This window comes from Equus przewalskii, chromosome 2 (assembly GCF_037783145.1).
Source record: "Equus przewalskii isolate Varuska chromosome 2, EquPr2, whole genome shotgun sequence".
In the NCBI taxonomy this organism is placed as follows: Eukaryota; Metazoa; Chordata; class Mammalia; order Perissodactyla; family Equidae; genus Equus; species Equus przewalskii.
In genome coordinates this window covers 1-112401 of record NC_091832.1, presented here as the reverse complement: position 1 = coordinate 112401, position 112401 = coordinate 1, and the positions used below count along the sequence as shown (strand labels likewise).

Below are 112401 nucleotides of genomic sequence, written 5' to 3'. Positions count from 1 at the left end.
GCACAGATTTCCTTTTACCAAGAAACGAAATCCGTAAATCGCAATGTCTCAGACTTCATTCAACTGAAATGTAGATTATAAAACAGCATTTGATGAATGAAGAAACAGGAAATGGCAAGATGAATTCAAATGAAATATTATTGGAGAACTGAAGTTTTTAAATATATTTGAATCTTTTTTTCCAGGAAGCGGACACTAATTTCTGCAAGGAAAGAATGACAATAGCACAACTCTTTGAAAGCAGTGTTTGCACAGCTGTCCGCGTGAAGTCAGTCACCTCCCGACGTTGCAGAGCACACCTCAGCTAACTTTCCGCGGGCCTGCGCTCGCTCCCTCGGGAGGCTCGGGCGCGCACAGCCGCTTCTCGCCGCGGCTCGGAAAGGGCGGCTGAGCCGAACACGGAAGACGGCTGCGGCGGTCACCGCCCTGCGGGGACAGTCTTCCGGGCGATAAGACGCCAGCCGGGCGTGTTGCCGCCCGCCCACTGCGCGCACTGTGGCCCGTCTGGCTCGGCCCCCCGGGCGGGCGCCACCAGGGCGGGGCCGCGCGAGCCAGGCGGACAGCTGGGCTCCTGGCGGGTCACTAAGGACTCGCGGCCGCCCCGTCCCCGCCATGGCCGCGCGCCTCCTCCGCGGCTGCCTGCGCTTGCGGCCCGGCGGGTGGGCCCTGCGTCCTCTGCCCGCGCGGTGAGTGCCCCCGGCCGCAGGGCCCGCGGCTCCCCCGGCTCCCGGGCGCGGCGCGCGGCGGGCTCCCTCCCGGCCTCCCGGGGCGCGGCGGGCCGGCGGCTGCCCCTGTCTCCTGGCGCGGGAGCCGCGAGCCCCCTGCACAGAGCCGGGCAGGCGAGCGGGGCCTCGGTCTAGGGGGAGCGGTCTCCGCGCCGCGCGGACCTGAGACCGTGCCCGCCCGCCGCAGGCTGACCTGCCGAGCTGGGCGGACGGCCCCATCCGGCAAGGACGCCGCTAACTGGAGATTTAGTGACAAAAGCTTTAATCATTAAATGCAGAGGAATTAGTGGAGAGCTGCTAAGTGGCTCAGTGACTTAAGCAGTGTCTCTAAGATCGAAAGCTGCCCAATGGCACATGATAAACTGGCAGCCCTGAGGACTCGCTGTTTGAGAGGGTAACAAGTCGGATAAATTGCTCACTGCAGCTTTGGGCTGTGCTCTAAGATGCCTAGCGAGCGGAGACAGCGCCTTCTGCTCCAAGGAGGGCTGGGGAGGCCTCCCCGAGGTGACTTGGCTTTAGGGTACACGCGCTTTTCTAAGCTCTGCTCAGAGCTTCGTAAAACAGTGATCCTCAAGCTTTTTGGTATCAGGACTCCATCGTGCTCTTGAAATTAGAGGATCCCAAAGATTTTTTGTTTATGTGAGTTGTGTCTATCGATATTCATATCAATAGATATCTACAAAACTGAGAAATTTTACAAATATTTAGTTTACTTAAAAGTAAACATAATATGGAACCGGCTCCGTGGCCGAGTGGTTAAGTTGGCGCACTCCGCTGCGGCGGCCTAGGGTTCGGATCCTGGGCGCGGACATGGCACCGCTCGTCAGGCCATCTGGAGGCAGCGTCCCACATCCCACAACTAGAGGGGCATGCAACTAAGATATGCAACTGTGTAGGGCGGGGGGTGGGGGGTTGGGGAGATAAAGCAGAAAAAAAAAAAAGTAAACATAATAGGGTCCAGCCCCAAGGCCGAGTGGTAAAGTTCCTGCGCTCTGCTTCAGTAGCCCAGGGTCTAGCCCTTTCGAATCCCAGTTGTGTACATGGACCCTTCATCCAGCCATGCTGAGGCAGCATCCCACAGGCCACAACTAGAAGGACCCACAACTATGTATTGGGGGGCTTTGGGAGAAAAAGGAAAAATTTAAAAATCTTAAAAAAAAAGTAACCATAATAAGTCTAAGAAGTCCATTACATATTAACATAAATAACATCTTCATGAAAAATAATTTTTTCCAAGGAAAAAATGAGAAGAGTATCATTGTTTTACATTTTTGCAGATCCCTTAATGTCTGGCTTAGTAGAAGACAGCCTAATTCTCCTGTCTGCTTCTACATCGTCTGTTGGGATAAGTTATTTTGGTTGAAGGATAGGAAGAAAATCTACTCTCATGTAGAGAATATTGGAAAAAGAAGGCACTGAGGGCCCCTCTGAATAGTTTTATTATAACAGCCTTCTTAAACTTTAATGTGGGTGTGAATCACTCAAGGATGTTAAAGTACAGTCTGATTCAGTAGTCTGGGGTAAGGTCCAAGATGGTGTATTTATAACCAGCTTCCAAGTGTTGCTGAAGGTGTTGGAGGAGACTGTGTCCCTTTTATAATGTTAATGAGGCTTTTAAAAATAATAATGAAAGCCTGCTGTTAGATTAGCAGCAGTTTTGCCTCAGAAAATCAATAGCCAGTTTATTCAGGACAGATTTCCTGGGCTCTAGAGAGGAAAAGGGCCAGTTCATTGGGTGCAGATTCCTTGTCTTTAAAGTAAGAAATGGCTGTTCCCACAAACTTGCTGCCAAATCTGACTTTCTTCCCTCTGCATGTTCTCTCTTGAACACCTTTGACTGACCTGAAAGTCGTTATTCTTTCTGGCACTTCTTTCACTTTTCTGTGTCTTAGTGTATTTTACTTACAAATATTAGGAAGGTTTCCTTAACATAACATGGGATATAAAATTTTAAGATGCAGGCACACTTGAATGTAAATTTTGCTCTATTATTTACTAATTATTTTGACAAGTGCTTTAGTGTCTTAAAGCCTCAGCTTTCTAGTCTCAAGTCTCAGCACAGTTTTTTCCTTAAGTAAGAGTCCCAAGTATGGAAAAGCTGTATGCATTATAGTTTTAGTTCTATGAGCAAGAAGTTGGAACCAATCACTTCAGTTATGGGATAAAGTAAATTTTGGTCTGTTTGATGTGACATTGTAGTGGTCTGCAAGGCCCCTCCACGTCCCGGTTCCCTGTTATCTCTGACCTCATCTGCTACTCTTCTCATTGCTCAGTTCCCTCCATCCACACTTGGCCTCCTTGCTCTCTCTAGAACAGGTCAGGTACCATCCTGCATACAGCCTCTGCTCTAATGGTATCCCTGTCCTAAAATTCCTTTACTCGGGAAATCCGCGTGCTTAACTCTGTCATCTTGAAGCATTTGCTCAAGTCTCATTTTTCTAGCTAACCCTTCCTGACTGCACCGCTTCATACTGCGGCCTCTGTCCCCGCCTTGGCCCAGACACGCACTCTGATCCCTGCTCTCCTGTTCTTTTCCAGGGCGCTTATCCCCTTCTAACTTATTATATAATGTGCTTCTTTGTTTATCGTTTAGCGTTATTCAGTCTGCCCTTCTAGAACGTAAGCCTGAAGATGGGGATCTTTGTTTTGCTCACTGGTGTATCCAGTGACCTGAACAGTGCCTGGTATGTAATAGACGCTCAGAAAGTACTTGTTGAATCAGTGAATGGAGATACCATTAAAGATGATGATTTGGGGCTGGTCTGGTTGCGTGGTGGTGAAGTTCATGCACTCCACTTTGGCAGCCAGGGGTTCACCAGTTCAGATCCTGGGTATGGACCTATGCACCGCTTATTAAGCCATGCTGTGGCAGGCGTCCCACATATAAAGTAGAGGAAGATGGGCATGGATGTTAGCCCAGGGCCAGTCTTCGTCAGCAAAAAGAGGAGGATTGGCAGTAGATGTTAGCTCAGAGCTAATCTGCCTCAAAAAAAAAAAAAGGTGATTTGGATGACAGAGTGGCAACCAGAAAAATGTTTCTGAAGACAAAAAATAAACCAGATATAAAAATTGTATAATACTATTCACAAACTAAATGTTACCACTTCAGGGACATCTGAGATTGTGTTAACAAATAAAACTCAACTAAAATTTGCATATAAAAAATAAACTTAAAGCAAAATGACACAAAATGTATATTAAGTATCTTAGTCAGCTTGGCCACCATAGCAAAATACCATGCGCTGCATGGCTTAAACAGCAGAAATTTATTTCTCATCATTCTAGAGGCTGAATAGTCCAAGATCAAAGTGTGGGCCAATTCAGTTCCTGCTGAGGGCTTGCATCCTGGCTTGTAGATGGCTGCCTTCTCCCTATGTCCTGATAGAGCCTTTCTTTGGTGATTGTGCACAGAGAGATCTCTTTCCTTATAAACCCACCAATCCTCTCAGATTGGGACCCCACCTTTATGATCTCACTTAATTGTGATTACCTCCTCAAAACCCCATCTCCAAATATGATCGCATTGGGAGCTAGAGCTTCAACATGCAAATTTTGGGGACACAATTCAGTCCACAGCCTTGAGCAAAGGTACATAAACCAGAACAAGATAATCCATTTCAGGGGAAAACAAGATTGAAACAATCTAATTGCCAATTAACAAGACTAATCTTTTTCTGGACAAAGACTGAAAGAAAAAGTAAAGAAAAAAGTAGGGTCCAACTAAGAAAGAGAGAAACCCAAGTAGAATTTCACGCAAAACAAAAAAACGTTAGTTGGCAGTATATGAAAAAGTGTTTTGTATGTGAGCATGAAAATGTACAAAGTGGTACACAGGTTTGCAAAATCTTTTCAAGACTATCCCAGGGGAAAAATCTGAAGAGCATTGAACTAAAGGACTACATAGCAGTCTCAGTTTAAGCTCAGGGTGGGGCAGGGGGCTGACGGGTCAGCTTCCAAAGATCTTGAGTAATTCCGTACTAATGCTTGCAGAGATTGGTGGGCATTCTAATTTTGATTGACAGCCAGATTGGCTCTGTAATGTAGCAATAACATCAACATAGTTTGTATCTTCTACATCTACCATTTGAAATTGTATGATTCTGGATAAAATATTAATTTGGGGAGTTTACATTATCTTAAACATTGTACCTGACATGCAAACTTAGTATTATTTGATTGTAATATTTGTATTTTACATAATTTAATCCACATTGTGTGAGAACACTATTTTCCCTCAACTCAAACATGTGGTTGGTTCTGGCATGATGCCCTCTTTATGGATTTGGAAGTAGAGTGTGAATTGAATAGATGGTGTAGGGAAGGAAGACATTTCCTCTACCCTCTCTGGGTTCTTCTGGGCAGGGAACGAATTACATTCACATGAGACAGAATAGCAGGAGAAAATTAAACAAAGCTTTATAACATGTATACATGGGAGAGGCTCAGGCAAGCTGAGCAACTCGCCAAAATCGCTGAAGCCCCCACCTTAAATATCATATCCAGCTAAAGACAAAGGAGGATGTTGTGGGTGGAGGGGGAGCCAATCATGGGAGATTACCACACAAGTGCAGTAAACAAATGCAGATTTACGTCCTTGCCTTTGGCATTAAGAGTTTCTAGAGATAAGGTCATCCCCGCCTGTTCTTCCTGGTACAGAGAGGGAGACACCTTTACAGATGGAGAAGATATCCTTACAAATGTAAATGTCTCCTAACAAAGGGCAAGCAAGTTCCACCTCTCAGAGCCTCCTTCCCTGTCCCAGTTTATTAAAAGTAACCAGCCCCAAATAATCCTCATGCCAAAGAGACATATCTTGACGTGGCCAATGCCAGGCCCCCCCAATGGTGAACTACTTCTTATTCTCATCCAGGTAAGCTAGGGCCTATCAACAGTGGTAGTCAAATCTGAACAGGGTGGTCAAATTTCAGGCTCTTTCTACCTGCCTCTAAAGTGTCTCGGGGGGAAAAAAAGCAGGGTTTTTCCATGTTGTTCAGTCACATTAGTTTGGATATGAAGAGTAACAATTCACTGAGTTCTCTTAATGTATATATTTCGAAGATGTTCTCATTCCGGAGGGGAGGAACGTCTAGAAACTCCTTCTGCTAAAAAATTAACAGATATAGGAATTAGAAGAATCTTCTCTTCAGAGCATGACATTTTCCGGGAAAGTGTAAGGAAGTTTTTTCAAGAAGAAGTGATTCCTCATCACGCAGAGTAAGTGGACATTTTCCTTTAATGTACAGTAGGGGTACAATAAGCATCATTTCCTAGAATGCTGTGTGTTCTGCAGAAAAGATATTGTGTTTCATGCTTTATAAACATTCTTACCGCTCTTCAGAATTATACTGTAAGATTAAGTTTTACAAGTGAATTTTAAAATATACAATTAAAAAATAAGAAGGAGGTCAGAAGGTACAAACTTCCAGTTATGAAATAAATAAGTCCTGGGGATGGAATGTACAGCATGGTGACTATAGTTAATCCTGTATTGCATATTTGAATGTTGCTAAGAGAGTAGATCTTAAAAGTCCTGATCACAGGAAAAAAAAAATTTATAACTATGTATGGGATGGATGTTAATTAGACTTATTGTGGTCATATCGCAATATATACAAATATTGAATCATTATGTTGTACACCTGAAGCTAATATAATTTTGTATGTCATTTATACCTCAGTTTAAAAAAATGAGGGGCTGGCCCCATGGCTGAGTGGTTAAGTTTGCACACTCTGCTTTAGCAGCCCAGGGTTTCACTGGTTTGGATCCTGGGTGTCAGGCCATGTTGAGGTGGCATCCCACATGCCACAGTTAGAAGGACCCACAACTAAAAAATATATACAACTATATACTGGGGGGATTTCAGGAGAAAAAGCAGAAAAAAGAAAAAGAAGATTGGAAACAGTTGTTAGCTCAGTTGCCAATCTTTTAAAAAAAAAATGAAAATTTGAAAATTTGCAACTCAATCTAAGAGTAGTATTTTTGACAATTCTGGATAAGTGGCCACAAAATATTAATCAGTTTCATATTCTTTCTTCTTCTGCTTTATGAATGAATTAAAATACATAAAAGCTCAAAAGGCCAGCATAATGCAAATCTTGGTAGGCAATTGGCTACCTCAAAGTATTGTTATTACTGGATATTTGTTGATTAATTAATGACTAATTATGTACTTTTTTGACCAAAAAACAGTCATTTCTATTAAAATAGGGTTTTGCTATGTTTCCAAAATTTACTCAGTGCCGATACTTTACTGCAATTAGAATTGTTTTTAAAAATTATTTAAAAATAGCTTTCATTAAGATTTTATTAATACTTTCTTGATAAGAATGACCAAAACTAGCTAAATTCTGATGCCATACGTAACTAATCTTTGGTAAAAAGCAACTAGCTTCTTAAAGACAAAAGAAATGTAATATACTTCACTCTAGGAGAATCTTTTTTGTTTATTTCTTTACTGATTTTAAATTTTATTCCAGAAAAATTGTTGGTGAGGACTTGAAATAAAAATGAGAGAAGTTGACAAATTTGAGGTTGATAATAAAATATTTCCAAAGCTGCTTTAGGCGATAGACCAAATATGCCAAGGCAGCACATGATAAACTCTCTCTTTCAAGGTTGCTTGAGGTACCCGTATTTACCTTTCATCAGTGTCTTCAAATGTCCCATATCTTACTAACTACACCCACCTACTACTTAAAAAAATAACAGAAAGCAAAAACAGGAATTCTCAGGTTCTTTACCTGTCTCCAGCTAGCCATCTTTTTCCTCATTTTTATTTTTAAAGAAGGAAAGCAGAGGTTGCACAATCCTACTCAAACATCTAACTTTTCAGAAGTCCGTTTGACGGAGCCATACTGTAAGGTGGTTCTGCCCTTCTGTGGTTTCTGCTTAAACTGTGATGAGGTTGCCCCTTCTTGTCAGCTTTCATATATGCTCGTCCCCTTAGTTGAGCACTTTAAGGAAATATGTGGAGGGCCGTTGCCTTTATGGGACAGTTTGGGCAAATCCCCACGGCTGTGTGGCACAACTAAGCTTGCAGCCTAAGAGTACCAGCTGAGAGAACCTACACCCATGAATATCAGTGGATGAATCTGCAGGTCCAGCAAGTAGCCAAGAGCAGGGGCAGGGGAAGAAAGTGGCAACTATGAAGAGGTAAGGAAGAGAGCAAGGAGAAGAAAGGGTAAAAGAATCATGCAGATACAAGGGTATGGCCAATGTCAACAACAGTTATCTTAAATTAAGGGAGCATTCCTGTACAAAATCATTCATAAATTCAAATTATCACCATTTAAATAATATGAAAAAAGGTTTTCTAATTTTAAAATGTTTGTTATTTGCAGATGGGAGAAAGCTGGAGAAGTGAGTAGGGAGCTTTGGGAAAAAGCTGGTAAGCAAGGCCTGCTTGGCGTCAACGTCGCAGAGCGTCATGGTGGCGTTGGGGGGGACGTGTACGCAGCAGCTGTGGTCTGGGAGGAGCAGTGAGTATGGGGACTTTTGAAATTGAGTCTTGTTTGTAAGCACACTGCTCATTGTTCTGAACTGAGGAAAAAAATGTTTTCCAATTTTCATATAAGATTGAGAATTCAGTGTAAAACATGAAAGATTATACCACCTGTGTACTCTTGCATATTGTTTTGAATGTAGAAAGACAGGAAAATCCCCTTTGAAGTTGTTAGAATAGGTGCTATTGAAAATTAAAGAGATAGCTTCATTTCTAATTGACCCATTTGGTTAATTTTCCTCTTTTAAAAAGATATTTGAAAGAGAACCAAGAAGTGGAAAAATATTACCATCAAATATACTAAAAGTTGTATATTTGAGGACAAATAACAATTTCAGATGATAAATGGGCAAAAGATTTGAACCAGTTCATCAAAAAGGAAACGCAAATAGGTTTTTTTAGATGAAAAAAGTTCATCCTTACTACCAATCAAATGCAAATTAAATTAACCTGGCCGTATCATTTTGAGTATCTACAAAAGTTAAGGAAAACGAAAAATCATAAGACTCAGTGCTGACAAGGTTGCTGTGAAAGTGACATACTCATATACTATTAGTGGCATTTACATTAGAACAATAAATGCTTTGAGGTTTGAAAATATGGATACATATAAAAAATGAAAATATTTCTTCTCTTTGATCTAGGATGCCACTTTGGGGAATTTATCTTAAGAAAATAATTTGATAGAAAAAAAAGCAGCTATGTACTGCAATCATTGTCATGTTAGATCATAATCCCCAAGATTTGAAGCAATCTAAATGTCCAGCAGTGGGAGAATCAATAAGTACAGTACATTAGTACAATACAGTACATTAGTAATTTGTAATATTTTGCAGCTACTTGAGTATTATTGTGACAACTGTGATTTAAAAAAAGGGATTTTTTCATGTCATATCAATTAAAAAGAAAACAGCTAAATACAAAATTTACACCATGGCTGCAGCTATGTTAGAATATATCCTATGGCAAAAGTAATTTGCTAAAGTGAAAATTGTTGCTGTGTTAGAGTAATACTGTGGTAGATGATTAATATTTTTTAAAGTTTTATCTTGTAATTCACTAAATAAGTGTTCATTGAGCTCTGTTAGAGTATTATTATTATGTTAGAGCCATAAATTAAAAAAATAGTAAAAACAGAGAAAACCTTCAGGAAACTTCGTATGTTTGCTGGGAAGACAGGCTTTTACCACATAACATGATAAGATCTTTAATGTTTTGTTGTTTTTTAATTGAAAGTCAAAGAAACTAAAAACAGAACAAAATTATTTTGTACTTTGAAATTATTTTGTACTTTTCTTCTTTTTCCTTTCTAAGAGCATATTCAAATTGTACAGGCCCAGGTTTTAGTCTTCACTCAAATATTGTCATGCCCTATATTGCAAACTACGGCTCAGAAGAGCAGATTAAGCACTTCATCCCCCAGATGACGGCAGGGAGGTGTATTGGTGCCATAGCAATGACCGAGCCTGGAGCTGGAAGGTAACTCAACTTTTGATTGGTTTTGAAGTCTTGGAAGCAATGCTCTAATAGCAAATATTTTCTCAGTATTTGCTTTTAAAAAACTCTGAGCAAAATGCTGGGAAGAATACACAGATGAATACGGCATAGTTCACAGTCTCAAGTAACTTCAAACTCCAATAAGAAAATAAGGCCTCAAGGGGCTGGCCCCGTGGCTGAGTGGTTAAGTTCGCGTGCTCCGCTGCAGGCGGCCCGGGGTTTCGTTGGTTCGAATCCTGGGCGCGGACATGGCACTGCTCATCAAACCACGCTGAGGCAGCGTTCCACATGCCACGACTAGGTGGACCCACAATGAAGAATATACAACTATGTACCTGGGGGCTTTGGGGAGAAAAAGGAAAAAAAAAAAAAAGAAAATAAGGCCTCATGGTATGCAAATAACAGTAAAGCAGACTGTAATATCTGTTGTGTTTGAGATATTAACACAGTGTAATGAAAATAAAATGGTAGGATATGGGTTGAATTTGGGGCATGATGAATTTTAGATGTGGTGTGACATTCAAACGGAAACGTCCAGCAGTCTGTTAAAAATATGAATTTGGAACTCTGGAGACAGACTGTGGGAGCAATAGGTTTTAAAAGCCATTCATATGTAAGCAAGAATTGAAGCAATGGGAAGGAATAAGATCATTTATTCAGTCATTTGACAGCTACTTAGTAAGTGCCTTCGGTGTGTACCAGTGGTGAACAAAGCAGTTGTGGGCTCTGTGCCTATTGAGGAGAATGACAAGAAACAAAAGAATATATTCATAATTATAAATTGTGATAGGTACTGTGAAGGGAACAAAGTGCTATGCTAGAGACTAATGGTGCATGTGTGTTTGGTAGGGAAAGAGAAAGCGAATTTAGATAGAAGCACTAAGGAAGGCCTCTGAAAAGTGGTGATATTTAAACTGAGATCTGACAGATGAGAAGGAACCAGTTATGGAAGGATGGGGTGAAGAGCTTCCACATGGTGGGACCTGCTCCTCGTGCGGTGAAGTGAAAGGATGGAAAGGAGACCAAGGAGGAGACCTTGCGTGTCCTGTTTCATTTGGAACTGTACAGGATGCAGCAACAGAGACAGAAGGATTGAGTTTGAAGGAAATCTCGACAAGTGCTGTCACGAGCGTGAGGGGAAGTGAGTTTGAAAAGGCGATAGGACAGGAGTGAGAAGTTAATGTAGTGTGAAGGCCACAGAGAGGTTGAGACTTGAGAAAAGGTCACGGCAGGCCACTGGTGATCCTTTGATCGGGACTTCAGTGGAGATGAGGGGCGGAAGCTGCTTCGGAAGGCAGTGAGATGGTATTGAGAACACAGGCTGATCTTCTCCAGAGGTGGGAGGTGAAAGGCAGTGTAGAGGGGCAGTAGTTTAACAGGCGAGCACGGTGAGGAAAATGGTTTAGGGAAAGAGAGCAGTGACCTGCAGGCCAGTGGGGCAGAGGCTGCAGAGGAAGGACCTGAGGACGTGGCAGAGGCGGTAATTGAAAGTCCAAGACTTGTTTCTGCAAAGATCAGGCTGTAATGTTTTAAATTTTCTTTTTTGACACTGAAGTTTATTTTTAAATGTCTTAACATTCTATAGTGTCACTTGGCAATATGCTTAAATTGTATTTATCTTTTCCAGATACAATCTGTAATTCCAGGCCAGTACTGATACTTAATTTTACCAAAGTAAAAGGCCTTTGTTTACTTCTCTTGCCTAAAAATGTGACCTAAAAGAAGTAGGAATTTAATCTTCTTCTTTTACTTTTAAGATAATTCTCTAAGATAACTGGCTGACTGCGCAATATTCTGATCGCATCACCTTAGCTCTCTGATCAGCATGTTCCAGTTCCAACCCACTGCATGTTGGCTCTCATCTAGAGGCAACAGAATAAGTGAGAGATCTTGATTTATCTCCAACTTCCACTACAAACAGAGGCTTGCTTGATTTTTGCTTATTTAAATTCTCTGTCCTCGTCTGTGGTTAGGAATATGTAATTAAGAAGGAAGCTGAGGATGAGGATGGAGAGAAGAGGCAGATTGTTTGGAAGGCTGGTGGGAGTAGTGGAAGGAGAGCAGATCAGTCTGATGTTTAGAGAGATGAGCCAGGGGGCCGTGTGAGTAAGAGACGGCGAGAGTGGAGAAAGCTGCCACGAAGGAGAGGATTAGAGTGTTGAGGGGTGAGGTGAGAAGTCTAGAGAAAGCACTTGGGAGGGAGAGAATACAGAAGAGGGGACTGTCAGAGGTGGCGTGGCCGCTTCCTGTGTCCTCGCTTTGATCTGGCCTTCACAGAAAGAGGTTGAGTTCACCGCAAAAGACCCAGGGCTTCCCTGGCCCTTCCCTTCCACATACCTGGGAGACTCCATTATGCACACTTAGGTACATCTGCATGATCCCAGAATATTTTGTGTGCTTTCATGCTGATTTCCATATTTGGCCTGCCCAGTAACCTGTAGGAAATATAAAGATATTGTGATCCTTATGTAAGAGGAAAACAATGAGAAATGAAGGATTTTAACCAAGCTCATCGATCAGATTGATGCTCTGATACCAGCTGTGTGATTGTGAGCACAATCTCTGAGCCTCAATGTCTGTATCAGTGAAATCAAGAAAATGACACTTAATGGGATTATTGTGAAGATCTGAATTCTTGGCAACACTAAGTTGTATATTTTAAAACCATTTTTAATACTTCATGTTTACCATTCAAAAGTTTATTAAAAATTCCACAAACTGAGCTATATCATTTTTACCTTCGATATGTTCCTGGATAGAAGAAGAATTTTAGTAAACCATGTACAGATTTGAGTAACTGATACTTCACACTGATTTATGATGAAAATTGTGAGGTTAGAATACAACCGCGTGCAGCTTTAAAACGTTCCCTGTGAGCATCCGTCCTTTTGCTGAAAACCAGGCTACAGAATGATTCACAGATTTTTGTCATTTAACTTATCCTCTCAAATAGGTGGCCTTGTTTCTAATGTCAGGTGTCCCCAAGAACCCCCTCCCAAGGTCAATGATTTGTTAGGAGGAGTCCCAGGATTCAGCATATAATCGTACTCACAGCTATAATTTATTACAGTGAAAGGGTACAAAACAAAATCAGCAAAAGGAAGAGCCTCATGGACTGAAGTTCACAGAAACCCAGGAGCAGCCTCCAAGAGTCCGTGCCCAACAGAGTCACACAGCACCGCTCACCTCCTTCAGCGAGTTGTGACAACATGTGGAATGCTGCTTCCCAGGTGGCTCCTTAGGGACTCAGGGCCCGGGGCTTTATTGGAGCCTGGCACATGGGCGCCTTCTGCCTAGTGTATACCGTGAGTTGAGGCTGCCGGAAGGAAAGCAGGCGTTCAGCATAAGCCATAGTGTCGGCACAAACAGTTTAGGCACTGCGAGCCACTCTCACCAGTTCTGGGAATGGTGAGAACTCTCCTGAAATCTGAATTCATGGACGCCAACCAGAAGCCAAACTTGGAATCAGGCCTTTCCATGGATAGCAGCCTGAAGCCTGCTGTAATAACTCTTTTCTGCACACTTGGCATTTTTAAGAATGTAATTCAACTAATGTTTACGGAGTGGCTGTTATGTGCAAAGCACTGTGCTAGGTGAGGGGCACGTAAACGTGACCTTGATATACACCATCTCCTCAAAAGACCTGAGTCTGATAAGTAGGGTAGGTGGGAAAGAGGAGATATTTTTATTAATACCTGAAATTCAAGGTAAATGCTCTAGGAGACTGTATTAGTTTCTTACAGCTTCTGTAAAAAATTATCATAAACTTGGTGGCTTTAAACAACGGAAATTTATTCTTTCACAGTTCTGAAGGCCAGAAGTCCAAAGTCAGTATCAATGGGCCCAAACCAAGGGCCAGACCCCCTCCAGAGGTTCAAGGGGAGAATCCATTCCTTGCCTCTCCCACCTCCTGGTGGCTGCCAGCATCCCTTGCTGTGTGGTCTCATCACTCCAGTCTCTGCCTCCGTGATCACCTTGCTCCAGCTCTTCTTCAGTCTGTGTCATCTCCCTCTGCCGCTCTCTCATAAGGACATTTGTGGTTGCACTTAGGGCCCATCCAGATAATCCAAGATAATCTCCTCATCTCAAGATCTTCGAATTAATTTCATCTGCAAGACCCTTCTTCCATATAAGGTCACGCTGACGAGTTCCAGGCATTAGCACCTGCTGTCTCTGAGGGTCCTTGTTCAACCTGACACAGAGAACCGTAAACAGAGTGCCATGGGGTACAGAAGACAAAGACCTACACAGGAAGAGGAATCAGGAAACTTTCACAGCAGTACATATGGGGACTATTTATACATGATCTAGTCAATGTAGGATATTTATGGAAATGGAAAGCTACCTAAGTGTTCAACAATAGGAGATTGTTTAAAAAAATCATGATAAATCCATACAAGGAAATTCTATGCTGCTAATAAGAATTATCTTATAGAAAAACATTAGATATTTTTAAGAGATCAAAATCATATGTATGCTTCCGAGTTGATAAAAATACATATATAAGTGTATCTGTTTCCATAGAAAAATATTAAAAGGATTGTTTTTAAAATGTTCATTCCAGGTGGTAAAATTATTTTTTAAATAATTTTTCTCCTTTGTCTGGAATATTGTGTGTATTTTTTGTATTTTAGTTGTGAATGTTCTATTATATTTATAAAAATAATCTATTCTACTTTTAGAGCAGGCTTGTTAGAAGAAGTGCCATTTGAGACACAGTCTTTTAAATCTAAACTTTTGATCAGGAGGGGACCAAGGTGGCTAGAGGCAGGCTAGTAGATGCTGGCAAATAACCTCAGGGATATAGTGGGCCATGAAATGTCATCTGAGTCCAATTTGGGGGTCTTGAATGCTAGTTGAGCCTCGTTGTGCCCTATAAAATCTGGCTAGTTTATGTAATCTTAATCAATATGCATTTGTATAAGTGGTATAAAATATAATACATCAGACATGATTTTTCAGTGCCTTTGTGTGAACATTCCTAATGTTAGTTAGAGATCAATTTTTAGAATGGGGTAACTGGTTTGAATTATCACATTATAGACGCACTTACATAACAGTATTTGTGTAATTCAATTCTTACGAATTAATGAATTTTTCCTTCACTTTTCCAATTACAGTGATTTGCAAGGAGTAAGAACAAATGCCAGAAAGGATGGAAGCGACTGGATCCTCAATGGAAGCAAGGTGTGTAAAGAGGGGCTTCCGTAGCCTTCCCTCCAGTCACGCTGTGGGTGACAGCGTCCCAAAGACTCCTCCTCGCTGATTGCATCAGATGCATGGATTCACACAGGAACTGAGTTTACTTGAGTTCACTCAGATCGATTTGTTTGTTTTGGAGACATGGGAATTTTGCAACATTGCTGTTACGTGAGATCTGCTTCTCTTCCTGTTCCATTTTGTATGCTCCCTCACTGATACAGAAAGTGTTGTTTTGGCTTCCGCACAGCCCTTATCAAACCAGAAGAAGGGAAGGTAGGGCTCACATTGTCCAAATATGGGACAAACAATAGTTAATGGTTAATAAACTTGGCAATGAGAAATTGGGGAAAAGACTTTCTCATAAGTATCAAGAAGTTTCAGAAGATCCTAGCTGAGAAATCTATATTTGATAGAATTTGAGAGCCTTTCAGTCCTTCTGAGAGTCACATAAATTGGAAAGCCCCTCCAATTAAGGTTACAGACAGGCTTAGGAAGAAAGGTATCCCTTAGAGTCTAATAGCACTGATGGCAGAGAGTTTTTGTTTTTGTTTTTTTTCACCTAAAACTGTGTCTGGTGTATATACTCAGTAAATATTTGTTGTTGACTGAGTGTTAAGTGAGGAAAAGATGATCATTTGCTACACTAAGACAGTCCTTCTGAAAATATATTTCAAGGCCTGATAAAGGATCAATTTTTGTTTTCTTTTATATTTAAAAAATTTTTCTAATTAGTTTTAGACTAATATGTTTGCATTTACAAAATCTCAAGCTCCAATGCTGTGGTAAAAAGTGCTATACAATTTTCTAAGCACTTTCAATTTCCATACTTATGCTGTCAAGGACTAAAAGCAGTTTGTGGACTGACGTCAGTCTGAGGAACACATTTTGAGCAGCCCAGCTCTAAAGACCGTTCCATAATCTGGTTGCATAGTTAATCAGGAAAACAGTATCTGTGGTATCAAATAAGTTTGGGAAATGTGCACAACTTGTCACTCTTTGATGGAGGGGTATTTATTGTGAACCTCTAAAAGTTGGATACAGTATGTTTTGTGCCCCAAGAAATTCTCTTTTTAGAGACTATGTTGAGTTACTGTTTTTCAAATATACTTTAAGAAGTGTTTGTCTAAATTATCCATCCTAAGGATTACAATAAACAAGTGCTAACTCTGATGTTTAACCAGTTAACTCTGCACACCAAGGGCTTGTTTTGACAGAAGACCAGGAAATTTGGTCAAAAGTGAAATGAGAACCATATTCTCCTGTGACTCCAGTTTTCTAAACAGGCCCAATCTGCTCAGTTACACTTGTCAACTTAAAAAGCAAATTTACCTGTTATTTTATCCTCAAAAGGAGTTTATTTGGGAATAGCCAAAAGAATTGCAATTCAGAATGTGCATGCTGTGGTGAACCAAAGGCAAACCCAGCAAACAAAAAAGGGAGCTGCTTTTATAGAGCAAAAGGCGGAGTAGGCAGGGGCTGTTGAAACTGAAGTCCACTGCGGGAGAGCAGCAGTTCAGGGGGCAGCAGCGTCTCACTGCCCGAGCTGTTGCTGGGAGGGGAGAGAAACCTGCCTTCAGTGGTAAAGTAGTTTTACTTCCTCTTGAAGATGCAGGACTCTGTCTCTTGCTGTTTGGTGGAATTGATCATGTGTGATAGGATGAGGGCTCCCCCTACAAGCCCTCCCAACTTCAATTTAGTTAAGGTTTCTGTTACTAATTTCTACACAGTCTTCTCTGGGAACCACCCAGGAAAGTACCACTGGCTCTATTTCAAAAACTTTATTAAGAATAAGAAAGAACTTAAAGGAATAAGTAAGTAAATGTAGTACATCAATAAGATGACCTAATATGCACCCATTAAAGCATTGAGATAGGGGCCGCCCCGTGGCTGAGTGGTTAAGTTCTTGTGCTCTGCGTCGGCAGCCCAGGGTTTCACTGGTTTGGATCCTGGGCGTGGACCTAGCACTGCTCATCAGGCCACGCTGAGGCGATGTCCCACATGCCACAACCAGGAAGGACCTACAACTAGAATATACAACTATGTACTGGGGGGCTTTGGGGAAAAGAAGAAGAAGGGAAAAAAACGTTGGCAACAGATGTTAGCTCAGGTGCAAATCTTAAAAAAAAAAAAGGCATTGAGACAAAGATTTTAATGGTATAGGAAAATAATTATATTAAGTGAAAAGATCATATTAACATTTAAGTGAAAATGCATATAGAATGTAAAATATAGAATAATTTCAATTTAAAAGATAAAAGACCAGAAAGGAAGTTCACAATGATATTTGTATGATGGTCTCATGGAAGGTTTTCTTCCTTTTTCTTTATAACGATATGCTGTCTATATAACAGCTACCATGAGCTTATGTTATAGGCCTTCAATACCAAAAAAAAGATGATGGCCCTCAGGAGGGATAATCTCAGCCCTATTAAAAGTTTTGACTGTTATAATTAGTAAAGAAATCAAGAGTGTCCTCTTACAAAGAGAATTCCCTTATAGCTTTGTTGGAAAAGGGGATCGATTATGGTGGAAATACTCACATTAGGTCAGGCTATTGCAGAAATCGTTCAGAATCTGTTAACTTTCTGTAATCATGTTGAAGAACTGTAGGAGAACTCCATTCAGCTTTACCAAATGGAGATCAGAGTGTTCAAGTGAACACTTTTTGCCCTGTAGTCTGCTCTTCCCTTTCTTTCCATTCCATTGTTTATTACCTACAGTTAATACACGTCTGAGACCATGGATTTAGAGCACACAGGTACTAATTCCTGGATGCTGTGTGATTGAAAACAAACAGGAAAGTACGATTTCAGGAATGCAACTATGACAGCTATGCAGATGGTCATTATGATCTTAGAAAGGTAGGAAGTTGGGAGGCCTGGAGGGTTTCCAGCAGGGAGTGGGATAAAGGAGCAACACTGTAGGAAAATATTTTTACCATGATGTACAGAATTATTTTGAGGAATATAGTTTTCTCATTTATTCAACAAACATCCTTGAGGCCTCCTATTGCTGGACACTGTTCTAAGCACTGAGGATAGATGTGTAACTAGGAAGTGGCTGCTGCCCTCAAGGAGCTCCCAGGACAGAGAGATGCTGAGGGTCTTTTGCTGTTGCATCACTTAGAACTGTGCCACCGCCACTGCCTTCATTTGCTCTCATGTAGACAACACAAACATCATTGGCCCATTTCCCATTATTTGTAAGTATCAGCACTCTGTATTTTGAAGCATAAATCTTCTCATAAAGGGCAGGGATGTTAGGTGATGAGAGTAACCAACACCACTTTGTACCTCTACTATTTCAAAGGGATAGAGACAAAAAGAGATCATTTGAATACAGTTTGATAAGTGCTAAGATTTTGGTAAATTCAAGGGCTATGGGAGCACTTAACCCAGCCTGGGGAATTTTGGAAGACTTTTTGGAAGCAATGATGTCTGAACTTAGTCCAGGATGAGTAGGACTCATCCTAGCAGAGTTGGGAAAGGGCCTCCCAAGTAGAGGAAACAAGATTTCCAAAGACCCGTAGGTAAGGAAGACCTTGGAATATGGGGGACAGCAAGTAATTCAGTAGTGCTGATGTGAGAAAGGGGAATGAGGGAAAAGTGGGGCAAGAGGTAGCAGGACTGGTAAGCTAGTGCCAGTTCGTGATGAGTTTTAGATGCCCTGCTGAGGTTTAGGATTTATCCAAAAGCCTATGAGGAGCTATTCACAGATTTTAAGATGTGAAAGTGGTGTAGGGAAAATAGGTTGATATTCAGGACTAGATAGGAGTAGGGGTGGGAAGGAATATGTTCTGCCCATGAGTTATCAGGCGGAACGCTCCAGAAGCAGATTGATACACAGGTCTGGAAGCCAGCAAGAAATTTTCATTAGATAAAGATTGGGAGTCATTGGAATATAGATGGCAACTACAGCCATGGAAATGGTTGAGATGACCCAAGAAAGATGCAGAATGAGAAGATAATTATTAATATTTGCTCTGGGTATATTTGTTTTCTGAGTATATATCACCTGATAATCTAATATCTCTGAGTTTTTTGTTATTTTATCCCTCCTGCATCAGTATCTTCCTTATTTAGGCCATTTGGAAAAAAGTAGGCCACCCATCATGAAAATCAAAACTATGCCTTTTCAAAACTTAAATCTGAAACTACAAAGACTAATGATGTAGTGCCGTTTAGAGCACTATAGATTTTAGGGTCCTTTGTCTTATCGGCAGCTTCTTTCTAAAATACAGTTTATCATTTTTATAGACAATTTTGTTTTAATTTGAAAAAACATAATAACATCTGTTAATGTTTATTATTATTTACAATATTAATACTGGAAAGAAAACATATAGGCTTCATCTTTGAAGCATTGGGTGTTTCCCCTGCTCTGTAATAACCTCGTGTGTGGATAATGAACTCTGCAGATACTTGGATAGAGGACAGAGGGTTGTACGGAGCATGTCTTGTCTGATTTCATGTTCTCAAATGTACTTTCCCCCAGTCGTGACTTGCACGTGGACCTGAGTCACTGTGGAGCGTCACAGTATATTGCGGTTTTGCAGGTGTTCATCACTAACGGGTGGCTGAGTGATGTTGTGATCGTAGTGGCGGTCACAGATCGTGAAGCTCGCTCTCCTGCCCACGGCATTAGCCTTTTTCTGGTGGAAAATGGAATGAAAGGATTTATCAAAGGACGAAAGCTACATAAAATGGGACTAAAAGCCCAGGTAAGTCATAATATAAATCATAATGTAAACAAATTGTTATTTATAAATAATTGGGTTTGCACGATTGTGCCTTATATATAGAACTACATATGGTCTAATCATACCTTCTTATGCTGAATTCCCAAAATATGCTTTTCAGAAATGATAATGGAGATTTATTCCAGCATTTATGCAACTGTATCTCTTTCTGGTGGTGAGCAATGGAAGTGAATTTTGAATATCTGCTTTAGAAATGGCAAAATTAACTGCATGCTGATAGGTCCTCTATTTATGAAATTGGTTAAAGAAAATTATGAAATAAGAACAGGAAATATTTTTTCTATTATTTGGTAATTATTATTTTTTTTAATTTCTTTTTAGATTTTATTTTTCCTTTTTCTCCCCAAAGCCCCGTGGTACCTAGTTGTATATTTTTAGTTGTGGGTCATTCTAGTTGTGGCATGGGGGACACTGCCTTAGCATGGCCTGACGAACGGTGCCATGTCCACACCCAGGATCCGAACCGGCGAAACCCTGGGCCGCCGAAGCGGAGTGTGCGAGCTTAACCACTTGGCCATGGGCCCGCCCCCATTTGGTAATTATTTTATTTTTTCATTACCAAAAAGAAAAAAAATGTTTTACTTAATATGCATTAGAAGTCCTTAGTCCTCAGTACCTACAGAGCTGGGCAATATTGGAACTAGAATGACAGGGTATGGCAGTGGGAAAGCCACAAGTTGTGGAATCAGATGGACCTAGGTTTGAATCCCTAGTTTACCGCCTCCTAATTGTGTTCATTAACCACTCCAATGTGGTTTCCAGTTTTTGTTTTTGTTTTGTTTTTTTCCTAAATGGAAATAATAATTATCTCGTTGAGTTATTGGGAGATTTAAATGAGATAATTCTGTACTTAATCATATGACTTCTTAGGATACTGCAGAATTATTCTTTGAAGATGTACGGTTGCCAGCTAGTGCCTTACTTGGAGAAGAGAATAAAGGCTTCTATTACCTCATGCAAGAGCTTCCACAGGTCAGAAGTATTGAAGATTTTATCTCTTAATTAGATCATGGACTTGGAATAGAATAATATAGAACTATATAAATCCGTGCATACAAAACTTCTGATATAGCCAATCATTTGAGTATAACAAAGTTGTAAAAAATATATATATATATATGAGTGTTGTAGGCTAGATAAGTAAATAACTGAACCCAGGGGTATCCATTCAAAGCTTATAAGTGAGTAGGGAAAAACAGATATTTCAGTTCTGTGATTCTTTCTTGCAATGATTTTAACTTCTTAGCCACAAGTCAAGAATTCTTAGCTGTATGTAAGGAAGTATCAGCCAAAGCATTTGGCAGGTTTTTTTTTTTTCTATAATACTTGGGAATCAAAGGGGAAAGCTGTTAAATTTAGACTGAAAAGTTTTGGCCACACAGGGTGAGCCCTCACATCTGTGCTTTTGGAGTGTGGTTGCTGAGTGATCATTGATCTCACATGTCAACACAAGAGGGTGCACCTACGTAGTGACTGCCACAGCATGGGCTAAACATGAAACTGGGGACAAGGGCTGGGAACAGTGGCATGGAAATAGAATATGAAAATCACCAGCAAGATGGAATTAAACTGACTGTGGATACCTTTGCTAGTTAGTAGGCAGAATTGAAGCTGTGCACTTTAAGAGGTTGATTTCCAGAGATATGTTCGGAAATGTGATGTGCAGAGGTCAGTAACTTTGGAATTTTTTCTCATAGATGAGTAAAGAGAAGAGAGAATTAAATAAATTACACATATATCTATAAATAGTAAAAACAATCATTCATAAAAGTAAAGGTTTGCTTTAGAGAGTTATTACAGATATGTTAAAATATTCTTATAAACCTCTATGGGAGCCTTTTCTTATAAAGAGTTAAGAAATAAATCTTTAAGAGTTTTATAAAGATTATTTATATCATTTATTATTACTGAAATCAGGTGGAAATCACTTTTATAATTAGAATAATGTTCAAGACCTAATTTTTTGGTTATAGGAAAGGCTATTGATTGCTGACTTGGGAATTTCAGCCAGTGAATTCATGTTTGAAGAAACGAGGACCTATGTTAAACAAAGAAAAGCTTTTGGGAAAACAGTTGCACATCTACAGGTAAGCTTGTCGTCATGGTTCAGTATTAGATGATACCAGTTTACCCATCTGAAGTGGGTCTAGGATAAACATAAATATGCAGCAATTTAAAGATAGAATAGGAAAGGAAGAGCTTACAAAGACAACTGAGAACAGACGACCAGAAAAGAGAAAGCAAATCAGGTAAGTGTTGTCACAGGAGGCAAGAGAAAGAAGATTTCAAGTAAGAAGGAGGCGGGGCCAGATGCTGCTTAGAGGGAAAATAAGGTGAAGGTCAAAGAGTACTGATTGGGCATAATGATATGCAGGTTATTTCATAAGAGCCATTGGTTGACTGGTGTGGGGTGGTGCCAGACCAGAGTGAGCAGAGGAGGAAATGAAAATGAGGAGGTAAAGATATTGATGGCAGGCAACTCTTTCCTGAGTTTGGCTCTGAATGGTACTTGAGAGAAAGGGTGGTAACTGGGTGGAGGAGTCAGGGAGAAATATTTTGGGGTGAAGTGAGATATTTGGAGATGGTTAATTTTTTGTTATTATTATTAGGATGAGAATGCTGGAGCATATTTTAATACCTAGAGAAAGGATTTAGTAAAGAGGGAAAGATTGTAGATATGGAGAGGATGATTAACTGGGTATGAACTTTGAGAAAATGTGAGGGTGGGTGCCAAAGCACATGGAAAGATAGGCCTTCCCACCTGGACAGGAGAGGTGCTTCCTCCATTGTAACAGGAAGAAAAGAGGAAAGGATGGACATGAGTTCAGCTCTGTTGGTAGAAAACGGCAAAAGCTTTCTTCTGAAGACTGCCATTTCCTTAAATAACAATAGGGAGAGTCAGTTCTTGAAAGAGATGTAAGTGAAGAGGGCAGGTAGCTGTCTGAGGAGAGTGAGGAAGGTTTGAAATATCCTTTCAGAGTGAGAGACTGAACTAACTAGAGAAACACAATAAGCCTGCTTTCAGTATCGAGGGCTCAGGTGAGGTTACTGACCATGAATTTATAGTGGTACCTTCTGTTTTTGTGTGCATCAGTCTTACTGGAAGGGTTTAGCTGCCCAGGTTCAAGGAGAGAGAAGGTGGATGATTGTGTTCAATTAGGGTTGGGTTTTACCAGAAAGTTTAATGTATTTGCAGAAGAACTCAGTATGTGGTGGCCATAATCACTAGCTATGCCAATCAATTTTAGACTCTCTAGATTCTTCTTAAATGAAGGAACAGTTTATAAACAAGGCAGTCATCAAATTGGTGAAACATTTTACTGGGAAAAAACCTGGAGTTGGAAATCTGCCTGAAAAGTTTTAAGGGTTCCAGGTACTTTTGCCATAAACAGCTTTACTGTAGACATCTTTGCCACAAGCATTTTTGTGGCAAACTTTTTGCTGCATAACTAATTGGCTGTAAGGCAATTTTGTTGTAAAAGGTAAAATAATGAAAAATAAGAGAGACATTAAAAAGGAGATAATGAAAAGTGAATAAAAAAACTTTATTGTGAAATATAAAATATTTGAATACATTTGAAATGTGTCTAGAATCATGGCAATACTGCACAAAGAACTGATTTTATTTTGTGAGTTGTACCTAAGTATTTGTCTTCAAGGTCTTTCATTCACAGTATTATACTTTTTTTCTTTTTGCCTGTTGATTCATCACACTCAGCATCCATTGCACTTTTTATTTTTCACTAAAATTTCTTCCTTCATTAAGAGAGGCATCAGTTTCCAAATACTAGGATGCATATTTGTAACTGAGCTTTGTATGGCACCATGAAAAGCCTTCTACACTGTGGTTTGTTCTTGGTGTATTGTCACATGTCCTTTGATAGACATTCCAGAGTTCTATGGGAAATGTGAAGCTAAGATTTATATAATGTTGACCTTAAACAAATGAATAGCCAGTTCTTTCTCCAGCACAAATGGGTTTATTTGGGATCAGCAAAGAATTGCAATTTGGGGTCTGCAACCATGGAGAGTCATGTAAAAGTACCCCAGCAGCAAGGGAGGAGAAACTGTTTTATAGAGGGGAAGAGGAAGTGGGGGGCTGTTGTAAATAAAGAGTCCATTGGAGGAATTGAGAGTTTGATGTGAATTGGCTTGTTTATTAATTTGACGTTTTACCCCTTTTGGTCAAGATCTTTCTCTGAAAGCATCACTGATCAAGAGTCAGGTTTTTCTCGTTTCAGCAGCTTTTTGTCCCTCAATACCAGGAAGGACTTTTCCTTGGTGTTGTATCACAGGGAAAGTGCACAGATTGGAAACCTATTGAGGTCACTGACCTTCAGGTAACAAGGAGGGCTAGAAGGGAGAACTCACAGGCATTTCTCTTTTCTAAAGTCCACGTGTTATCAAGATCACAGGCATGGGAGATCAGGTGAAGCCTTAAGTCATCATCAAAGGTTTGGCAGACAAACTTCCAACGTGCCTGGTCTGGACATCTTGGGAAAGCTGTCTCAACAGAGGTCGTCTGCTTCAATTCCAGGAAATCTTTGCTTTTCAGTCAGCAGATGATGTGTTGGTCCACTCAGGGCTTGGTGCTTTCTTTAGGTGTGTCACGTGAATCCAAGAGTCTAGGCCCTGGAGTTTGGCAGCACAGGGGTTAGTAACAGTACCTCACAGGGGCCTTTCCAGCGAGGTTGAAGAGAGTCCTTCTGGAAGTGTCTTTTTCATAGACAGAATCTCCAGGTTGCAAGGTGTGATGTTTAAGGTCTTTGTCTCCCTGGAGTGCACTGTGAAAGACTGCTCCACCAGAGCATGGTTATTTTAGTAGAAGCAATTAGGCCTTTGCATTACTGGAGTGTAGCTCCTTTATCAGCTGTGGGTCAAAAGAGGCGGGAGCCAAGTGCATTGGGCGTCCTGTGATTATCTCTAAGGGTGACAGTTTGTGAGTTCCAGAGGGGGTGGATCTGAGATTTAGAAGGACCAATGGCAATGCTTTTGGCCAAGGTGTCTAGAGGGTCTCTACAAATTATGCCAATTGAGTCTTGATAATTCTATTAGTGTGTTCGACTAAACCAGAGGATTGAAGGTGGTAAGTACAGTGAAAGAGTTGTAAAACTGGCCAAACAGTGCAGACTCATTGAAGTCCCTGACTGGTAAAATGGGCTCCTCGATCACCATGAAGCTTGAGAGGAGCTCTCCAGGTGGGATAATCCTTTCCTGAAAGGACTTTGGCTGCAGAGGAGGCGGCGCCAGTGTGCAAGGGAAGGCTTCAGTCAGGTAAGAAAACACACAACCACGACTACAGTGTATTTATCTCCATGAGATGGGGGAAGCTGTAGGAAATTCATTTGTCAAACCTCGAGTGGTCCATTAGGCAGTTTAAAATGTCCAAAAGCAGTACAAGCAAGCTTCCCTGGATTGTATTTGGGAGAGGCGGGACAAGTGAGGTAGGCACTTTTGGCAGCTTTGTTAATATATTTCCCCATCAATATTGATTCACAAGTGCTGCCATTTTGTCAGTAGACCAATGGTTTTTGCGTGTACAGTGGTCAGGAGTGGGAATTTTAGAGTCTTTGGTAGGACCGCATTGTTATTTAGTCTGAACCAGACTTCTTTTTATGAAACCAGCAATTGTTGAATTTCCAATCTTGTTTTTCCTTTTCTGAGCCCAATTGTTTGGCTTCTCTAGTGAGTTTTTCTAAGTTATCATTAGGGGAAATATCTCTTAGTTTGGCTGCTCTTTGTTCCTTTATGGGCTGCATTCACTGTGGAAATGTCAGCAAGATGATTTTCCTTATCTTCTAAAGAGTCGGTTTAGAATGCCCTGGGCTCTTAATAATAATTAAAATGGCAGCAAAAAGTAAAGCATCCAATGGTTCCTGAGCATAAGGGCCATTTTTAATTTTATTTCCACTGGAAGTAAGGAAGCTATGTTGCTTCCACAACATTCCAAAATCATGAGCTACTTACTCCAAAAGCATATCCACTATCAATATAAATATTGGCAGTTTTGCCGCTGGCTAAAGTACGAGCCTGTGTAAGAGCGTGTAATAGCCCTAGGTAAAGGTGCTACCTCAGTGATATAAAAAGGAGTGGCAATATTTGCCATGGTCGCCCTTTAAGTAAGAACCCTCAGTAAAGCATGAGAGGTCGGCATTACCCAGAGGGGTCTCCTGCAGATCATTGGGAGCAGTCAGTGTGAAGCAGTCATAAGGGACTTTGTCAGGAACAGAGAAGAGAAGAGAAGAGTGGCAGGGTTAAGGTTATTACAACGTAAAAGAGTTGAGGAGCAGTTAACCAAAGGATTTCCTAGGAGATGGGGTGGCTGGCTGAAATAAGTTGAGTGTGGTGAGAATTCAGGGGGGCTTCTACTGCATGAGATACAAAATGGTTAAAGGGGATCCAACAATTTTCTTGGTGGCCTTCACCAAAAGAGCAGTGGCAGTAGTGGCTCTAAGGCAAGGGGGGTATCCCCATGCCACAAGATCTAGTTACTGGCTATAATGCCTATGGGTTCATGGTGGGCCCTGTGTTTTGGGGTGAGCACCCCAAGGGCATTCCCTTCTTTTTCATATACAAAGAGGAAAAAGGGAATCTGATAATTGAGATGGTCAAGGGCAGGAGGGTTCATCAAACTCTCCTTTAAGGCCTTAAAGGCTATGTTGTCTAGTTGTTCCTGTAAAATTGGGTCGGGGTGGTTGTTCTTTAGTAAAACATACAGACGTTTGGCTGTAAAAGAGAAAATTGGAATCCAGTTTCAGCAGTAACAAACTATCCCAAGAAAACCTTTTAGTTGGTGCTTAGTTTTAGGTTTGGGGAAACTTAGGACACCATGAAGCCTGTCTGGATTTAGTGTAGCCCTTGTTCTGATGTCAGATGCCCTAAATGTCGAACTTGAGTTTGGGCAAACTGCACTTTCTCCTTGGTGACCTTATGTCCCTTTAAGGCTAAAAGCTTTATCAAGTGGATACTGTCTTCCTGTGAGGAGACTTGGGAGGGAGAGCAAAGAAGCAAACCATCCACATATTGCACAAATGTAGAAGCCCTGGTGGACTTTATATCATCCAGACAGCCCTCAGGATCTGTGAGAAATGAGAAGGGCTCTCAGTAAAGCCCTGAGGCATTACCCTCCAGGTGAATTGTTTTCCTTGCCAAGTGAAGGCAAAAAGGTATTGACTAACTTCATCAACTGGAATACTAAGGAATACACTGCATAAATCAATAACTGTAACGAATTTGCTTCTAGTGGGAATGATGTTAGTAGCGTATGAGGGTTAGGAACAACAGGGTGTCAAGGGATAATGGTGGTGTTTATTGCTTGGAGGTCCTGGATGAATCTCCATCCTCTGCCATTGGGCTTTCTCACAGATAAACTAGGAGGATTACAGGGACTAGTACAAGAGATAATGAGGCCTTGAGCCTTGTAATCTTCTATTATAGGCTTTGTATCTCGAAAGGCTTCTTTACTTATAGGGTATTGGTTAATTCTGGGGAGAAGTTTTGAGGGATCTGTTTGAATCTTGCTGGAAGGTGCGCTATGAATTTTAGCAATGTGAACTGGAGACTTTTCCCTTAAGGAGAGTGGTAGCTGATTCAGTAGGGACAAATGATTAGTGTTTCCAGAATCAGCTCTAGTACCGTCAGAGACAGAGCAAATAAAAGATATCACAGGGTCACTTAATTCACCTGGTTGGCTCTGATGACTACTTTCAAATTATAATATTATTTCCCCCTTTCAGGAGAAAGAAATCCAGGTATGATACTGTTAACCTTAAGCAAATAGGCAGCCAGTTATTTCTCCAGCAAAAGTGGGTTTATTTGGGATTGGCAAAGAATTGCAATTTGGAATGTGCATGCTATGGCAAACCATAGGAAAATCTGGAGAAAAAAGGGAAGGGGCTTGCTTTTATAGAGCAAAAGGGGAGTAGGGAGGGCTATTCTAAACTAAAGTGCATTGGAGGAGAGTCACAGTTCAGGGTAGTGATGGCTTCTCATTGGCTGGGCTGTTGCCAGGAGGAGAGAGAAATCCTTCAGTGGTAAAGTAGTTGCACTTCCTGCCAGAGATGCAAGCCATCAGTCTCTTCCTTTTAGAGTAATTGATGATGTATGGTAGGGTGTGAGAGCTCCCCCTACAGGCTCTCCCAACTCCAATTTAGTTGAGGTTTCTTTTATTAATTTCCACATTTACTCCTTTTGATCAAGATCTTTGTCTGAAAGCATTGCTGGTCAACAGGTTCTCTGCACAGAGTGGTCTTGTTCCTCAGTGCCAGGAAGGACCTCTCTTGGTTGTTGTGTTCCATGTTAGAAGGTGCATAGTCATTGGAAACCATTTAGGGCATATTAGAATAACAAGGAAGGTTAGGAGGCAGAACTCTCAGGAATTTCTTACTTAAAGTCTATAGTTGTCTAAGGTCATAAGCAACAGAAATCATTTCAAATTGTTGAACTAACATCACCTTATTAGGTACATAATCTTTACAAAGGATCAACAGGCAATAAGTACAGAATTTTACAAATATACAGAGTAAAGTTCAAAGCAATATTATAAGCCCAGTTTGCAGGATGGTTCTAAATCAGGAGCCCAGACCTGAATGTAACCAGCTGCTCAAATCAAAAGACAGTGGATTAGTAGGTTAAGCTTGGTGTAGCCAATGTGCTTGCTCTCTAATCTTATGTAATTGGGTTTCTACTTCCCCAGAGGCATTTATCCATGTGCAACAGGAGGTGTTCACCACTGCACAGACACGTCCCTGCTCAGCAATTAGATAATCAAGGGCTATACAATTATTCAAAATTACTTTGGCCAGTGAGTTAAGTGTTTGCCGAGCTGAACTTGCTTTGGCTGTGGAGTCAGCCAACTCATCTGATGTCAGAGAGAGATTCCTGATCATTTGTTCATTGGCACTCACTCCGATCCACGACAAGAAAGCTTTTCCTGCAGAGGCAAACCCAGAATCACACACACCTCCTGGAGGTTCTTGTTTAAGGCGGTTATAGACATTTAATGGGACAGACCAGTGAGAGGCCTGTGTTTGGTTATGTAAAGAGAGTAGGACAGTTAATACAGCACAGGCACACTGTCTTTGTATTCTCCAGCTGTCAAGGTAGTGAGTTGCCCAATTATAAGGGCTATTATCAAAACTTCCACATATGAAAGTATAACCAGAGGTGTACATAAGTCTCCCACATAAGTGAAGGTATCTATGGAATCATTCATTGGTATATGTCGGTGTTGCAATCCAATGTACACATCAGGATAGATGCGGAGAGGGCTGATGGCCACTCTGAGTTTATTATAACCAGCGTTTCAATATATACATAGCTTACAGCTGTTAAACATACACAGGTGTTCTGGACAATGTAATTAGCGAATGCAAAGAATTCTTAGTGATTTCTCAAGGAGCCCTCTCTTGGCCTCTGTTTCGATATTATCATGTTATTGCTGTGCTCGTATATTTTATCTCGGAGCATTCAAGGCCTCCTAGACAATGGACCCTCCTGCTTCCCATATCGTGTCTCCATCTGTGCCCCTGGGGCGACCGATGCCTGGCTTAGGTTGCCTCTCCCTGGAGGTCTTACCCGTCATTGGCTAACCGGCCTTCTCACCTCCGGGTCACAGTTTGTTGGCAAGCCTTTTCCAGTGATTATTAACCCTTCCTGCATCAGGGGCAGCTACAGTATAGAGGTATTAACATATTCTAACCTAGGCTCAGATGTTATGTTGTTACATCCTAAGATGTTGCCACAATATATGGGTATATTGAGAAATTTACAGATGGCCCAAGATACATTAGTGGTCCCATCAAAGTTTTCATACAAATATTCAAAATATCTTCTCTTTCCCTCCCAAGGCTGAGTTAAATTGAAACAAGGTACAGGTTTAGGCAGGCTTAGCACCCTGACTATAAAACAGGCCTGTGGAACAACTTAAACAGACAATGGCATTTGGAATCCCAGCGAAATTCCTAAAGAGTCATTACTGTCTTGGACAGACTGAGGTTTCTATAGGCAAATCCAGCAATCAGCAGGGTTTCTGCTTTTGGCAGAAGATTGGGAAATGTGGGCAAGAGCATTGTCCTTCCAAGAAAGAGAGAGAGATAAAGTAAAGTAAAAAGCAACAGTGGGAAGAGAGTATACAGGCCTGGTCCAGTCATCTTGGGAAAGCTCTCTGCCTCAGATGCCAGCTGCTTCTCTTCCTAGCCACTTTGATTCGGAGATCCCCAGGGTTTGTACAGGACCAGATGTCAGGTGCAGCCTTCTTTACCTATGAGATCTGTGCCTAAGGCTCAAGTCCCTGAAGGTTGGCTGAACTCTAGGTAGTGAGGAGGACCTGGTGTAGTCCTTTCCAAAGATATTTCAAGGGTAGTAAAATATTGGAAATGTTAGTTTGGAATGTCGCAGCCAGACATTTAAGGAAACTAGAAGAATTTAGGATCTAGTCCAGCTTACAGATATATAACAAAACCTTAAAGACAATTAGTAGGACTAGGAAGGGGCTGTTCTAAACAAACATCCATTGGAGGAAAGTAACAGTTTAGGGTGATGATGGCTCCTCATTGGCTGTGCTGCTCATTGACTGGGCTGTTGCCAGGAGGGGATAGAAAACTTCCTTCAGTAGTAAAATAGTTGCACTTCTTGCTGGAGAGGCAAGCATAGTCTTTTCCTGTTTGGAGTAATTGATGATGTATATTAGGGCATGAGAGCTCCCCCTTCAGGTCTTCCTGACTCCAATTTAATTGAGGTTTCTTTCGTTAATTTCTGCATTTCCCCCTTTTTGAGTAGGATGTGTGACTTACCAAGAATCTTCAACAAACAGAAACGGAAAGCAAGTTTTCTCCTTGGAGTTTTGAAGTGTGTTTGTCTATTACTAGTCTAGGGTAATTGCTATTTTAAACTTTCCTTCTAGTTGTTTATTTGCTTTATTTAACTTAGAAATAGTAATTGGGGATTTAGCACTTGAATCCCCAGAGGGTCCAATTTTAGAGGGGCAGGCAGAGGGAAAAGAGGAAACTGACAGGGGAGTGGAGCCTGAGCACAAAAGGGCTGTGAGGGTGAGGTGTGGGACAAAATGGCGGCTAGGGCTGGAGCCTGAGAGGAGTCTGGGAAGACAAACAAAATGGTACCTGAGACAAAGAACGAGGAGGAGGGGAACTTGAGGCTGCAGAAGCCATTTTGTTCTCCTTCAGGTTTTTACTTATTTCAGTTAGTTTAGACATGGTATCTTGTAGTGAGGCATTTTAGACTTTTGTGTGTGTGTTTAGAAGCCTCCAGGTACCAATTAAATATACCACTCATTTGCTTAATTTTAGAGCCACAGTTTTACAGTTCTTTGAGAAGAACGAGTTTGAGGAGATGGAAAATTCCACATAAAGGCCATTGTAATTCCAGACTACTTTTGGTCAGTTTCACCCACTTAGTTAAAAAAAGTGCATGCAGGGGACCAGTAGTTCTTAAACATCAAATTGGCCAGAGTCCCTCTGGTGGTGGGGCTGTTCTCAAAGTATTTAGATGACTGAGATCCCATTTCCTTAGAGGATTTTCTCTAGAGAAAAGGAATAATTCTCAAATAAACAACTTGCAAGTCAAACAGCTTGAACAGCTCAAATGGCCTGTAGTCTTAATACCAGCCTGTCCCAAGAGACCAGTCCAGTTTCATTCAGATTGACCAAAGGTCATATCAATGAAGTTCCAAGGGACAACGTAGTTCCAGAGAACACTCGGGTTCACAAGGAAGTTGGACCAAAGGTTGATCAATGCAGTTCCAAGGGATAGTCTGCTGCCCAGGGACTCAGGCTGGAAGCTGAACCAGCACAGTTCCAATGAACAATCCAAAAGTTTGCACCAAAGGCTGACCAGTTCCAAGTGCAGAAGCAATCTAATTCCAAAAGGAACCGGGTGAATGCCAACACAGTTCAGAACAGCCTGATTTAAAGGGTCAGGCCAAAGTGCCACCCAACTGCTTGCAGAGAAACAAGGCCTTAGCCAGAAAAGGGCAAAGCCTTAAAACAGATCTTGAGTAAAGCCTGGAGAGCCTCAGAGGTCAAGAGGGAGGACGCGCAGATCCAGGAGAAATATTTACCCCAAACTCCAGAGCTGATGAGAAAAGCAGTGTGCTCAATGGGCTTTTTTCTTTTAAAGATTTTTTTTCCTTTTTCTCCCCAAAGCCCCCTGCTACATAGTTGTATATTCTTAGTTGTGGGTCCTTCTAGTTGTGGCATGTGGGATGCCGCCTCAGCATGGCCTGATGAGCGGTGCCGTGTCCGCACCCAAGATCCAAACTGGTGAAACACTAGGCCGCCGCAGCAGAGCATGTGAACTTAACCACTCAGCCATGGGGCCAGCCCCTCACTGGGCTCTTTTGTGGCTACTGCACCTGTTTGCTCACCAGCCTCAGGGTCATGGAATGAGGGGGTCTTCCTTTGATCCTCATTCACTTGATCCCTTCCCTTGATCCCTTGATACACTTGAGCCACCAAATGTGTTGACCTTAAATAAATAGACAGCCAGTTATTTCTCCAGCCAAGTTGGGTTTATTCAGGATCAACAAAGAATTAGAATTCAGGGTCTGCAACCCTGGCGAGCTTGTGCAAGTCCCCCAGCAGCAGGGGAAGCTGGGAGGGCTGCTATAAACAGAGAGTCCCCTGGAGGAGTGGAGAGCTGATGTGTAGCAGCTTTTCATTGGCTGAGCTTCTTGCTGGTCAGGAAGAGGAAGTCTTTCTTCTTGCTGTGGGGCTCTGCTATCATCCTAGGGCAAGAGAGCTCCCCTTTTGGACTCCCAATTCCAGTTTAATGAGATTTCTGTTTATTAATTTGACCAAAATATAAAATGGGAGTACTGTGTCAATGGAGAAATGAAATCAAATTGTCCACCAGTTATTTTGTCTTAACCAAACTTCATCAGTTATTTTATCTTTTATGCAAAATTGCATTATTGCCAATTATATGCAGCAGAAATGTTTGCAGTGAAAATCCTTGAGGCAAAGATGTCTACAGCAAAGACGATTACTGCAAACATGTCGGACATGGTGTTAAGTAGAATGACTTGGCTGAAAGGTTTTGTGAAGGGAAAGGGGGAGATGACACACTTCGGTAGCTTTTCAGGACCATCATTATGGAAATTAAGTTCAGGCGTGGTACAGATCCTAGCACAGCTGCTTGAATCTCTCTGGTTTAGGCAGGTTGTGTTCTCTCCCAGAAGTACTTTCCTATTTGTGAGACGTGAATAACACCAGTAGCTACCTCGTAGAGTTACTCTGAGGATTAGATGAAATAATACACAGAAAGTGCTTAGAATATTGCCTGCTTAGTAAAGTAAGTTCTCATTAAAGTTAGGGTTATTGTTATTTTTCCCTTACCTAATGCCTGCCTCCATTTTGTTCCAATAAGGGGAGTCTTTTTGTCAACTTATTCCTCTTACCCCTAATCTGGACTTACTCTGTGTCATTTTGGCAACTATTTGTTAGTAACTGTTCATCAAGTTTTTTCCATTCTGAAAAAACTTCTTTCCATCCTAACTTTCTTTCTGACATAGATCTAAAGACAGTTGTTCTGAATCTATAAAAATTAGGCACACACTTACTCAAGAAAACATTTTAAAAAACAATATGGCTTGACTTGCCTAAATTTTGATTTCCTTAAGAGCAAGGATGTTATATTTTATGTTCCCTTTCATTTATGCATGACTGATTTACACATATCAGTGATTCTCAGTGACTGCCCTTTTCCCCCAGGCACTTAGAAATGTCAGGGGAGGGGTTCACTGTGACAGGGGTGTCACTGGTGTTTAGTGCCCTAGAGGCCAGTGTTGTTAGATGTCCTGTAATTCAGAGAGAGCTTTGTATAGCAACTGATGTCTTACTCAAAATGCCAACAGTCTCCCATGGAGAAATGACATACTGACATACACGATTTATTCTTTTTTGTTTCACTGGGCACATATATATTGATTGCCTTCTAAAGGTTGTGTGCTGAAATGTAATTTGATAGGTCTAACTCTGGAAATACAGCCTCCTAGAAATATGAAAGGAGTGATACCACAGATATCACTCTGTGATTTTTCCAGCTGTACCCAAAGTAGGATTAGTATCATTTGCTTCTCAAATTAACCACCACCACTTTCACATTAAAAATGTGTATTAAAATGCTCATGCCTTTAGCCCTATTCTGGATACTAAAAAAAGGTGAATCAAATAGACATAATTTCCATCCCCTTGGAAATCTAAAATTCCTGTGTTTATGGACTTCCTATGAAATTGCAACAAAGATGACTAATGTTACCCATATTGCCTGTATAGCTCGGACTTAAATGTGATTTCACATTTAACTATGAAGAAAATAGAAAATTGGCATAATGTTTTCCCATAGTAGAAAAAGATTCTTCCAAAATACTTATTTAATAATATATATGTATATGTATGTATGTGTCTATGTATTTTGATAGCAAAAAGAGAGTAGTTTTAATCCTTTTGAAAGCAAGCGTCATTTTATAGTTGCCTTCTTTCAAAGGTAGTTTACTAAAATTTCACTAGGTGGCAGTAGCATTCTGCTTCCACAGATATGTGGTTGGTATGAATAGTTTGTTTTCCAGGTAAATGTATCTGTTCTGAGATTTCTGAGACATTTCTTCTGATCTTCTTGCTTTATCTAAATAGGTATCTTTGAATAACATTTCCTGTTCAGTCTCGGTGTGTATTCAGAGGAGACGCAAGGCCAGTGCGCGCCTGCTCCTCTGTTCCACAGCTGGGTTCACATGGCTCCAGTTATTGAATTGAAGTAGAAGACCTTTAAATGTCATATTACACTTGGCCAAATGTCATTTTATGACCATAGAACTATTCAGTTTACTTCCTATCTGTGATCCTTGAATTCTGAATGTTTGGAGCCTCTGGACACTTTGGGTGAGTTTCACAGTTGTCTTTTTCTAGAATGGAGACCTATGTTACTTAAGTAGCAATAGTTACAGGATTTTCATTTCTTTTTATCCATACTCTCCGTAGTTGATGTCAAACCTTATGATTTTCCATGGAATGGACAGTAAAATAGTAAAATTTAGATATTAAATAATGATAATGTCTGTCACTTATTGACACTTTCCGTGTGCCAGGCACTGTGCTAAATGGGTCATCTCCATTTTTTTCTTAACAACATCTCTATATAGTAAGTATTATATTTATCCTCATTTTACAGATAAAGATGTTTAGGCAGAGAGAGGTTGAGTAACTTGCCCAAGATTATAAAAATATTCTGACTCTGGAACCTACACTCTTAACCCATACGCTAGTTTTACCATGCAGAAATTTAAAGTAGATAGACCTCCCCCACACTGCCTTCATCTATGGATAATGAAGCGAAAATTGAATGTCCTTTTCTAGTGAAAGCTTTAGTTACCTCCTGTGTGGTACGTGCTCTTGATTCTAAGGGCACAAAGTATTAGGAAAGGAATAGGAGAAGTGAAAAATAACACTTCTTCCTTACTTTCCTCCGGAAAGGGAATATCCAGTTCTTAAGACCTTGAATGTGGGGTTAATTAACTCTAAAATTAGGTGGTAAACTTAAGTTCTTATATTTTATTTGTGAGTCACAATTTAGTAGAGTACAACTATTGGCGTTGTGTAAAGGGAGTACTGGGCTCGACAGCCTCTCTAAAGCATCTTCCAATTCCATAACTCTATGATTCTAAGAATTCTGTCCTTCAGAACTCTGAAAGAGACTGTATCTGACCCACTTAGTAATTTCAGGGGAATTTTTTTTTTAATATGAGTAGCAGTATTATGTATTAGCAGCTATTAATAAATGTTAAAAAAAAATACTGCTGTGAACATGTTGATGATTCACAAAGAGTAATTATGAGCCACCATTCATTAGAGAAGAATTTCTGAGAGCATGATGCAGTGTCTACAGTGAAGAGCAAAGACCAGATCTGTTTAGTAACACCCAACTCAATGCCAAGGACATGTAAGTATTTCATCTCTTTATCCCCAGAGAGTAAATTACATACTCTTGGAGTCATTAATTCCTTCTAGCCTGTAGACTTCACTGAATTTACTGAAGCAAGAATTCTAAATGAGCCCATCCTGGTCTGAAATTTAACTTCAGCTTCTACAAGCTCCCAGCATTCCCAAAGAAACAGGTCTCACATGAGAGAATTGGACTTAGAGACCTTGATTCGCTCACACTGTAAATAGTGCATAAATTCTCAAATGTGTCATCACAGGAGGAGGGGGCAAAAGTATCTTGAGAGTTATCAGATTCCCCCTTATTTTCCGAATGAAGCATCATAGATAGTGTCATTGAACTAAGCCAGGAGCAGGTTTAGAGCTCAGTTTCAGGGGTTTTCGTGGAATATATACTCATCTGTTTTCAATGTATAGAGGAGTGTTTCTCCACTTTTTTATGTCTTGTTCCATCTTTAGATTTTCTCTAAGTAAACTTGGATTGTGAGGTGAGAGTGAGAAACTTTGTGCTGACTACAGAGTAAAGATTTGGCCTAATTAGATATAAATGAATAGAAAAGAAGATAGAAAAAGTAAGGGAAAGAATGAGGGGGAAAGAAAGTTTGGATGTAACTGAGCATGTTCTGAATTAGAGGCCAGGGTACAGAGGTGGAAAAAGAGTCACACCAGCCTGCCCTCTGATTGGTTTAGGATCATTGGATGCCAGTGACATTGTTTCTAGAACAGGGAGGGGTAAGCCCGAGGGAGAGGCAGCCGGTTGGATTTCATGAGCACAGTAGCTATGCTGACACACCTGTGAGGCATCTGCCCTTCAGAGCTCCTGCTCCACCTGGTACACCCTGGGCTTGCCTGGTCCTGGGTCTCGTTAGACCCCTTTTCTACTCTTTTCCAGAAATGGAAATCACCCAAACTGTCCCCACCACAGTGACGTGGAAAGGTTTGGTTTTGTGGTTTGAGCATTGCTGTAACCAGTAGCAGAGGCAGGGCCAGTATCCTCTGAGAATCTGGTCCCTAAAACCTCCCTCGGAGAACTCAGTCATGGCTTTGGACTTGCCACTGCATGGATGGGGTGCATTTCACGTCTCCTTTGAGTTTCACTGTGCCACCTTTTGTCACTAACTTCCGTGCCTTTGAATAGCCACAGTGAAGCTCTCACTCATAAATTCCACAGCAGAATGATCAAAACTCTGTTCCATCTGAATTTCCAGAAGGAAGATAGAGCCAGCTGACCACAGCTGGGCCTTGAACCTACAATATGGTGTATTTTTGGAGGTTACTCAAGGTGGAAAGCCAGTATTTCAAATCCAAGCCAGTTTCCTGCAGGAGGTTCAAGAATTGGTACCAAAGAGACCAGATGTAAACTCAAAGTTCAAGGTGTGAGAGCCAAGAGTCAGGAATGCAAGAAAATTTGATTGAAGAGAGGGCAACTGAGAATAATTGAGGATGGTCTAGATAGAATGATGTCCAAGAATACTACTGATTGTCTGTGGCCAGCAGGAGGAGGTATATAGGTGTGTTAACATTGACAGTTCCAGGCCATTCAGTTCAAGTTAGAGACTGTGCTAGACAAACTATTGAGAGCATAAGAGGGAGGCTGGGGAGAGGTGGAGAGGTTCCGGGGGAACTGGACTTTGATCTTTTGAGTGCTCTGGTTCTGTTATGCTGTTCCATTCTACAGATCTAGATTAAATACTTGGGAATGTAAAATAATGTCTAATAAACAAAAATAAAATTTTTGATGTTGTCCCTCCATTTTGTTACTTTATTACTTTACTCCAAGACAAAGAAGCAGAATAGAGAAATGTGTAGACTTAATTTCCTTAATAGAGAAAAATTCTTCATGGATTTAGGTCCGGGAGGAAAATCAGTGTTTTTGACAGCTGTATCCTAAGGACTGTACCACAAGATGGTGCTCACCCATTAAAGTCATGCTGTTTTTCAAGAAGTTTCCCTAAATGGTCTGATTTTTAAAATCTAAAACGAGATGTTATTTACGTATGTATTTTTGCATCTTTTCTTTTAGTACACGTTTCCTTAGCAATGAAATATAGTAGCTTTTAAATTTAAGCTTTTTAGTTAACTATGTCTCTTTTGGGAGGAAAACCCCCCAGGAATCCCAATTTGTTTTGCTCTAAGATCTTTTATTATATAATATAAATTATATAATTTTTGATGTGCTAAGTGACTCAAAATATGCTCAATCTTTTCTTTCATTTCATTTAAACTCAAGACGGTGCAGCATAAGCTAGCAGAGTTGAAAACTCACATCTGTGTAACCAGAGCTTTTGTGGACAGCTGTCTCCAGCTGCATGAAGCGGGACGTCTGGACTCCGCCACTGCTTCCATGGCCAAATACTGGTATGCGCGCGACAGCGATTGCAGGGTGGTGTTTGCCCTGGCTGTTATGGAGTTCTTCCGACTTTAGAAACAGCCTTGAGGGTCTCAAAGGAAGATGGCTATGTAAATGAAAACTAGAAGTAAAAGCCAACCTTTTGAAAAATGCTGAAAAGTCCTATTAAGCGTATTTATAGTGTGCTAAAAATTGTTCAAGTGATATTTAACTTTTGGCTTGCCATTGAAAATAAAATATTAAATGACTCCACGACTAAAATATGCAACTATGTACTGGGGGAATTTGGGGAGAAAAAGCAGAAAAAAATCCATGAAGATTGGCCACAGTTGTTAGCTCAGGTGCCAATCTTTAAAAAAAAAAAATAATAAGTGACTGAAGTAGGATGACTGATAAGTTCATTCAACTAATAGTTTAATTTCAGATTATCTGAGGAGTGGCAGTATAGTGAGACCGAAAAAGAACAGTAAAACTTAGAGACCTGAGATAGAGACCAAGTTCTTTCGCTAAATAACTATAATTTAATTCTCTCTGGGCCAACATTTTGCTATCTGTGGAATGAGTGGATTGGACAGGATTTTTCTATTTTGGGTGTTTTCTAGAAACAAAGAAAAATTTCGGAAGAAGTGACTATCCAATCAAAATCGCACTTGCTCTATTAAGTGAAAGGAGAAAATGTCCTGTTAATTTTAGAAAGACTTTCCTTTGTATTAAACATGATCAGCAATGTTATTAAAGATGAATTAATTGTAAAAAGACCCCTAAAGGCTTTTGTGTATTTTGAGATGCAAGAACATAGTTTAAATCAGGTTATGGAAGTGGGTTTGGTTTCCTCTGTTTTAAAAACAAACCTTGTCACATCTCATTAGCCCAAAAATAACGTAGAAAAATCCGTCCTTATTTGCTAACTTGTGTTCAGTTCAGTAAGAGGCAGGACGGGGAAATATGCAGAATAGTGCTTTATGCAGTGATTCCAAAATAATAAAATTGCCAGATAGATATGGAAGTGGAATTACTAGCAACTTACACTTTTGGGGGAAACACTTTATATTTACCTTTACAGCAAGATCTTTGACTAGTTGGAAAAAGTATAAAAAGAAATTTAGATATTTTTTGAAAAAGATATTTGGATAACTATTGACCTCATTATTCTTTGAAAACTCCACATTTATAGACATATTGGTATTTCATATTGAAGCAGAGGAAGCAACTAGTTATGGCCTGGTACATATTTCACTAAAATACTTACAAATACAAAACTTTATAGAATTCCAAATATTGTTGCCCCCGAATCTTGTCTGTTATTATACTGTTACTGTATTTTTAGGAATATCCTCACCTGTCCTTTGACTTGAATTAAAAATGATTTTAAATAGGAAAATATGTCTATACTTATCTTTGCTTTATGTTTCCCACTATTGAAAAATAAGTTGAAAAGAATTTTCAACTAATATTTTTATGTTAAGATGAAAAAAATCCCTACAGTTATCTTATGGATTTTAATAATTAAGGTTGCTGTGATAAGAACAGAAAAGAATATTTCTCATATTAATTGCTTATATTAAGTACTTCATATTAATACACATATACTTCAGGAATAATAATTCCCAAATAATCTTTAATAAGTTTCCTCTATGACGGGATGTACTTTAAGAGTAGTCTGCCTTCTTAAGTTTTCACTTCTACTTTCAGTTTATTTCTGAAAACTCTAAAAATAATTTTTTTCTTAGTTACTGAAATTCAGAATTGCAACCTTCAGTTAAGAAGTGACATCTTTGGAGAAAAAAAAAAGACATATTACAAAGGCAAAAGGAAATAGTTGGCTGTAAAATTATACAGTTAAGTTAGATCATATAAAGAATCTAAATAAATTAGACCAAATTCAAGTTTTTATTATATCCTTTTCAGGCCTAAAGTAGCCCAAATCTAATAATCTAAGCTTTCTACATTTTGTTTCCAGTCTTAACAAAAACCCAGCCAGTATTTATTGTGTGAAAACTCTCCTGAGATTTATTTCATATGTAATTTATATCAATCTTCTCTGGTTGACTAATATGCCTAATTTTAATTTTTTGACAAATGTATGCATTTAAACACTCATAAATCACTTGTTTCCTGACTTTGAAGCGCCTCATGAAAGTCTGTTTCAGGTGTTCCTTTTGTGCTTTTTATTTTGGTTGTCTAGGACCTCTGAGTTACAAAACAGCGTAGCTTATGACTGCGTCCAGCTGCACGGAGGATGGGGATACATGTGGGAGTTCCCAATTGCAAAGTGAGTATGGTTGTGGCATGACACTCTCCTGGATGATGGCAAGAAAAAGGAAAATTTCTTTCCTGTACATTGTACATTAGGTATAGAGGGAAAGGAGGTGCAAAGTCTTTGCGCTTTTCAACTGACTGCAGAGTGTTCAAGCCAATGGAAATAACTATGTTATCAGTTCACTCCTAGGATTTTGTTATTTTTAAAGAAAGTGAAGACACCAATACCCTAAAGCTTGATGCTTGGCTTCATTCGAATCATTATATAGAAGGACTAATATCAATTTTTTATAGTTGAATAATATTTTCTTTTATTGATTAACCATAATTATTCAGGTTATTTCTCATTTTTTACTATGACAACAATGCTACAACAGACACCTTTATACATTTATCAGGTACATGTGTTTTTGATTACCACAGGACAGAGCCCCAAAAGTAGCATTGCTAGTTCAAAAGTATGCATATTTTAAATATTAATACATTTCCAGATTATTACCTCCAGTTTGTAGCAACGCATACTCAAATGCAAAGTCTGAGGATGACTTATCGTCCTAAGCTGTGAATGTTACCACCTTTTAAACTTTGTGCTAATCTAATGGGTAGAAAATAGATTGTTATTCTTCCTTTAATTTGCATTGACTATTCATTATTTTATTTTATTTTACTGTGGTAAGAACACTGAATATGAGACCTACCCTCTTTGCAAATTTTTGAGTGCACCGTATTGTTAACTACAGGTACAGCGTTGCATTGCCGATCTCTGGAGCTTACTTGTCTTCCATAATTGAAACTTTGTGCCCACTGATTAGCGACTCCCCTTTTCCCCCTCCCCTTAGCCACTGGTAACCACCATTTCTGTTTGATTCTCTGAATTTGTCTATTTTAGAACCTCATATAGGTGGAATCATGTAGTATTTGTCTTTCTGTGACTGACATTTCACTTAGCAGCACGCCCTCAGGTTCATCCAGGTTGTCACAGATTGCAGAATGTCCTGCTGTTTTAAGGTTGAATAGGATTCCATTGTATGTATATACTACATTTTCTTTATCCATTCCTCTGTCCATGGACATTTAGGTTATTTCCACATCTTGGCTACTGTGATTCATACTGCGATAAAAATGTGAGTGCTAATATTGCTTGGAAGTCCTCATTTCAATTCTTTTCAGTAAACACTTAGGAGTGGCATTTCTGGATCATATGGTAGTTCTTTTTAGTTTTTCTTTTTTAAAGATTGGCACCTGATCTAACAACTGTTGTCAATCTTTTTTTTTCCTGCTTTTTATCCCCAAATTCCCCCAGTACATAGTTGTACATTTCAGTTGTGGGTCCTTCTAGTGGTGGCATGTGGGACACTGCCTCAGCATGGCCTGACAAGCAGTGCTATGTCTGCACCCAGGATCTGAACCAGCTAAACCCTGGGCCGCCATGTGGAGCGGGGAAACTTAACCACTCAGCCACAGGGCCAGCCCCAGTTCTGTTTATTTCTTGAGGAACCTCCACATTGTTTTCCATAGCAGCTGCACCACTTCATATTCCCTCCGACAGTGTGCAAGTGTTCCAATTCTCCTCATCATCGCCAACACTTGTCTCTTGTGTTTTTGTTAATAGCCATCTTGACAGGTGTGAGGTGATAACTCATTGTGCTTTTGCTTTGTATGTCCCAGATTATTAGTGACATTGAACTTTTCATATACCTGTTGGTCATTTATATGTCTTCTTTCAAAATATCACTTTTTTAAAACTAAATAAAAGGCACTACAGAAAAACTAACTTGCTTATGAAAAGGATCTAAGTTGTCATATCTTAAATATTTGATTATTTATTTTCCTCTAAAAAACAAATCAGAAGTGTTTTTTCCAACTAGAATTTTTATGTCCTTCAAATTAAAAGAAATTAAATGCATGCTTTTTTTATTGTATCATGTATGAATACTCCTGTTAGTTCAAAATTGTCCCAGGTTGTCAATAGGGGGCAGCATCTTCAGTATTTCTTCCTCCATCATCATAATTTCTCCTTTCCCTCTTCCCACAGTCTTTTCTTTCTTTCTTTCTTTCTTTTTTTTTTTTTTAAAGATTGGCACCTGACTTAACAACTGTTGTCAATCTTTCGGTTTTTTTCCTTTCTGCTTTTTCTCCCCAAATCCCCCCAGTATATAGTTGTATATTTTAGTTGTGGGTCCTTCTAGTTGTAGTACGAGGGACGCCTCCTCAATGTGGCCTGATGAGCGGTGCCATGCCCACGCCCAGGATCTGAACCAGAGAAACCTTGGGCCACCACAGCAGAGTGTGTGAACTCAACCTCTCAGCCATGGGGCTGGGCCCCGCCACAGTCTTTCCTTGAAAATCCCCCCATGGCATTTCTCCTCATCACTCTAGGAAATATATTTTTCCTCTTATTTAGTAATATTTTCAGTTGGTAAAATTTTACCAAGGAAGAAGAGAAGTCCAATTTAGCTCTGACTCTGAGAATGAGAGTGCTACGGGCTTCTAAAAACTTTCTAATGTGAATCTAAATACAGAGTATCTAAAGGGAAAAATTATCAAACTAGTATTCAAGCTGACTTTCATATTTGTCATTTTGGCAAGTGTAGTTGAAAACATTTGATATGCTTATAGTCCTTAATGCGGAAAATAAACATTTTATTAAAGTTACATTAAGAACAGAACCTCCAGCATAGATATAATTTACTAATTTTCTGTAGCCATTGGGTGTCAGAAAGCTTAAATCACAGGGTGCGTATAATTTATAACCTTTTATAAAAATTCAGCAACGGGGGTCTGGCCCGGTGGCGCCGCAGTTAAGTGCTATGTTCTGCTTCAGTGGCCCGGGGTTCACCAGTTCGGATCCCAAGTGAGGACATGGCACCAGTTGGTACACCATGCTGTGGTAGGCGTCCCATGTATAAAGTAGAGGAAGATGGGCATGGATGTTAGCTCAGGGCCAGTCTTCCTCAGCAAAAACAGGAGGATTGGCAGAAGGTGTTAGCTCAGGGCTAATCTTCCTCAAAAAAGAAAAAAAACCTCAGCAACAGCCAGGGCTTCTCCCTTCCTGGGGAGTGTATACCTGAGGTAGCTAAGTGAGTTCTTTTGTTAATCCATCCTTGGACTTGGATTTTGCTATATCCTTTCAGAACTACTTCAAATGGGCCTTAATCAGAAGTAGATTTATTTTTTTGCCTTTGTATAGTCGTGAAACCAGAAGTAAACCTTGAGTTATTCTAGCACAAATTCGACCATCACTGGAATTTTTCCTGTGCATTTTCATGTTTTATTCACAATATTAATTCGTCTTATTGACAATGTTCACAATGCTAAGAAAGTAAAATAATAATGGATGTTTGGGTTTTTACCTCACTGTGCTGTCACGACCTCTGCTGGGCGTGGAGGCGTGCGGCGGCTCAGCGCTTGTCTAGCTTAGTCTGGGTTCTTAGGCAGGCACAGCAGGGGAAGGAGTCGGCTGTCTGCAGGGTTTAGAGTGTAGCATCAGTCTTGGTCTTTTTTCTCGGAGGCAATTCCTCCAGGTCAGTAGCGCAGAAATTGTAGCTTGATGGCTTATTTGAAACCCCTGGTTTCAGTTTGAGAGACTTCTAGTTCATTTCAGAAATAATACTACCCTTCTTGGCCAGCTAATTAGTTCAAAGATTGTATGAACTTTTAAACTAGACTCCTATTTTTCTCCCCAAAACATTGGGAAGGAACTTTTTATAAGATAATGAGAGAAAGTAGTAAATAATATCAAAAACCTAACCCAACATATTAGGCAGTATGCGGATGGCAGTATACAGACTTGGATTTGATAGAAAAAAGTCTTTCTAATTGTTTTTTTCGTGTCCTCAGATTAAGCTATATTATTTGTGTGTGTGTGTGTGTGTGTGTGTGTTGCTGAGTGTTATTTTCACAGATAAAAGTGGTACTGTTTTTGCTTTTCTGTTTTGTTTCGTTTTATTTGTTTTTGGGATTTTTGTTTATTTTTAAGGGGCTGGTCTTGAGCACGTGAGTCTGTTTCCGTCTTACTCATTAGGTTGGGGCCTGTGAGAAGTGGGGCTAGAGTTTGCCATTTTTCAGGCCTTCCCTGCCCTGCTGGGAAGAGCAGCCAGAGATACAGAGCGTCATCCCTGTGGGGCTAAACACCCTCCTGCTGCCTTGCTTTCTGCACTTTAGTTGACGACTGAATTTGATTAGTAACCTATGAAAGGTCTACTGATCTCTGTTATTGCCTGCTCCACTGGAACTTCCTTAATGTGAAACACATGCCTCGCCCGGTCCAGCCTGAGCCAGCTGAAGCCAAAGCCAGGTGGGCCCAGTAGATGCAGTTGCTGGATTCTGTGGGCAACAGTGGAATCTCTTCAAAGGAAGAATCATATTTGAAAACACAAAGGTCTCTAGATTTCACATTTCATCAGACAGTAGGTATTGAGATTAAAATTACTTCATAATATAGTAAATCAAGTCAGTAAATAATTACTGAGTGCTTACTGTTTGCATGGTACCATGACGAATATGGAGACGAATAACCAGAATTGTTTATGTTCCTAGAGAGTGGTCACATTTAATTTGTCTCAGAAATTAAATTTAAAAAACCAGATTTTATGCTTAAAAAAATGCCTTTGTGTTTGTCTACTAGGAAAATCCAAAGCTCAATAATGCTTCCTCCCCGCCTGGGCCAATGACAGTCTTGTGCTGTCATAAGAAAGGTCCTGCCAACGTGCTGGGACACCCACCTTCTCACTCCAATGGCCAGTGCTCTGTTATGTCACCATTAAATAGCAGCCATTAATTAGTAAATGTATTAACTTCTTTGCCTCTCGGTTCCTTTACCTGCAAAACAGTAATATTTATCCTCCCTGTTCCCAGAGCTGAGAGGATAAAATAAGACAAGAAAAGGTAAAACCAATTACACAGTGTCATAGTTGCTGTCATCGCCACCAAAGGTGAATTCCTGACAACATTTTCTTGTAGCAGTGGACTCAGCCACTCAGTGTTTTAATCTCATACATTACTGGGGTGACTATTAATCATATTCCAAAAAAGTTAATTGTTAACTTTGTGGGAAGTGATATTTTCTGAAGCATCAATTTATACCCCTCGTGGCAGTAATGGTAGTGGGAATCTAAAGGGAGGTTAGAAAATGTGTACTTTCTTTTGTTTTCTATAAAACCACTGGACTTAAACTTCTTTGGGAAACATTAAAAATAACAAGAAATTAAGACAACCTTTTTTTAGGATGCTATTATATGTGCTGAATTTTACAAAATTAAACCAAATGAAACATGTTTATAAAAGGCATTTTGAATTTGCAGTCTCTTAAGCAAACTAAAACAAAGCTATGCAGATGGTCACTATCTTAATAGAATTTTATAATTATGCCAATCTAGGATGAATGCCATACTGAGAAAAAGTAATTTATGAAGAAATTTTTTCTTTTGAGGAAGATTAGCTCTGAGCTAAATATTGCCGATCCTCCTCTTTTTGCTGAGGAAGACTGGTCCTGAGCTAACATCCATGCCCATCTTCCTCCACTTTATATGTGGGACGCCTACCACTGCATGGCTTTTGCCAAGTGGTGCCATGTTTGCACCCGGGATCCGAACCGGCAAACCCCGGGCCACCAAGAAGTGGAACATGCGAACTTAACCGCTGTGCCACCAGGCCGGCCCATATGAAGAAATTTTATTGTTTGGGTTTCATTAAATGAATACTTTAGTACTTACCTGGTGTGGCAAAACTCATAATTTCTAATATCTTTTACTCATTTGATCATCTTCTGATTTATCCAGAGCTTATGTGGATGCCCGAGTTCAGCCAATCTATGGTGGCACCAATGAAATAATGAAGGAGCTGATTGCAAGAGAGATCGTCAGTGACAAGTAGACGTCTGCCCACGTCCTGGAATCCTATTACAACTAATCTGGTTTTAAATCTACTCAAGGCAAAATGCAACCTGGAAAGGGAGCAAGCACTGAACCTGTTTTTATATGCTCTCTCTGTAGAGAAAGGAATCAAATACAAAAAAGATTAACACAGGGGGAGGAGGAATCTTTGAATCCAAAGATTCTAAAATTCTCCAATATAAAGTTTACTTTTAATTTTTGATGTAGCTAAAAAGCAAAAATTTACCAACTCTAGAAAACTTAATGTCTCATTTATCCGTAAAATTCTAAAAAGGCATAATTGTTTACATCTTTAAAATTGAGGCAGAAATAATGTTATTATACTACAAAAACATTAATAATACCTACAGCACATTGACTTTGAAAGGGAAAAATAAATATAATTCAGAACACAGAATAATTTCAGCTCTCTTTTGCTCCCAACTCCCCAGACACAGTTGTTTCTGCTCCCCTGTCCTAAGCCTGTGTTGCTGAGCAGTGGAGCCCTTTCTTCAGACAAAACCTTGTGCTGAGTCCCTGTGAAATGCTGCTGAATGGGGAGCTGCTCCTGGCAGCGGGAAGCCTTCCTGCCTCACTGCCTGGGCACCATGGGACTTGGCTGGGCATTTGCTTCCCTGGACTAGAGAATGCAGTTGCCTCTCTCATCTACTCACACCTGGGCTTTCAAGATGTTTACATCCAGTTTAATAGGAGAACACAGAATAATCCATCCTTTAGTTTAAAACTATTGGTGTATTTTATAGGTATCAAAATAATGACTTTTATTTTGGAAGAATGTACTTTTAAAAATTAAATACTTTCTAGCTTCTCTAAGCCAGGTGTTGAATATGATGGCAAATGAAACTGGCAAGATCCCTGCAAATAAGTGAATAAAACACAAAGGTTGTAATAAGATAATTTCAAATCATGTCAGTATAATAAAAGAAACGAAGTAAGCATTTAAAATAAAGTGAGGAAACATTTGATTTGAGACTTAAAAGTAATTATCAAAAATAAGCCATTAATTTAAGTTTCTCTACTGCTGGCATCATTTCAGGGCTTGTTTGTCTTTGCATATGCTGGTGAGAGAGTGAATTAAGTAGTCTTTAAATGGAAACAAATGGATGTATTCTTATTCAACTTAGAAAACCTAAACATTTTATTTGGTGTCATTGGTATTAAAGATTATTTTTTAATGTAATCATTACAACTGGATAGAGCAGAAGGAAGAGAAAATACTTTGATCCCATTTTTTTCCTAGAATTAACATGTTTGATTTGCACTTGGGTAGAAGTTTGTATGATCGCCAGCTTGAGTTCCTGCTCATATGCACTAAATACCATGCAAAATGGGTTAAATAAATTTTTATTGGCTATTACTATATTTGCTGGTTTCACCTTCCTCCTACTACCAGGAAGCAATCTGGGTTTAGACAGACCACCTCGCCTCCCTCAGCCTCTTTTCCTTTTTTATCTGATCTTAAAGGAAACTAGACTTTAAGAATACAACCTCTGTAGGGTAAAGAATAAATTAGCATAGTAGGAAGAGCCTACTATGTAGAGGTGGACAGACCTGGGTTCGAAGGATGACTCTACTATTTAGGAGCCATTGGAAATTTGACAAGTTATTTAACTTCTCAGGATTCTTTCAGGTGCAAATGACAAAAGAAGCATAATCCACACCATTCTAAGCAAAAACTTGAGTGCGCTAGTTTTAAAGGACTGTGGAGTGCCTCATACAGTCTAAAGAACTGTAGGAACTAGGGTCTTAGGGCCCAATTCTGGGGCTTAGAACTGCCAGCACTTACACTATATCCATTTATTTTTACTTTTCTTTTCAAATTGGCCTAATGGATGCTGCAGAGAAATTTCATTACAGGGCCCCTAAAAATGACCTGGGGCTGCTCCAGACCTACATCCTTCAGCACAGTGTCATTATAAGGTGAGAGAAAGATGCACTGTGATTGACAGTCTCAGCAGGAACACACAGACTTGGGGAGGCAGTTCCTGAAGCAGGCAGTGGAATTATCAAAAGAGAGGCAAGAGAAAGGTCTCCTGGGCAGACTGAAATCCTCCTCACACACTCACAGAGCTGTTAGAGTCTGTAGAGCTCGGAATCAGTCCCAGTAATCTTTATATATCAGAAAGGGAAAGGCTTTCTAACGTATGATGTGTTCTTAGAATGATCTCTGGGCTGATTTCTGTGGGTTGTTTTCTTTGTCTTGCCAACTTCAGTCTGATTTTGCACCCTAGAAGGAGCATGCCTTGTATCACAGGCTTAAAGCCAAAAGCAAAACAGTGAATTCAGAAAGTGTTTCTTCAAAGTTGGAGATATCACACTCACTGATCTCAAAATATACAACAAAACGATTGTAACCAAAACAGCATGGTACTGGCACAGAAACAGACACACAGATCAATGGAACAGAACTGAGAGCCCAGAAATAAGCTCACAAATTTATGGGCAACTAATTTTTGACAAAAGAGCGAAGAACATACAATGGAGAAAGGAAAGTCTCTTCAATAAATGGTGTTGGAAAAACTGGACAGCCACATGCAAAAGAATGAAAGTAGATCATTATCTTATACCATACACAACAATCAACTCAAAATGGATTAAAGACTTGAATGTAAGATATGATACCATTAAACTTCTAGAAGAAAACATAGGCAGTGCGCTCTTTGACGTCAGTGTTAGCATTTTTTTCAAATACCATGAGTGACTGGGCAAGGGAAACAATAGAAAAACAAATGAGACTACATCAAACTAAAAAGCTTCTGCACAGCAAAAGAAACCATCAACAAAATGAAAAGACAGCCTAACAATTGGGAGAAGATATTTGCAAGCCATATATCAGAAAAGGGGTTAATGTCCAAAATATACAAAGAGCTCATTCATCTCAACAACAACAAAAAACTAACAATCCAATTAAAAAATGGGCAAGACATCTGAACAGATTTCTCCAAAGAAGATATACAGATGGCCAGCAGGCTCATAAAAAGATGTTCAATATCATAAACTATCAGGGAAAGGCAAATCAAAACTACAATTAGATGTCACCTCTCTCCCATCAGAATGGCTATAATTAACAAGACAGGAAACAACAAGTATTGGAGAGGATGTAGAGAAAAAGGAACCCTCATACACTGCTGGTGGGAGTGCAAACTGTTGCCACCACTATGGAAAACAGTGTGGAGATTCCTCAAAAAATTAAGAATAGATCTACCATATGATCCAGGTATTCCATTGCTGGATATTTATCTAAAGAACTTGAAAGCACAAATGCATAAAGATACATGCACCCATGTGTTCATTGCAGCCTTATTCACAATAGCCAAGACTTGTGCAACCTAGGTGCCCTTCAAGGGATGAATGGATGAGGAAGACGTGGTATATATACTCAATGGAATACTGCTCAGCCATAAGAAACAATGAAATCCAGCCATTTGTGACAACATGGATGGACATTGAGGGTATTATGCTAAGTGAAATAAGTTGGAGAAAGTTAAATGCCATATGGTCTCACTCTGAAGTAGAAGATAAAAACAACAACAAACACATAGCATTGGAGATTGGATTGGTGGTTACTACAGGGGCAGGGGGGAGGGAAGAGAACAAAAGGAGTGTTAGGGCACGTGTGTGTGGTGATGGATTATAATTAGTGTTTGGCTGGTGAACATGCGGTAATCTACACAGAATTTGAAATATGATGTACACTTGAAACTTATCTAATGTTATAAACCAATGATACCACCATAAAAAAATAAGACAAGAAAGTCAATTATGAAGAGGATATTAAACAGCCACAAGCAGGAGTTTTTCAAAACCGTGTACCCACATTGTACGAAAGTTACAGATAATCACTCCCAGCGATAGTTAAAGATTTTCAATCTCTCCTTGGAAGAGGTCCCTTCACAGCTACAGGCAACCCTTCACCACTCAGGAACCCTTCCTGAGTTCAGCAGCAACATGCTTTCATGACATGGGAGAGAGAGCCTGAGTGAAGGCTGTGAACTGCAATGTGTGTAAAGAAACTTATCAGTATGACCCTAAAGAGCTACAGGACGGAGCTTTTCTGCACAGTGTACATTCACTGAATGGAGTTGATAGATATTCTGGCCCAGCTGTAGTGAAATGTTTAAAAGCTCTCCTGGGAAAATGTCACTTCCAGCTCCTGCCTGCTGAGCTCAGCAAAGGTTTTTCTTCATCACATGCGTGTGAGAACTTGTGTGTAGACTGTTCAGTATTGAATTAAAAGTCACTTATGAAGAGGATATTAAAGAGCCCACAAGCAGGAGTTTTTCTAAACGGTGGACCATATTGAATGAAAGTTGCAGATAACCTGTCCGAGCTGTAGTGAAAGGTTGTGAGTCTCTACTTGGATGAAGTCCCTTCACAGCTCCGGGCAGCTGAGTGCAGCAATAGTTTTCCTTCATCACATGGGAGTGAGAGCCGTCTGTGTACTAAATGGCAATGTAATAAAAGTCACTTTTCAAGACCATACAGAGTTACAAGCAGGAGTTCTTTTCCCCCGTGATCCCTCACTGAGTGGATCTTACAGACACTCCGTTCCAGCAGTGGTGAGAACTTTTAACTCTTTCCTTGGGAGAAGCCCCGTCCCATCTTTGAGCAGCTGAGTTCAGCAGCAGCAGCTTCCCTGAGTTGGGACAGAGCCTGAGTGAAGGCCGTGAACTGCAATGTGGGCAAAGCAACTCACCAAGATGAACCTAAACAACAACAGGCCAGAGCTCTTCTGCACAGCATAATTTCCATGAACTGGTGTTATAGATATTCTATCCCAGCTGTAGCGAAATATTTAAGAGCTTTCCAGGGAAAATGTCACTTCTAGCTCATCAATAGTTTTCCCTCCTCACATGCATGTGAGACCCTGTGTGTCGACTGCTCAGCATTGAATTAAAAGTCACTTATGAAGATGATATTAAAGAGCCACAAGCAGATTTTCTAAACTGTGTACCCGGATTGAATGAAAGTTACAGATAATCTGTCCAAGCTGTAGTGAAAGGTTTTGAATCTCTATTTGGAAGAAATTCCTTGACAGCTATGGGCAGCTGAGTTCAGCAGGAACGTGCTGCCATGACATGGGAGAGAGCCTGAGTGAAGGTTGTCAGCTGCAATGGGTGAGGCACTTACCTAGATGATCTGAAACAGCTGGAAGCCAGGGATTTTCTACACAGTGTACTTTCCTTGAATGGAGCTTATAGACTTCAGAGACATGTTGAAAAGCTGACCTAGGTAAATGTCTCTTGCAGCTCCTGACAAGCTTAGCTCAGGAATCGTGGTATGGAAACTGAAGTGGGTTCTAACTTGCCTGGCAAGTTAAATTAGACTGTACACCAGAAGTAGTTGTCTCACAAAGCAAAGTATATTTGCAGCAAATAGGAGACCATGAGGAATCACTTCTAGAGCCATGGCATCCCCAAACAAAGGGAAGCAGGGACATTTATTTGGGATGGGGAGTGAATATTCAAAAGGGAGAGGTGGGAATCCCCTTGCACAAGCTCAGCTGGAAAATGTGATTCCACGTACACTGCAGGTGATGACAATAAGGCCTAAGCTCCTCCTGGAGCGATGTTAGCCTTAAAACAAACGCAAAGGTCACAGGCAAGCTCTCATGGTGAGGCCTGGTCTGGTTCCAGGTGGTTGGTGATGGCATCTCCTTAACATAGCAGAAGGAAAAAGAACAATTTGGAAAAAGTTAAAATATCATACCCACCCTTGAGTTCCTGGGGGGATCTAGTCAGTGACAAAAACCCTCCTCTAGTTTTTATACTACTCCTCATTCTTAAAGGGCACAGGTTGAAGGTCCATCTTCTGTAACTGCTTCCTGCAGAGCACGGGTATTGTCATAGGGACCAGTAGAGGAGCAGAATTTCCAGCTAATCTCAAATAGGTTTGGGGCCTAGCCCCAAACTCAGGCATAGCCCCAAGTTGTTCATAACAACTCTGTAATATTATAGCTTCAATGCGTTTAGTACACATTTAGAATCTGCGTGTACTTGCCCCCTCCCTCCAGGTTCCACCAGCTCTTTTATAGTCTCCATACTGGGCTGCCCATCCTTCTCTGATGGACCTAGTCTCACCTCCCAGAAATGTGCAATCTCCTTGGAAACACGCCGTGCCTCAGTGGTATGGGGTTGGTTAGGATCTGGGGCAGAGCCTAGGGTGGAGAGCCAGTCATTACTTTTTCTTTTTTCTTAATTTTTATTGAGCTAATGATAGGTTACAATCTTGTGAAATTTCAGTTGTACATTATTGCTTGTCAGTAGTGTTGTAGGTGCACTCCTTCATCCTTTGTGCCCACTGCTCACCCTACCTTTCCCCCGGTAGCCACTAATCTGTTCTTCTACATTATTAAATCCCTCATATGAGTGGAGTCATACAGAGATTGTCCTTCTCTGTCTGGCTTATTTCACTTAACATAATTCCCTCAAGGTCCATCCATGTTGTTGCAAATGAGACGATTTGGTTCTTTTTTTACTGCTGAGTAGTATTCCATTGTATATATATATACCACATCTTCTTTATCCAATCATCTGTTGATGGGCACTTAGGTTGCTTCCATGTCTTGGCTATTGTAAATAATGCTGCAATGAACATTGGGGTGCATAGGACTTTTGGAATTGCTGACTTCAAGCTCCTTGGATAGATACCCAGGAGTGGGATAGTGGGGTTGTATGCTAGTTCTACTTTTAACTTTTTGAGGAATCTCCATACTGTTTTCCATAGTGGCTGCACCAGTTTGCATTACCACCAGCAGTGTATGAGGGTTCCTTTTTCTCCACAACATCTCCAACATTTGTTACTATTAGTTTTAGATATTTTTGTCATTCTAACGGGTGTAAGGTGATATCTTAGTGTAGTTTTGATTTGCATTTCTCTGATGATCAGCGATGATGAACATCTTTTCATGTGCCTATTGGCCATCCGTATATCTTCTTTGGAGAAATGTCTGTTCATGTCTCCTGCCCATTTTTTGATTGGGTTGTTTGATTTTTTGTTGTTGAGTTGTGTGAGTTGTTTATATATTTTGGATATTCAGTCTTTGTCAGATGTGTGACTTGCAAATATTTTTTATCAGTTAGTGGGTTGTTTTTTTTTGTTTCAATCCTGTTTTCCTTTGCCTTGAAGAAGCTCTTTAGTCTGATGAAGTCCCATTTGTTTATTCTTTCTATTGTTTCCCTTCTCTGAGAAGACATGGTGTCCGAAAAGATCCTTTTAAAACTGATGTCAAAGAGTGTACTGCCTACATTTTCTTCTAGAAGCCTTATGGTTTCAGGTCTTACCTTTAGGTCTTTGATCCATTTTGAGTTTATTTTGATGAATGGTGAAAAAGAATGGTCAATTTTCATTCTTTTCCATGTGGCTTTCCAGTTTTCCCAGCACCATTTGTTGAAAAGACTTTCTTTTCTCCATTGTATGCCCTCAGCTCCTTTGTCGAAGATTAGCTGTCCATAGATGTGTGGTTTTATTTCTGGGCTTTCAATTCTGTTCCAGTGATTTGTGCACCTGTTTTTGTACCAGTACCATGCTGTTTTGATTACTGTGGCTTTGTAGTATGTTTTGAAGTCAGGGATTGTGATGCCTCCAGTTTTGTTCTTTTTTCTCAGGATTGCTTTAGCAATTCTGGGTCTTTTGTTGCCCCATATGAATTTTAGGATTCTCTGTTCTAATTCTGTAAAGAATGTCATTGGGATTCTGATTGGGATGGCGTAATCTGTAGATTTTTTTAGGTAGAATGGACATTTTAACTATGTTTATTCTTCCAATCCATGTACATGGAATGTCTTTCCATCTCTTTATGTCATCATCCATTTCTTTCAGAAAGGCCTTGTAATTTTCATTGTATAGGTGTTTCACTTCCTCAGTTAAATTCACCCTGAGGTATTTTATTCTTTTTGTTGCGATTGTGAATGGTATTGTGTTCTTGAGTTCTTTTTCTGTTAGTTCGTTAATAGAATATAGAAATGCTACTGATTTATGCAAATTAATTTTATACCCTGCAACTTTGCTGTAGTCGTTGATCACTTCTAAAAGTTTTCCAATGGATTCTTTGGGGTTTTCTATATATAAGATCATGTCATCTGCAAACAGTGAGAGTTTCACTTCTTCACTCCCTATTTGAATTCCTTTTATTCCTTTTTCTTGCCTGATTGCTCTGGCCAGGACCTCCAGTACTATGTTAAGTAAGAGTGGTGATAGAGTGTATCCTTGTCTCATTCCTGTTTTCAGGGGGATGGTGCTCAGTTTTTGCCCATTGAGTATGATGTTGGCTGTGGGTTTGTCATATATGGCCTTCATTATGTTGAGGTGGTGACCTTCTATGCCCATTTTGTTCAGAGTTTTTATCATAAATGTCTGTTGGCTCTCGTCAAATGCTTTCTCTGCATCTATTGAGATGATCATGTGTTTTTTATTCCTCAGTTTGTTGATGTGGTGGATCACGTTGATTCATTTGTGGATGTTGAACCATCCCTGTGTCCCTGGTATGAATCCCACTTGATCATGATTTATGATCCTTTGGATGAATTGCTGAATTCTGGTTGCCAAAATTTTGTTGAGAATTTTTGCATCTATGTTCATCAGTGATAATGGCCTGTAGTTCTCCTTTTTCGTGGTGTCCTTGTCAGGCTTTGGTATCAGCATGATGTTGGCCTCGTAGAATGAGTTAGGAAGTGTTCCATCCTCCCTAATTTTTTGGAATAGCTTGAAAAGGATAGGTATTAGATCCTCTCTGAAAGTTTGGTAGAATTCCCCAGGAAAGCCACCTGGCCCTGGGGTTTTTTTCTTTGGGATGTTTTTGACTGCTGTTTTAATCTCTTTCCTCATGATTGGTCTGTTCAAATCGTCAGCTTCATCTTGACTAAGTGTTGGGAGATTGTAGGAATCCAACAATTTATCCATTTCCTCTAGGTTATCCATTTTGTTGGCATACAGTTTTTCATAGTATTCTCTTATAGTCCATTGTACTTCTGCAGAGTCTGTTGTTATTTCTCCTCTTTCATTTCTGATTTTGTTTATTTGAGCTTTCTCCCTTTTTTTCTTTGTAAGTCTGGATAGGGGTTTGTCAATTTTATTTATCATCTCAAAGAACCAGCTCTTTGTTTCATTGATCCTTTCTGCTACCTTTTTTGTTTCAATGGGATTTATTCCTGCTCTGATTTTTATTATTTCTCTCGTTTTGATGACTTTGTGCTTTGTTCCTCTTTTGCTAATTCAGTTATGTGTAGTTTAAGATTGCTTATTTGGATTTTTCTTGTTTGTTAAGATGTGCCTGTATTGTGATGAGTTTTCCTCTTAATACAGCTTTTGCTGTATCCCATATGAGTTGGTATGGCATGTTATCATTTTCATTTGTCTCCAGGTATTTTTTGATTTCTTCTTTAATTTCTTCAATGATCCATTGCTTGTTCAATAACATATTGTTTAGTCTCCACATCCTTGTGCCTTTCACAGCTTTTTTCTTGTAATTAATTTCTACCTTTATAGCATTATGAGTGGAGAAGATGCTTGTTATTATTTCAATTTTTTTAAATTTGCAGTGGCTTGCCTTGTTTCCCAACAAATGTTTTACCCTTGAGAATGTTCCATGCGCACTTGAGAATAATGTGTGTTCTGCTGTTTTTGGATGAAGTGTTCTATATGTGTCTATTAAGTCTAATTGTTTCAGCTTTTCATTTAGCTCCACTATTTCCTTGTTGATTTTCTGTCTGGATGATCTGTGAAATGATGTGAGTGGGGTGTTGAGGTCCCTTACTATTATTGTGTTGTTTTTCACATCTTCCTTTATGTCTATTAATAATTGCTTTATGAACTTTGGTGCTGCTGTGTGGGTGCATAGATATTTATAAGCATTATTTCTTCTTGATGAAGTGTCTCTTTGATCATTATATATTGTCCCTCTGTGTCTCTCTTTACCTGCCTTATTTTGGAATCCGTTTTGTCTGATATAAGTATTGCAACATGCGCTTTTTTTGCTTGCTGTTAGCTTGAAGTATTGTCTTCCACCCCTTCACTCTGAGCCTGTGTTTGTCCTTGGTGCTGAGGTGTGTTTCCTGGAGGCACCAGATTGTTGGATCTTGTTCTTTAATCCATTTTGCCACTCTGTGTCTTTTTATTGGAGAGTTCAATCCATTTACATTGAGGGTGACTATCGATACATCAGGGCTTAATGCTGTCATTCTTCCACTCGCTGTCTGGTTTTCCTGCATTACCTTTGTTTCTCATCCTGTGTGTTTTAGCCTACCCATTGACTTCTGCAATTTCTTATGCTGAATTTCTTATATTTTTCCTTATTTATTTTCTGTGTCTCTGTTCTGTTTTTTAGTTTAGTGGCTACCCTGAAGTTTGTATTTAGAATCTCATGTACAATGTAGTCCATTTTCTGGTGGGCTCTTACTTGGCCTAGACTGATTTAGTTCCTTTCCTCTTCCCCTCATAAATTATTATTTTCATATCTTATTCCAACTTGTGTTATGAGTTTGTAGTTAGAATGATAAGATTGTCTTTACTTCGGTGGTTTCCTTCCCTTTATCCTAATGCTATAGTTGAATATTTGCTATCCTATTCTGGTTCTATCTATTTGTCTCCCTGCTCCGTGGTTTGTGACCCCTTTCTCCCTCTTTTTCTTTTTTCAGGTATGAGAGCCTTCTTGAGGATTTCTCATAGTGGAGGACTTTTGGTTACAAATTCCCTTAACTTTTGTTTGGACAAGATTTAATTTCTCCCTCCTATCTGAAGGATATTTTTGTGGATAGAGTATTCTTGGCTGAAGATTTTTATCTTTTAAAGTTTTGAATATGTCATTCCATTCTCTCCTAGCTTGTAAGGTTTCTGTGGAGAAATCCGCTGAAGGTCAGATAGGAGTTCCTTTGTAGGTTATTTTCTTCTGTCTTGCTGCCCTGAGTATTCTTTGTCATTCATTTTGCCATTTTTACTACAATATGCCTTGCAGTAGGTCTTTTACATTGACAAGTCTAGAAGACCTGAAAGCTTCCTCCACACCCATTTCTCCCTCAATCCCTAGATTTGGGAAGTTCTCTTCTATAATTTCGTTAAGCACACTTTCTGCTCCGTTTTACCTTTCCTTGCCCTCAGGGATTGCGATAATTCTTAGATTGGATTTCCTCATTGAATCCACTATTTCTCTGAGATTTTCTTCATTCTTTTTAATTCTTAGTTCTCTTTCTTCCTCTGTCTGCAGTCATTCAGCCTGTCTATTTTCGATTCTGCTAATTTGCTCCTCTATGGGGTCTACACATGCATTCAGGGAATCCGTCTTCTGTTTTATATGATCCATTGTATTTTTCATCTCTAGTAGTCCTGATTGTTTCTTCTTTATAGTTTCAATCTCTTCTGTGAAGTAACTCCAGAACTCGTTGACTTGTTTCTCTATATTTCCCTTTATCTCATTGAGTTTTTTGATTATAGCTACTCTGAACTCATTTTCACTTAGTTTACCTATTTCCAAGTCCTCAGGCCTTAATTCTGTGTTTTTATTGTTTTCCTTCTGGTCTGGATCTTTTAAAAATTGCTGAATGGTAGACGAGCGGTTTTTGTGCATGATGGTATTATTCGGTTGCTGTTACAGCCTGTCGCCTCTAGATGGGGGTCAAGAGCCATGTGTTCTGAGCCCTCCACCTTCAGCCACAATGGCAGCACACAGCACGGGTTGGGGGAGGAGGGACACTTTCTCTTGCACGCTGATCTGGATTCTGATCAGCTCTCGCTCTCTGGTTTCCCGGGGCCCTGGTTTGATGGTGTCCCCGCACGTGAAAGCTTTCCCCCATTAGCGGATTTCCACAACGTGGGCAGTGGGAGTCCACGATGATCCTGCAGTTGTGTGGCCCCTCCCCTGCTCCTTCCCTCACCTGCCACAGTGATCCCAGTCTCTAGGGGAGGGAGCGAAGTTCTCTCTTACCCCATTCCAGCTCCTCCAAGGGGCGCTCCAGCCTCTCCACCCTCCACCATTGTGTGCTGTGGGTCTCTGATGATCTCTGTATTATTAGAGTTATTGGTTGAAATTCAGTTGTTCTGTTTTGGTTGTAGTTTGGAGGGGAGAGAGTCCTGCGTCAGCTCACTCCTCCATTTTGCTGACGTCGCCCTCTCCTAGCCAGTCATTTCTTATCTGGATAGTGTTGCTGAAATAAAGGTTATAATCAGAGGGTTGTTTGCAGGAAAACTCAGAGCTCTCAATTGTCTGTGATGATCTCTCTTGATATTCAGGGGTGGGCATCTTTTATTTTCACCCCTGGGTGGTGGATCCAAGGGGTGGCTCCTTGTAAATTTAGGTCAGAATGTGTGATTAGTAACATCAAGTGAGGCCTTACTGAAGTAGGATTTAGCTGATCTTGGGACAAACTGCTTTTCCAAGTTTTAAGACAGCATGAGCACTCTTAAGGAGCCCCAAAGCTGTCTGTTTGGGGACTTGAATCTTCCCTCATTTGTTTATCATCCAGTCCTTGACTATCAGGGACCACTGATAACCATGTGTAGTGGCTTCCCTTACTTCATCTGGGGGATAGACTGATGTAAATTCAGAGAAGGGCAATGTGGGAATTAGTGGTAAATGGAAAAGATCTCCTGACATAGTGGCCCTTTTTGCAGCAGCAGCTGCCATGTTATTTCTTTTTATGTCCTCTGATTCCCCACTTGGATGGCCTTTACAGTGGAGCCCAGCTACTTCCTTGGGGCCCTGGACCAATTCTAGCATTTTAAGGATCTCTGGCCCATGTTTAAAGTCCATGGTTCACTCTGGAGACCTCATGGCCAACAATCCCTGCTGGGCAAGCATGGCTAATAGGCCCGTTGGAATCAAGGAGCAGAGTAGCTGGGTTTAAGGTATGACAGAGTTTTAAAGAAATCTTAGGGGAAACTAGCAGCATGGCTTGATATTGTAGTATTCTATTCTGGGATAGCCAGAGATGTCCTTTAGTCTGTAGTAGACTAGAGACTTGATGGGGGTTCGACACCATCATAGTTTGGCTCATAGTCAGTTCTGCTTTCTTGATTAACAGGTAGGTGGCAGCTACAGCTCTCAAGCATGGAGGCCATCCTTTCGCCATGGTGGCCAGCTTATCCCATTCAAAGGGGTCTGTTTCTGCCCCTGTAGTTTATCAGAGAGGCTTAGCAATGAATCCAAACTCAGGGACCAAAAGATGGCAAAACCCAGCCATCCCCTTTAGACAACTTCTATCCCTCACTGGCTAAGAAGTTGAACATATTTAACTTAATTCTGACACTATCTACCTAACAGAAGACTCTCGTATGGCTCTCATATTGGCAATTCCAGGAGTTTTGGGAGCTGTGTGCCAGAAACAAAATGAAGATATTTACTGTTATAATTCCAGGACTGTGCAGCATTGAAAGCACTAAGGTCTTAAACAAATCTATATTTGCCTGTTCTAAAAACTTACTGATTATGTGAAAAATTCCTCTTTATGGCTTCTGACTTCAAGGGGTATATGTTTTACCCAGGACTAGAGATCTGCCTGCTTCCATTTTACCTTTTTGGCGTGGCACCAGCTACTCACTCCACCTGTTCTTGTGCTCGTAATTTTGACTTAGCTCTGCTTAAAACATGTAGGGGAATCTCTTCCTTCTCAGGAACTGGTGTATCCTGTCATAGGGCCATAAGCTCACCTCCCCGACTTTTGGGCACTTGGATCTCTGTTTTCTCTTGTTCCCAGCTTATTGAGGCCCCAAACTTAGATAGCGTCTCCCTCCCTAGAAGGGGAATGGGACATTCTGGTACATACAATCAAGAATGCTTCAGCAGTTTTGATCCTATTTCATGGGTCAAGGGCTCCAGAAATGTTTTGGCCTCTCCTTTTCCTGAGACCTCTTTTAGCTCACACTTTCCTTCAGAAAGCTTCCCCTTTTGGGCATGCAACATTGAGGACATGGCTTGAGTATTGAGCAAAGATTCAACATGCTCTCTTCCTCCTGCCAAACTCATCTGGGACTCCTGGAGCCAACCTGGGAGCCCCAAAGCCCCATCACATCTCATCTGTAGTCCAGTGAAGTTGCCATGGCTCATTCTTATTCAATTCCTTCCTTCTCTGGGGATGGTGGGGACAATCCTGCTGCCAACGTCCAGTCTGCAAACTGATTAGCCCCCGACTTTGTTGGTGGCCTTATGGTCCCTTGACGGGGACTGGGGTTACTCACCCATGGCATATTCCTTCTCCCCTCCAGGTTACCTTGAGGAGACTGGAGGGCCACAGCGAGCAGGGTGGCTTGCCTTTTCATCTTGTTGTCTCCCTTTCATCCTCAGCTTCATGCTGATTATTGAGCACCCTAAATCCAGCCTCTCATTGCTGTGTAGGACTGGGATCAGGACCTGTAGCCAACTTTTGGAGTTTCCTACAGGTGTCTGGAGCACTTCTGAGATCTGAAATAGGGATTATGAATCACTTTACTACCCCGGGCCTCAGGGTCCCAGTTAGTGTATTGCCTGAGGCAGTCCCACTGCCTCTGGAAAAGAGCAGAGTGTTTTTCCTCAGGGCCCTATTGGATCTCTCTTAATTTAAACCATATCATGGGTGGCTGGCTTACTCTTTTCACGGCTTTCAAAAGCAGCCCCCCCAAATATCCTAGCTTTTCTTGATCTTCAGCATCATTTGGATTCCATCCTGGGTCTGTTCCTGTTCACTAGGCTTGCAGATGTTGGATCCTGGGTCATCTTCATTATCTGCTTGTTCTCCAGCTTTGAACAGAATAGATGACTTTTTCTCAGCCATGAGGAGTGTAGTCAGCAGGCTTTGAATATCTGCTCAGATTGGATCATGAGTGGAGAAGATTCCCTTTGTTGGGTTTATGAACTCCTCTGGCTCAACACTCAATCCTTTCGTGTGTGCCTTTGAATTATACAGATCAGAGGTGGAAAAAGGGACAGGCACATTATTAAGTGTCCCCTCACCACCAGACATTTGTCTTAAGGGCAATGTCACAGGTTTGTAACTGATTCCTAATCTTGTCATACTATGTGGAAGAGGAGGATGAAGGGTTTTTGGTTGTGGCAGAGCCCAATTCCCTGTAGGGGGATCACTATGAGTGAACAACAAGGGGCTTGGCCCTGTTCTGGCCTCTGGCTCAAGCATGGGTGATGTAGGGGGATAAGGTGGAGGTTCCCCAGGGCTCACCAGCTGGTCTAGTGGTGGGACCAAAGCTGGAGTATGTGAGTGAGGTGGATTCTGAGGTGTGCTTTTCTTAGTCCCACATTTCCTGATTTGGAGGAGCAGGTCCTCCTCATCAGAAAGATAAGTCTTAGATTCAACCTTTAACCCTCATTGAAACAGGGTGTCATTGTTACTGCCTACAAACAACGTTCCCTACCCACCATACAAGAGGGGCCAAGTAAAAAGGCTTGTGGCAAGGAAAGGGCTTTTATGTCAGGTGACACCAGCTGGGAGACGAGAGTGAGCCCTCAAATTTGTCTCGTTTCATCTCATCTCCCCAAAAGAGGGGAACTGAAGGGTTTTAAAGGTTTGTGAGGAATGTGGCTGCCTGTAGAGAGGTGTAGGGAGTCAGTGGCTTTGCCAGCCAGAGCTTTCCCACCAGCCTGGGACACTGTTTGCAGGGAGGAGGAGGAGATGATAAGGAATGAAGGTGGGCGACATTGGCTGTTTGTCTCCATGACTGATAGTGGATTCTGGAGCCAGGGAGTAATCAGAGAAAGAGTGCTTTGGGTTTAACCCCATTTATGCTGGGTTTAATGTAGGGCAACTCATATTAGGGTCAGCATCACCATGAAGCATCAGACATAAGGAATTTATTCCTGTTAGATCCAAATTAGATCTAATTGTAGTATTGTGTTAACACCTAGGGTCCCATTCTCTGGCCATCTTTCCCCATTTTCCAGTGAATATTGTGACCAGGCTTAATTAAATAAAAGCATCATCTCCTCTCAGGTCAATGGGGAACACCTAAGGCCTTCCAACTCTGGAGGATGCAGCACAATGGGCTTTCCTCTGGGATGGAGCTTGCTCCCCCCATATTCAAGCATCTTTTCCAAACTTCCAGGCACAACTTGTGGGTTAGTGATGATGCAGATGCCACAAGGCTGTGCCTAGAAGAGGTTTAGCACCTTAATAGCCTGAAACGAGATCCAGGCCAAATCATTAAATCCTTAAAGGGAAAAGAAAACTGGTGGGTGCTGGGTTTCACCCAGGGACCATTAATAGTGAGGGCAAGGCAAACAAAAGGAGACCTAGGAGTCCAGAAAAGCCAGACTGTGGAAAAACAAGATGGATGTTGAGCATCCTCGACAAAAACAAATGACCAAAAAAGACAGACTCAGCAACTCCAGAGGGGGCTTGACCCCATCTAAGGGGAACCGTCCTCTGGTCACAGGCCCAACACAAACACAGACTCAGTGCCTTCAGGGGTGGTTTAACCCCATTGAAGGAGACCCTTTCTTCAATCACAGGCCCAACACAAAGACAGACTCAGGGACTTCAGTGGGGCCTCGAACCCCCACCTGATCTGAAGAACTTAGAAAAGTTCAACAAACTACCAATTAGTTCCTCCCAGTAACTAGTCTGTGACAATTGTTTCCATTCGTCACATGGGTGTGAGATCCTGTGTATAGACTGCTCACCATTGAATTAAAAGTCACTTATGAAGGCGATATTAAAGAGCCACCAGCAGGAGATTTTCTAAAGCGTGTCCCCACCTTGTACAAAAGTTACAGATAATCTGCTCCAGCAATAGTGCAAGGTTTTCAAGCTCTCCTTGTAAGAAGTCCCCTCGCAGCTACGGGAAGCTCAGTTCAACAGGAATGCAATTTCCTGAGATATGAGAGAGAGCTTGAGTGAAGTCTGTGAACTGCAATGTGTGAGGCACTTACCTAGATGATCTGAAACAAGTTGAAGTCCGCGCTTTTCAGCAGAGAGTGCTTTCCTTGAATATGTGTTATAGATGTTCTTTCCCTAGTGAAATATTTAAAAGATCTCCCAGGAAAATGTCACTTCCAGCTCCTGGCATGGTGAGGACACCAATATTTTTCCTTCATCACAGGTGTGTGAGAGCCTGAGTGAAGGCATGAGCTGCAGTGTGTGTAATGGCTCTTACTAGGACGATCCTAAACATTTAGAGGCCAGAGCTTTTCTCCATCGTGTACTTTGCTTGAATGTGTGTATTAGATATTCTTTCCCAGCCCTAGTGAAATGTTTAAAAGCTCTCCTAGGAAAATGTCACTTGAAGCTCCTGGCAAGCTGAGCTCAGGAATAGTCTCCCAGCTCTAGTGAAATGTTTAAAAGCTCTCCTGGGGAAACATCACTTGCAGGTCTCTCAGGAATAGTTGCTCTTCATCACATGGATGTGAAAGCCTGTGTCTAGACTGCTCAGCATTGACTTCAAAGTCACTTATGGAGATGATATTAAAGAGCCACATGCAGGAGTTTTTCTGAACATCCTATAATTGTGGTGCCGTAGACATATTAGCCTAAGTTAAAAGTTTGTTCTATATTATTTTGGCTTTGCCATCACCTTACTTTTGCAAACATCATGGTAGCAGACACATCTGTCTCCTCATCCATTGTCACTTTGGGCCACATCTGACTTGGCCTACAGCCGTGGTAGACATTTTCCAGAATGCTGGCAGCTTCCATTTCAAGCACTTCACTTCTTTTTCCTGAGGACAGAGTGTCTTGAGAGCTTGCTCAGGCCATATGCAAAACAGTTTGGAATTGCCTGAGATTTCATTTTGATATTATGCATGCTCTTGAAATTATTTACATCTATTCTATCTATATGGAGGGAATACTGTGCATCTCTTCTGAACTCTGTGTTCAGTAACATCATTTGGTAGCTTGAAGCAGCTAAGAGTATCTACACCACAAGAATCAGCAAATAATTACAAATAACTACCCCTATCCCCCCCACCTCAGGTAGTTGTTAATGATTTATGTACCAACTCACTGTGGACTGGGACGTAGGACATATGTTAACTTAAACTGCCTCTACCTCATCTATTGATCCCCTAGTCCATGTAGCCCTCTGCTTTAACCCTCCTTGGATTACCTCCAGCCTTGGTAAGGGTGAGGGAAGGGCATTTCTTTGCCTGTCTGAAGATTGAGAGAGGGGATCTGGAAATTGCATTTCAGGAAGGTGTTCTGTTAATCCTTCCCATTTTCTCCCTGCTGAACCTTTTGGGGGAGTGTTGCCTGCTGCTTACCTTAGAACTCAATTTTCTTGGGTCTTTGACTACTTTACCTCATCTATTATTTTCCAGCTTTCAAAAATGTGTGGCTGTAATCTCCAGTTTTCCTTGTCCCTGTGGGTTTACATCTTAAAGAAAAATCCCTTGGTGTTTGGGGAAGGATCAACAAATAGCGATGTGTTTACTCCACCATCCTTACCCAGAAGTCTGGGATATAATTCTTGAAAAGAATATAACCTCAATAATTTAAAGAGGTTCTAAATAGGCTTAGCCAATCCCCTGTTGGTTTGCAAGTCATATATAAATGCAGTTATGAAAAATTTCCGCTGATTCTAGAATAGTTTGCATTTCCATAAAGAAAGAAATGACCTTCCGTAAGTAGGTTTGGAGCAGATGACCTGTTTTTAGTTTTTTACGTGGATGTGTGAGGACATAAGGAAAGACATAAAACTGTTTCAGCTCATAGTTTGGTCTTGAGGAGAATTAGAACAATAGTACCTCACTCTTCTAGATTCTGTAGCAGTTCCAGTTGCCCCTCAGTGGCTGGTCTGGTGATCTGGTCGCCTCACCCACTCTGAAGCAGGCATTTATTGCCCCCTCATCTAGTGAGTCTTCCAATCTTGGGATTTTTGCCTCCACTCTTACCCTCTTCTGCTCAAACTCATTGCTCCCCTCTCCTCGTTATATTTGATGTGATTGGGTTGGTCAGGCTCCCATTAGCCTTAATTCCGTGCCGTATTGATGGTTACCTTTTGGTGAAGGCCAGAGTAGAAAGGTCATAGGATAAAAGGGTGGTAACTCAAGTAGAAGAGATTGCCTGTGATCTCTAAGAAGGGGGACTTGGACCTCTCAGACTGTTCCTCTATTGAGGAATGCATATATTTTCAAGAAAGAGTTTTGTGGCTCAAGACAGTGACAATGGTGGCGAAAAGGATTAAATATCTGACAGGAAATATAAAAGGAATAAATAATTACTTGACACTGGACATGTGAAATAGATTAGATGTCCCGGTGAAACTTCTTGTGCAAAGTTGTGAAGATGGTAATTATTTCTAAAGATCCAGTGTACAGCAGTATCCAATTTCCAAATTAAATTAAACATTTCTACAAAAAGGGCTTGTGGCGACTACTGCTTAGTGCTTCTTTTTCCGATCTCTACTCCTTCCCTCCCGACCTTTTGTGTTTTAATTAGAGACGTTTTCCCCTACTTTGGTTTATAGGATGAGATCCAGGTCAGACTCTGTGTATGTGCTAATGGCTGTTTTTTTGTTTGTTTTTATTTTTTAACTCCTTTGTGATTTCTGGGAAGAAATGCTTCTCTTCAGATGGGTGAAAGGGATTAGGCCAGGTTTTTCCATATGATTATATGCTTAGGTCCAAAATTCTGTAGAGTCTAAAAAGACTGTTCTCTGAGTTTCAACTTTATTCATATAAAAAAATCTTTCGTGAGTAAAACCATTAAATCACCTTGAGTCACACAGAGTCATGCACTGTATATTGATGTTTTGGTTAAGTGATGGACTGCTTATGGGATGGTGGTCCCATAAGATTAGTACTGTACATGCATCCGAGGTGTGCAGGAGGCTGTACCATCTAGATTTGTGTAAGGACACTCTGTGATGTTGGCACGAGGATGAAATTGCCTAAGACACATTTCTCAGAACATATCCCCATTGTTAACTGATGCATGACCGTGTTTAACAAATGGCCTTATGTGAAAACAATGACGTACTATGATATCTAGGTCCTCTGACTGTCATGTTTGCCATAACTTCTTCCTCAGAACCTACCTGCATTTGCCTTGGCATTGTGCACAGCGTGCATTTGAAATAGGATATCTATAAATGGGGACCTTCTCAGCATGGTTTGGGGAGAATTATGGTAGCGTTATGGTAGGCTTAAGAAAAGCTCACTCTGGCCATTGACTTTGTCCATGTGATGGTGATTGCCTGCTTGTCCAGCAACATCAGAGATGCTCCTAAAGGCAGATGGTAAAGCAGTTAACCCTAAGGTAGTGGCATAACTAGGAGCTGCTGCCACACCCCTCACATTTTTGAAATGCCCTAAGCTAAATGGTAGGGTGAATTTTTTTGCCAAACTTATTAGCAGCTTCTTTTTTCTGCCTCCCTTCACTTAGAGGACACTTTAAAAAATATGTTTTAAGGTGAGAAAGTTTAAAAATTTTTTTGTAGTCATGGTCTTTATTAAAACTTTTGCTAAAACTGGCTTACTGTCGAAATACCAGATGGCTGTGATAAAATGAGAACATAACTGTAAGAAGAAACTTGTGCAAATTAAATCATAATTAAAAATATCTCTAATATTATTCACCAAAATGTTTTCCTTTGGGTTAATTATTAATATTTTGTCCCCTTTATAGTCATCGTTTGGCAAAACCAAAGAATTTTAAAAAATACACAGTGAAAATAACCAAGAGTGTCTTTGAAATTTCTACGTTCAGAGGTTTTTAGGACATGGACATTCCAAAGTCAAAGAATCTTGAAAATAAGGCAGGCACTTGTAGGAGCAAGACTGATATGGCCTTTTTGCATTTTCTATTCAGCAAGTTGTCAAAAAATGGATTATACTCATCAGGAATACCCAGTCCTCCTGTAACATGCAGCATTTCAGAAGGATAGTGTCCACTGATGCCTTAAGATGGCAATGGCTTTACCTACACCTCATTTCCCCACTTAAAAAGTAAAAAGAATGGGCGTCTTCCCTCGCCTTGTCTCCCTTCCACTGTCACCCAAACTAGGTGTACATGGCCTTTTGCTGAGATCATGTGCACCATCTCTAAACGGTCACAGTGATGAGCTCAGTGCCGCGTGCCCACGGGTGTTCAGCAGTTGTTCAGTGGAGAATCGAGTCACTGCCTGTTTCCAGACTGGTGCTTCTCATGGTCACTCTCTGGAAAGCTCCAGGGATCTGTCAAAAAGACGAAGCCAGCCGTGCTGATGCCCTTCTGAAAATGCTTCAGTGGCTGTCAGCTACTTAAAGTTTAGCGTCTCACATTTTTTTCCTCCTAAAATTGTTTGCTATTATAAAATTAACATACATACTGTGGTCATAAATTCAAAAATCATTGAACATAGATGTAAAGATATATATAATATGTATAGGTACATATATTTATATATGTATGTAATAAATATATGTAAAAAATATGTCCCTCACTCTCCTCAAAATATCCAGATTGCTGGGCCTTATATAATATCTTTGTGTAGATTTGCAAACTACATATAGTCTTTTCAGTTTTGTTTTCCACCAATACTATTATGCTAAAATATTGTCCTCTCTCCTCGCCCTCCATTGGCTTGGGTAAACTATTTAATATCATGGAAATTTACCGTTTGTGTATATTGCAAATATTATTTTCCCAGTCTTTTGTTTGTCTTTTAACTTTACGGTGTTTTTTTCCAAATAGATATTTGAAATTTGTATTTCATCAGATATGTTAGTATTTTGTGTTTTTTGTTGATAAAGGAGGAGCTTCCAGTAAGATTTTAAAATCATCCTCTCATATTCAGTTTTCTCAATTTGTTCAAAGATCTTGCTGTTCCCATTACTTGCTATACCTCTTTAATCATTTGGGATGTTGTTTTCTTAAACAACTTCATCTATTTCTGCTATTCTGTTTTGGTTGCTACAGTTTTAACAGAAGTTTATGGAGTTAGATTTTTTCCACCTCAAATCTTATTGACTGTTTTCTTTCACGTACTTTTTTTAACTATAAATCACTTACCATAAAATTCACCTTTTTATGTGAATACAGCCATGCCTCGCTTAATGACAGGGATACATTCTGAGAAATGCAACATTGGGCGAATTTGTCACTGTGTGAACATCACCGAGTGCACTTACACAAACCTAGAGGCTATAGCCTGCATACCTAGGCTGTATGGTGCTAATCTTATGGGACCACCATCCTACAAGGGGTCTGTCACTTAACCGAAACAAAGCAATCTAGTTTTGACAAATGTTCTAAAGATTATTTTGCGATCTAAGGATTTGATTTTCACTTATATTAAAACACACTTTAGCAGATGAATTCTAAGTGTAATACCTAACTCTGTGAGGCTGTAGACACGTCTCAGACACAGATCCTTCCCTTTCACATGTCTAGGCTAGTTTGGAGGTAGATACAGACAAGAGGAAAGAGCTCCATCACAAGTCTGTGGGTCAGACTCTTTCAGGCCTGTGGAGAAGATGGCACAAGCAGCATCTTAGAGGACAGTGCAGAAAAAGCGTTGGGCGCATGGGTGCCATTGAGCAGGGCCTACACCACAGGTTAGTCGGGTGCAGACAGAGGGGGACATGGAGGCTGTGGAAAGGAAGATGCAGACATGGGTGAGCTTGCAGGAAGAACCCCAGCATCTAGTGGTGATGTATTATGAGTCAGAGATGACTCTGGCTTTTCAATGCTGGCCATCTAGAGCACCAGCCAAGGGTCAGTCCAAACTGGGAACTCAGGAAAGGGACCTGAAGGGGGAGGGGCAGTGGAGACAAGTCCAATTCATACCTATTGGATTTGTGGCACCAGAAGCAAATCCAGACAGGAGGAAGTACAGGACTGGTGCAGTCAGGGCTAGAGAGAAAAGACTTGGGTGATAGTTGAAGCCAGGGGTAAAATTCCAAAGGGAAAGAGAAGAGGCCAAAGAGAGAGCTCTGGGAATCTTCACAGCACCTTGAACATAGATGGCCAATAAATATTTGCAGAATGACGTAGGGAGTGTATGAGTTGGGAAGTGTTCATTCCACAAATATCGAATGTCTGCCACATTCAAAGCACTCTGCTGGGGCCGTGTGAGTAAAACACATGAGAAGTCAGAAGTCCCAGAGTGTGACACAATGCCCGCCCTCACGGAGCAGAATAACCACCAAGAAGGGTGTTACGTGAAACGAGTCTTAAGAGCAGCACAAAAATGGTAATGTTGACTGCGAAGTATAGCTTAAACCTTTGTGAAAAATAGTCTAAGCACATAAGTTATAGATATGGATGCCCTGGTAAGGAGAGACACCGTGCTCCAAAAGGGAATATGTTCTGCCCTTGGCACCACTTAACTCATGGCTTTATTCTTGATTATGCGTTGTCCATGTAGGGAGCCTTATCTCTTCAGGCCCTGGGCAAGGTGGCCCGAGAGTATGGAAAGATGGCTTACATTAGGGTTATGTGTCAATCACACATATTAATAGTGATTGAACTTTAGCAACATCTTTTTCTTTCTTTCCCAAGAAAACATGACTCTTTGTTGATACATATACATTTTTTATTCCAAGACTGTGCCTTATGACCTGCCTTTGCCTGGAGGAGTCACGCCTCACATGCTGATAACAATTCTGGGCACAGTGAAGCCCAAAGCAAACAGGTGAACAGCAGGATTAGCAAGTGTGACACATTTGTTAATTGGTTTAGAATTTTTAAAACTACACATTTAGAATCTTGGCTATACCACAGTGAAGGATTATCCCGTAAATCAATATGTGTTCCCAATAGGGGACAACGTTTCCCTCACTGAATCTTAAACCAGAAGAATCAAGAATAAGACAGAGTCCTACTTTCTGAGGACAAAGAGGAAGAGCAGGAAACCCATTCTGTTGGTGTTTCCTGGCAGTGAAAACCTAGAGTTCAAGGAAAAGTAGAGCTTTTGTAATGTGATGCCTGGCCGTCCCTCCACCTCTGAGCCATGTATTGACTAAAAAACCAAGCATGCACTTTATGTCCACATGCCCATCAAAAAACAAGGTGTGAAAACAAAAAGACCCCACTAGACATCGTTCCGAGTTGGTCTGAGTGCTTGAATATGATGCCACTCTGTCCTGATGTGCGTACAAATCTCCCCACAGTTGTGCATGTCACAGTGCAGTCTCGACCTTGCGAGCTCGGCTGCCATTTCCATCTTCATTGTGGGGCAACAGCAGGGTCACAGATTCCTATGGTGTCAGCCTGGTCTACAGATGACAAGTGGCAGGATAAAGAACCCCAGTTTTCTGAGCAGACTCTATATTCTTAGAAGATTTGCACAGAATCCTCAAGCTACAAGACTTCCTCAAAATAAATCACCCTTTGCCATTGGAACTGGTTTGACTGAGGTGAGCTAGGACGGGGTAAGATTGGAGCTAACTTAGGTAAATCCGTGCTGATTCATGGCTGCCCTGGGACACCTGGCCCTGGTTATCACCACTGGTTATACCTACGTGTAAAACAAGAAGACTAAGGATATCCTGAAGCTGTCCAGTACGCCCATCCCTGAGGTTAATGGCACCACTAAAGCTACCACAGCCATTAATTCATCTGTGTTTCTGGGTCTTATGGACAGTACACAAAAGGTACAAATTCAAGCTATGTACACAGGTTTATTCAAAAATCTGCAAACAGACTCCATGAGTGTCTGTCACCTTATTCCTGGTGAATCAAAGGGAGCCACCTCCTCTGTTACCAGGAGATAGACTCAGCTCTGATCTGATCATTTTACATTCAAATGGCCCATTCACTCGAACCTCCAGCCAGCCTCGTCCAGTTCTGCATGAAGGTCACCACCCTAAGCCAACTGTTCTTTCCACAAAGTCTATACAGCCTCTGTAAGCACAGTTCTTCCCTGCACAATGAATCTCGCCTCACAGCAAACTACAAAACATATATATCCTCTGCCTATGTCCTTGTCCATCTTTCCTCCCAACATAAGGTAGGACCCAGCACACCTTACCCTGTGCATACAGCGCTCACTATTTGTTAATATCTGCTTTCCTCCCCGTACAACCCCTCTCGTGCAGAACCACACTGATATATATATCTTTGCCTTATTTAGGGTTACTGCACTGGAAACTTTAGCTCCAATAACACTAGAGATGCAGACTGACACTGTGGCTGGTCAAAACTAATTTTGGTTGAAATGGTTAAGGTGGTCTAAACTGAAAAAATTATTGCTTGGTCCTTCAAATTCTATGTGAGGAATTACATGAAAAAAAGAATGCTGAAGGTGTTAGAGATGACAGTATCTTGCTTTTCACTGCAGAGGAAATATAGGCATTGGATAGTCAGTCAAATACAAATTCTATTGCCATTTGGCTATCTTCGTCCTTTCCTTGTGAATTTAATCATTGGAAGATACAGTTGTGGTGTATGTGTCCATTACTGGGTGAATCAAAATACACAGAGAATCATTGTTAAAAGGTCTAGAGTACAGGCGTTGCTTTAGAACAAGAGCACCTGCTGATTCTGATGTCAGTGCTCTGTGGGGTTCACTGAGACACTGAGGGAAAGAATTAGTACTTCAACAGCCAGGACTTGTGTTTGCCTTGACATCCAAGTTCAGGAACTGGGGTCAAAAAGTTAAGCAGCACTTTCGTTAGTTCCACTTCACATCATGGAATGTTTATCACATTTATTGTCACGACTTTACAACTTAGCAACCGAATACTGAACTTTAACGACGTTGTCTAGATTTTGCTGTGTTAGGACTTGGCTTTTGGTTAACTATGAGGGAGCCAAGTATTTGAAAGCTCTTATTTGCGTGACTGGTTTGCCATTAATAGGTATTAAAAGCAACCTGGCAGGGCAGGAAGGAGGTAACCGTTATTCTCTGCAAAGTAAAGCATAAAGTGCCCTCAAAGTGGCCCTAAACCTCCGTGAGAAAACCTTGAAGAGCTTTCATGGGTAGAGGCAGTGAAGAGGGAATGACAGCTGACTAGAATGACGTGACCAAGACAACAAGGCAAAAGCTCAACACGTTGTCTTGCTTCCTTTCAGATGCTACTGTATTACACCCAGTACTTGGCCTAGGGTACCGTCCAGTGTGTTTTCTGTTCAGAAAATTGTCATGTATTTATACAATGATTTGCTCTTTAGAAAACTGCGTGTTCTTCACTTGATACAAATGCACAGCTTGAATCATTTTACTAACTCTAGTCTTTGGTTTAAAACAGGCTTGCTTGAGCTTTCAAGAGAGGGCTTGATGTCGCCTTCCACTTTAACCCGTGCTTCAGTGAGAACAACAGGAGAGTCATTGTTTGTATTACAAAGCTGGATAATATCTGGGGAAAGGAAGAAAGACAGGCAGTTTTCCCATTTGAAAGTGGTAAACCATTCAAAGTAAGTTATTGCTACTATGAGATATTGAAAATGTCTGTTGCTCATGGGGACTCGCTCTAAACCACAATGCACTTGAAATGAATTTTCATCAGCTCTCCTGAGACACCTAACTAGTAAATCTCCTCCCCATCCCAGGGGACCAGGCATTGCAGGCTGGAACATGGCCAGGAGTGGCTGTTGTGCCTGCTGCCACCACTCTGAGTTTAAGCTCTTCTAGAAATGAGAAAGATATCATCCTTAATAAAACAAAAAGGCAGAAAGTCTTTACGGTGCAGTTGGACTGAGACTTACTTCCTTAAATCAACATAGCTGGCACGGCAATCAAAACTAAAATCTTTTTTTTAATTCTAAAATGAATACATACCTGTTTTATGAAAAAAAATTATATATTTTTAAAGCGGCTAAAATGTCCTCCATCCTTCACCCATTCCAATATCGTCACAAAAGTTGCAACTTGGTGAATATCTTTCCAGTATTGTCTATGACACACAACACACTTTTTAAATACTGCTTCAATAAATATTTACTAGGTCCTCCCTGTTGGGCCATGGTTGGCTGTAGAGTGGACAACAAAACACCTCCACTGTAAGCTCCTTGAGGGCAGGGAGAGGAAGGGTCCTATTCTACATCTGGTGGACATCTTTTCCTCTTGAACATTATCACTCAATGGTATGTCATTGTTTAGGTATGTGATAATTCAACCAACCAGTACCCTATTGATGAAAATTTGGAATATGGAAAATTCCAAACAAATAAAACCTGGGAAGGTTAATTTGTTTATTTTACTGAAATACTGTAATAACTACCCTTACAAATCCTTGTTCCCTAGAAGAACAATTTTATTCAAAGAATAGACATGTTTAAAATTTAGAGAAGATATTGCTAAAGTGCTCCTTCTGAAGGATTTCAGAATTAACACATCCACGAGCTCCTGGAAGAGTTATGTTTCCCTTCTCTTTCCAAAACTAGTTATTACAGAGCTTCGTAACATTTGCCACTCTATTAGGGGTTTCCTACTTCAGTGTTTATTTTTTACTTTTACGTGTTTTAGACCAGAAAAAACTTTGTTTTAATGTAAACACTATGTTTTTATTAATGTCTTCCTTTATGGCTTTAATTATATATTTTTTCTAACAATTTTATCACTTTGTTTTGTGTAAATCTTTAAATAATCTAGAGTTTATTTTTGCTTTAAAGTTACTATTTCTGCACTTTAATCCGTTCCAGAAATGATCTTAAAGATGGAACATCGGGCATCCTGAGCTCAGGCAGACTGGTTTTGAAATTAATGGGCATTTCTAACAGTTCTCTGTATGTGCCATTTCACATACAAGTGCTGGTTGAAGCTGACCACTTCAAGGTTGCAGTCAGTGATGCTCACTTGTTGCAGTACAATCATCGGAAGAGAAATCTCAGAGAAATCAGCAAACTGTGAATTTCTGGTGACATAAATCTCACTAGCGCTCCGCACACTATGATATAATCTTATAGGGGAAGATGCTTTTTAAAAAAGGGAAATTGAATGTAAACTTTACACATTTAAAGCGTTCATGTTCCTATGAGTGAAAAGTTTTACCTTCATTCATCAATGTCCTACTTGTAAATCATCCATTTAATAAACACTATAAGAGTTACCTGTCTTCATATGTCATTTAATTGGGACATTTTCAATAATGCACAATGGAAAAAGAAATGTGTAGCAATATTAATACCGTGTTGGAGTCTCCCAAAGCTTTCTATACTTGTTAAAGTATTTTTTTAAGACAAGAAATAGGAGTAAATACTACCCAAAAATTAACCTCTCTCTTCCTGGGTTTCATAAAAAACCAGGAGATGTGACAAGGAAATCATTCTCCCATTTTCTTTCTTAAGGAAATAAAATATATTCAGGAAATGAGAAAAGCAGAAAGAGTTTACCCATAGATGACCCATGACCCATAGGCAATTACTGTTAGCTTTCTATTTCTTTTGACTCCTTTTAAATCCTATTTTGTCTCTAAACTATACTTCACTGCTTTCAAATCAGTATTGGATACCAATATGAGACTATCTCCCCATAGGTTTTCTTGGTTTTCATGAAATCTCTAAATTTGTAGAGGGAAAAAAAGTCATTTCCTAATTAAATGTATATCAGATTCAAAAGTTTAATACTTCCCATTGTCAACATTCTTAACTATGCCTTTCTGCCTTTCCTTTCTTCCAGCAAGCCCAAAGAATAATAAAATTTCAAAACTAGGTTGTGGTCACACCACTTCATTTTACAGAAGACCAAAATATTATTGTATCTATTATTGTCTCTGCAATACCATCTTCTCAAATACTTTAAATTGCTCATTGTCAAAGGTTGGGTTCCCCAGGAAGCAGAGATCAGAATGCAAGAGGTTTATGAGGGAGCACGCTTGTGATCAACTGCTGTAGGGACAAGAAGGTACAGGATTGGGCAGAGGAGGATGTGGAGGGTGGATGCCTCAGCCCACCCTGCAGGGGAGCTGAAGCTGGGATGATCCTTTAGAGTAGTCAAGAGGGGGAAAGGTCCTTGTAGCTGAACTCTAGTCAATGAGTACAGGCCACCTGGGAAACAGGGCAGAAATGCGGTTGAAGGGTCTGTCTTACCCTGAGGCTGTTCTCACATGGGATGATAACTGCAGGCTGTCTGTGCTTCTGATGACTAGAGGAGTTCATTCCTCAGTCCTTCAGAGGGATTGGGCAGCACATCACAGCACATTTTAAAAACTACAGAAATCCCTTAACCTAACATCTGGTCTTGACCGCCTTTCTCCTATGGTTAAATGGAAGAACATAAGCTTTGGAGAAAAGAGGGAGCTCTACACAAAATAACTCCTCTGAGCCTCGGTTCCTTTGTCTATAAAATGAGCAGTATAGTACATCTTTTGTAGGGTTACTGTGATTGCTAAATATTGTTTGCAAAGGGGTCGTCATGTAGTAGGTCTTCAATAAAAGGAAATGCCCTTTCTTTTTGATTTTGGAAAGGCTCTTGTTCTACTCAGGCAGTTTCCTTCCATTTGGTCTTCAAAGAGTTTTCTCATGCGTCATGATTGTAGAGTCCAATAGCCCAGGAACACTCTTTCTAGTTGTAGGAGACACTGATGTCTTCCTTCCCATTCATTCCCTGTTTCCCATTCCTTACTGACTCTTATTGATCTGCAGATGGGCATGCGGCATCACTTGGCCCAACCAGACCAAAGGGAAAGACACAGCTCTGATACCACCCACGGCCATCTTATGACCCCAAAAGGACCCAGCCTTGAAGAAGCTGACACCGAGGGTGACCAAGTGAACTATGAACCGAATGTGGACCTTGATGCTATCACTGAGTTGTTGATAGTAAAGTGCCTCGAATCATCCTGATGACTTATTGTTAAGCCAGTTTGAGTTCACTTTACTGCTACTTAACAGCCAAAAGCTTTCTGAATGACTCAGTAGTACATCTTATTAAACCTACCACGGAGAAAATCCATGTTTACAGACTCTGTCTTATTCTCATCTACTTTATCCTCCAGGACAAATATTTTATGTTGCATATTATTACTTTGTACTCACCTCTTTTACACGTTCCTGGCTCTGCACCCTTAGCAAACCCTAACTTCTATATATATTTCTTTGTTCTGCATGTCTTGTTTGAATTCTTCATTGACAGACTTAATGAATAAATGCTTCCTTAATCTCGGGTAAGACTAGGCATTCTGGGAAACTTCCCCACACAGCTTCCCAACTGCTCACATGGACTTGATATTAAATAGTCTCTCCCACAAGCCAAACAAACCTTCCTCTGACAACAGAAGTAGATGCGCTTTCTTTTCTTATTTGAAAACCCCTAATCTTGAGGGGTTATCCATCAAGTTCCTGCCTGTTTGGTCAACGCCTCCAACCCTCAACCCATTTGCTGACAGAAACAACTGGACCCAGGTCTGGTCACAAGCTTTAGCTACTCCAAGTCTTCTTGGTGCTCTGTTATTCTGACTGTCCTGTCTTCTACAATCTCATAGGTGAGAGTCTTATAAAAGAACATTTCAAACCCATCGTGACTGATATCATTCTCTTCAAAGGAAGAAGGCATTTCCTTCAAAGGCTGTCAGTTATGTCAAAGGGAAAATGAAAAAGGCAAAACTTTAAAAGGCATCTCTAAAAATTTGACCATTTGAAACAGCAGCATGTAAACTGACTTCAGAATCCAGAAAGCTCATCTAAAGAAATGCAGTACACCTGGAAAATGCAGCCTGAAAAGCTGTTCAACACCAACAAATTTAAGAGTTCAAACTAAGAATAACATATGAAAGGATGTAAATATTTCTGTCAAAGTTTAACATATTTTGATTAAACTGAAGAATGTTCATGAGCTGTGAATATACTTAGCTTTAAGCTTAAAGATTTAGTTTTTTGTTTTAAAGATTGGCAACTGAGATAACAACTGTTGCCAATGTTTTTTTTTTCCTTTTTCTCCCCAAATCTCCCCAGTACATAGTTGTATATTTTTAACTTGTGGGACCTTCTAGTTGTGGCACATGGGACACTGCCTTAGGGTGGCCTGATGAGTGGTGCCATATCCGAACGAGCCAAACCCTGGGCCACCACAGCAGAGTGCACGAACTTAACCACACTCCCATGGGGCTGGCCCTAAGCTTAAAACATTTTAAACAAAAAGGCAAGGCACAGTGCATTTTTTATTCTTCATAAAGTAAAAAATATCCCCACATGTCCTGAAAAACAGTATGTCTAAAACACACTTTAGTAAATATTAAAACATTACATAACAGTATATACATGAACATGAATCCATATTCTTTAACTTTTCAGTATCGAAGAACACACTCCAGCATGGAGATTATGAAAAAAATGTTCTGCTTTTTTAAATTCACAGTTCTTCTGGTTGATTTCTATTAGGAGGCGTTCGAGGTGAAAAGGCAATTAAGTCCCCACCAAAGGAAGCGTGTCTGGCATGCTCCTGTCGTCTCCTCTCCACCTGTGTGAAGGGATTGCTGCACCCTGGGCGTGGCTAGAGAACAAAGTCAGAAAAGTCACTAAAGTAACACTCAAGTTTCACCAACTTAGTCTGCAACATTGCAAGTTAATAGTGGATTAATTAATAACATAAATAACATTTTTGTACATAATAAAATTAACATAATGATTATGCTACTTTCTAGCAGATATAATTTCAAAACTATAGCTTTTTTCATTGAACAGGTGATTAGCATGTAAATAGACTCAGCAGCACATGCAGGATGAATAAAACTGAGGCCACATCTTAAACCACTTCTGTAGAGTCCACAAATCCTAACCCATAGAGCCGCACTTAATATGCCTTTTACTAGTCAGACCCTGTGGGATCCTTTCCTCTGTTCCCCCTCAAGCCCCAGTTCAGGCTCAAATGATGCTATGGAGCAAGTCATAATTTGGGTCTGCAATGGAAAGGGGGACCAACAAAAAATATACCAAAAAATCAAAATTGTAATATATACAGAAGTAGAAAAGAATTCACAGGGAGAGTAAATTATAAGGTACTAAGATTTATCAGCAACATAATGTATAGATAACTGTGAAGAACTTGTAATCATATTACTCATATATGAAAAACAGAATATTATGATTCATGAGCTTCCAGATTTACTTATAAGATCATATATTATCAGAACCTATCATTCTGAGTTCAGATCTAGGAACAAGATGAAGTCAGGTTTCTATAAATGGCCCTTAGGATGAAATGCCTGACCCTCTGGTCTCAGCCTGCAATTAAAGGCAGCTGGAACGAAGAAGGACCAGAGTGCGGATCACAGTAACACACTTCTTTCTGCCACTGAGACACCGGGCCACCCAGAAGCCTCAACACCAAGAAGGCAACTTTGAGAGCCAAGCAAGCCAAGATAACAGAGGTCCTGAAGGAATTGGTGGCTTCAGGAAGCCAAGCATTGGCCAGGCTTCATGAGGTTAACAACAGTTTCCACTGTTTGATCCTACACTTGCTGTAATTAATTGTTTATATTCTGAAATCAAAGATCAGCAAACCAAGGCCATTCCCTGAGCCATTTTAGCAATTGCCCTGGAAAATTTCAAGGTAAGGCTGTCCACCAGAGTTTCAGCCAGGCTACACATTAAAATCACCTGGCGCAGTTCTACCCCAGGTCACTGAACTAGAACCACGTGGAAGGGCAGAAAACCAGGGCAGCAAACACTCAGTGGGCAAGAGAGCAGTGCTGCATCGTGCCTGTGCCAGTGGCCCTGAACACAAGGCAGACGCTCGGCCTGAGAGAAGCCCAGGGTGGATCAGGGAAATGGAGCCCTGAAGTTACAACATGCTTTAGGAACATAACACATTCATATCCCTCTCCTCATACGAGATTAAATGTGTGCACCTGTGCCATGACATGAGGCAACATGGGAGAGACAAGAGCATCTACAGGAAGGCTGCCCAGAGGACTAATGCTGGAGCTGGAGTTAGAGGCAAGAGGTCACCAAAAGTAAAGGCCGGGGGCTTCCAAATAAAATGGAACATAATTAGAGTAATCTAAGCAAATTAGAACGAAAACAGCCAATGGCAACTGAAGCTAGACTAGACATCGTGTCCCCAAGCACATTCTTCAGATGGGCGGAAACCTTGCCTTACACTTTCCTGCATCACTTAGAAACACCTGCATAACACAGGCCACATGTTAGATATTCAAGTACTCAACCTACTTGTCACAGCACATTTGACACATAAGTCACATAAGGAAATACACCTTCAGAGTTTAATACTAAAACATACTATATTTTAAAGTATGTAAACATGAAATTTTGTTCCCATTTTGACAAAAATGAATAAAAATGGATTTCAGAGTAAAAAAACAAGATGCAAATTTTAAACTGCATTTCAATTAAAAACTGAGTAATATTCATTTTATAAAACAAATCTAGAATATAAAAGAACTTTTCAGATTAAGTTGGAAAACTTACTGAATCAAGAAGATGGCATTCAGTCATGAGATTTTTATTATCAAATACTGCTGAAAAAAAAGAATTTTTAACTTTTTAAATATTTTCACAAAGGTTATTAGAAATGGACAAAGCTTTGAAAGATATGATAAGTTCCATATATCAAATGCTAAGACAAAAATATAGGTCCTCTTATGCTATAACAGTTTTTCAATGTTGTTAAATTCTGTTTAGTAAAATTCTCATCCTTAATTTCAGTATAAAAAGGGTCTTCTACAAACAAATCTCATGCTTGTAACATTAAAGGTGCCCAAAAGAATCTCAACGAAGAACACAGCTGGGGAACATGAAATGTCCGTCCAAGGTGATGTTTATTTTGTGTTAGGCACCAGCCAGAAGAGCACCACAGAGCAGCAAAAGAGAGGAGACATCACTATCATATGCTATATTTTAAGAAAAACACAAGAGCCCTTTTTTAATGCATGACAATCACAACAAAGTAAGTAGGAGTAGGCAGTAGGGAAGAAAAATTGGTCATTTTGAAGAAAGGTTTGACGATGTGTGTTGAAAAGGAGGAGAACTAAAAAAACTTCAGGGAATTTCTCTAATTCTGAGTCTTCACAAACAATGAAGGATCCCAAATAGTTTGGTCCAATGTAAAATGCTACTTATATCCAACATGGATTAGCATCTGCTGTTGATTTTTTTTTGGTGAGGAAGATGGCTGCTGAGCCAACATCTGTGGCAATCTTCCTCCATTTTGCATATGGGAAACCACTGCAGCATGGCTTGATGAACAGTGTGTAGGTCTGTGCCCAGGATTCAAACTGGCAAACCCTGGGTGACCGAAACGTAGTGCACAAGCCCAGCGGCTATGCCACCAGGAAGGCCCAGCCCCTGTTGTCGATTGTTAATAGGTCTACCACAACTGGGGTCTACCTCAGCTGATTTCACTGGAATATTTTGAAATTAGCACATTTACTGTGTTTCAAAAGTTCTGGGCAAAAGTTTTGATACAAATGAAAATAAAACCAAACCCAACCTTCCATAAGCATCTTTTTTTAAGCACAGCCAGAGAAGTGTGATGGTTTGGTGCCTAAGCTTCCTTTGCATCTGAAATTCTCATCCAGCCTGGCACCAACCTGAAGGAAATCACCTCACTCCTCATCATCTCCCTTCCCTCTTGGGACCTGTGACCTTCCTCCCAGGACTGTGGGGTTAGGGGCTAATAACAGAAATGAAGTCACTTAGCAAACACAGAAAAGCAACTTTAGGAGATTTGTCACTTCAAGTAATCTAATCCTATCCATCAAACAAAATCTGCAAGTGTTTGGTGGTGAGGATGTGGTCTATTTTCCAGAAATCACAGACAGCTTATATCACCTCCTGTGAAAACTTTTTCACCTCCCGTACAAGATCCCATCCAACCCAAATACTTTTCTTAAGTAGTCTCAGCAGAAAAACTAACCTGAGAACGATTTAATGGGACTTTTGATTCTAAAAGATCCAGCGTCAAATGTTATACGATCAACTTCCTTCGGCACCGCAGAGCCCATGGCCTCAGCACACTCACCCAGCTGCATCCTCTCTCTCACTGCCTTCTTCACAGCAGTGAGGCAACCCCCATCAGCAATCCTGGCATCATCCTGTTTTGGTTCACTCACTATACCCGAAACAACTTTGTCCTACAAAGAGAAATTATGACATTTAGTAAAGTGACTCGTTACCATCTTATAAGAAAAATAAAGCATACCTAAAATATTTCATACATCTATCTTATACTTATCAAGTTCCTAGTATGTGCTAAACATGCTGGGGGTCAAAGGTAAAGGACAAAGTTCCTTCCCTGAAGGAGCTGGTTGTGGTTGTTGTTGTCATTTAATGTAAACAAAGACAAGACCCTTCAACATGTCTAAAAACTGATGGCAAAGAGAGAACAAGGCTAACTGATGGAATGAGAGGTCAATGAATAAGAGGTCTGAGGGAATGGTTTCAAAGTACAGATAAAAGATTAGTTTGATTTTACTTGTTCAGTAATCTTAACAATGGCCTATAAAATAAAGTAGGAGAGAAACACTGGTGGCAAGGGGCAGAATTACAAGGCTCTGATATAATGTTATCATGACACAGCCATTATCTGCGTCGCTGGTGTTGTTATGTTCCCAGGACTAAGCACTGGATAAAAAATGCCCATAGGAGGTCCAAATGTCCCAGCACCCTTCCTGCTTAATAGACTTGATATTCATTCAATCAATCTCGTCACTGTCCTCAGGGCCTTTGTCATTAGTAAGACATTACCAATGTCTTACTAAGACATTACTGCATTAGTAAAGTAAGGAGATTTCATTAGTAAAATAATCCTACAATAATCTTTTCATACTCTAATTTCTTAAACTCCTAAGACAGAATTCAAAACAGAGTTTTTATTTGGATTACACAGCATAATAAAGTACCAGGTTAGAAATCTGATTTTACAACCACAGGCGTTTTTCTAAAATCTAAAAGGAAAAGTGGCAGGGCTCCAAGGTGGCTTGAGAAGTAGGAATCTGAACCAAAAGCTTGGATTTAAAATATTTTAGGACAAAAATTACTACAAATAGATAAGAATGGAATCTGTCATGTCAACAAAGCCAATTTTACAGAGAAAATAGGAACTTTTCCATGATAAAATTTGAGAAGAAGAGAGAGAGTCTAAGAGTCATTGTTCGTCTTTTCTACTTAAAAAGTTCTTTCATTTTGAAATACATCATGCACAAGAGTATAGAAAGCAGACAGATGGCATAGCCTGTGGGTTAAGAACATGGGTTCTGGAGTGAGAAACCCAGCTCCACCCTGGGCACGTGCTCCAGGCTTCTTGGGCCCCAGATTCCCCACCCGGGGATAATGGCACCCATCTCACAGGACTGTTGTGAGGATTAACTGAGTCAATGTGTATGAGGGCCTGCGAAGCATATTTGGCACATTATATAAATTACATACTACTGTTATTATTACTACAAAACAATGTATAGGTACAGTTTAAAGAATAAAACACACAGGTACATACCGCTCCTTAGCAGCTCAGAAGCTCTCAGGGGGACCAAATTCAATCTCAGCCCCACCTCCCCCCACCCCCAGAAATAACCATCCTGAATTTTATGTTGACCTTTCTTTCCTCACTCTTTCAAAACAATCCGGACATTGTAAGTAATAGATGACACGTTTTGTGAAATGGTGAAAAACCTGAAGCCAAATGTTTCTAAAGCTTAACTTCATTAAAGTAAAAGAGTCTATATTAGAAATCCACAAATTTACTTGAAACATATCTTTGCTCGTATTACTGGCTTTCTCCCATCCGCACTCCTCAAGTATGGTCAGATTGTTGAATTTTTGGCACAGATCCTGTATCTGTTAATAAATAAAGCACAAGATTATCAGATTAATGCTAACCATATTAAATTTACAAACTAATGAACAAAAGCTTCAAACAAATTGACAACGACTTGGACTGGTGACATAAAATTAGACTGTCATTTTCAATTTAGTATTCAAATCAATTATTATGGTAAAATTGTTCACTGTTATTTTATGTTATAAACCTCAAAAATCTACACAAAGGATGTCATATGTGACTAACTCTCCCACACTATTTTGATGACTAAAATGGTAGGAGAGATATCCTAAATTATACAGTGTGAACACAATCTCTCTCCCTTTTTTTTTTTTTTTTTTTTACAGTTTATTTATCCCTTCTCCTACTGAGGAGCATATTCCTTCCTTCCAAGTCTTGGCAATTATGAACAATGCTGCTATAAACATCTGTGTGCACATTTTTGTGTGGACACAGGTTTTCAGCTCATTTGGGTAAACACTAAGGAGCCTGGCTGCAGCATCGTATGGTAAGACTCTGTTTAGTTTTGTAAGAAACTGCCAAAGTGTCTCCCAAAGTGACTGCACCATTTTGCATCCCCACCAGCAATGAATGAGAGCTCCTGTTGCTCCACATCCTCACCAGCATCCAGTGATGTCAGAGGTTTGGATCTTTGCCATTCTAACAGGTGTGTACTGGTGTCTCATTGTACTTTTAACTGGCAATTCTCTAAGGGCATATGATATTGAGCATCTTATCTCTTCATACACTTACTTGCCATCCATCCATCTTCTTTGATCAAGTGTTTGTTCAGTTCTTTTTCCCATTTTTTCAATCAGGTTGCTTGTTTCATCATTATTGAGTTTTAAGAGTTCTTTGTATATTTTAGAAAACAGTCCTTTATCAGATAGGTCTTCTGCAAAATTTTCCCCTAGTCTGTAGCTTGCCTTCTCTTTCTCTTGACACAATCTCATTTTATTTTCATTTTAATTTTTTTGTTGAGGAAGATCGGCCCTAACATCTGCTACCAATCCTCTTCTTTTTTTGCTTGAGGAAGACTGGCCCTGAGCTAACATCTGTGCCAGTCTTCCTGTATTTTGTACGTGGGTCACCACCACAGCATGGCTTGATGAGTGGTGTTGGTCCATGCCTGGGATTGGAACCCGCAAATCCTGGGCCAATGAAGTGGAGTGTGCCAAATGTAACCACTATCCCACTGGGCTAACCCTGGCACAATCTCATTTTAAAGGATTCACATAATATACATACTAGCAGGATGGTGATCCCCATCCTTCTGGTATTTCCAATCTCCTCAAAGTGGTAACCACTGTCAACAGTTGGGTAAATATGCTTTGAGTCTCCTTACTATGCATTTATACAAATAGGTACTCTCAATCTCCCTCTCTCTAAAAAATTTAAATGTCAGAAAGACTCAGGATTACACTTATGACCAATTGATTTTCAACAAAAGTGCCAATGCAATTCAATGAGGAAAAGATAGTTTTTTCCAACAAACAGTACTGGGAAAAGTGGATATGTGCAAGAAAAAAATATTAATTTGGGCTCTTTCCTACACCATACACAAAAATGAACTCCAGAGCCAGCCCTGATAACCTAGTGGTCAAAGTTCAGTATGCTCTGCTTCAGCAGCCCAAGTTCTGTTCCTGGGTGTGGAACCACCCAACTTGCCTAGCAGTAGCCATGCTGTGGTGGCAGCTCACACAGAAAAACTAGTAGGACTTACAACTAGAATACACAATTATGTACTGGGGCTTTGGGGAGGAAAAAAAAGAGAGGAAGACTGGCAAGAGATTTGCTCAGGGCAAATCTTTCTTAGTAAAAAATAAGTAATCACAACTTAATTTTTTTAAAAAATGAACTCCAAATGTTCATAGACCCAAGTGAAAGAGATAAAGCTTTTAGAAGTAAACATAAGATAAAATCTTTTTGACCTATGGTTAGGCAAAAAGAGTTCTTGGAAATAATGCCAAAATCACAACATTAAAAAAAATGATAAACTGAACTTCATCAAAATTAAAAACATCTGCATTTCAAAAGATAACTTAAGAAAATTAAAGAGCAAGCCACAAACTGGGAGGAAATATTTGCAAATATTTCTGATAAAAACTTGTATCCAGAATATACAAAGAACACTTACAACTCAATAATAAAAAGACAAACCCAATTAAAAATGGGCAAAAAGATTTGAATAGATATTTCACCGAAGACGACATATGAATGTCTAATAAGCACATGAAAAGATGCTGATCATCATTACTCATTAGGGAAATGCAAATCAAATCTACAATAAGACAGTTCACACCCCACAGGATGGCTCTACTAAGAGAGACAGGAGCAAGCACTGGTGAGGACGTGGAGCAACAGGAGCTCTCATACACCGCTGGTGGGCACGTGAAAGAGTGTAATCACTTTGGAAAGCAGTTTGGCAGTTTCTTAAAAAGTTAAACACAAATTTACCACATGATCCAGCCATATCTACCCAAGTGAAAGAAAACATGCCCACATGAAGATTTGTAAGTGAATATTCACAGATTATTCGTGATCGTCAAATAGTGGAAACAAGCTGTATGTCCATCAACTGGAGCATAAAGACTGATGTATCCATGAACCGCTACTCAGCCATGAAAGGAACAAAGTACAGGCATGTGCTGCAACGCGGAGGAACCACAGAGACACCACGCCGAGGGAAAGAAGCCACATACAAAAGACCACATATTGGGTGATTCTACTTAGAATGAAACGTTCAGAAAAAAAAATCTACGGAGACAGTAAGGAGACTCGTGGTTGCTTGGGATTCGTGGTGGCAATGGGAACTGGCTGAAAACAGGCAAGAGGCATCTCTCTGTGGCGATGAAAATGTTCTAAGTTTGGATTGCAGCGACGGTTGCACAACTCTGTAAATTTACTAAAAATCATTGACTTTTACACATAGAATGGGTAAATTTTATACTATCTAGATTATTTATCCTCAGTACAGCTTTTTAAAATAAATAAAAGCCCCAGGAGCCAACTTGAAGATGCTCCCACTGGACAAAGCTGGGAAATGAGCATCAATAAAGATAATGACTGTAAACGATGCCAACACAAATACTTTTAAATCCATAAAATAATTATGATACTAAGAAAGATAAAATTAATTGGTCACCATTGAAGGATGCTAGTGAACCAACCCATTATTATGTCAACTGGTCATAAAGTAATGCTGACATTATTATGACTCCATAAATACTATTCGCTTCTGGGCCATATAATTACCAGAATATTGTGTTTCTTCACATTTTTCTCTAGACTTAATCATTGCTTTGCTTTTTGTTTGCTTAGTTTTTTAATGCGTCTATCATCAATTCACCTCTAAACTCTGCACAGTATGTATAAATCACCTCTTAATACAACTAGAAAAGCAAACCAATCGGGTATTCTATTCCGTTCAGCCTCAGAGACAGTATCTTGCCTAGCCCCAGCCTCCTGCTCTAGTCTGAACGGCTGCTTCCTAAGCCCGTTGCCCACCCTCTTTACTCACCTCAGCCACAATTCCCTTAGACTTTTTGGGGATCTGTCCCACCTCCTCCCACTTTCTTGGCTTACTCCCTCATTTTTGTGAGGGCTGTTCTCAATTTCCTGAGAAAGGGTGCATGGGAGGTAAAATTTCAGACCGTGTGTGTCTGAAAAATGCCTTTCCACCCTCAAGCGTGATTGGCTTGGTATACAACGCCAGGCTGAGTGTTATTTTCCCAGAGAAGTTTGAGGGCATTGTTCTCCAAGATTTTGATGTCACTGTTGAGAAATCTAGGGCTATTCTGATTCTTGACCCTTTGGATGAAACTTGTTTTTGCTCTCTGGAAGTTTCTAGATGTTTCTCCTTATCCCAAGAGTTGTACAATTATATTTCATTGTGCACTGGTGTGAGTCTACTCTGACTCACAGTGCTAGGCACTCAATGGGCTCCTTCAATCTGGAATTCAGGTCCTCCAGTTCTGGGAAAAATGTCAAACTATTTCATTGATCATTTCCTGTCCACTATTTTTTCTGTTCTCTTTTTCTGGAATTCCTATTATTTGGATATTATACTTCCTAGACTGACCCCCTTAATATTCTTATCTAGTCTCTCCTATTTTCTCTCTCTTTTTGCTCTAATATATGGGAGATCTCAGCTTCATATTCCCTCTTTCTACTGAATCTTACATTTCTGCTCTTATAGTTTTTAACTTCAAAGAGCTCTTTTTGTCGTTCTCGGAATATTCTTTTGTTTCATAGCTGTTCTTATTTGGCAGAAAGAATGTCTGGTCTCTTTGAGCATATTAACACTTGCTTTTAAAGTTGTTTCTCCTGGATCAGACCATGGCCTCATCTAAACAGCTTCCTTCCTGTGCTGCTGCAGCCCCTTCTTCCAGGTTTTGGGCTGTCTGCAAATGTCTCATGGTTTTTGGCCACTGGTTCTTGAAATAGTATTTTATATGCTTATTTCTAAAATAAGCTCAAAAAGCTAGAAAGTGTCATCTCCCAACCTTCACTGGTCTTCCTAGTAATGGCCTCTATCAGCACTTTCTACACCAGATTGGAATGAGGGCTATGTCTGACATGATAAAACTATAAACTCCTCTGGGGTAGAGAATGCACCTATTTGTCAGCTACTCGTACAATGCCTAGCACACAGCAGGGACAATAACTGCTGGATGGACCCAGCTACTGAAGACTCGTCCTCATTTTCTCACACGTGGAATCATCACAGACTAGGCAACAGCTGAATAGAATCTCAATTTCCAACCCATATAGAAATTACCCTGACAATATGCGGGAGGAGCGGACAGCAGCCATAAAATTTAGACAGTGCTTTACAGTTTGTAAAGGGGCTAATATCTCATTTACTATTACAGATACCTAAGCAGCCTCTACTACTCCCATTTTACTACTGTTACCTCACTTCCAAAAACATGCGACTTGAAAGTTAATCCATTCCAAATCCTGGCCACATACCTGAAAGCTGGCCATGTCCCAGAACCCATCCAGGTCTGCACAGGTGGTATCCTTTTCGCCTAGTTTGTATTCCAAATTGTCCAGCAGTTCTTCAAACCGTTTGAATATTTCTGCCTTAACGAGTCTTTTTTGATCAACTCCGAGGGGAATAAGATCTTCTGCTAAGGGAAAGATGAGATTTTTAAAAGCTAGAGAACAGAACAGGACCTTGATTGCAAGTCAGCCAGCTGATAAGACGACCTCACCCCAAATAAACTGGGGCTTCCAGAATCAAACTCTTACCTTAAAGCAAAACAAAAAAACATCGACTACAAAACTTTGTCATACAAATACTGAGCATTAACTGTCTGCTTCTGTTTCCACTAAAACGTAGCAATATTCATTCTCATATATGTTGCTACATAGTAAACAGCATTCTGCTCACCTTGTATTTTATAAGAATTCAACCTCAAACAACCCACTGTACCCCAGCATCTAAGGACTTCACACAGCACACAAATGATTTTTTCTAAAAAGCTTCTCCAAATAAGATTAAGGAAATATCAGAAAATTTGTTCCGTATTTATTTAGGTAATTTTCATTCAGAAAATATTTTGTATAATTAAACAATACTAGATATAGATGTCACTCAAAAAGTCACAAAAAAATCTAATAATAAAATAGGCAAACGTTTAACTCCCAGGAATGATGGGTAACATTCTAATTACTTACAGCTTATAAGTCATCTACCATTTTAGCACAGAGATACTAGTGAACATATGTTGAGATATGAAAATTCTTGCTATTTTGAATAACAAAACTATAAAGTTCGGTAACACTAGATTTTTGTTTCAGATAAATGTAAACATATTAAAATAAACAATGTGGAGCCAGCCTGGTGGCCAAGTGATTGGGTCCATGCACTCTCCTTCAGCAGCCCAGGGTTCGCTGATTCAGATCCTGGGCACGGACCTACACACCACTCATCAGGCCATGCTGTGGTGGCATCTCACACAGAAGAACTAGAATGGCCTACAACTAGGATATACAACTATATGTCGGGGCTTTGGGGAGAGGGAAAAAAAGAAGAAGATTGGCAACAGATGTTAGCTCAGGGCCGATCTTCCTAAAAAGAATAAATAAATAAAATAAAATAAACAAAGCTAAGACAAAAAACATAAATGTTCCCTCACCTTTGTTTGGAATATATGCTTCAAGCTTCCTTTCCCACTCAAGGCAGTTGGTCAATATTAATTCCTCTCTTTCATATCGGGGAATCTTTCTAAAATTATGACATATGTTTGAGTTTTACAAATGTTTTTCATACTAATATCTAAGTATTAGCAATATGACACTTATACAATAGTAATATTCCAGAGCTGATGCTTATTTTATGAACTGTGATATATTAAAATCCATAAATACAAGTTGATATCCTATATATGTCCATCTTTCTACACCTAAAACTTATGTGGATGGTTAATGCCAAGAGCCACTTTCCAAGCTAATATTTCTAGTTCTTTCTGGTCTTATTTATCAGAGATGAAACAGAAAGAACCAGACATGCCTGAGTTCTGTCTTTAGTTCTGGTATTGCCCATGGAACTAAGACCAACCCAACTGCCAAGAGTAAGTTGAAGCTAAACCCTGTAAGTCTGGAATTACAGTGTCAGGGCCTCACAGATTCTAATTAGTAGGCTTTGCTTGTCCAAGGGCAGTAGTTCTCAACACAGGTCAATTTTGCCCCCCAGGGGACATCTGGCAATGTCTAGAGCATCTTTGTCACAAACCAGAGGAGTGCTACTGGTCTGGGATGTTACACAACATACTGCAATGCAGAGGACAGCCCCACAACAAGAATTATCCAATCTGAATGTCAGTAGTGCCAGTTGAGAAACCCTGGCCCAAGATAAATTGAAATCTGTCTCTTTACAAAAAGCATCTTAGCAGGAGAAACTAAGGATAGTTTTTTTCTTAGAAGAAAAATTTAGCTGTTTATATCTAATGGAAAGGAGACTTGGCTTAGATCCAACATTATTTAGTTGGGTAAATTTCTTATTATCTCAATGTCTCAGTCCAACAACACAGTGGACTAGCTCATCTCTAAAATCCCTTACAATAATAAAACCTTATGTTCTACAAACAACTGAAGTGGCTCTGAAATATACTCATTCATAATAGAACAAAACTACAGGAAGTATTAAAACTACAGGAAGATAATATTTCTCCTCTATTTGATTGTCAAAGCCCAAAAAAGTGGTTAGTACTGCATTGGAAAAGGTGTGAGAATTTTCTTGCTATATGCACTAAAGGACATAGTATGTCATCATTTCCTGTGTGATGTGGAGCTTTGGGGCCTTTCTCCAGATGCAGTCCTCTGATCTGTGTCCAAGGCATTTAGGTGACACGGCATTTAGGTTCCCAAACAGGGACCCTAATTAATGTTCAGTCTTAATAGTTGGAGAAACATAATACTATCTCACGATTTAGTGGGCCAAGGAGCCTCCAAGCCTCTCCCTCTATCCTTCTTTTATAAAATACACATTAACTTAGTTTCTTTGTTTGAAAGAAAAGGTATGAGAAAATAGGAACTCCCAAATTTTGCTGGAGGGAATGTAAATTGAGGTCTTTATATATTTGCACAGGAGAGGATTGAAAAGCATACAAGCTTGTTCTTTGCAGGCTTGACAGTAATACTACTAGACTGAACTCAATGGAAACAACCAGGAATGGGGACCTACTGAGTAAATCGTGGTGTATCCATACAATTGGATACTATGCAGCCATTAAAAAACACACACAAAAAACAGCATGAAAAAGTTCTTAAAGTACTAAAATGGAATATCTCCTACATTTAACATTAAATGAAAAGAGAATAGTATGCTACTATTTACATTAAAAAAATGTTTATCTACATATGCATTATCTATCTCTGGAAGAATTCACAAGAAATGAATAACGCTTGACTCTGTGGAAGGTTCGAACTGTAGGGTTGGGAGCAGAGTTGGAAAAAGGGTTTCTCACTTGTACCTCTTTCTATCTTTTAAATTAGGAACCATATGAATATACTAGCCATTGAAAAAAAATTTAATTTAAAAGATAAATAAAAATCACTCAATGTCAGTTTCCTAATTCATCTACGTATTATATTAAGGTTAAAATAGTTTAATTTTGGTTTTAAATGTCTAGACATTAATACAAAATGCTTACACTGGGAACAAACGCACAGACCTGAAATGCAGCACATGTCGCTGCTGAGATGTCTGATCTTCATTTCTTTCGAGTGATGGGACTTCTTTTATTGGAAAGCCACGTAAATTTTCAGTAGTGGTTTCATTTTTATTTAAGACACGATCTATAGATTAAAGAAAACATTACATATACATTTCAAAGCAGCAACTCCTAAAATGACATCCCCCACAAGACAAATTTCTTAAATACTTCAATTTTTTCAACATTGAAATTTAAAATTTTATTTCTGCCTCAATGATTTCATTCATCGGATCTCCTTTTAAAGTGTCTCCAATGTTCTTCATCTTTTCACATTTACATTTAGGTCCCCCTCTCAGTCTGTAGTCCTCATTCCAGCTCTGTCTCCAGATAGCCCTCCCCATGCTTTTCAGTCTCTTCTGAACCTGAGATCACACCCTGAGCTACATGGTGAGCCATATGGTGAAAACGGCTTGAAACGATCTCTGATAAATCATAACCCAGAGAAATAAGTAGAAATTTCATTAAAATACCATACCTGTGCTCCCGACTGACAGAGAACTCAAAGGACGTCGTAATTCATTGGAATCTTGATGTACTGAAGTTTTACTTTTGCATGCCAAAATTTCTTTTGTTACTTCTAGAGTCTTATCACTAAAAACAAGAGCAAAACTACACTTCATGAAACATGAACCCCATATATCTCATTGAAGGGTTTCAAAATTATGTTGTTTTTATAAAACATGGGATAAAATAGAAATATGTTTCTGTTTTTTTAACACGTGTCTAATCTGGAGGGGAAAAACCATAAACTCCTCCAGTGGGAAGGCCCGTCTTTACTCCCTGCGATGAGATCCACAGATGCAAAGACCTGTCCACCGGACATACGCACTTAGGAGTCTCAGATGCCAAAGAGCAGCATCAAACTGATTTTTTTCTCCCCACTTTACAAGTTAATCATTTTGTCTTTAGAGATAGTTTTTATAAAGTAATACTCAGTAAAAAAAAAAAAAAAAAAACACAAACAAAAACATCCAAACCATGTCTGAGCTACAGTATAGCAATTTCTTCTTTCTAAAAATTTATTTCTAAGTGTTACAATAAAGTCACTTCTTAAAAGCAAAAATAAAGCAGATTGAATCATGAAAATAATAACAATGCACAGAACATATCAAACCTGTCAAATACATTATTGTAGCCTTCTGAAAAATTTTTTGGAAAAGTCAAATTTTCATGATTTATAATGAACATAGTTTACTAACTAAATAACTTAAAAAGCACAGGCCAAATCTAAGAAAGGCATTCGTTATCCATCTCAGCAAGGAATTCATTAATAACATCTCATTCTTACACTTCTGTTTTTAAAGAGATGCAGCTGTAACTGGGTGTCAAAGTAGCGGTACTTGTTGGAGTCCTAGGTGTTACGTCATAGCTCTTCAGACCATCTGGCGGCCGAAACAGAAAATCTACTGGTGCAAAGGATGGCCTCCCTTTCATTTCTTCAGGATTTGTCTTAGGTAACTTTTCCACTTTTGATAAGACTCCATCTGGATCCGTTCCGTTTGTCACATTGGTTTGTGATTCCAAAGTATTTACTTCACTATCAACTTTAAAAGAAATGACCTGGATGTGAATAAACAGAATAGAGTGAGAATCTCTCTTCTGGGGATATATTCCACCAATTTTTTAGGCCCAAAAATGTGAAAGTTAAGAGATATGTCCCATGTACATAATTTAAGAAACAAAAACAAATACAATTAAATGTTTACATGGAGTCAGAAGACCAGCTACATAAACCATTGCTATGGTCCAGAAAGAGGGAGAACCAATCCATATTAAAAAAACTAAATAATAGGTTTTAGGTATTACCAAAAATTAAAATATATGAAAACTAAGGTGGAAAAATTCACTCACCTAACAAATACATATCTTTTTACTTAAATTATGTTGATAATTACAAAGGTTTGAGAATCAGAAATCCAATGTTTATTGGATTACTAGTATTGTCAAGGACAAAATCCCTTTTTTAAAATAACTTTGGATTATTATAAATAACTTTATCATGTGAGCAAAACTATTTTTCAATGTGACACAGTAAGATTAACCATATAAAATGTGAAGCATATTTTCTTTTTCAAGTCAATTTGTTATTTGGTATTTTGTTTTTACTGTAATATAATTGGCATACAACATTACATTAGTTTCAGGTATACAACATAATGATTCAATATTTGTATATTGTGCAATGATCACCCCAGTAAGTCTAGTTAACATCCACCACCATGCACAGTTACAAATTTTTTTTCTTGTGATGAGAACTTTTAAGATCTACTCTTAGCAACTTTCAAATATACAATATTATTAACTGTAGTCACCATGCAGTACATTACATTCTCTACTTACTTATTTTATAACTGGAAGTTTGTACCTTTCGACCACCTTTGCCAATTTAACCCACCCATTTCAACATAATTTTTAGAGGTTTCTACGTTTCTGAGTTTTAATGAGATATGAATTGAAAGCAGAGTATTTCTACCCGGACGAGAGTTTAAGGGTAACACTGTCCCTGAGGCCTGTGTGGCTGCAAAGGTAGACACTTCTAGCGATAATCCTTAAGGAGAAAACCAACCTTGAGGGAGGAGCTGTGAGGTCCAGCTGCTCGCCTGTGAAGATTACCTTGTACTGCCTTCCTTGGAGGATCGATGTCTGATTTTTGGTAAGAATCTAGCCAGGTTTCTTACACTTTGGCATAATTTTCTTTTTCTTTTTTTTTTTTTTAAGGCTAAGGAATTGTAGCATGGATTATAAATTAAGGGATTGGGTCCTTGAAATGGTGGCTCTTTTTGAAGACTCTACCAGGCACTACACTAGATGCTGTCAGAAACGTCAGGTGATTTAATTCTTGAAACTACTCTATGTAGATATTACATGTTACAGCTGGGAGAACAAACTCATAACTTCCCCAAGATTATATAGCCAATTGGAAGTGAGACAATAGGCAAACTCAGGCCTAGCTGAATCCAGAGTCAACGCATTTCACCCACTGCACCCATCTCCTAGCCGATGCTCACATGAAGGTTTCCGTCAGCTGTGTTTTTATTTTCTCTCTTCTGTTAACCAAACTACACATTCTCTACCTATAAGGTTTTGAAGATGAGACACCTCACAAACCATAACAGTAAACCCTCTTGATGCTTCCTTGTGCTTCAAGAGGTTTTCACACACGTGGAGGTTACCCTCTTGAAGCAGTTCTGTAAGCTTAATTTCAGCTTCATGAAAATAGCAATGAGATTTTCCAAATGTCTAGAAATAGATACTTATACTCTACCTTGCCTGGTTCTTCTTCGATCTTTTCGGCAGGCCTTCCTTGATTGGGTACTTTTCTTTCTGTTTTATTATCTAAAATAAAAATGACATAACAGATCCATTTTGACTAGATAGAAAATTCTGCATTAAAAGTACTAGGTAAGGAGCCGGTCCGGTGGCATAGCAGCTGAGTTCATACACTCCACTTCGGTGGCCCGGGGTTTGCTGGTTCAGATCCTGGGCATGGACCTATGCACTGCTTATCAAGCCATGCTGTGGCAGGTGTCCCACATATAAACTAGAGGAAGATGGGCACAGATGTTAGCTCAAGGCCAATCTTCCTCAAAAAAAATAAAAAAGTACTAGGTAATTTGGGAAAGAAAAAAGGCAACAATAGGAATCTATGCCTTAAAGGATTTTATGATTAAAAGTCATTTTAAAATATCCTATTTAAAAATATCCTGTTTAAATATGATAAAAACAGATAAAACTTCCTGCCAAGTATAGGATATCTGTTTTCAAAACAAAAGGTGCTAAAGTATTTTACCTTTTGCCTCTGACTATCAAATGCATATTTATTATAGAAAATCAGGAAAAGAAAAGCACAAAAACAATGCAAAAAAAAAAATCACCCCAGAGGGGCAGGCCCCGCTGCGCAGCAGGTAAGTTCACACCTTCTGCTTTGGCAGCCCAGGCGTTCAGATCCCGGTGCGGACCTACCCACTGCTTGTCAAAACCATGCTGTGGCGGGTGTCCCACATATAAAGCAGAGGAAGATGGGCACGGATGTTAGCTCCGAGCCACTCTTCCTCAGCAAGAAAGAGGAGGATTAGCAGCAGATGTTAGCTCAGGGCTAATCTTCCTCAAAAAATAAATAAATAAAAATCACTCAAGATGACATTATTCAGAAATCATCACTGCTGACACTTCAGGGTATGCTTTTCCAGTTTTTTCCTATGTTCACATATTCACATACATATTTTAGAATTGTGATCACACTGTTCAGAATTTGACCTGTTTTCTTTGCCCACTTAATATATCCTGAACCATGTCATGAAGTGTCTTTCACAGGATCGTTCTTAAACGGTACACTGTATTCCACCAAACAAATGGGCTGTAATTTACTGGGGCCATTAATCTTCACTTTGTGGCGCTGCCCACCGATGCACATACTCCACCGCTTGAGCGCCCACTGTGTGCTAACTGGATGGTGGGGCACTGAACCTGTCTTCGGGACCTGGAATCTCCCGTTTCCTCCTCGCCTACTCAAAGAAGTACACGATGACTTTAAAAACTGAACACGAAAAACCTCAGGGACCAGAGCATTCTACTTCAGCCACTGATGAAGGAACAGTTCTCACCACGCGCCGCTCGCGTGGCCGGCGCAGCGGAGGCTGCTCCCGCGGAGGCTGCCTCCCTGAGGTCTGCTTCGCTCTTTGAGTCATCGACCGAGTGGTTCTCACGCACGTGGGCATTGCAGGCTGCCCTGCTGCGGGAACCATGAAATTAAATGCTTTCGGCAATTACTAAAGCATTGTTGCGGCAACATCAGAGCTTATAATAATTGCTAACACCCCTACCTTTTTTCTCGTTGGACACTTTCTTTTCAGAAGTTTGTCTTTGACCAGATCATGTTGCTTGAACATCACTCCTATTAATGATCTATTTAAAAGATTAGGTGGTACGTGATTTAATTGCTTAATGAATCAAATTACCACATTTTCAATCGGTATTTTGACCCCTCATCTGAAATCTGACTATTGTAAATGACCCAGCAAAAAATCCACCACCCCAAATAAGATGAGATGAAAAAAGTTTTCCATTATATAGATTTCCTTACAAGCTTTTTGTAGAATCCTAGAATTTTGAAAATGCTAATAGCCTAAGCTATTCAAAATAGCTGACTATAATCTTCTGAGAGTCCTTAAACATACCAGCATGTTTTCGCTTCAAAACTTTTGAATTTTGTCTGGAAAAATCTTCTCCTGGATAGAAAACTCTTCCCACAGTGCACTCTCCAACTTCCTTGGAGACTTCATTCAAAATGCCACTGTCTCAGCGAGGCCCCATCAGAAGCTCACCCTGTACCAGCTTCAATACTCCCCATCTGCCTTCTCTTTTTTTTTTATTTCCCGCATAATACTAATGACCATCACATACTATATATTTTTCTTTTCATTGCCTATCTCAGATGTAAGCTCCATGAAAACAGGGAAGGTTGCTTTATTCATTACTATATCCTAGAGACTAGAGGAACATGGTAGTGACTCAATTTATTGAATACATGAAACAGAGCCTTCTCACCTGATAAAGAGACATGCTATTTACCTCCTTGCCCACTTCACTTTATTTTAGTAATCGTCCTATTAACTTTGTTCATAATGGTGTTCTGAAGACCCATAAGTTTATCCCCCACCCTACGTGCTTTATATCCCTATCTGCATTTTATAATGACATGGATGCATAATAGAGCCCAGTAAACAAACAGAGTGACACACAGAGTTGGTATAGATCTCATAAGGGATGTTTGGCAATGAATATTTCAAGTGAGTACTTCCTTAGCATCTAGCCAAAACTGCTCTATGTCACCATACCAATAACAGGGAGTTTGGTACTGTTAACTCTAGTAAAATAATCACTCTGATTGAAGCTGATAATAGATTTAAAATGAATTTACTTACTCTGAGAAAAGGAGCATGATTCATCATTTTAGTAACAATTATCTCCTATCAACTACACCCTAGTCAGCTCCATTTGGGCTTTGGCCTTTGACCTGGCAATCCATACAAGATGGAACAGCATTAAAACAATCAAAAGAAGATAAAGTTAAAAAAAGGAACTGCCATAATTTACTTCCATGTCTCATTACAAAATAAAGTTTCCATTTTAAAGTTAAATTTTACCCATAGTCATCTAACCCTTATTCATTTATGGCAAAAAGATACTTGCCAAAAAGATACTTGCTAACTTAAATTACTCTCTTTTCTGGTTCTGGTTTGATTTAAATTATGCTTAAAAGCCTCAAAACGTACTCATATTTCTCAGTGAGCACAAAGGAGAAATTTCATACTATGTTTTCCAGGTATTAGAATCCTTGTTAATATGATGAACTGGAAATATTTGGAAGGGGTCGATGAAGAGACTAGAGTATTAAGATCTCTTCTCTCCTGTTTATGAAAAGATACTGCACAGCTTACTTTCTTAGCTTTGACAGTTTGCCTTCAAATCCAATGATTATGCACTTCTCCTCTGTCCATAAGAAAATGGAGACCTGATCAGAAAGCAAGGAAGAAATCCAGCAAGAGAAGGATTGATTAAAAGTGATAAGATATTTATCAACTCTAAAATTCCTGAAGAAGCACAACCAGACTTCTCCTCTAGATTAGGAGCCACTTGCTTCTCCAAATCTCAGGGAAGATCTAGTGCTGAAGAAACGAGGCACAAAGTAAACAATATTCAGCGATGGCTATTGTCTAAGTAGAATAAAAAACTACTGGTGAATCGTGTTATTTAACACAACAATGTGTGTCTTTTTCCCCCTACATATAACACTTTGTAAATAGCTGTTTACAGTTTAGACCAATGACTGGTGCCTTACATACTCTTGAGAAGCCAGATTAAATTCAGCCCCTTCCAAGAGGTCTTCTCTGATGTTCCTCCAAACAGAAACAATCTCGCCCTCCTCGAACACATACACACCATATTTTTCTGTATCTTTCCACCTTGAGCTACATTCTACTACTTTTGGTCACTTCCATGTTATCCTAAGGTCACACGCAGAGTAATCAAAGGTCTCTCAAATAAATCAATGACATTCCTGAAGCAAACAAAAACAGGCGATATCTTGAGCTTTTATGTTATTCACTTCTTATTTAAATCAGGAATGAATACACAGCCAACAAGAGACTACCTTGAAAAGAGCAAATCACCAGTGACTACCTAATTTACAAATCCAGCTGCCTGTGTTCAAACTTCATCCCTCTTGACTCATGGATCATTCTCTTCTTTAGATCACCCCTCCTCCAGCTTCTGTCCTGTTTTAGCTCTCCTGCCAATCTGACCTATCACTGGTACCTGACTTCTGCCCACTTGAAGGTGCTCTCTAGACCTCACTCTTTCACAATGTGTATATCTTTACTGGAGTGGTCTCATTTAGCCCTAGAGCTTAAACCCCCATCCATACTCCCAATATCATATCCTAAATCCACCACTCAGCATGGATCTCCGTCCTGATTTTCAAATTTTTATTCCCAACTGCCTGTTATCCAGATGGCCCAAATGAGCTTCAAAAAAAGCAGAAAAAGCATTATCAATATGCACCCACTTAGGCATATTCCTTTTCCTGCCTTCCACACCTCTTTTAGCAGCAGCACAATTTATATGGTTGCTCAAACTAATTTATCTTCAGAATCATCTTATCTCCGACTCTTCAATTTCCTTCACCCCTCACCATCTGCTTGGTCCCCGTCAATTTCTCTCCTGAGATGTCTCACACCTGTTTCTTCCTTTAAGCCCACTGCCCCAGTCCCCTTATCCTGTCTCATCTATTCTATCACGACAGTCTCACTACAGTCTTCCTACCTATAAGTTCTTCCCCTTCCAGACTACGATCTTCCAGGCAAGGGTAATCTTCCTGAATTATTAATCTGATCATGGTACAAGCTCATGTATAAGCCTCTCTTGACTCTGCGCATCCGACAGGATGGACGCCAAATCCTTCACCCGGCCTTCCCCGTCCAGCCCGGCTCTGACTGCTTTGCTAGTTTTATCCCGTGTCAACCTACCTATGGCTGCACCGAGAGACCTGATCTTTATCTTCTGAACTATTAGTATGTCCTTCCCGGCTCCTGCCAACTAGCTAAGTGAATAAAGGGACTACAGGGAAAGGGTTATTTTAGTCATTTAAACTCTCAAAGAATCGCTTCTTGGCCTCTTGGCTAAGATCAAGTATAATCTCTTAAAGAAAAGTCTGGTTAAGAACTATTCCTGAATATCAAGTTATGATACTAAATTTACCTTTTTTGGTTGGTGTGCTGGTATTGATGAAAGAAAAATAGGCTTATTGGGTCAATAAACACCCACTATAAACGGTTGTCGCTGAGGTTTCTCTCTTAATTTTTTTAGTCGCTTTTCCTCTAGGTATTTCCGGAGCATTTGTCTTCGTTGATCACTTAGAAGAGAGACTTCGCTGATCCTAAGCAGGGGGGAAAATAGCATATAAAACGTTCAAATAAAAAGTTATCCAAATGTCTAATATGCCATTGTCTAACTTCAACAGCTGCTAAGCAATACTTTCAGTAACTTCGTATTGATTCCTTAGCACGCTAACCACACAAGTCATTTCAACCCCTATTCTTTTAAAGTTTCTCTTCCTTTTGCCTTCTCTTGTTCACATATTAACAGCTTGTCATGTACTAGGCATGCATTACTTCACTTTTAAATTAATTAACTTCTATGATCACCCACCTCCAAGCTGACCTCCAACAATTCTCACCTCCTGGTAGTCACGCCCTTGTGTTGTCCCCTCCACACAGAATAGGGCTGAGCTGTGTCACCAAGAAAAGTGTGGGAATGATGGAGTGTGGCTTCCAAGACTGTATCATTAAAGACAGTGCAGCTTGGCCCTGCTCTCTCTCAGATCACTTGCGCTGGGGAAGTCAGTGGCCATGTGGAGCCTTAAGGAGACTCAAGCAGCCCTATGGAGACGCCACATGACGAAGAACTAAGGCCTCCTGCCAAAAGCCAGCATCCACTTGCCAGTCATGTGAGTGAGTCATCTTGGAAACAGCTCCTCCAGCCTCAGTCAAGCTTCAGAGGCATCCCTGGATGACACCTTGACTGCAACCTGCAGAACCACCCGGCTGAGCAGCACCCAAATTCCTGACCCACAAAAACTGTATGAAATAATAAATGCTTGTTGTTTTAAACCATTAAGTTTTGGGGTAACTAACACAATTTTTCCTTTGAGATTAAGGCTAGTTGTCAGATTCCTTACCTCTCACCTATGATTCTCAACTCAGGTTTCTACTATGTATTCTCATGTTTATTTAAACTTGTTTAAAAAATATGAGCAGCTACTATGTACCAGACATTTTTAGGAAGTAAGAATAAGAGAATTTCTGCCCCTGAAGGGCTCACAGTATCGTGGGGGAGATGAGCACAGTTTCAATTTGGTTTAGCATGGATTGAAGACTACGAGAATGCACAATTGAGAATCAGTATAAACCTGTCTGGGGAGGTCAGGAAAGGCTTGTCAGAAGAGTGAATACCAGAGAAGGGTTCTGAAGAATGAGAGTGCGTTTGCCCACTGGGTGAGGGTTTAAAATAATCCAGGGAGATGACTGCACAACTCAGTAAATTTACTTAAAAAAAGGCATTTACTTAAATGGGTGAATTTTATGGTATGCAAATTCTACCTGAATAAAGTTGTTTAACAGAAATAATCCAGGCAAAGAACAGAAGATGCGAAAGCTCAGATGATGAAATGGTTAATCATCGATGAAACCCCTATATCCTCAACTTCCCTGAAGTTCCTGTTCCCTTCATCTCTTGATCTAACCGAAACCTGACTCTCCCCTGAAGACAATGCTCCCCATATTGTCCTCTCAAGTGGTTTACTGATTTCTTCTCCCAAAAAGGTCATATCACTGGGCCTGAAGCGGGCCGGGGGGGTGATCCCTCATTGCTGTTTCTCAATTATTTCTTCCTCTTCAGTAGAACAGCCCAGCTTTATATTTCACGTCATCAGACCATACTAGACAGTACCCTGACTTGCCATCTATAGATGGCAGGTTCTTCTCTCAGTATTTTACAATTTAGTAAATGGCCACTCCATTTTTTTAGTTGCTCAGGCCAAAACCCTTAGAACCAACCTGACTTTTCTTTATCAACCTACATCCACTCCATTAGGAAATCCTATTGGTTCAAACTTCAAAATATATCCAGAATGAAACCACCCAGGGTTGCCGTTCCCACTGTGGTCAACCATGAGCTAAATTATTGCAGTTGTCTCCCAGCTGGTCTCCTGGAGGCCATGCTGGTCACCCTACCATCCATAAGTGATGCTTTAAAACATAAAGCAGATTATAAACACACTAATCCAATAATGGCTTCTCATGTCACTCAGAGTAAAGCTCATCTCCCCATAAAGAAGGCCCTCGGGGCTCTACGGGCACTGTCCCCCTTGTTCGTTCTTCTCTAGCCACGCTCACCTGCTTGCTTCTCTGGAACATGCCAGGCCTACTGCCACCTCTAGACTTTCACAAATGGAAAATAAAGGCTATTTTAACAGCATACTGACAGAGTTAGACTTTCCTTTGAGAGATTTTGGTCAAGGAACGGAGTATTTGAGAGGGCTAGAGTAGACGCAAGGAGCTGATATAGGCAGCAATATCACCTCCTCAGACAAAAAATGTCTAGCTCTTCCTTTAAAGGTCACCCTTTATCATTCTATGGCCCAGTTTTCGTTTCCTCCCAACTCCTAAGACACGTTATTCCTTACTTTCTCCCCCTCAACTACCAACCCATTTCCTTTGACCTTCAAACATGCACCGATCACGTCATCTCAAAAACAAAAACAACCCTACAACACTTTTGTCCAATTCTTTTCTCTCATTTTCCTTTAGAATCACAAAAGTGATAAATCTGGAAGAAATATTTTAGCCCAAGCCTCTCTTTTGCAGAATCAATTAAGCTTGAATACGTTCAATATGTTGTACATGCTGCATATTTCACTGGTCCTGGAAAATGACAAAATTGAAGCAGTGAACATTTAAACAACTGGACACCTCATTTATCTCCAAAACTTCTATTTTAATGTCCCTTATCAATTCATCTTGTCAACACTTATCTTATTCAAACTCCAGAAGTCAGAACTTTATTATCCGTACTGCCATATAGGAATCCTAAAGCGTTACAATACTCCACAAGTGAATGGAACTTTCACAGCCTTTACCTTAAATAGACAGTATTTAGTTGTAGAAAATACCAAGTTATTTAGAATGGGATTTCAAAACTCCATTCTTCTGGTAAAGTTTTTTTTTTTTTTTTTGATGTGGAAGATTGCCCCTGAGGTAACATCTGTTGCCAAATCTTCCTCTATTTTGTTTGCTGGACGCTGCCACAGGCTTGATGAGCACTATGTAGGTCCATGCCCAGGATCCGAACCCACAAACCCCGGGCCGCAGAAGCAGAGTATGTGAACCTAACCACCACACCACCCAGCTGGCCCCTGGTCAAGGATTTTTTAACCTCAGGTATTAAACCAACTTTTTTCCCCTCTTCAAAGCAGTTAAAACTACAATAGCTCTTTACTTACTTTGCCTCACACGCATCTCTTCTGGAATAGGCTCTTGAGATGCCTCCTCCAATTCAAGATTTCTACCTTCCAACGTTGGAGTGTCATTTTCATTCATATTTATCATATTTGCCTGCTTTCTGAGAGAGAAATCTCTCCTCAGCAATTTTAGCTCTAATCATCTCAATATTTAAATCCTTTCTCAGTTGACTGGCAAAATGTGATGCAGCCATCCTGCCAGGCAAAAGAAAGGTAGACAACTTATATAGATTTTCATATTATTTAAAAAATTAAGATTCCAGTTCACCTCCTGCCCCAACTCAGAGCATTCTGACATAAAAATTTTTCAGTACAAAATGGAATAAATATGTGACACTGCAAAGTGGGAAGAAAGTTAGCAAAAGATAGTACAGTCTATTTTGGGGTTCTACATAGGGCCTTGCTTGACAGATGAAGTGAAGCCCAGGAAGCTATGGGCCATGACACAAACAAGAGGCTCTAGGCTCACCGCACAGCATTACAAAGTGACAAGAGTGAAGGAAAGGAGAGGATAGGGAGAGTAAGCAAAGGACAGTATACAGAATCGTTTCCTAACCTTTCCCTGTGATGAAGGCAGGCAGCCTGGCATTTTTTCTCAAGCCACAAAACAAAACAAACCAAACACACGAGATGCCTATTAGACAGACAGGGATGATAAGCAGGCAGTTGGATATACAAGATTGAGCAAAAGATGGGTTTTTAGAAGAATTACCATGGTCACACAGAAGGATAGCCATACAGTTTGCCATTTGAGGGCATAATGAAATTATTTTCGGCCATGTAAGAAATCACATTGTTTAGCTGGCACATACTCTTTTCTTAGAAAGATTCTTGAGAACGTGTTCAAGCCAAACAAGGGAGAAGGACAAGAAACAGGATGCCATGTGTTCCAGGAAATCCTTCATTCAAATGAGGAAAAGAATAAAGGAAAGTGGAAAGTCTAAGGGAGTCACCTATGCAGCTGGTATAGAAAACAACCAAGCCCAACGGGAGAAAGATGACTGATTCTCCACAAGTGTTGCTGGCTCAAAAGAAAAAAAAAGAAAGAAAGAAAAAGGGGACGGTCTGCCAATAGGAAGATAAAAAGTTCTAAGCAAACTAGACTCTCACAACAAGAACAACTGAGACAGTCCACTAGAAAACTCCAAAGAAAAATCTGCACAAGAAATGCAACCCATTAAAATGTTACGATCAACAGAGTATACAAAAAATGAGAATTCTTCTGACTTGGATGCTAATAACACTCTCCTGTAAGAGCCCAGGGGAAGTGACAAAGGACTCTACTTTTCAGTAAGCATGCTCCTCTACTATTTGACTTCCCACCTCCTGGAAGTATTAATGTGCTAAATGTTAAAGAAACAATAAACCATTAGTTACTTTAAAATACAGCGTAGCACTATACACCACAAAGAGAGACAGCCTGCATGCAAAAGCTTGAGTTAATAGTAAAGGCGTGTTTAATTGTCACCTAAACCAGCACAGGTGGTTAGTATCATCGCTGTTACACAGGTGAGGGAGAGAACTGCCCGCGCTAGCACAGCCAACAGGCGCTGGAGCTGGGATCTCAAGCCCCGCAGCCTGGCTCTTCACATCACTACATCCAAGTTCCCCTCTTGGCTGAGTGGAGTTTCTTCCAGCTTGAAAGTCTAGAATGCCTTCATCTTGCTTGCCTAGAGGTTCCCAACCAGGGCGGTTTTAGATGTCGCCGGCTCTGGGAGCAGCTAATGGAATTGAAGGTCGGGGCCAAGGATGCTAAGCATCGTCCCGCCCCAGAGGCCAATCACGGCCCAGTGGTGAAACGCTGACTGCTACATAGATTATGGCAACAAATATTTACTCTTCTGGAGGACGGAGGCATCGGCTGCGGGAAGGACAGGTAACTGGTCCTAGAGGAGCCTCCCCCGAGAGGAGTCCAGCTCGCCGCCGCCCACCTCAGACCCTTCCAGACCTTCTAGGAGGAGGCGAGCCAGCGCCCTTCCTCCAGCTCCCAGCACCCACCTCCCTGAGGCAGCCTGTAGCGTGAAACCTCAGTCAAACCCAAAGGAAAGAAACGCTCCGTATCTGGAGAGCCGCCGCTGCCGCCGCCTCGGAGCAGCGCCGCCTACACCTGAGCCGCCCAGAATCCGAACTTCCCACACCCAGCCTCTGATTGGAGGGCCTTTGAGCAACCCCGCGGGGAAAGGGGCCCGCCCCTTCTTTTTTTGACGAGGCTTGCGATTTCGTCCGTCCCTGCGCTATTCGAATTGATTGAAAGGTGAACGGACTGTTCAAAGGATGGGCGCGTCCGACGCGATTATGGCTGAGGATCGGGGACGGGGCGCTGGTGAGGCGGTGCGGTCCGTAAACCGCCTGGAGCTCCAGGGCGCCAGCATCCGAGGAAAGATGAAAGCGCTCCTCGGAGCAGAAGGGACTCAGTGTTTGCAGGGCTTTTAATGTCCTTGTTTAGTCACACAAATCCAGCACAACTTATTGGAACGTTTTCTTCACTTAATATTTTTTAAAAAGGGTTTACTACCCCAGAATTCTCCTTACATCGCTTAGCGTTACTTTCCAACATCGCCAGGCTTTTTTTTTTTCCATCCGGTTTTTATTGAGGTAAAATTTAAATACCGTGGAAAGGATTGATCTTTTAGTGTGCGATTTCATGAGTTTTGCTAAACGTAAACAGCTGTGTAAGCACCACCCAATCGGGAAACAGCATTTCCATCACTGAGAGTTCCCTCATCCCCTTTCCAGGCGCCCACTGTTAGGCAGCCAACCTCTGCTCTGATTTCCATCACCACACACATAAAGGGGGTAGTCCTCTCCCAGGTGGCCCTTCTTTCTCTAACCATGCTTTCCAGATCCATCCCTACTGTTGCGTGATCAGGAGTTGGTTTTTATTGCTGAAAGGCATTCCATCGAATACTATTGTTATCCATTCACCTTTCTCAACATCTGGATTATTTCCAAAAATTTTTGGCTATTATGAATAAAGTTGTGTGGAAAAAATTAAAATTAAATAGAAACCTCACTAATAATTGGAGTTTGCTTGGGATCCAGAGGCGGAGCTCCAAATGTCACACCCTAGGAATGAAGAAAACTCAACAAACTAATAGAGTCAAGAAAGATAGAAATAAAAAGGAAAAATAAATTTAAAATCCTGTTAGTAATTTTTGGCTTTAAGAAGAAGTTGTGATGGGAAATTATAAATAGTCTAAAACCAAAAGATAATCACTAAGCAATTGGAGTCTAGTGGGATATAGCAGAGGCGGAGCTTTCAAGGAAGTTTTGAAAGAAATTTTAAATGCTATATTAGAAAAGAAGAAAGTCTTAAAATTATATGTGTCTCATAAGAAATTAGAAAAATAATAACTGAGTAAAGTCAAAGAAAATAGAAAGAGATAATAGAAAGTACAAAAACAGTGAAATAGAAAGTAAAGATACAAAAGAAAATCGAAAAGTTAAAACTTCATTCTTTAAAAAATTAAAATAGATAACCTCCTAGCAGAGCCCAACAGGAAGAAGACAGACTTCTTCTTGACCAAGAAGCTCAGCCAATGAGAGACTATATGTTCCCTATTCCTGCGTAGCAAATGAGCCCAACATTTGAGCAGAAGACAACGACATTTTATTTGCTCTTGATCCAATGAGCTCAGGAATTTGAGCAGATATCAGTGGAACAACTCAGCTCTGCTTCATGTCTGTGTTCTCAGCTGGGTTGGCTCAAAGGCAGGCACTAGCTGGGATGGTATTGATCCTTTCTAATTCTCTCCTCACATACTCAGCTAGTGAAACGCTGCTACACCTCTGGACTCCTTGTTTACAATGGGCCCTCCCAACTGGATTCCTCTTCCGCCCAGATATAGAGTTTCTCCTCCATGCTGCTAGCGACTTGCACCTGGCTCGCCGTTACTTCTTAGCATATGTGGAAGACCTCATAAGACCTCGATTTGGAAGTCCAGAATGTCAATTCTACCTCATTCTATGGGTCAAAGCAAATCACAGGGCAGCATTAATTGAATTATGGGAGAGTAGAAAGTACATTCAAAGGAAAGACAAAGATGATTAGGAGATTAAAAAAAAAGCATAATTAAATAAAGAATTATAGATAAAAAATAATATGATACAACTTAAACTTAAATTAATATAATTAAAAAAGCTAATAGTACAACTAAATAAAACTTTGGGTTTCAGACTTTGAATTGCAATTCTTTCTTGGTTCCCCGTAAACCCATTTTTGCCGGAGAAACAACATAGAATCAATCCTCCTACTAAAAATAAGACCAGAACTTGAGGTTACAATAAGTATAGAGATGACTTTGCAGTGCTCACTTAGGATTGAAATATAAATCTTAGGGTTTTAGTACAGGCAGTCATTGATTCCTTGAAAAAACAAGACTGGCTTGTTTCAATCAGCACTTTGTTTTAAATGCTAAGGATTATAAAAGGAAAATATGTCGGCTGTGTTTCATAAATGTTTAATTGTGTAGATGTGAGGTAAAAGTATGTGGTATTCATGTTATAGGGAGCAAAGTGGTATAACATTCTAAAGTAAATCTAATTTTTTTAAAGTATATTGATATTTTCTTATAAAATGAATTAATGGAATTTATTTAATATTAGATTATTTATTAAAATTAGTAGGTGGGTAAGAGGAGAAAATTATTATGATAGTGTTTTCATTGAAAAAAGATAATCTATTTGAAGATTGTGATGAAATAGAAATAAGGAGATTTGATAATTAAATATTACTTTTTGCCTATTAATTTTGGCATACTATAAAGTAGCCAAGAGATGCTCTAAGGTAGAAAGATCTGTTATTTTTAGATGCCTAAGTAGGTTTGAATAAATTTTTGTATTATATAGAAAACATAAATAATGGCTGTCTGTTTAAGGTCAACAGTTGCTATAAACATTCTTGTACAAGTCTTTTTAGAAAAATAAATAAGCAGAAGATGATAAGGATTAGTTTAATATAAAATAAAAATTCATGAAAAGGATTATTCATTTAGAAATTATTAGATTTTATATGGGAATGGTTTAATTAGTTTTATAAAAATGAAATATAATATTATTAATTTTAAAAGTTAAATAAATAAATAATATTAAAATTTTAAAATAATTTTAGAAAATATATGTAGATATTAAGGAAAAATGAAAATATTTTAAAATAAAAAAATTAGATTAAAAAAAAGAATTATATAAATTGTGGAGCATGTTTTATTTCTCTGGGGGTGTTTTATTTCTCTTAAGGGGAAAAATATAGATGTGGTATTTCTGGGTCATTCTGGGTATGCTTAACCTTATAGGAAATTGCCAAGCAGTTTTAATATTATGAAAAATCCAAAAGAAAGCTGGCACATTGTTAGGAATGGAGAGGGTCATGGTGCAATGATAGAAGATTCTATTCACCAAGCTAGAGCAATTTGAAACATGTATGGATCTAATAAAATAGGCTCACAATTGATGAAGCAAAAATTTACAGAACTACAGAGAAAAAATTGATGAATCTGCCATTATCGTAGTGATCAACATACCTCTCTCAGCGCTATTGACCAAACAGAAAAGATGAATCTGCCATTATCGTGAGTGATTCAACATACCTCTCTCAGCGCTGATTGACCAAACAGACACAATTCAGCAATGATATAAAGACGAGTCAACAAAAGAATTAAGCAACTTGACCAAATGAACCCTGACCCATGACAGAGACAATCCAGAGCTGATCCCTGCTTCCTGGGTCCCTCCCCAGAATCACCCAGCAGGGCCCACACCCTGAGGTGAGCCCCTCCCAGGTCACTGTGCCCAGACTCCCCAGGGTTCCCCTGGGAGGCCTCATGTTCTCCCTTGCAGCAGCAAGTAAATAAACCAAACTTTGCTTAACTGCAACTTGTGATACCAAACCTCTTAATCTCAAATTCGCGTGTCTGATGTACAGTAAGCCGAACACAGAGACATGCATGCCTGGAGGCAGAGAAAGATTTATTCAAATTGGCCAAAACAAGGGGGAGGAAAACAGGTTCTCTCAAAACCACCTTCACAAGAGAGGAAGGTGGGGGATTTCATAAGCTAAGGGGGTTGGCAGGAGGAGTTTCAAAGAAACAAAGGGGAAATCCGTGATGTTCCTTTCGCTCCAGATAAGCCCTTGGGCAATTTGACTTCTGGGTATCAAGGGCAGCTGGGGGCTGTTTATCTGGTGATTGTAACTTCATTGAAGGCATTCTTGGGGCTGCACTGGTGGTGTGGCAGTTAGGTTCATATGCTCCACTTCAGCAGCCCCGGGTTCATGGGTTCAGGTCATGAGCACGGACCTGTATGCCACTCATCAAGCCATGCTGTGGCGGTGCCCCATATACAAAATAGAGGAAGACTGGCACAGATGTTAGCTCAGGGACAATCTTCCTCACCAAAATAATAATAATAAAATTAAAAGTAACAACAATGAAGGCATTCTTTTTCTTCTGCAAAATAAGCTTATAAATCCTTGTTACCCTTGAGTCACCACTCAAGTTAAACAAAAAAAGCAGCAAATTGACAAGATTAATTTCCTTTCACCTACATCTGTGTTGGGAACAAGGTCAAAAGAATCGAATGTTTACAGTAACCCTCAGGTACCCAGCTTCAGGTGTTCTTGGTGGTCTCCATCTGATGGGCTTTATCTGTAGACATCTTGAGATGGAGTCTTGAAATCTTGAAATTGGATTACCAAATAGGAGCAAGAGAAATCATTATTGATTCAAGAAAAATTTATAATGTAGAGCGGAGATTAGTTTTAGAGTCTGACCACCTAGGGCTCTAGTTCTGGAGCTGCTCAATTTCTGTTCTCAGACTTCATTGATGTGAGTCATATCAACACCTACTTCATAAGTGATATGAGATTTTCACATATTGTGTATATGGGGTAGCCATTCTGGTTCAAAACTGATTTGGCTTGAACTAAGGAAGCTTGACTTACTGCCTATCAAACACACATTGTACATCTGCTTTAACTGTTAAAGAATGCATTCTCTTACAAGAATGCATACGTCCCCTCCTACAATGCCAGTCTCAGCCAGTATCCAGTGTCAGTAATTCCCTATTAGTAACACCCATATCAGCACTCTGAAGATAACTTCCCTTTCCTGGACATCAGGGTCAGGTTGACCTGCTAATTTTTAACTGAATACCTCTTTGAAACTTTGATGAGTATGTATCCTGGGCATGTTTAAGGTATGTTCTTTGTTCTAAAAAGCTATAAAACTGTACTGAAAACCATGCTTCTCTGGAACATTTTCTTCCTTTGTGGAAACTGCCTTCCCAGGTTATAATCCTCAACTTGGCTCAAGTAAAACTCAGCTTATCTCTCTAACCTATAGACTGGTTATGGGTTATTTTGCGTAGACATAAGGTTGTTGTGAGAATGAAATGAAATATCCTACCTAAAGATCATAGCATAGCAGCTGGAATACAGTAAGGACTTCAAAACCTGGTAGTTACTGTGAGCTGACCACAAAAGGGAAAAGTTAGAATGAGGCTCAAATCCTGCGGGCGCCCCTGTGTACTCCACCAGCCCCGTTCCTGGCAAGGCAGGGAGCAGGGCTTGGGTGGAGAACCGGACTTCATTACTTAATGAATCTATTTGCCTGTAACAGTTAAAGCTGAAAGGAAGATAATGGGGCTCTAAATTCTCCACTGGAATTAAAGGAGGAAAGAATTACAATTAAAGGATTCTCCATTTCAAAAACCTGTTCTGTTTTCCCCAGTTTTAAAGATGCTCTCTAGAGCCAGCCTGATGTCCTAGCAGTTCAAGTTCAGCGTGCTCCACTTCAGCAGCCTGGGTTCAGTTCCCGGGCACAGAACCAGACGACTCATTTGTCAGTAGCCATGCTATGGTGCTGGCACACTTAGAAGAACCAGAAGAACTTACAACTATACACAACTATGTACTGGGGACTTTGGGAGGAAAAAACGAAGAAAAAATGAGGAAGATTGGCAACAGACGCTAGCTTAGGGCAAATCTTCCCCTGCAAAAAAAATAAATAAATAAATAAATAAATAAATAAAGATGTTCTCACTTTGTGTGTCTAATAAACTTTTAAGGCCTAATGGCTCCAGAGTCCATGTAAACCAAGCCTTGGATTAGCAGGGGCCCGAGATGAGTACAGGATAGTGGCAAAGAGTGTGGGCTTTGACTTGGGTTTTAATCTCTACCCTGCCACTGTTTTAAATCCAAAGGTTGAAGGCCATATATGGCCTTGGGCAAGAGGCGTAATCCTTCATAAACCTCAGTTTGATAACAATCTCTTCTCCATGGAGTTTTAAGATAAATTGTATTACAGTACCTGGCAAATAATAGATTTTCAATAAATGGTACTTTAAAATACTGATAATGACAACAACAATAATAACAATATCCCTGGATCTACCATTAGAAATTATGAGCATTTTTAGGTAAAGTATTGAGACATCAAGAGCAAGAGGTATTGCTATAAAAAATTAGTAAGAATGATAAAATTTAACATTAGTTGGCCACAAGTATAAACTGGTGGAGTCTTTCTAGAAAGTTATCCCCTCCTTCCTGGTGGCTGCAAGTGTCACTCAGACACTCGGCAGGCTGGGCTCTGCCAGGGAGGCCGTCTCAGCACAGCCGGAGGCTGAGGATCAACCCTAGTTCCCAACAGTCCAGGCCCTTGCTGATGCGGCACAGCCACCCAGGAAAGAGACTTGCCAGAGGAAGGTGGGGAAGGCTGTGCTGTCCCTCCAGGGAGAAAGAGTCGTGGCAGGTCCCAGGGCTAGTCCAGGGCCAGGATGAAGTCACGGGTGTCCCAAGAGGGTCTCCTCCAGGACTGGGGTGCTCCTGAGAGCCGATCCGGCAGGTAGCAACTTTCAGTTTGTTGCAGGAGTACAGCTGTGGACACAGGAGGCACCATTTATCCCATCTTTGGGTTTCCAAATTGGAAGTAGGTTGTGGAAGTCCACGAGGAAAGAAATTAGAAAATCTGGATGAAACGTTTCTTGTTCATGGCACACAGAAGTTACCAAAACTGGCTTCCTAAGAGCTGACTTAGGAGAAGAGAATCTAATAATGTGAGTACCTTGAAATGCCTCAGGTGAATATGGTGCTGGAAGGAAATGCTCAAAATATTGGAGGAACTGGTAAGTCGGGTGCCATTTAAACTATTCCACGTAAGGTGGGGACAGATGCTTGCATCTTGGCTTCCAGTGCAAGCGAAAACAAGATCATGTTGGGATTCAACTCACTCTTTCCAAAGTGGTCGATGAGATGGCGTTTGTACTCCTCACTCACGGACCTCGAGAACATCTTGCCCTGTGGTCCATGCACAGATGCATCTTCCATTTATGGCAGCTGACAAAAAATCTGTCCAGTTGACAGCCATACCATCCAGCCTAATGCCGTCTCCCCCCACTCACAGTGCCCTGCAAACCTGTCTTGCTGGCTTGGACACGATTTGCCTCATTACAATGAGAGAGCCATGCCAGGGGGTTCTAGAGCCCTGGGAACTATGTTTACACCACCTCCATCTGCCAAGACAGGAGCATCTCTGGACGGGTAACCTGAGCCCAGACCCTTGACTTTCCCTAGGCTTGGCTTAGCATTTGTCCCTGAATGGCATGACTCGACCATTCTCCTGAATGCTGCTCCTCAGCTTAGGTGTGTCTGGAAGAATTACCAGGATGGACTGGCCTTTCCTTCACCCTTGTGGAGACCAACGAGAAGGCTCCTCCATTCACCAACCTGCCCCTGGGTTTCGATGTCTACCAGGCCTGTCTCCGTGACCCCAAGACCTTGGAGAGCACCCTGTTCTGGCTCTCTGGAGGGAATTAGACTCTCCCTAACTACAAGCGCCTAACTACAGCAAATCCGTGGCCACCGTTACAGGAACAACTTCAGCACTGTCAGCCGAGGTTGGAACCCTTCTGGAGCT

The 112401-nt window shown here is 40.2% G+C and overlaps 2 protein-coding genes and 2 long non-coding RNA genes across 8 annotated transcripts; 1 reads left to right on the top strand and 3 right to left on the bottom strand.

Annotated features, from left to right (window-relative positions):
* The first annotated feature begins 271 nt into the window (after positions 1 to 271).
* LOC103564161 (acyl-CoA dehydrogenase long chain) lies at positions 272 to 75397 on the top strand. Of its 5 annotated transcripts, none has more exons than XR_011532229.1 (12): positions 444 to 686; positions 5784 to 5939; positions 8067 to 8204; positions 9542 to 9706; positions 14845 to 14911; positions 19482 to 19646; positions 20556 to 20657; positions 21659 to 21772; positions 34334 to 34579; positions 37866 to 37993; positions 40171 to 40257; positions 72225 to 75397. XR_011532229.1 is itself a non-coding variant. In XM_070591571.1 (11 exons), exons 1-11 carry the CDS (start codon positions 613 to 615, stop codon positions 46116 to 46118), a joined length of 1290 nt encoding a protein of 429 aa, XP_070447672.1. In that variant the 5' UTR covers positions 272 to 612; the 3' UTR covers positions 46119 to 47500. The 5 variants fall into 5 exon arrangements, 3 of the variants coding, with proteins under 3 accessions (XP_070447672.1, XP_070447678.1, XP_070447687.1); XR_011532227.1 differs by lacking the exon at positions 72225 to 75397 and adding an exon at positions 46025 to 47500; XM_070591571.1 differs by lacking the exons at positions 34334 to 34579; positions 72225 to 75397 and adding an exon at positions 46025 to 47500 and having other exon boundaries at positions 272 to 686.
* Positions 75398 to 77054: 1657 nt separating this feature from the next.
* Positions 77055 to 95664, bottom strand: LOC103564164 (disks large-associated protein 5-like; the record flags this gene model as incomplete). Its single annotated transcript, XM_070591597.1, has 11 exons — positions 77055 to 77404; positions 79342 to 79391; positions 80789 to 81005; positions 82615 to 82707; positions 87665 to 87825; positions 88837 to 88925; positions 90874 to 90997; positions 91391 to 91506; positions 92204 to 92475; positions 94181 to 94251; positions 95520 to 95664. Coding segments are annotated over 11 exons (1479 nt in total), but the record flags the coding sequence as incomplete, so codon positions are not given.
* A 71-nt stretch (positions 95665 to 95735) lies between these two features.
* Positions 95736 to 96164, bottom strand: LOC139078990 (uncharacterized). Its single transcript, XR_011532233.1, has 2 exons — positions 96093 to 96164; positions 95736 to 95820 (listed from the first exon to the last, which is right to left on the bottom strand). It is a non-coding gene; the product is annotated as an uncharacterized lncRNA (long non-coding RNA).
* A 3186-nt stretch (positions 96165 to 99350) lies between these two features.
* On the bottom strand, positions 99351 to 102688 carry LOC139078989 (uncharacterized). Its single transcript, XR_011532231.1, has 2 exons — positions 102476 to 102688; positions 99351 to 101897 (listed from the first exon to the last, which is right to left on the bottom strand). It is a non-coding gene; the product is annotated as an uncharacterized lncRNA (long non-coding RNA).
* Between the last annotated feature and the right edge of the window lie 9713 nt (positions 102689 to 112401).

Coding starts and splice junctions, on each gene's coding strand:
- LOC103564161 (XM_070591571.1), top strand. CDS start 613: ATGGCCGCGCGCCTCCTCCGCGGCTGCCTGCGCTTGCGGCCCGGCGGG. Junction 687..5,783: donor CTGCGTCCTCTGCCCGCGCG/GTGAGTGCCCCC, acceptor TATATTTCGAAG/ATGTTCTCATTCCGGAGGGG. Junction 21,773..37,865: donor AAACAGTTGCACATCTACAG/GTAAGCTTGTCG, acceptor TTTAAACTCAAG/ACGGTGCAGCATAAGCTAGC.